Genomic DNA, 124,095 nt, shown 5'->3' with positions numbered 1-124,095 from the left:
AGTCACATAGACAAGCTCTGTATTAATATGTGGCATATGGGCTCTACTTTAACAGAAAGGTGAGGGCTTCCTGAACCAATGGTATAATCACTGATAACAGTGTTGCCCACTCCTAGGAGTTCATCAGGAGTAACATGATTTTGGCCACTGCTGCAGCCAGTCTCAAGATGAATCCAGAGGTGCCTGCCATCATGGGAGAACTTCAGCCCTGCCTGGGAGGGCGGGGTCAGAAGTCCCCTCTGATTGGCTGCTTTCCCCACTGCCCTGCCTCCTGGAGAAGAGCAGCCAATCAGGGCTGCTGCGGGAGGCAGGCAATGTTCTCACCCCTCCCCTCAGGAGGGAGAGGAGTTTTGAGGAGCAGAGGCACCGATCTCACAGGATTGGGGAAGAGGGAGCAGAAAGAGCCCAGCAACTCAGGGGGGGTCCACTTTCCCCTTCCCTTCTCCATCCCTGCAAGGCCAAGCCTGGAAGGGAGAGAGGGGTAGTGAAGAATCCGTGGAGTTGGAGGCCTGGGAGCTGGAGCTGCCCCCCCCCCCCCCCCGGCAAAGGCCCACTTAGTTATGTTACATGTTCACATCTACAGACAAGTCACATAAGAAGCAACATGGGACTTGCCAGCTATGACTATAGCGCCAGGATGGCCAAACTTACTGACCCTCTGAGCCACATATGATAATCTTCAGAAGTTCGAGAGCCGGGCTCAGTTGCCAGGGCTCAGGACTTCAGCCCACTCCTGCTGAAGCCCCAAGCCCCGGCAAGTGCCTCCCGCGGGGCTGAAGCCCTGAGACCCCCTCCCTGCAGGGCAGAAGCTCTTAGCGCCACCACCCTGCCACAGGGCAGAAGCCCTGAGCTCCCCCCACCCCAGTCTGGTAGGTGGAGAATAGAGTGGGGACGTAGGGGGCTCTGCGAGCCGCACTTTAGCTATAAAAGAGCCACATGCAGCTCGTAGTTTGGCCACCCCTGCTCTAGGGTCTGTATTGCCAGAAGGCAGCAAATACCCTGGTGAAGTGGAAAATCCTCCCCAAAAGGAGATTGCAGCAGTGTAAGGCAGCCAAAACCTCCTTCGCACTGTGGAACATGCAGCCCACAAACAAGATCCCCAAAGGAGGATTGCACCGCATGGGTCAGGCAGCTGAGGGCTTTTACAGTGAAGGGATTAAAGCTGCCCTCCACTCTCCCTGACACTATCCCTATAGGGGAGCATCAGCTGCCCCCCCCCCTCCAGCCCACTGGCAGTGCCATTTGCATCTCGCTGCACCAATGGCCCTCCTATCCTGTCCCAACAGAACTCAGAATTCACTGCAAAAGACACCACCTGTGTGGAACAGCAAACCAAACTAGACACCGGCAATCCTCCTAGGGGTAGTTTTTTTGAAGTCCTCAAGTACATAACTCACTCATAAAAGCCAATGGACAGAACCCCCTTCTTATGACAGCATGGCAACAAGGGCCATCCCCTGAGAACACACCTCTCAGGGAGGTAGTTACCACCTCGCCTTTAACTAAGGAGCCAGACCTGGCCTCTGCATTAATTAGCCACCCCTGGGATTAAGGCAGAAAACCACTGTGCTGCTTTTCACAGGGGAACAAGGCCTGGTATAGGTCCCATGGAGGATAAAGAGAGAGAAAGTGAAAAAGAATGAATCTCATTAAATGGTGTGAGGTACTTTTCTCATTCTGGTGTCAAGTTCGAGGTGAAATTACACTTGGAGGGAGGGGGACAGTGAAGCCCCCCTGGGACGTCCACAGTCCCTTGCACAAACTTAATTTCAGGCTCTGCTGAAGTTCTGCATTTTATAGATAGATAGACACACACACACACACACACAGAGGCGTTTAATTTCTCAGGCAGCTGCATGAAAATGAGAAAGACAGACCGTTGGCTGTGAAGATAGCCCTGCGCCTGGTGCTTAAATAGCCACTCTAGCATTGTTTCTCTCCTCCTTCCCCCCATGCCACTGCAGCTGAGCTCAGGCGTTTTTAAAATGCCTGCCATCTCCCTAGCACACTTCAGTGGAGCCAGTTAATTCTTTTTTTAAGCAGTCAAGTTAACTTTTCTTTCCAGACATCGCAGGTTTCTAAAGCAGCATTCACAGTGGGAAATGGTGACCGGCTCAGCGGTTTGGCTTGGGGTGGAGCCAGGAAGTTCTGACCCAGCTGCAGATCCCAAATCCAAACTTCCTCACTATTTGGGGGATGTGTGGAGAGGGATTCTGGTTCAGTCATTCAAGAGAAAATGGCTGGGAAACAATGGATCTTGCTTCTGGTTTAATGGGAGCTTGGGGCAAAGGGTCCAGGTGACTCAAACATCCTGACAGTACAGTGTTACCCTTTTTGACCCAAGCAGTTAGACAGTTTTTGTGGTCCTGTGGGGTACAGTTAGGAGCAGAAATGGATGATGAGTCAGATATTTCTTTGATGTTTATTTACAAAGAATGTACAAAAGCCTGTTTTGGTTGGGTTTTTTTGTTTGTTTTTAAACACAGGGACTCAAATAACAGGAGACAGTTTCTTAGCTCAGAGTTCCAAGCCCCTTTCCAGCTAGCGCTTAGCCCAAAAGAGCGCTTTCAACCTTTTTTCAGGGTCATGTTACCAGTGCTCCTATGACTGTATCCTTAGCTTTATGCTGCTTCTTTCTCAGCTTCTCGCTGGTGTTTCTCACTGCTGTTCTCACACATAGGCCTGGTCTACACTATGAGTTTAGGTCGAATTTAGCAGTGTTAAATCAAATTAATCCTGCACCCGTCCACACAACGAAGCCATTTACTTCGACATAAAGGGTTCTTAAAATCGATTTCTGTACTCCTCCCCGACGAGGGGAGTAGAGCCAAAATTGACATTGCCATTTCAAATTAGGGTTAGTGTGGACACAATTCAACGGTATTGGCCTCCGGGAGCTATCCCACAGTGCACCATTGTGACTGCTCTGGACAGCAATCTGAACTCGGATGCCCTGGCCAGGTAGACAGGAAAAGCCCCACGAACTTTTGAATTTCATTTCCTGTTTGCCCAGCGTGGAGAGCACAGGTGACCACGCAGAGCTCATCAGCACAGGTAACCATGCAGTCCGAGAATCAAAAAAGAGCACCAGCATGGACCGTATGGGAGGTACTGGATCTGATCGCTATATGGGAAGAGGATTCTGTGCTAGCAGAACTACGTTCCAAAAGACGAAATGCCAAAACATTTGAAAAAATCTCCAAGGGCATGATGGAGAGAGGCCACAATAGGGACTCACATCAGTGCCACGTGAAAGTTAAGGAGCTCAGACAAGCCTATCAAAAAACAAAGGAGGCAAACGGTTGCTCCGGGTCAGAGCCACAGACATGCCGCTTCTACGCTGAGCTGCATGCAATTCTAGGGGGGGGCCGCCACCACTACCCCACCTCTAACCGTGGATTCCGAGGAAGGGGTACTCTCAGCCATGCCTGAGGAGTCTGCGGACGGGGAAGATGATGATGAGGAGGAGGACGTCGAGCTTGCGGAGAGCACACAGCACTCCGTTCTCCCCAACAGTCAGGATCTTTTTCTCAGCTTGACTGAAGTACCCTCCCAACCCTCCCAAGGCATTATCCCAGACAATGAGGCCATGGTAGGAACCTCTGGTGAGTGTACTTTTGTAAATATAAAACATGGTTTAAAAGCAAGCGTTTTTTAATGATTAATTTGCCCTGAGGACTTGGGATGCATTCGCGGCCAGTACAGCTACTGGAAAAGTCTGTTAACGTGTCTGGGGATGGAGCGGAAATCCTCCAGGGACATCTCCATGAAGCTCTCCTGGAGGTACTCCAAAAGCCTTTGCAGAAGGTTTCTGGGCAGTGCAGCCTTATTCCGTCCTCCATGGTAGGACACTTGACCACGCCATGCTAGTAGCAAGTAATCTGGTATCATTGCATGACAAAGCCTGGCAGCATATGGTCCCGGTGTTTGCTGGCATTCAAGCAACATCCGTTCTTTATCTCGCTGTGTTATCCTCAGGAGAGTGATATCGTTCATGGTAACTTAGTTGAAATACAGGAATTTAATTAAGTGGACAAAGGTGGCCGTTCCTACTGGCCTGTTTGCCTGTGGCTGAAAAGAAATCCTTCCCTGCAGTTAGCCAAGCAGGGGGTGGAGGTGGAATCATTGGCGCTGAGCTTTTCGTGTTTGGCTGGCAGGGATCTTCCCTGATATCAGCCACGCGGTTGTGGGGAGGGGTAAAGCGATCATCCCAAAGAATTGGATGTGGGGGAGGGGGTTAGTTTGCTTTCTGCAGGGATCTTCTCTTATACCAGCCACGCGGTGGGGGAGGGGTCAAGCAATCATCCCAGAGAATTGGATGGTGGGGGGTTAGTTTGGTTTCTGCAGGGATCTTCCCTGATACCAGCAATGTGGTGGGGGGAGGGGTAAAGCGATCATCCCAGAGAATTGGGCAGCACACAATGGGGTTTGCTTGGTATGGGAAAGGAGGGTGCTGCTTTTATGAAGTTTGCAGAAGCCGAAAGACAATGGCTTACCATGGCCGCATGCAAGCCGAATTCTGTTGCCCAGCCCTGCGTCTGTGATCTCTAACACCAAAGCCGCAGGCACTCAATATAAGATGCAAAATGTGACTTTGTACCGAAATCACATGTGCTATGTAATGTGAATAGTGTTGTTCACCGTGAAAGAATTTAAGCATTGTTCTGTAAAATGTATCTTTTTAAATACTTCTCTCTCTTTTTTCCCTCCCTCCCGCAGCTGCAAATTTTTCAAGCCTCCCACTTCTGTCCCGAATGCTATCTCAGATAAGGCGGCAAAAAAAACGCACGCAAGACGACATGTTTTCTGAAATCATGCAATCGACCCGCAATGAAAGAGCTCATCTGAATGAGTGGAAGGACACGGTATCAAAGTACAGGAAAGATGCCAGTGAACGTGAGGCCATGAGGGACACCCGAGATGAGAGATGGCAAACTGCAACGCTGGGGCTGCTGCGTGATCAAACGGACATGCTCCGGCGTCTGGTGGAGCTTCAGGAACGGCAGCAGGATCAGAGTGCCACTGCAGCCCCTGTATAACCGCCCTCCCCCCTCACCATGTTCCATAGCCTCCTCACCCAGACGTGTAAGAACGCAGGGGGGGAAGGCTCCGTGCACCTGCCCACTCCACCCCAGTGGACAGCCCAAGCCAAAGGCTGTCATTATTTTGAACTTTCGAAGTGGCCTTTTCCTTCCCTCCTATCCGCCTCCCAAACCCCACCCGGGCTACCTTGTCAGTTCTCTCCCTATGTTTATAATCAATTAATAAAGAATGCATGATTTTTAAATGATAGTGACTTTATTTCCTTTGAAAGCAAGCTGTGATCGAATGGGGGAGTGTGGTTTGCTTACAGGGAATGAGCCAATCAAGGGGGTGGGTTTTCATCAAGGAGAAAAAAACAGAACTTTCACACCGTGGCCTGGCCAGTCATGAAACTGGTTTTCAAAGCTTCTCTGATGCGCAGCGCTTCCTGGTGTGCTCTTCTAATCGTCCTGGTGTCTGGCTGCGCATAATCAGCGGCCAGGCGATTTGCCTCAGCCTCCCACCTCGCCATAAAGGTCTCCCCCTTACTCTCACAGAGATTGTGGAGCACACAGCAAGCAGCAATAGCAATGGGAATATTGGTTTGGCTGAGGTCTGAGCGAGTCAGCGACCCTTTAAACGTCCAAATGCACATTCTGCCATCATTCTGCACTTGCTCAGCCTGTAGTTGAACAGCTCCTGACTACTGTCCAGGCTGCCTGCGTATGGCTTCATGAGCCATGGCATTAAGGGGTAGGCTGGATAACTATAGGCATTTCAACATCCCCAACAGTTATTTTCTGGTCTGGCCCTTGCTGCAGCCGTTTAAACAGATTACTGTTCCTGAAGACGCGAGCGTCATGAACCCTTCCCGGCCATCCCACACTGATGTTGGTGAAACGTCCCTTGTGATCCACCAGTGCTTGCAGCACCATTGAAAAGTACCCTTTGCGGTTTATGTACTGGCTGCCCTGGTGCTCTGGTGCCAAGACAGGGATATGGGTTCCATCTATCGCCCCACCACAGTTAGGGAATCCCATTGCAGCAAAGCCATCCACTATGACCTGCACATTTCCCAGAGTCACTACCCTTGATATCAGCAGCTCTTTGATTGCATTGGCTACTTGGATCACAGCAGCCCCCACAGTAGATTTGCCCACTCCAAATTGATTCCCGACTAACCGGTAGCTGTCTGGCATTGCAAGCTTCCACAGGGCTATTGCCACTCGCTTCTCAACTATGAGGGTTGCTCTCATCTTGGTATTCTGGTGCTTCAGGGCAGGGGAAAGCAAGTCACAAAGTTCCATGAAAGTGCCCTTACGCATGCGAAAGTTTCGCAACCACTGGGAATCGTCCCACACCTGCAACACTATGTGGTCCCATCAGTCTGTGCTTGTTTCCCAGGCCCAGAATCGGCATTCCACGGCTATAACCTGCCCCATTAACAGCATGATCTCCAAAGTGCAGGGGCCCGCGGTTTGATAGAATCCTGGGTCCATGTTCTCATCACTCTCGTCGCCGCGCTGCCGTAGCTGACTCCTCCTCGCCTAGTTTTGCAGGTTCTGGTTCAGCATAAACTGCACGATAACTCGCAAGGTGTTTACAATGTTCATGACTGCTGTCTTGAGCTGAGCGGGCTCCATGCTTGCTGTGGTATGGCGTCTGCACTGTTCACCCAGGAAAAAAGGCGCGAAACGACTGTCTGCCATTGCTTTCCCGGAGGGAAGGGCTGGATGTACCCAGAACCACCCGCGACAATGTTTTTGGCCCCATCAGGCATTGGGATCTCAACCCAGAATTCCAATGGGTGGAGAAGACTGTGGGAACTATGGGATAGCTATGGGATAGCTACCCACAGTGCAATGCTCCGGAAGTCAACGCTAGCCTCTGTACATGGATGCACACCGCCAAATTAATGTGCTTAGTGTGGCCGCATACACTCGACTTTATACAATCGGTTGCCAAAAATCGAATTCTGTAAATTTGGAGTAATCCCGTAGTGTAGACATACCCATACACTCACAAGCTCCATCAGTCAATGCCCCAGACCCTGCATTTGCTCTGTCAGTCCCCAGGGAAACCACTTGGTCCACGTGTTCAGCTTCTACTCATAAGGTCAGGTTTGAGTGGTGTTCCCATTGTTTCAGCTACGTGCTGCCATAAAGGAGTCAGTTGCTTATCCTAAATGAGAGGCAGCTGTTACACCTGAATTGCAGGAAGCTGTTAGAGCAGGGGTGGGCAAACTTTTTGGCCTGAGGGCCACACTGGGGTTGCAAAACTGTATGGAGGGCAGCAGTCCCCAATAACCTGGTCCCTGCCCCCTATCCGCCCCCCCCACTTCCCCCCCCCCCCAGAACACCTGACCCATCCAACCCCCCCTGCTCCTTGTCCCCTAACCGCCCCGTCCCAGGACACCCCACTTCTAACTGCCGCCGGGACTCCACCCCCTATCCAACCCCCCGCTCCCAGTCCCCTGACTGCCCCCCTGACCCTTATCCACATCCCCACCCCCTGACAAGCCCCCCGGGACCCACGCCTATCCAACCCCCCCAGTTCCCTGTCCCCTATCCACACACCCCACCCTCTGACAGGCCCCCCAGGACTGCCATGCTTATCCAACCCTCCCCCTGAACCTCCACCCTTTTCCAACCCCCCCGGCCCCAGCCCCCTTACCATGCCACTCACAGCAGCATGTCTGGCTGATGTGCAGCCCTGCAGGAGCGCGTAACCCCGCCGCCCAGAGCGCTGCTCGTGCGGCAGCATGGCTACGGGGGAGGGGGAACAGCGGGGCAGGGGCTGAAGGCTAGCCTCCCTGGCCGGGAGCTCAGGGGCCGGGCAGGATGGTCCCGTGGGCCGTAGTTTGCCCACCTCTGTGTTAGAGCTTCAACAAGCTCTAACACAACCGATAATAATATGCATAGGAGTGTAAGCAGGGTCTGAATGAGCTCTCCCCTGACATCTAGTGATGAGCTGGGGGAAAAGACTTCAGGAACAGACCATATTTGCATAAACCCACCTACTCTGCCTCAGTATTCAGCAGAGGGAGCTGCTCTGCCAAAGTGATCAATTTTGGATGGTGTTGGATTACAAATCATTTTAGTGTTGTCATCCTGATTATATGAGCGAAGGACAGCAGAACAGTCCTTAGCCTAATCTGAACCTCCCTTGCTACACAGGGTGTAGGGATGCCAAATCCCAGTGAAAGGGGAAGGGGAGAGAGAGGTGTTCCTACTTGGTGGTGTGGGTTTTGCCTAAGGAGTCCTAGGCAGAACTTGACCCTTCTCTTTCCACCATGTAGCCTCATTAGGCTCAACTGAGCATCATCCTTTCGTTCAGTGATCACTAGAGCTGAAATCACTGATAGCCAGCTGCTGAGCCTTAGATCTGCTGTGGGACTGTGCTGCAGTGTAAGAGACGGCACCATCTGCACTAACCGTTAGGTTCCTCACTACTCTCTCACATCACGGAGAGCTGGTAGCGCTTGAGAACAGATCAAGGGTGATTAGGGTGACCAGACAGCACATGTGAAAAATCGGGACGGGGTGGGGGGTAATAGGAGCCTATATAAGAAAAAGACCCCAAAATCGGGACTGTCGGTATAAAATCGGGACATCTGGTCACCCTAAGGGTGATTATCACTGCAACTGCTGAGTGTGTGATGGCCATTTTAGGCTGGCTGAGCCTGAGCCTTGTAGGCCTGCCCAAAACTAAAGGCCCTCCCCATCAATTGAGGGGCAGGAACCACTGACCCAGGCCTCACTTGAATATGGGGGATAACAAATGAAAGAAACAGGAGCAGGAGTGAGGTCAGAGGTAAGGAATCGGGGATCCAATCCGGGATATCGAGCAGAGAACCCCCAACATTGCCCACTGCTCCTCAAAGGCATCCAGGGAGTCAGTGGACACTGCCCAGAGGAACTTTGCCTGGACATATAACTGGACAAGGGAGCAGAAATAGGCCCCACAGTCGCAGAGCACCAACCCCCAATCCAGCTTCCTCCTCCCATTGTGATGAATGGCCATCTTGGCCAATGCCAGGAGGAGGTTGACGAGGAAGTCTTGCAAGTTGGTGGGGCCATGGATGGAATGTGAGTGGATCAGGAGGTGCAGGGAGAGGTCCAGCCAGACCCTCAATAAGAGATTCTGGAGGAGCCAAAAGAGGGGCTGCAACCTGATACGCCCTACTTATATGTGCACCAGATTCTCCCATGCATCTCAAAAGGGACTGGTGTAAGAGGAATTCATGAACCACAGCAGGTACATGTCTATGCTCACAGGTCCATGAAGGAGCCACCAGCTAATATCCCCAGCAGGCCGTGGGACCAGCGTGGATTACAGACTGGTCCAACAAGGTTCCTTCCAAGGGGTTGTGTGGAGGAAAGAGAGGGCATGGCCAGAATGTTCCTTTGCCCTAGCTATTCCACAGTGACCCAACAGCATAAGGACCTTTGCAGCTAAAACATAAGTTTGGACAGTTCTCAAGTCTGCTCTAATCTGCCCCCCAGGTCCTGATCCAGTTGGCGCCTGCAGTCCTGGGACAGAGGAGGCATAGGCCACCAGGCATAGTTTATGTGCTGGGTTCAGGACTGATGCAGAGAGGAATTCCTTTCAGAGTCCACAACAGAGAGAATCGGGCAGTTGGAATTATAATTATCTGGGGTTTCAAGAGAACAGTGAATGTCTTTTTGTTTTACTGACCACAAAACAAGATGTAATACAGGAAAGTGAGAGTTATTAGCAGAGGGAGTGGAATTCACAGGCAGGAAAAATCCAGTTCTGCTTGTTTCGGCCTCCTTCAGGATTCCCTGCAGAAGGTGTCGTTTCCTACAGATCCTCAGCTTTCATTGAAAGTAAATTTGTAGCTCTTGTTGTAAAGAAACTCTTCACCCTGTAATCACAGCAGTGTTACTGTTATATATCATATCATAAGATATTATTGCCCAGATCAGAGGGATCAAGTAACATGGCATGTGTGATACTGTATTTGAAAGAGGTGTCTACATTCAACTTGCCCTTTGGTGTCAAGCAAGAGTAACTCCACTTGCTGCGCTGGTATAAAACTGGCAAGAGATGGAAATGAGGCCTTGGACGTATAAAACTAGGTAAATACATGCCTGCACTCCTCAATGAAAATGTCACCAGGTTGTGGTGATAATCTGATACACTGGAATTCCTCTTGATATGGGTGGATCAGTATTATTATTCCCCATTTACAGATGGGAACACTGATGCCACAGACAATGAAGGTGATTTGGCTCAGGGGCACACACGGTGAGTCAGCAGCAGAATCAAAAAGAGAACTCAGTAGTCCTGAGTCCAATGTGAATGTACATTATCCTAGACCACATTATATCTCTAATTAAGGCACTTACCCTTGCTGTAGAATTGTGCTCCGGGCCCTAAGCTTTCATTTAAAAACAATTATGCTTGTAGCCATTATGATTGTGGAGAAAAACCTTGAAAGCATGATCTGAATTAAAAAAACAGGGATGTCTGCATGAACTTGCAATCAGTCTGAAACAAGAGTTCTGATAGAAGTGAACTTTCCTGTTCACCTCAGCCTAAAGATGATAGTTTTTAATGTCGATATTGTTAACTGTTTCACTGCTCATCATTGTAGAACAATTTTCTGGCAAAACCTTATCCTCCTTCAAATCCCCTCCTTAAGACTCACCTCTGCTGTGATCTAGATGATGACATAAATCTTTGCTGATAAAGTTTGCAGATGACACCAAGTTTGGGGTGACAGTAAATAATGAGGGGACAGGAGACTGTTAGAGGGATCTGAATTGCCTGGTTAAATGGTCGCAATCCAACAAAATGCCTTTTAATACTTGAAAATGCAAGGTAATACCTCTGGGAGCCAAAAACACAGATTATACCTACAGGATGGGAGCCTCTGTGGTGGAAAGCAGAGACTCAGATTAGGATTTAGGGGTCATTGCAGAGCCATCAGTGCAATACTGAGGCAAAAAGTGCTAATGCGATCAATCCTTGGGTATGTGAAAAGGGGAATATCAAGTAGAAGTAGTGATCTTGCCTCTGTACATGGCATGGGTAAGACTGCTACTAGAATACTTTGTCCAGTTCTGGTGTCTGCACTTCAAGAAGAAGGTGGAAATACTGCAGAGCGTTCAAGGAAGGGACACAAGAATGATCCAGGGCCTGAAAAACATGCCTTATGAAGTGAGGCTTAAGGTGCTCAACTTATTTAGCTTATCAAAGAGAAGGTTGGGAGGTGTCTTGATTACTGTGTATAGACCCTTACACGTGAAGAAGATATCTGAGAGTGTGGGCTTTTCAACCCTTCTGACAAAAGCATAACAAGATCCAATGGCTGGAAGTAGAAGTTAGGTACATTCAACCTTGAAATAAGATGCAATATCCTAGTTGTGAAGGTAATTAAACAGTGGAACATTTTAGCAAGGGAGGTGGTGAACTCACCATTGCCTGGGGAGTCTTTGAGACAAGATTAGATCGCTTTTTAAAAGGCTTTTAAAGCTGGCTTTCTCCAGCTTCTGGGAGAAATTCTGCAGCCTGTTGGGGTGCTGAGTTTGGGCTGGATGGTCGTAGTGGTCCCTTCTGGCCTTGGAATCTTTGGACTATGAATTCCTCTGTTCACCCTCTTTCTTCATTGGCCTTGGGGAATACAGGACTATCCATAGGCACCGACTTGCTCTTTTCTCGGGGGATGCTCAAGCCCCCTCCACCTCCCGCTGCCCCAGGCCCTGCTGCCACCCCGCCTCTTCCCGCCCTGTTCCGCCCCCACCTCTCATCCTCACCCACACCCCCAGCGCCACTGAACAGCTGAACACGGTGGGTGGGAGGTACAGGGAGGGATGGGGAGGAGCTGATCGGTGGGGTCGCCAGCAGGCAGGAGGGCTGGGCGGGAGGGAGATGTGCTGATCCTCAGGGCTGCCGATGGGTGCTGAGCACCCACTATTTTTTCCCTGTGGGTGTTTCAGCCCTGGAGCACCCCTGGAGTCAGCACCTATGGGACTACCTGCACTGTCTTTACCATGCTCATAACACTTGCAGCTCTGAATTAAGATTCTAGATATAATCATATCTTATGGTTCAGCTGGGCACCTTCAGGGGCTTGGAAGGATTTTTTTGCCCACAGTGCATAACAGGCTATAAGTATTCTGGGGTTTGGGAGAAAGGAGTTTTGCTGTCCTCTGAGGCATCAGAGGTTGGCCACAGCTGGTGGCAGGACACCTGGATGGGGTGGGCTGGTGCTCTGAGATGGTACAGAGAATGCTTTTTCTTAGCTGCCTTGCTGATCTGTTTTGCTTAAATGCTCAGAGTCAAACTGATCACCAGAGCTGGAGATGTGAAGTAATGTCCCCACCAACACCCCCTGCCAGAATGACAGACACTGGCGCCGTAGCGCTGCAGCGCAATACTTGCTATTCCTTTCGGAGAGGTGGAGTATGTGCAGCGCTGCAACCACGGAGATACAGCACTGCAAATGCCTTGCCAGTGTGGACGGGGAGTGAGTTACAGCGCTGGGGGAGCCTTTACAGCGCTGTAACTTGCAAGTGTAGCCAAGGCCTAAGTTGTTCACCTGACCACAGGAAAAGGTGGAGCAGACTTATTTATTTTCAAAGAACAACAGTATTGTATTTGATTACAGTGGACTACTTTGCAAGATACAACATTCCAGACACTGTATTCACTGATAACAGACCCCAGTTTGCCTCAGAAGAATTCCCAGAATTTGCATGCAAATGGAGTTTGACCATCATACCACCTCCCCAGCAGACCCACAGAGTAAGGGTAAGGTAGAATCAGCTGTGAAAACAGCTAAGAGGCTATTTCTTCTGGTTCAGTCCCCTTGTTAACATTTTTGGCACATAGGAATACCCCATCACAGGGGTTCCAAAACAATCCAGCACAGGTATTAATGGGGTGAAGGACCAAAACATGTTATCAGTAAGGGCAGACCTGTTGCAGCCTGAAGGATGGAAAAACTGCTGAGAAGAACTGGCCAACAATCAGAGAAAGCAGGTTCTGGAGTACAAAAGGTTAGCCAAGGACCTACCGACCCTGGAGACAGGCAGTCCTGTGAGGATCCAGCCATTGAGAAAAATACCAGAAAGAGTAGATGAAGGGAGTTGTGAGAGGTGCAGTGGTAAGGTTACCATATCTGAACTTTCAAAAAAGAGGACACTCCATTGGGGGGGTAGCCCCACCCCCTAGCCACTCCCTCCCACTTCCCACCCCCTGAAAGCTCCCCCAGAGCCCCTGACCCAGCTAACTCCCCCTGCTCCCTGTCCCTGACTGTCCCAACCCCTCTCCACACCCCTGCCCCCCTGACAGGCCCCCAGAACCCCAGACCCATCCAACCCCCACCTCCGATCCCTGTCTCCTGACTGCCTCCCTTCTCCAACTCCCCAGCCCCCTTACCGTGCCGCTCGGCTTAGAGCAGGTGTCTGGCTCCGTGCCGCAAGGACTGCCCTGTCCTGCCAGAGCGCTGCCAAGCGGCGTGCTGAGGCTGTGGAGGAGGGGGGAAGCGGGGCAGGGGCTCTGGCCTCCACTGCCAGCCCCGCTGCCGTGTTCCCTCACAGGCACACAGCCCCGCCCCCGAGCGCTGCCGGGCGGCGTACTAAGGCTGCAGGGGAAGGGGCTTTGGCTGCCGAGGCCCCAGTGCGAGCAGTGCTTGCCCGCCCTGTCAGCCGCTTTTCAGTCGATAAATAGCCAACCGGGGGGAAATCCCAGACATTTTTAGATTTTTAGAAATCCCCCCCGGACGGCTATTTAAAGAGCGAAAAGCCAGACATGTCCGGGGAAACCTGGACGTATGGTAGCCCTATGCAGTGGTACCCAGGTGTAGAAGGGTTCGGTTGGGGATCGCCCCTCTCTGGGGCGGCTGGGAGCCAGGCCGCCTCACTACTTAGGTCTGGTGTGTCGGGGAATTAGCCTGGTGGGGCAGGAAACAGTCAAGGGCTCAGGCCCTCAGGCAGGGGCTGAACAAATAGTTCAATAGCAAAACCCAGGCTCCTGGTTCTGAAAGCCTGGGGTGAGGGAGAGACTGCCACCCGTGAGTGGGGTGGCAAGAGGGACGCAGGCCCGCCCACTCCACTGCATCCCAGCCCGGGGCCCTAACAACAGCAGGCAGCCTGCTGCTGTGTCAGTGGGGATCCTGGCCGCAACACATTGACATCGGCTCTGGGTGTACCGCAGCCAGACTAGGGTCGGCTGCCTCCGGGCTACTTCCTACCTCCCTCTCTAGTAGTACCTGCGTCTGGTCGGTGTCCTCCACGGAATCGAGCACCATGGGCTCCTCAGGGTACTCAGAGAGTGGTAGGCTTGGCAGCTCCTCTGGGTCGCTTCTCTCCGGTAGGCTTAACGGCTTCTCCAGGGTCTTGACTGGTATGGCCAGTCCTCAGGTCGGTCACAGGCTGCAGGAGTCTCCCCAGCGGGAGCTAGGCCCCCAACGTCTGGCTTCTCCGGCGGCCAGGCAGCTTCTGAGCCCTGGGGTGGGGCTTTTATACTTCCAGTCCTGCGCTTTGACCTTTGGGGGGCAGGCGCAGGCTCCAGTGGCTCCACTCACTTTGGCATCTGGAGGGGCTCGTCCCTCTCTGGGGCGGCTGGGAGCCAGGCTGCCTCACTACATTCAAGGCTGGCTCCCGTTCATCGGGGCCAGACCCTTCCATGCCTCCCAAGCGGGACAGAAAGTCTGCATTTGCGTGGTCCTTCACAGCCCTATGGCGAACCGTAAAGGCACAGGGCTGTAGCGCCAGGTACCAACGCTGTAGTCTCATATTATTATCCTTCATCCGGGCCAGCCACTGGAGTGCAGCATGATCGGTGACCAATGTGAATGGGACTCCGAGGACATAGTAATGCAAGGCATCACAAGCCCACTTTACTGCAAGGGCCTCCTTCTCCACCACCGCGTAGTTCTTTTCCCGGGGAAACAACTTCCCGCTAATGTAGACGACCGGATGTTCTTCCCCGCCCACTTCTTGGGATAGGACGGCCCCAAGTCCTATGTCCAAGGCGTCTGTCTGGAGGATGAATGGCTGGTCAAAATCGGGGCTATATAGGACCAGTTCACGGCAGAGACTTCCCTTGAGCATCTGAAAGGCCTTGTCGCACTCTTGGGTCCAAACTACTTGCCAGGGGCTGTCCTTGGTCAACAGCCCAGTCAACGGGGCCGCAATCGCCGCGAATTGGGGAATAAACCACTGATAGTAGCCAACAAGTCCCAGGAACTGGCGTACCTGGCATTTTGTGGCAGGCAGTGGGAAGGTTGCAATGGCCTGAACTTTTCCCATGAGGGGCTTCACTTGTCCGTTCCCTATGGTATACCTAGGGTGACCAGATCACCCAGGTCAAATATCAGGACATTGGGGGGGGGGGGGGGGTCAGAGGGGAAAAAAACGGAGGCAGAGCAAAAAAAAACCCCACCCCACCCCCCCATTCCTCCTCCCTCCGCAAGCGCTGGAGGGAGGCCCGGGAGATGCAGGGGAGCGTGGGGCCGGGGTGAGTGTGAGTCCGGCCTGGCCCCAAGCAGGCAGGACTCAGGCATGGTACCTGGAGAGAGAGTAGTGGGGCGGCCCGCGGGGCCAGGCGGCGGCTGTTCTTCCCACCTGGGCAGCGGGACTCGGGAGCAGCTGCTGCTGCAGCTCCCACTGCCGCAGGGGGAGGAAGCAGCCGCTGGCCAAGCACATGGTGCTCGGCGGCTGCGGCTCGGGCGCCGGCGGCTCGGGTGCCCACGAACCCCCCGAGCCTGGGCCTGCTGCAGGGACCCAGCGCGCACGCTGCGTGTGCCCAGCCCCTGGCCAGTTGTGTCTGGGCTGGCTGGCCAGTTGTGTCTGGGCTGGCTGGCCAGCTGGTGCAATCCTGCGGGTGGCCCCGGAGTGCGGACACCAGGCTCCAGCTCCCCCGTCCCGCTCAGGTCCCGCAAGGGAACAAACGGGGCTGCTGATGCCTCCGCTCTGGGGCCGCCCGCGGAATTGCACCAGCTGGGCAGCCAGCCCAGATGCGACTGGCCAGGGACTGGGCACAGCGTGCGCACTGCTGGGTCCCCGCAGCAGGCTCGGGCTTGGGGGGTTCGGGCCCGGGCGCCAGAGCCGCAGCCGCCGAGCGCCACGTACGATGGTTCGATGACTCCTAGGTCCAGCATGGCCTGTACTACTTCTTCAACGACCTACTGCACGTGATATGGCAAGGGCCTGGTCGCGCCCTGGATCACCACCCCAGGCTCTGTCTGAATAGTATGATGGACAAGGGTTGTGTATCCCGGTTGGGCTGTGAAAGTGCACGGGAACGCTTGTAGAAGACATGGGGTCTGCTTAAGTTGTTCCTCAGTCAGTGTCTCCCTGAGCTGGGGTCCTGCAGGGTCCTCTGGACATGTTACATGTGGACCCAGCTCGGGTTCTGGTGGGTAAGGGTTAATTAAGAGTTCCTCTCGCTCCCGCCAGAGTTTGAGGAGGTTGATATGGTACCCTTGAGTTTTCTTGCACCAGTCGGGCTGGTTGATCTCATATGTGACAGGCCTGACCTTTCGGACCACCTCATAAGGCCCTTGCCAATGGGCCAGAATCCTGGACTCACTTGAGGGGAGGAGGAGTAAAACCCGATCACCAGGTTGGAAGTCGCGGGTTCGTGCATCCCGGTTGTAGGTCTGGGCCTGAGCATCTTGGGCGGCCTTCAAATTCTCCTGAGTCAGGGCCCCAGCCTGAGTAAGGCACTCCTGGAGCTGGAGTACGTATTTTAAGAGGCCCTGGGTAGGTGACGGGGCTTGCTCCCATCTCTCCCTCATTAGGTCCAACAGTCCACGCGGCGGCGACCATATAACAGTTCAAAAGGGGAAAACTTTGTAGAGGACTGGGGAACCTCCTGAACTGCCAGGAGCAGAAGTGGGAGTAGCTGGTCCCATCAGCGGAGATCTTAGCGCAGGGCAGATGGGGCCTGATATACAGAATCAGTCCACAGGCCCACATCTATAACCAAGTGTGGTTCTCCCCTTTCAATCTGGAGGGTCACCCCTTAAAGGCCACAGCTCCCATCCCAGCATGCATTGCTCCATATGAGTAGAACAGGAGTGGGGGGTTTTCCGTGCATACACTGGGGAATTTTAATTCCCACCCCCGCTCGCGTTGCATGCTGGGAGCTGTAGTCCCTGAAGAGCCGCATTGCATGCTGGGCGTTGTGGTCTCGCATCGAGTTTGAGGCAGCGTGAATCGGGTGCATTTTATGCAAATTACAGGAGCGAGACGGGCGGTTTTAAACAGAGTGGGCGTGGCCATGGAAGGGGCGTGGCCAGCGCGGCAAGTGGCGGCGCTGGCGGTTTAACGGAGGCGCCTGCTGTGCTCGCAGGTAGGTGAGGGGCTTTCTGTAACGCCGCCCGCCCCCGCCGGACTCCTGGGTTCGCTCTGGCGCGAGGGGAGGCAGGAGACGGCCCTTCCCGTACCGGTCTCTGCCGCTGTCGAGGGGGGTGGTCACTGCGGCCCCTCCAATAACCCAGCGCGGGGGGGCTGCCCCAAGGCCCCGCAGGCCGCTCCGCATGGGGGGCGTATCCGCGCTGGACTCTCCTCCCCCCGCTCGCCTCTGACTGGCGCTGTCTCCTCACGCGGCTGCTGCCTGTGTGGACGCTCCGGTTCCGGCATCAGCGCGCCGCGTTCTCCTGGAGCCGGATCCGGAGTGAAACCCGGCAGTGTTATGGGGGGGAATCCGAGCGTCCACACAGAGAGCAACCCGGCGTGGGGACGAGCCCGAACTCCCCTCGCCTTAAAGGGCGGCTCGCTCCGGGTCTGTGCGGCCTGGCTGCCGCCAGCCAGCTCTCGCCGGCAACGGGGATCTCACCCCGCCTGCCGCCGTGTTTGAAATAGTTTTCTTCAGTGGCAGGGGGCGGGCTGATGAGGGGAAGGCAGAGCCAGCCTGGCCCCGGTACACCAGAGCGTGACTGTCCGTGGTAATTAGTCGGGAAACGGGCCGGCGTCCTGTGGTGGAATTACTGTAACAAGCTGTTTTTTTTCTCTAATTAGCTGCGCAGATTGAATGTTGGGGAAGAATGAAGAGCGATGCACAGAAGATCGCTAAAGTTTAGCGTTTTGGACTGCACTGAACGAAACCATGCTTGAAATATGCACTGCAGTCAAAAGACATGAATCGTTTTGCTGAGCCCTTTGAAGCGGACAAGCATGCTTACGTACACAAATGTAGCCCTGAAGTTAAAATGTGAAGTTATTCTAGAGAATTAAACTCTCAACAAAACTAGTTCCAGTGGATGGCCTAAACCATGTCCCTGTCTCGTGTTGAAAATCCTTGTTTTTTGCTCTTCCTAGCTGTCTTTCAAGCAATATTTATCCTGATTTTGTACCGAGGTGGAGCATCGAGTGTATTTCGAGGATTTTTAGATGCACCTCAGCCCTTGGATTACTCAAAAACACAGGATGTGTATACAAACCTCAGCTTGTTCACCCGGGCTCCTAATGAGGAAACTATGCCATATTGCACAGCCCAGTCACCGATATTTGGTATGTATAAACTGCTAGTGTCTGAACTAGTGCATCAGTGTAATAACACTTTTCACTTTACAAAAGTGAAATGTGTTTGTCAGTAATTTACTATAATGTCTGAAGTTTCTACTAGCATTTCCTCTCTTGGGGCTAGATTAATCTCTCCTTTTCATCCTAAATCTAGATAGCATGTGATGCAGTCAAACAGTGCAGGTGGTTTTTGTTCAGTGTATGCTTAGGCCCTGTTTATGCTAAACTTCACAGTGAGCTTATAAGCAGTTAGATCTGGCCATGTTGCAAACACTAAATACGTTTTTTGTTTGTTTTGTTTTTTGTCAACACATAACATAGTTAATACTCAGTAACTGTGGCAGCTGAGTGTTTTACATTCCTAGAGGCCTTGACTGGCCCATGTTCTTATTGCCAGTTTGTAATGCTGTTTTGCTGTTTGGATTGGACCTTTATGTACACAAGGAAATTCCGTACCTGTTTTCCAACAATGTTGTAGGTAGCACTGTAGCTGCTGCAGTACAAGCTATAGTGCAGATTGGGCTATATTTACCAGTGTTGTCTGGCTTTTCTCAGAGCTCTGCCTGATTGAACACAGGTAATTTTGCAATCAGACAGAGCTTTAAGAAGGGCTAGATGACACAGTGGTTTTAAAAAATAAACTGTGTTTAGTCTACATTAGAACTTGTTGGTAGTATTGATTCAGCTACATCACAACATGTTTCAATCTGGAAACGTTTTTACATTTCCTAACTGCTGTGTAACCAGTTCAGTCAGTCCTTCCTCCTCCAAGCTCTCTGTGGTAGGGCACCTTACAGTCTATTGCCCCCGTGCTTCAAATGCTATAATCTGTGTATGTCTTTCATGTATAATAGCTATTGCTGAGGCACTATATGATAGCTGCCCAGATATTCTGTAGGGTGACCAGACAGCAAGTGTGAAAAATCGGGACAAAGGGTGCGGGGGTAATAGCTTATAAAAGACCCAAAAAATCAGGACTGTCCCTATAAAATTGGGACATCTGGTCACCCTAATATTCTGAGATGTAGTGACACAAATGTGATCAAACAGCATGGTAAGAGGGGTACACAACCTTGCTTCACACATAATTGTGTTTGTTTAAAAAAAGCTAATGTGTGGGCACAACACAGCTGTTTAGAACAGTTGCCTGGTTTAGTTAGAAAACATGTCTTTACTAATCCGGGTGGGCATTTAGACTAGCTCTACAGGCTTTATAACCATATTTGATCATCCTTTTGTTTCTCTCTCTGTCACGGAGATTAAATGAAATAAACAGGAAGTGTGGTGGCAATGTGTGTGGCTTCTCACTTATGTTGTCTTGCTTGTATGACCCACAGCCACTTCTGTGGGCAACTCTCCTCATGGCTATTGAAATAATTGTCTGTGAGACTATTGGCACAGATGCCAGTTATTGTTTCTTGAGATGTAGACTCAGTCCAGAGCAGACAAGTGAATCCGTGAGCTCTAAAGAGGGCCTGGATGGATAGTGACCAAAAAGTCTTACTATGACCCAAGTTGTAAACTAGTGAATGGGATGCTTGCACCCCATTTCAGCAAACACTAACAAAAATCCGCCTCTTAAAAGGCTTTCTTTAAATAGGAGGCTTTACTTTATCTTTAACCTCCAAACAAACAAATGGTGAGCACTGTACAACTTGCTTTTCAGCCATCAGAGAATGTTTTATATGGAGCTGCCAAAATGAGAGCAAATTAAAGATGGAGTTTAAGTAGATTAAATACTCTAGAGTAATTAGCATTTATGGAAACCTCTAGAGGAAACTAGAATTGTGCATTTGAAACATCATTACACTGCAAAAAGCAACCTTGTGAGGAGTTGGAACACTTGCAGTGTGAGAAATAAGATTCTGCTTTAGTTTACTAACTTTCTAACCAATAACTCTTTTTTAGAGCATAAAAAGAAATTATTTTCTCTAGATACTCATGATCTATTGTGTTCAAACCTCATCCAAATGAACTCTTTTAAATGTATGTTACTGTAAAAGGCATTTACTCTTCTCCTCCTTAGAACTAAAATAGATATACAAATTATTTATTAATAAAAACCTCTCTCGAGTCCCATTGCAATTAAAAACGTCACATATGGACTAAATACCTGTCCTTCCAATTCTTATTTCATAGTCTCCATTAAATAAGACTTCAAATGTAATTCTTGAAGCTCCAAATTGGAGACTGGTAACGGGTCACTTTGGGCCTGATCCAAATCCCTCTAAGGTCAATGGAAAGACTCCCATACCCATGGGCTTTGGATTAGGCCTTCTGTGAAGTGCAGCCCTTTCTCCATTTATGTGTGTGGTAAATGTTCAGTGTCTTTATTACCATACGGAACAAGTAACTATTTCCATCTTGAAGATTGTGTAAGCAAAAGCCTATTTCTCTTTTTTGTCAAATACAAACCTACAGTTGTATGCTCAACTTGAGCCCAGTCAAACTGATTCAATCTATTTATCATTTAACTGCAAAATCCTGTGGTTTTGCACCTTGCTTGTAATATCTACTGGAAGCAATGTGGTTCAGTGCATTGCCTCTTCTAGTTCATCTTTTGCTTGTGGCAGAAGCTTGTTTCTGAAAGATTTTCAGCAAGGAATTTTTCAGCAATATCCACTTTGTCGTTGTGTGAATGATTAGATTAGCTCTGGAAAACTTGATAGGTCAAATTCCTCCCTCATGTACCTGCTGAATTAAATGGGTTTATACCAGGAGCAAACTTGGTCCAATGTCTTCGAGAATAGTCCCTCCTTCTTACTCCTATCTGGCATACCCCTCTTGGGAGCATGACCATCTGCTGGGTACTAGTGAGTGGTCCCTGCAGTCTTGTCAATCTGATACTTTTTCTATTAGGGATCATACTTTTGTTTGTATTTAAAGGGGGGAAAATAGGCAAGGGCATTTCTATGAATAGGGTTTAAGCCTTTAGCTGCAGTTGAGAGGCCTGGCCTGGACATGCTTCTGGATTGGGCCCATCCTTCATCATTAGGATTTGGTGCTTAAGCTAATACTCCTTTACTGCTTCTTATTTCTTCATCTAAACAATGTGGGCTTGTCTACATAGGGAAGTGTACTGGCAAAACTACCAGAATAATTGTACCAGTATAGTGACCTAACCCGTGATGTGCCAGTGTACAAGAGTAACCACCTTTTCAAAAGGCAAAATTGGGACACATGCAGGAGCTCTGTCTGCCTCCATGGCCCAGGCCAAGCCAGAGTCAGGCAGTAGTAAGAGCCACCCAGGGAGCCCCATCTGTTGTGGTCTCAGGCACCCCACCCTGAACAGGTGGAGGGTCAGGAGCTTCCCACAGCAGCCTGGGCTCCCTGAGTAGCTCTTACTACTGCCTGGGTCTGGCTGCTGGAGGTGGGGTGGCTCATGGCGAGGGAGGACTAAAGCCCACCTCAGTCATCCGTGTCTCTCTCTCTCTCCTCTCCTCCCCCCCCCCCACACACACACCAGGAAGAGGGTGACGCAGCCGTGGAGCGACAGCGCAGGGAATCCAGGACACATGCTGTCCTGGAGTCATTCACACTGGGACTTGAACTCTGCATTTTGGGACTGTCCCGTCCAATTCAGGACAGGTAGTCACCCTACAGTACGCTAATGTAACTGCACATGTGAACACTCTTACTCTGGATTCAGGGGGTCCACACGGGGAGTTACACCGGTATAACTATAGTGGTATAATCATACTGATATAGTTCTACCAACAAACTTCCCCATGAGGACAAGCTGTTTCCATTCAAGGTAGTGCTTACACCTAATTATTTAAGTTCTCTTTTGATAGGCTGAATCATACGGGTCTTGCTGATGCAAAACTTCTGTTGAAGTCAATGGTGTTGCACCCAATTATACCAGATTAAGCGTGTGCCAAGAGGACCGTTGTAAGGTCATCTGATCCTAAGGTGTGCACACTCGAGGTCTGAAAGGTCTCACATTTCCCTTCTTGAAATGAATTAGATTCAGCCAAAACCAGCAAAACCCTCTCCGTTTGAATGCATTGCCTAATAAGTAAAGCAGGCTGAGAACATGTTCTGCAGTGGTGTTGATGAGCTAAAGGGATGGAGTGGGGGGGGCTGTAGTTTTTATATATGCAGCTAGAAGCTTCCTGTTCTGGTTGACAATTATACGTCTCTAAACATGGTTAAAAGATTCTTTTCCATGTAATGTTATAGATGCAGAGCAACGACTCAGGAAGCTTTGGGGAAACAACACTTTATATTTTTTGATTCAGTAGAACTCTAACCTTTTTTCTCTGCAAATCATTTCATAAGTAATATGATTCAAGAGAAGCTCTCCTACCTTAACTCCTCGCTGTTTGCCTTTGTTACGTTCTGTCAGCCAGTGGTGGTCAAGGGAGCACAGGTTGGAAGCACAGTCTTTATGTAAATAGTGTCTTCTGAGAGAGAATGAACAATAGTGGCAAGGGCATCTTAATTCCCGCTACAGTACAAGAGTGCACTGTGCTCAGGGCCCCTGTCTTCCGTGGCAGCAGAGCTTGCCGTGGAATTGTGCTCCAGAATCTGAGTGTTAATTGACAAATAAAATATTGTTTATAGCACTCATGGTTGTAGAGAGAACTTTGAAAATGTCAATTGATGAAGTGCTGTCTGCACAAGTATTCAGAGAGCTGAAATAATAGCTCTGAAAGATGTGAACTGATCCATTCATTTTAACTGTGGACTCTGGAATAGAGCATTTTTCAGTACTTCTGCCCTGAAATTTGCTATTTTACTCCCTGTTGGGCACCGATGACTTTTCTGTCTACTTGCTCTGCAGAGATCTGTATGCAGCTGCCTTTTATTTTCCCCACAAGAGGGAGTTCATTGCATTATAGTGCTTGCTCCCTATACTGTTCCATGGAGCCAGGAGGCTGGGGTTAGGGAACCAGACCTGAAGCCCAGCTTGCAGCCAGGGAGTGTGGCGGTAGGGTGACCAGACAGCAAGTGTGAAAAATCGGGACAGGAGGTGGGGGGGGGGGGTAATAGGAGCCCATATAAGAAAAAGACCCTAAAAATCGGGACATCTGGTCACCCTATGTGGGGGAGCCAGAAGTCCTTAGGGATACGAGCCATAGAAGCAGCTTGAACGGAAGCTTGTTTTTTCTCCCTGTGTGTGGCAGGGAGAGAAGCAGGTTCTGAGCTAGGTTGCTTGGACAACAACATAGGAGCTGAGGAGCCACGTGGCCAGGAGAGCATGACAACTAACTTTATCCTCTTAAAATAATCATGGTTGGAAAACGCTTCCAAAACTCATCTATGACCAGTGGGGGTGGGAGAACAAAAATGGAAGAATATTGCATGGCAGTAGAATAAATTAAGATTGATTTTTAGAAAGCAGAAGTTGCTGTTGTCGAATTTACAGATTGGCGCTACTGAATTTGGTCCTGCAGTATGCAGGGCCCTGATTTATACTGAGAGAAACACCATCTCTTTTAAAAAAAAAAACAAAAAAAACAAAACTCATACCCTCTGTTGTAGTGACTCCCATAAATGCAGCTGAATCTGAATAGAAGTACATTTTGTTAGTATCTCTTAGACAAACGCCAACTGACACTGGAGCAATAGTTAGTACTTGCATATGAAAACAGTTACTTTAACTTTTTATTTTAAATATAAAAACAGTATAATAGAAATGTATAGATTAAAAACAATGGAATAAAGTGTTTTTTGTTTTTAAAGACAGAAGCTGAGAGTTCCATAGAAGCAGATAATACAATCATAGTAGTCACCTAGACATGGTAGGTATGATCTAGAGCTGTTCCCCCATAGCATAGTTCCCTGACAAACAGCCATTCTGTTTGTTGCAAGTAAGCAAACATGGGAGCAGTTGGTTAGGAAAATTCTTGGTAGCAGTCAAAAATCAGAGTTCTTCATTAGTTAGACATCTGCTTCCTTTATTATTATTATTATTATTATTATTTATTTTATTTTTAATACTTGAAAAAGGTTTGGGTTTCATCAAGAGTGGGGGGAAAAGTGGTGCAGGAGGGGGAAAAAAGCTGCCAAAATAAACTGTAGGGTAGCAAGGATCTGATTTCCTGACACTAAGAAGGTGGCAGAGCCCATGTTCATAACAGAATGGACTGAGACCTGGCTGTGAACGCTCAAAGTAGGAAGTATTCCACCTACTGCTAAATAATATCAGATTGCCCTTAGAACAGAAGAGGAACTTACCTTTGGGCGGCATGGGCTGCAGTGAGAGAAAGTGCCCCTGCTCCCTTTAAGTTCTGTTTTCTCCAAAATAGTTTCTTTGTAGTCACCACAATTCCTCCAGATCACTTTGTCCTTGATCCCTTACCTGAAATGAGGCATTGATACATAAATGGGAAACGGTAGTAAAGAAGGCAGATTTGATTGTAGAAGAGTAGTTGGAGAAACAACCATCCTGCAATGATAAATACCTTGCCTTTTATCAAGACACCCTTGTGGTCTGCTTACACAATGTACTTCACAGGAGTCTGGTTCTTTACCCACACTAGAAGAGAAGACCAAATGTCAGAAGAACAAGAGTGTGGATCAGCCCACTGAAAGGCCTCCCTTGTAGATTCGAACCCATAGTGTGACAGATGCTCCACTATACTGCTCCCTGTTGGGTATAGCTCAAGTGTTTCAAGCTTTATTCTGATGGATTCGAACAGTGATTTGGCTCAACCTCATTCACCAAATTTTCACTTTTTTCCCCCCCCCTTCCCTCGTTCTTACAGTTGGTCCATTAACCATCACCTTTAATGCATTCCCCAGTGAAAGAATGATAATAAAAAAAAATCCCTTTGTTCGGTTTGGAGGCCGCTACAGCCCTCCTCACTGCCTGGCTCGCTACAAATCAGCCATCATTGTACCACACAAGAACCAGGAGAAGCATCTGCGACACCTTCTCTATTATCTTCATCCCTTCCTGCAGCGCCAACAGCTTCACTACGGCATCTACTTGATTCACCAGGTAAATCAAAACGATGTGTGTCTGTCACTGCTGCTGAGGTTTCCAGTTAAGGAGTGGTTTGACTGTGAATGGAAAAGTGGACACACAATTCCCCCCATGAGAAATACGGAGTTTGTGAATGTACAGTGGCACATAATTTGTATGTCTAAAGCGCTTGTTGTTGTATCTAGTGCTAAGATACTGTTCCATGTTTGTTTGTTTTTGGGAGGGACAAATTTAAACTTAAAGGGTGATCTTTCCTGTGAAAGAGGACTGAATATGGCTCCTCTCAAGTTCATTGGAGCTGCTTCTGAGTCAGTCAGAAGGAGGTGCCAGAGTGGAACTGGGTATCCTTACTGTCTGCCTAGCGTGAGATCCAAACTCTGATTTGATCCTGCTCTGGGTCACACCTACATAGGCCAAACAGTTGGTGTAACTGATGAGTTCTGGTGTTGTGAAGGATCCCCAGAGGGGGGAAATTAACTAGTGGTGAAAACTGATGGCTAGTTAGGAAGGGGAGTATCTTTTTCAATTGCATGTAACCAGGATATGTGTTTTGATTTCTGGCTTCTTTCTAAAGAGGGATGAGGGCATAATCTCTGTGTGCAGGGAAGTATAGTTGAAGATCTACGTTAGTCTGTTACAGAGATTAGAATCCTTTTTCTTTATGTCCATGTGCAAAAGACTTCCAACTTCCCAAAGTTCATAGAGTTGCTAAGGCAGTAGGTCAAATTTTCAAAAGCATCTAAGAGATTTCTGAAAACATTTCCCAGCATCACTTGGTTCCAGTCTCACTCAAATTGAATTCCATGGGAGTTTTGCCATTGACTTCAGTGTGAGCAGCCTTAGATCCTTGAAGCCATTCCAGGAGTTGGTGAGTAAACTACATGTTTTCTTTTCTTTTTCAGGCTGGGGATGCTACTTTTAACCGAGCCAAGCTCCTTAATGTTGGTGTCCGGGAAGCCATGAAGGATGAGGACTGGGACTGTCTGCTCCTGCATGACGTGGATCTCATTCCTGAAAATGATTATAACCTCTACGTCTGTGATGAATACTACCCCAAACACATTGCCAGTGCCATAGACAAATTCCAGTACAGGTAAGGGTCTGCATTTGGGATGGACAGTTTTTATGATCTTATCAGCAGTTCCTTTTCATGGAACATATAGTATAGCCTAGGACTGGACACTGAAGGATGTTACCTCAGTGTATTCCCACCTGGGTGGCTGTTGCAGGAAGGGACATGTGTCAGAGTAGCTAGTCAAATGATTCCTGCTGCTCTTCCCCCATGCACCCATATTGAAACTGAAAGGTTTTTGTTCTCTTCTTCCCTAAGATGCAAGATGGAGAGCATTAAGCAGCACAAATATGACATGCTTTTTGCTCATTTGCAAACTTAACCCCATTAATTTGGGCTTGAATAGGGACTGGGAGTGGCTGGCTCACTACAAAAGCAATTTTCCCTCTCTTGGTATTGATACCTCCTCATCAATTATTGGGAGTGGACCACATCCACCCTGACTGAATTGGCCTGGTCAACACTGGTTCTCCTCTTGTAAGGTAATTCCCTTCTCTTCATGTGCCAATATATTTATGCCTGTATCTGTAATTTTCACTCCATGCATCTGAAGAAGTGGGGAATTTTACCCACGAAAGCTTATGCCCAAATAAATCTTAGTCTTTAAGGTGCCACTGGACTCCTCATTGTAAATATTACATGATAGTGCTGCTGAGTAGGGATCTGAACACTGAGCTGTCTTTGAGATGTTGATGAAATCGTAATCTACATCACTTTTTCAACAGCTATGGCTTCCCTCCTCCGCAGCGATAGAATTATCATGGATCATTTTATGACACACCAGGACAAACCCAGTCCTTTGAGGCCCCTTTTGCCTTCAGCAGCTATTGAAAGCAAACTGAAATGCATCTTCCAGTGATTGATGGCTAATTATTTTCTTTCCTTCTTCTGTGAGCAGAGTACAGTATTTCCCTCACACTGGGGGAAAAAATGCCCGAGTTACAGAACAGTTATTCTCTGAATTTTGCTGGTTAGAAGGAATCTCAGTTGAATTTACCAGTCTGATCTTCTGCACTGAAGTCTTAATATCCCATTTAGTCAGTGACAAAAACCTGTAGAAAGTGATCTTTTTAGTTCAATACACTTGCCACGTAACTATCATTAAAAACTATCATCCAGCTTCTTGTGCAATACAAGTACAATAAGCTGAGACCAACGTGCATGTGACTCATCACTAGTGTAAGACAGTTTGTCAAGTGCCTGATGCAAACTCAATTTTGACAATTTGCTCTTCTCTTCTCCAGTTTGCCATATTGGTCCTTTTTTGGAGGTGTCTCTGCTTTGACTCCAGAGCATTACATGAAGATAAATGGGTTTCCAAACACCTACTGGGGCAGTCGTGGTGAAGACGATGACATTGCTGCAAGGTACTAACGGATAGAACTGGGCCATTTAAAATAGAACTAAATAAAGGTCTAAAGTAACAACATATTGCGTGGTCTCCATTAGCCCTATAAAAGAGCTAATAGGTTCTGGACAACTTTAATTGTATATAGTGCTATGATTCAGATTCCAAGGTCAGAAGGGGCCATTATGATCATCTCGTCTGACCTCCTACTTAATACAAGCCACAGAACTTCCCCAAAATAATTCCTAGATCAGTGGTTCTCAACCAGAAATAAATCAGAGCAGGGCTGGCACTAGAGTCACTGGGGCCCAGGGAAAAAAGCCGAAGCCCGAGCCCCACTGCCTGGGTATGAAGCCAGCTTAGCTTTGCGAAGTCCCCTGTGGCATGGGGCCCTGGGGAGTTGCCCAGCTTTTTATCCCCTAATGCTAGCCCTGGCTTTTAATCTACTGGATATGCAGAACATCATTTTTTATGGCACGGGTGTGCTGTGGAGTTTTTATAGCATGTTCTGAGGGGCGGGGGTGGGCCTCAGGAAGAAAAAGGTTGAGAACACCTGTCCTAGACCATATCTTTTAGAAAAAAATCCAATCTCGATTTAAAAATTGTCAGTGATGTAGACTCCACCACAACCCTTAGTAAATTGTTCCAATGGTTAATTACTCTCACCATTAACAATTTACACTTTATTTCCAGTCCGAATTAATCCAGTGGCTGGAAGTTGAAACGAGACAGTTTTACTTTCTCTGCTAGATTGAAGAGCCTATTAAATATTTGTTCCCCATGTAGATACTTACCTACAGAGTAATAGTCACCCCTTAAAGTTAAGCTATAAATAGGTTAGGCTCAAAGAGCTCAATCTAGCACTGTAAGGCATGTTTTGTAATCCTTTAATGATTCTGGTGGCTCTTCTCTGAATCCTTTCCAATGTATCCGCATCCTTCCAGAGTTCAGTTCTGGAGACATTACATTCAGAATTGATGGTCCGGGCATGTTAGATCTAATATTGTTTAAAGTATCACTTTTTTGTACAGTAGAAGGTTAGCTTTCTTCAGATAGTTTGGGCTTCAGGAGCTAGATAATGTTGCATTGAATACCCCTATGCTGTCTCTGGGGTTCTTCCAAGAGCTGTATAAACCACTAGTGACCTGATAGTTGACTCTCACTGAAATTAATCATTCCATAGGAGAGAATACTAGGCTGACAAAGTAGAAAACCTAGGGGATTTTAAGGGAAGCTTTAGATTTCAAAATAGGAGGGGATTCAGGACATGGCATTTACCACCTGCAAGACTGTTTCAGTAAGTACACAGTATTTGGGGAGCTAGGAACCTGGATTCCTTACGTTACTATCTTTAAACTGTCAGACACGTAGTGACATACCATAGAGCCTTAAAGTACCATGTGTATCAGTGTTAGCAAAATGTGATGTTTTGTTGCTAGGAAGGTGACGTACTATGGGTGTGAATATAGAGAGTTTTTAATTACAGCTGCTGTGCACAATGCAGCTCTGTAGAGTACAGAATAAAGACCCTTTGGCCTCATCTACCCTAGCAAGCACTGTAGCTGTAATTCACCAGTGGTACAGCTCTACTAGTGGACATTGAGGCAAACTGTTGGAGAGATTATACTACTTAGCTGGCAGTAAAAACATTTATTTCCTGCTCTTGCACAGTGTGACAAGTTATGTAATCTTCAGTGGAACATTCTGTTCAAGGACACGGGGAGTCTTACCAAGCATTGTGCTCCTGAGAATGGAAAGTTAGGTGTTTAACACTAAGTTACTTCCTTTGATCAGAGAAATCTTATTAAAGGAACATGATTACTTTTAAAAATAATGAAAGTACTATTTGATTAATGGAATATCAGGGTATAGTGCATCTTGAATTTCTAAAAACAAACAAGAGACCTATCCCAATGCTTTCTGCACTACTTCAGCTCTTAACATGGGTCTCAAGTGGGGTGCCAGTGGTGAGAAGTGCCATACCAGAGTCCTGTGCACTTCATTTTTTTTTTTTTTTTTTTTAAGGAATAAATCTGTTCAAGGGGCACTGTTAGCCTGAGTAAACCCCAAAACATACCTTCCTTGAAGGAAAGTAAATCCCATGCACTATCCTGTGAGAATTATGTACTACAAATAATTGATAACCACAGCCACTTGAGGGGCACATTGCTATTGGTGGTGGAGGCTAATAATGATTCTTTGTTCGCAAACGTACAGGCCTGTGTTTACAAAAGTTTGCAGTGATTTGGGGTGCCTGAGTTTTTGAGTGACCAGCTTGAGATACCTAAGAGAGCTGAGTTTTAGAAAGGACTGAGCACCTATGCTGTAGAACAACAAAAATAAAATGGGAAATATGTCATGAACCCTTGCTGGCCTTGTCTTCTCTATAAAGCTTTATTATATTAAACACAACTGAAGGAGCTAGGTTGGCCAATCAACACTGACCACGGTTTTGCAGTCAGTACGGATGAAGCCAAGTTGGGTTCAACAGCATCAGCTAGTTGTGTTTTAAACCTTAATCTCAGGCATTAGTATCCTTCTCATTCACCTCCTATGAGAAATGAGCTTCAGCATCTTAACTGGAACCATTTAAGTATTAACATTAAGCACAGACCGTGTTTTGGGGTGTTTATGCTAATTTTGTGGGTTTTTCATTGTTGCCTTAACCTAGTAATGCAACTTTAAATACAAAAAGCTACAATTAGTCTGGCAATACCAGACTAGAGTTCAACAGCAAAGTTAGCTCAGCTCTTTTGCAGTTGTGTCCATTTTTCTGTGCAGTGTAATGTTTATTTTCTGAAGGCAAACATACAAACTTTTGCTACAGCCCAGGTTGAGATAATGGTACTTTATCAAATGCTAAAACCTACTCCCTTAAGGAATTAATACCATTTCTGGGTTTCTTTTGATAATTCTAGTCTAAATTTAAATATTGTTGGCATTCTGGCCTTTCCCAAGGGCTTGGGAGCAGGAATGTTGCAGTGCAGCTTGCTGCTATCTACCTCTAGCACTTATCTCAAACGAAACGTTTATTGAAAGATCTTGAATAAAAAGTTCCAAAGATGTTAACTTGCCAAACTAAACTGCCTAAATATTCAGCAAGTTAAACAAACATGGTGGTAGCAACGGGTCTGGCTATGGGAGCCTTTTCTGCCCTTGAGATCTATCCAGAACTGCCAGTTAGTCACTTCAAGTGGTAGTAGTACTAGTAATACTTTTTTGTAAATTTCCCTAGCCTGGGTATTCAGACACAACAGTTACGACCTCTGAAACTCTACTGCCCTAGCTCATCTGAATGGTAGCATAATGTTCTGCTGCTGGCCTCGCTCACACTTACCTACCACACTAGTTTTAGGTAAAGTAAGCGTTCCTATCAGTCTCTACGAGTGGTGTCAGTTAAGTCAGTGGTGCATTGTGCCATAATTCAGGAGGTACCACTGAGTACCATAATCTTACTTCCTCTTCTTGAATTTGAAGTACTGTCTTTTCAGCTGTGTGTGTGTGTGTGGTGTGGTGTGTGTTTCTGCCAGGAAACATCTCTGTACTTTGTGTAGCTTAGAGCTGGCATTCTTGTGTATAAACCCAGATTTTACTCTGTCTTCATTTTAAAGGATTCAGTTAGCAGGAATGAAAATAGTCAGGACCCCTATTCATCTTGGACGTTACAAAATGATGGATCTTGAGCAACACAAAGGGAGTGAAGAGTACCCAATAAGGTAACTATTGTAGGAGGGCCCTGTCCTCACTTGTCCTAATTCCAGTGTGGCCATCCCTGGTCTGTAGAGCCTGCTGACTGAGTGCTATCAACTTCCTCCTCATGCAGGGCAGAAAGCAGCTTCTTGGACTGTCCCTTTTACCATCCTGCTTTTAAATGCTGCTATTTAAAGAAACTGTCTCTGGCTTTGTTCAGCACAGAGTTTAGGAGATTCACCGGGTGGAAGCATTTGCTTGATTTGTTTTGATTACAACTTAAATTCCTGCAGTCCTGCTGGTGGCCTGTGGACTCATGGACAAAAGAACATTTGTGATATCAGTAATATTGTTTGGTCAAAAGCCAGTTACAACTGAACCTTACTTTCTTTTGTTGGTTATATTTTTAAAGTGTAGATGCTTTGATACTAGTTCATCACATTGTTTGAAGTCCTTATTGGTAAGCTCATTCTTTTGATTGGCAGTTGCTAGCAAGAGTTTTGTACAGAGTCCTGGCCCATGATTAGGGCTCCAGACACTACAGTAATAGTTTATTAAAAATATGAATTCTAAATAGTCATCAAATTCTTCATATGAAGAACCAAGACCACTTCCAAACTAGTAATCTCAAGGTATCTTGGAAACACTGAAGCTTGTTCTCTTATGTCTTCCCTCCTCTCAAGATTTCTATGTACATCTTGGACAAAATAAATGTCAAGATTTTTATATAACAAAGTATTATGGTAGCAGTAGACAAACTAAGCTGTATGCAGACCCATTAAAAATGTGAAATCGGAGCACTGAATTCAGCAGATATGGGTAAGGTGGAACCTCTAATTTAAATCCCCGAGGACCTACTTGCATACCAAGAGCTGGAAGAAGGTGTTATCTGGTGGGGTGGAGGCTGTCTACATTGGCATCTCAGCTCTCCCATTTGCCTTACCCTTAAGGCTTAGCTCCTTAACAGCTTCTCTCATGTGTTTCACAAGTCAATATAAGCCATCTGCATTTCCATTCTACCTCTGAAATCCTCATTGCCACTTTTGCCTCCTCAGGTCCCATCTCTCCATGTTCCAAAATGTGCAGTGTGGTGCTGCCACTGCCTTTTCATATATACAGATTGCCATTGCCACATCATCCTTGTACTCACACATGCCACTGGTCCTCCCCATTCATTTCAGGCTCTAGTTCCAAATGGTCCTCGTTTATAAACACCTACGATTACTCCAGTCTCCTGCACCTTACAGCATGTCTCTGCTCTTTCTGCTTGTCTAGAACAGGTTTCCTTTGTGCGAAGGAACAATCTGAGGTCATTTGGTGGAACAGGCTTTACCTATAAAGCTGCTGTCACCTGGAACAGCTTCCCTATCTGCCTGTCTACATCTTACTTCAAGTGTTACCTGAAAGTGCACCTCTTCTCTCTGATTAAGCTACTTAATCATAGTCACATATAGAGTGTTGTGTATTTTTCAAGAGTTGTATTGTAACTGACTGGACAAAGATGGGAACGTCCCTTAGTCTCCCCCTACTGTCCTTTTATCTAACTACAGGTATTCTCCTCCCTTCAGGCCTGCTCCACTGCATAACACCAGAAAAACATGGAAGGATGATGGAATGAATTCTGTAGAGTTCAAACTCCTTTCAAGAAAGAAGCACCTTCTTTATACCAACATCACTGTGGACATTGGGAATGCTCCCACGCTGCCTCCAGAGAATAAAAACAAAAAGAGAGCTTGAGTATTAGTGCAGCACCTGGAAATTGTGCAACACAGGAGGTGCTAGCCTATAGTTAATCAGGAATAAAAGGTCTACAAAGATTGAAGAATGATTTCCTGCTGTGGGCTTCACCTTTCCTCCAAACATGCAAGGGTTAGAAGAAAAGTCTTCAGGAATGAGGCATGACAGCCACTAGACTGGATTCAGTTTATTGGAGAGAATCCCTTTTAAGCGCTGTAAAATGTGATGCTTACTGAGCCCTATCTCTCTCACACACACGCGCCTTGCGGAGTACATCTTTATTCATCACCAGATAAATCCACTCTAAGCTGTGTACTCTTAAATCAGCGTCACCCATTAGCAGGCTAGTTAGTTGAATGCCAGCTACTTAACTGCTGCATATCCTACTGCTTACTATTTTTGAATGGTAATTGGGATTAAAGCCACTCTGAGGACATGTTCTATGTTTTGTTTGAAAGAAACCTCAGTCCCATATTGCTGGTAAAGAGATTCTCTAGTTGCAGTCTGTCTTGAAATGTTTTGTTTTTCCCTTCTTAGTGTTAAATATTTCCCTTTCCATCTGTTACATATTTTGTAAATATTCTCCAGGAAGTTTAAATATAAGATTTTGAAAGTTAATAGCCATCTTATGGTTCCTGTTTTATGTGACCACTTGCTATGTACATGAGCTTCTCCACAGGAAGTCTAGAGGCTTGGTATAGCAAGAACCTGAGTATTGGCCTCCTGCATTTTTTGTGTCAGCCAGTGCTGATCTAATTATAAATCTATTCACTTATAACACTACTAAAAAAACCTCTGCATGGGATTGGTAGAAATAAACACTCCATGTATCTATAAAAGCTAGAAAAGGGTTACTTTGAACATAAGTTACCAGTCTCCCCTCAGCTGCAGGAATTGGGCCCTACCAAGTTTATGGTCTATTTTGGTCATTTTCACAGTCATAGGATTTTTAAAATAGTAAATTTCATGATTTCAGCTATGTAAATCTGAAATTTCATTGTGGTGTAATTGTAGGGGTCCTGACCCATAAAGGAGTTGTGGGGAGGTCACGAGATTATGGAAGGGGGAGTTGCAAAACTGATAACATTACTTCTGTGCTGCTGTTGGCAGCAACACTGCCTTGACAGCTGGACCCTAAAGTAATCATCCATTCAGAAGTACAATGCAGGCTTCCCTAAATTCCTGCCACTACCTCAACTCTGCCCTGGAGAAATTGGAATAAGAAGGGGAGTTCAGTCTCCACAGCCAGTTCAGTCCTTGGCCTAGCTCTGAGACTGCAATAAAGGGGGAAATCTGTCACTTTTGTGATACAGACACTTCTCCACTGAGTATGAATTCTCAGCTAGTTCTACATGTGCCAGTTCTAATGCTTTAGTAACTAATCTTGGGCTAATATCTGTGGCCTTGGCTACACTTGCAGATGTACAGTGCTGTGAGTTAAACCTGACTTCATGCAGCTGAGTAGGGAAAGTGCTGCAGTCTGTCCACACTGACAGCTGCCTAGCTCACTTTCGTGGCCACATTTGGGCAATTGCAGTGCTATTGGGAGCGGTGCATTATGGGCAGCTATCCCACAGAGCACCTTTCCCATTCTGGCGCTGAGGGTTGTGGGAAGGGGGCGTGGGTGTGGGGGATTCTGGGTCCTGTCCCAATGCCCTGTGATGCATTGCTTTGCATCCCAGAAATCCCTTTGTTTCCATCCACCTTTGGTGCCATCTTTCAACGGTTTCTGTGCAGCGCGATCTGTCTGTGGGAAATGGAGTCCGAACTGCTGAGGCGTATGCTGACAAATCTCGCCAGCACGTCACGTTTGGCTGTCGAACTATTCCTTAAGATCCAAAGTGACAGTGAGTGAGGGTGAGGAGTCAGACGATGCTATTGAGCCACGTAATGCGTACGACACGAAATTGCTTGTGGCATTCAGACATGCTCAGCACCGTGGAATGCTGCTTTTGGGCTCGGGAAACAAGCACCAAGTGATGGGATCACATAGTCATGGAAGTCTGGGATGAGAAAAGCCACTTTCATGGGACTGTGTGAGGAGCTCGCCCCCACCCTGCAGCGCAAGGACACGAGATTGAGAGGTGCCCTGCTGATGGAGAAGCAGGTGGCTATTGCAAGCTGGCAACTCCAGACAGCTACCGGTCGGTCGCAAACCAGTTTGGAGTGGGAAAGTCGACCGTTGGAATCGTGTTGATGCAAGTTTGCAAGGCCATTAATCGCATCCTACTCAGAAGAAATGTGACTGTGGGTAACGTGCAGGAAATAGTGGATGGCTTTGCACAAATGGGGTTCCCTAACTGTGGAGGGGCGATAGATGGGACGCATATTCCTATTCTGGCACCACCCCACCTAGGATCTGAGTACATTAATCAGAAGGGTATTGCTCTATGGTTCTCCAGGCGCTTGTGGATCACTGTGGGCATTTCAGTGACATTAACACAGGCTGGCCAGGAAAGGTGCATGACGCACGCATCTTTCAGAACACTTGGCTGTTCAGGAAGATGCAGGCTGGGACTTTTCTCCCCAGGGCGGAAGATCACGGTAGGGTAAGTTGAAATGCCCATTGTGATCCTTGGAGATCTCGTTTACCCGTTAATACCGTGGCTCATGAAACCCTACACAGGGAGCCTTGACAGCAGCAAGGAATGGTTTAACTACAGGCTGAGCCGGTGCCGAATGACTGTGGAGTGTGCGTTTGGCCGTTTAAAGAGCCGCTGGCGATCTCTGTATGGGAAGCTGGACTTGGCCAAAAACAGCATCCCCGCAGTTATATCTGCGTGCTGTACCCTCCATAATATTTGTGAAGGGAAGGGTGAAAGCTTCACTGAGGCATGGACCTCTGAGGTTCAACACCTGGAAGCTGAATTTGCACAGCCAGAGAGCAGTGTTATTACCGGGGCCCAGCTCAGGGCTGCAAGGATTAGGGATGCCTTGAGGGAGCAATTTGAGGCTGAAAACCAGCAGTGATATCTGGTGCCCTGCACGGGAGTGAAGTGCAGTAGTTCCAATCTTTAGGAATCAGTGTCTGCTTAGCAGACTTGCAGTACCTGTCCAAAAGACTCCTTAGCCCAGGGAATACTTTATGCAATAAGAATGAATGTTTTCAAAGACAAAGAATCCATTTATTGAAAAGAAACAAGGGGGTGGAGTGGGGAACGGTACAATCACAGATTTGCATATGTCCTGTCTGGTGTACTGTGCAGTGAGTGCTGCACTTCAGGACAGCTATACTGCATGGTGATGGAGGTTGAGTGCAGAGGTTAAGGGTCGTGGTTTTCAGGGCTGGGTGGTGAAGATACTGGTGTTGGAGGCAGCTGGTGGCGTGAAGAACCTGGAAGTTGGGGAAAGTGGGTTGGAGGTGACAGTGGGGCACAAGGGAAAGTTTTGGGACAAGGGCTGTAGGGGGGGGTGGCGTTTGTGGTACTGTTCCGCTTTCTGCATGGCTACCAGCTCCTGGATAGCGTCTGCTTGGCGCTCCAGGATGCTTATGAGCTTATCAGTGCTTTGCCGCTGGTGCGCTGCGTTTTCCTGGCGGATCCTGCTTTCTCTCTCCCTCCAGTCCTGTGCTTTCTCATTCTCTTTAATAGATTGCCGCATCACTTCTTGCAGCATGTCTTCTTTGCTTTTTCGCGGTCTCTTCCTGAGTCTTTGCAGTCTCTGAGCAGGCGATAAGAGGGACGGCTGAGGTCTCAAGGTTGATGCAGCTGTATAGGCAAAATGCAACATTTAACAGAGGCAGCATTGTTTATACCAGACAGAGTAATGATTCCCCCCCGCACTTAAGGAGTAGAAAACACCCAGGGTCTATACAATAGCATAATTTTCCCATCCAAAACAGAGCACACATCCCACGGGAGCCTCAAAATGGTGAGTAAGGGGGACTGATTGTTTCAGGGCTGCACTGTCCTCTGGGTTTCTGGAGCGTGGGGAAAGCTAACAGCTTCAGGAGGCACCTACACTGAACACTGTCCCAACATTTTCCACAGGAGTTCCTCCTGGATGATATCTCGCTGAGGGTGACCTGGGATGCAAGGGAGGGTCTTCTACTGCAATGCGGCTTCCGCCCTGGCCCATATGCAGCTTGCCTGTGTGCAGCAATGGTCCCCTCGCGGCACAGTGGCACATTAGCCTGGCTGGGACAAGGACCACGGTGGCTCTCTCGCTAAACCTGCGCAATTGCACGCATTCTGGAGGAGACATTCGAGGAGATTACCGAGGCTGATTACCGCGATGCGATAAACCACATCAATGAACTATTCCGCATCTAGGCATGCATACCTAACCCTCCTCTCCCAACAAGCTCGCACCGAAAAAATTCCTTCCCAAAAAAAAACAAAAAAACGCTTACCGGAAACCTGCTCTTCTGTTTGTCCTCCACCAAGTACCGGCCGCTGCGACTGGCTACCTTCCTCCTGGCTCGAGAAGAGCTCCTGGCTGAATGGCTCCAGGGTGTCTCCATCTGGCCCACCACCATCACTCCCATTTTCCTCCTCCTCCTCCCCACACAAGCTCTGAAGTGTCCATGGTGGTGCTAACCCCTAGTATTGCATCCAGCTCTTTGTAGAATCGGCAGGTCACGGGGGGAGCACCCGAGCGGCCGTTTGTGTTGCAGGCTTTGCGGTAGGCACTCCACAGCTCCTTCACTTTAATCCTGCACTGCAGGGCGTCCCGGTCATGGCCCCTTTCCGTCATGTCCTTTGATACCTTCCCAAAGGTATCGTAATTCCTACAGCTGGAGCACAGCTGGCACTGTACAGCTTCCTCCCCCCAAACACTGATGAAAACACACTCGCCATTGCTCCATGGTGGGGCTTGCTTGGCGTGTGGAGGCATGGTCACCTGGAAAGATTCGCTGATAGCACTCCACACCACGCAGGGCTGAACAAACAGGAAGGGGATTTTTAAAATTCCCAGGGAATGTAAAGGGTGGGTTACATGAGGCCAGGGCAGTAGAGTTTGAACTGACGACCAGAGTGGCTAAAACAGGCATTGTGGGATACTGCCGAATAATTCTGGAGGCCATTCACAGTGCATTAGGCGGCCACACTGGCGCTGCTGCGGCAGCGCAATACTTGCTATTCCTCTCAGAGAGGTGGAGTATATGCAGTGCTGCAACCACGGAGATACAGCACTGCAAATGCCTTACCAGTGTGGTCGGGGAGTGAGTTACAGTGCTGGGGGAGCCGTTACAGCGCTGTAACTCGCAAGTGTAGCCAAGTCTTGTGTCTTTCCCCTTTACCAGTACTTTCAGCCATCCAGTGGGCCATCTCTTACGTTTTCACAGATCATGAGAGACAGCTAGTGCATTTCACTACCTTCCCTCTGGCTTTTGACTGTCACTGTGACCCTAGAACCAGCCATTTATTTATTAGCTGACTGCAAGCAAGCCTTGTCATAAATCTAAAGTAGTCATTTTGCTCCTATTGTATTTCTTACTTGATTACATATTTTAAGCAGCTGAAGCTATTTGAACAGTCCCCCACTCCTTCTGTGTGTTGTCTGGAGGTCACACTACTAAATATGTTAGTTAATCCCTTTAGGGGAAGAGGACTACCGCATTGCTAAACAGCTGTGGGGTGATCCTCAGGACTAGCCAATAATAAAGAAAGTTTAATTAGACCAGTCAGGCTCTTGGGTTGTTGAATGCTTTTAACTGCCAGCTAAGGTAAGCCCCCCATCTTTCATTTCAAACTGCCTTCCATTCTAGATCCTTTCTGTTGTAGGATAGGGGAAGATACATGTTAATAAGGAAAAATTACTTAGCCTTAATGGGAATAAGAAGAGAGTGTAGTTTACTGAGCTATCTTCTTTCTCCCAGGGTAAAGGAGAAGTGGTTGAAGCTGGACTTTGTACCCCACCCAGATAGATTAAATCAATTTCTAAAAGACACTCTCTCAATACATTTGCAGTAAAGCACCACTTGGGAGTTGTCCTGTCCTGTTTCTAAATACAAATTGAATTTCTCCCACCCCACCCCCTCTTAAACAAGACAGAAGTACACCCACACAGGCTTTGTATTGTTTTCTGACAATCAACAGAGTGGCTGTGTAAGGATTGGCAGTCTCAGGGGAAGGCCCTATTTTTTTATTTCCTTTCTCCTAGGAGGGTCTGAATCTGTACACATTAGGATTAAACGTCTCAATGTCCCAACTATCTCTGCTGTTTGCGCCTTCTCTCTACCTTACCAAGCTGTTCTAGTTTGTCCTGTGCCTATTAAAACAGGACTTAATTATCACCAACCAACTTCTCAAATGCATCCAGAAACTACTAGAAAGAGCATAAATTCTGACATGCACAACCCGCTGAGAAATACCATTAATAAAGACTACTGTCTTCTGCCCTTGCTAAGTCTTTTTTGCCTTCCTGTTCAGCGTAGACTGGTGGTAGCATTCTCTAGGGGGGAACAAGAGGACCAAAGAAAATGCAAACACAGTTTAATTTCCTTTTGTCATTAGGTGGCCCTAGAGATTAGTCTGTTCTAAAAACATCACTTCTCCAGAGCAACTGCTTTGTATTCAGTCTACAGCCTATATCATATTCTCCACCATATGAGGTCAACTAGCCCCAAGACGAGGAAGTCCTTATGTCGTAGCCACAAGAGAATGTGTGGTGGGATAGAATTTCTCTGGGTGGCTGATCTTCCTGCATGAAACAGACAGATACTTAACAGTTGCAGCTTCCTTACTAAAAGGAGCAGTTATTGCTGCAGTGTTCAGGGGGAAACGGCAGATGGCAGCATATGATGGAATTTACTTTTCAAAGTGTTCATGGTGGAGCAGTCTCTCATAGCTTTTATAGCATTAATGATAGCAAGCATCTGCTCTTTCCATTATACATCATTTTTAATTTTCCAAACATTGACCTTTTATCTCAAGTTTTCAAGATGTGGTCTCTTGCTTTTTGACAGAATTGAAAAAGCAAACCAAACCCCAAAAAACCCCCAAAACCTCAAAGTAAAATCCTGGGTTTTGAGGAATAAGTTAGAAAAACTTTCCACACTTTTTCCATTATAAAACCGTTCTAAGCACACAATACAGTGAGAACAAGAATGACTGAAATGTAAAACGTGGCCCATTTGCTTGATTTGAGGAAAAAGGTAAGTGTTAAAAGTGAGCCTTTTTTTTTTTTTTTCCTCATATTGAAGCAGAGTGTCTGGAAGGTCCTGCCCCCTTTGTGACCTCACTGTATACAGTCAACCTGTTCAGCCTGGTGGGCTTGAGCAAGGGCTGCTTTTGGGACAGTTTTACGTAGGGGAGATGGAGTGTTTTTTCTCTCTTCCCTCAAAAAACCACCTGCTTGACCATCAGCAACAACAGAAAATAGTGGAAGTGAAAAATCTGTCACTGGTTTTTAAATCTCAGCAATTTTTGGTACATTCCAAAATATTAGTAATGTCAGAGCTAATCTGAAGATCAAATGGATGAAGTTGGCAAACTCAGGGACCAAGATGGACACTGTTCTTATAAGCAGTAAGCCATAACAGCTTGAGTCTTTCCTCTGCAGGACAGAATTTCAGCTACTGGAGCTGAAGCTTTCAGTGGGTGTAGCTTAGCAACTAGCCAGAGGAAATAATTCTTTAGGCTTTATGCTACCATAAGCAGGGTTTTTAACATAAATTACTGCGTCCTAAAGGAATTAATATAACAAACATCAGAATCAAAGCTTTTTCTTCTTGAGAAGACTATGAGCTTACATTTATTGATTGCAACCAACATCTATCCATCAAGCGCCAACACAGTGTTGTCTGCTGCTGTAGAGAAGGGGCTTACAACACTCCCATTCATTTGCAGTGGGGAAACTTGCAATTTATCGCAACTGCTAACCAGTTTATCCACAAATCAACCCCATTTTTTCTAAAGCAAGAACTACAAAAAGTCAAGTCATTACCTTGCTGGGTATTTATACCACACTGAGCACCAGGCTAACAGTGTCTAGGAAGCAAGAAACTGGGGGTAGTCTCGATCCATTTTACACATGACTTATTTGTGTGTATTCCCTCAATGCCCAGCCCAGACTGGCACAGTAGGAAGGTGATAACCATACTAGTGTCTGTATTTCAGGCTTGCTGTAGAAATAAGTGAACCTTTCGTATATCCACAGGACTCTTGAGCACTCCCACTAGGTACTGAATTGAACTGATGCAGGACAAGGGAATCCTTTGGAGTGAAATGGATTGTATTTTATTGAGAGTTTTTAAACTCTCTTCAATGTGGCTGCAGTTAACATGATTACTTCCCTCTCTCCTTCCTCACTCACCCAGGCTGAGATCAAATCAGCCTTCCTAAACAAGACTTTAGGCTATGGAATATTCTTGCGCTTTGTATGATAACTCAGTCTTGCTCCTTTTGAAAACACGGCAGTGTTGGCTCCTGTGTCCTGCTCTCTAATGGCAGAAGGTTTGGAAACAGCTACTGGAGCTGAAGCTTTCAGTGGGTGTAGTTCAAGCTCCCAACAATAAAAAGCCAACAGCCCGAACAAGTAGACTTTCTCAATATCCCAGTGAAAACAAACTAACAGGCACGGCGACATATCCACTCGGTCAGTCCAGGTCCCCTGCTTAACGCACAGCGCTGCCACAAAACAAAATTCGTAACCAAATAATTAGAAAGGATCTAAGAAGCTATTTCCTCTGCACTGTCTCTGTGCTGCTGGGGGACCCTTCAGGCAGAACGCTGCCTTTCCAGTCACTGCAGCAGCTACCGCAAGCAGAAGATCTATTCCCGTCTCCTAGAATCTACAGGAAACTCTTACGAGATCTTGGGTGGCATGCTGAAATCCACTGTGACGTTAATGTACAAAGGGTTGTGCTCCACCGAGAGCAGTTTATAGGAACAGGAGTTCAGCCCATCTGTTTTCCACACTCGGGACACCTGCCGCAAGAGTTTCATCCTAAAGATATAATCAGAGAAAAAAATATTTATAGGACTGTGGAGTTGAGAAACCTCTACTCCAGAGGTGGAAGTGCCATTACAATTCACAGCAGAGGAGCATCAAGCTCTACCCTGCACCTGTGCTACTGGGGGATCTGAAGGAGACGTGAGAGCACTTTAAAGACTGTGTTCCTTTTACCCCGTTTTACATTTGTTCTTGTGTGTGCATGTGTATTGGGAAGCATTAAGTCCTGCTTTCCCTTTCCTCAGCAGGCTCAGACTCGCATGTACAGGGAGCCTATAATTTCATGAAAACTCCTGGCTTTCTAACCTTTGAGGCTTGAAAGATACTGTGCACCCAAACGATGGATATGTGCCTGTAACTCCGTCTTAGTTGTTGGGGGCGGAGGGGAGGCATTTATGTGCACAATTTTAAGAGGTGCTCAGATACCATGCAATGGTCTCCAGGAACAAGCCTAGCTAGTTAGCCTCTTCCTCCTATAAGGCTCCCAAGAGAAGGACACCGCAGAAAGCACTTTCCCAGATGGTGTTAGCAGGAGAGAGGCTGCGCCATCAGTCCTTTCTGTCTCCCCCTACAGGGAGAGGGTGTGGAATGGAGTGCTAGTCCTTACTCACCTTTCTCCATTCGCCTCATTGCCTCTGTCTCTTGTGTGGAAGATCATAGTATACTTTCCTACATCAGGGGATGGCCGCATCACCCTCATCTTCTGCATCTCAACCCTGAAAGCAATAACATTACAGTGAGCAGAATAGTACCTGTGAGCATGGCAAGAAGAGGGTCACAGACTTCTCAAGGACATCTAGAGGATGATGGGGAGCTAAAACATGTATATAGACAGAACAGAGAGCCACACCCCCAGAGAACTCAGACACACCCTCCTCTCCCCCACACCACACACCACCATAGAAATGGAGCCCAGCACACTTCTCTTTTTCCACAGCATACTCAGTTAGGGCTCCAGTCACCCATTCCTTTTGACCACAAGCAATTAACTGTTAAGCTAGTATGGCTTATTTGGGGGGTTTAAACACATTATACTACAGAGCATTTAAACAGCCATTCTCTCTAGCCTTGTGGTCTGTTTCATGTTGGCTGTATTCATCCAGGGAGTCTATGGCAAGGCCTCATTCATCCTACAGTGAGCTTGGCTTAACTTCTGTGGCAGGGCCCTGGATTCTGAGGCTCTCAGGTGACAGCTGAAAATTCCAGGGCATCATCAGGAAAATTAAAAACAACACAGTCTAGTCTGTCTTGATTGTATGATGGAATGCATATTTAACTCTATTATTATTTATTTTGATATTAAATTCACATTATTTTATGCTGCCCATTCCATTTTCAATGAGCTACAGGCTTTTACATTGAAAACCCAATGGCATTGAAGAAGTTAGAGGGAAGCTAAAGATTTCAACTACTAAGGTGGGGGAACATTGTGGATTTTGGCAACAGGGGAGGCAGTTTAGCATAGTGGGATAAACACACAAACTGGCTGTTTGTTAGAAGGACCAAGACACATGGACAAGGAAATAATAATAATATTCTGGCCGCAATGAAGTCAATAGGTTCACATTCATCATTAGGGTTCAGAGTGAACATCTTACTGTAGTAACTGGGCAGTTGGCACCTCTTAGAACTATTGTTTCAGGCTGTCTGCAGACTGAGACACACATCATCGCATCAATTTAACCTCTTTACATTTTGAAGGGTCTCTGCAACAACACCCATCACCCAGAGAGCGCAGCCGTGTAAGAATCCTGCTGCCAGACAACCACAATCAAGCGTCATCTCGATTCCAGCACCCAATAACACACTGCTGATCAGCCAGTAATACCCTGCCACACACATTGCAAATTCCCTAACTCGTTTACTCTTCATATCTCAAGAACTTCCAGTGGTACATTCCCTTCCCTATTCCATCTGAACTGAAGTGCTCATGTTAAGTCACACTTGGGATATTATCGGCAGATATCCCATTCATCCAAATCCTATACCATACCATATACATTTCCCACTAGCCATTTGGTTACCTGATTCGGAGGTCGTCGTCTTCTGCACCCCAGCCCCAATAATTGTTAGAGAATCCATTCACCTTGGAAAACTGATCCCTTGTTAGAGCAGTTACTCCCCCAAAATATCCCTGGTAACGCAACCTAGAAATGGACAATAAGGTATAGTGAAAAAAACTGAAAGATAGAAGTAACATGAAATGTAAGAACTAATACTACTGGAAATACAGCCCTGAAATCTTGGGCACAAGCTGCAAAGTTTGAATCAAGGTATGAACTTTCTCAAAATTCAAAAGGTGTTCAGGTCCTGGATTTAGGCCCATTTCTCTCCAAAAAACAATGATTCACTTTAGAGTGCTAATCAGAACAACTCTCTCTCCAACTGGCAGTCTGGAGCATTCTTTACTTTGCTCCTCAACTCTAGGTCTCTCCTTGCCAGTCAAAGATGGCTCTGTATCCCAAGGGCTCCAAATGAAAAAGCAGGGAGCAAGGCTACACAATGACATACTGAAAAGGAGAGCTATTTTCTAAACAGTGGATTGGTAGTATTACAATTTGACAGTAAAGTCTTGAAGACTGGATATGAAAAACTGATTGCAATGGTACAGAGCTAAAGGCACTGCAGGACAAATTCAGAGGTGATGTGTAAGATACTGTAATGTGTAAGGTAGTGTAAGTTACACAGTGATAAATTAGTGCAAGGGAGCTTGACTCTAAGGGAGATTAATTTCAGCTTCTAGCTTCTCTGTCCTGGAAATTACACCAATTAGGAGGTGACACACTACTCGCCCTTCTACCCTCTTGCTAGTTGCTTTTTCTGACACACTCCTCTCCTCTGGCCTTAAGGCCTGGGTTACAACACAGCCTGCCAGGTGATATGCAAGTGACTTTAAATTACATGTCGGTCAGTGCGTATGAGTAAGTCTAAGAAGATGTAATGCATAAGCTGAAGAGACTGGAAGAAGGTGTCCATTACAGTTTATACAGAAGATAAGCAACATAAACAGCCTGGAAGATCTAAGTGCTATTATTCATTTCTTTAATGTGCCCAACATGGAACAGTCTCCCACCAATGACCAAAATAAGGGCTCCCACCCACCTATTTTCCCAGCCTATTTTCTTTCTGCAGTTAGATGATTTAGGCTGCCCCTTGTACTCCTGTCACTCTTTGGGATTGCAGTCTGCTTCTCTAGAGACAGCGTACCTTGTCGGTTTGTGAGCAATGAAAGATGCTGTTCTGGCTGGATACACTCTCCCTCTGATGTCTCACCTCTTCTTCCCCTCCTTCTCGCAACTTCTCTTCCTACTTTCCCTTCACCTCCTCCCCCAGCATGCAAAAGGAGGTCATCAGGCTGCAGCATGCAAGAATTGATGGGAGGGGGGAAAGGGTTTGAGGTCCTATGTTGAAATTTGTTAGTCTCTAAGGTGCCACAAGTACTCCTGTTCTTTTTATGTTGGATAGAACTTGCTGTGAATTTTAGCTGTGTCTCACCACCTACAACATGTAGTGATGGGTGGTTTAGAAAAGCAGAGTGATTTGATCAGCTAGATGGACTAGCAATTACCCCAGCTGTACAGCCGAATAAGGGGGTTTGAATGCAAGCCCATTTGAAAGTGTGACCCCAGCACCTAAAACTAGTAGCTCTGCTAGCAATCTGAAATGGGACAGTGGGTTAAGCCTGCCAAGGAATGAGGAGGGACCAATAAAACACTGACTTCAATTCAAGGTTTTGAATTCATTTCAGGCCAATGACATTAGATCTGTGCAAAGTAGGTAGTAGTATAATGAGGCCCCATATACATATATACACACACACACCCCGCCCATTTCACTATCCAGTTTTGCTCTCTATTGAATGAGTCATTAGACTCCCTGCAATAGTGTTGCCCACAGTGATTACCCCCATTGTTCACCATAATCCACATTTTCTGGAACAGTAAACAAGGGTTTATAGCCATCACAGCTATGGGCCTCAATGTGAATGTGATTTTGTTGTTTCTCCCTTGGAAGCAAATCAAGTGGCACCATCCCAGCCCTGGGGAAATTCCAGGATGCCCATCTGTGGAACAGTGAATACCTGTTGTGCACAACAGCAGGGATAATAAAGAGCTGTTTCTAATCTGCTGTTTATCAGGTGAAGCTCCACAAACCTGCTTTACTCAAGACACCCTGTTGCATGACCCCTGTGCTTTAAGGCTGAAAACAGCTTATTACAACAGGAAAAGCCAATCTCTTGAGCATTGTGAATGGGCTTTTAACAAAGCGATAGGAAAGGAGTGATAGGCTCCATTAATGACCTGGTTGTGTGTGTGTATTAGTGTTTCAGCAACCTCAGAGGGGTTCTTTCTTAGGGGAAGAGGTGGAAGCCTCTCACTTGGGACTTTTAAAACTAGACTGGGCGGAAAAAAACCACTAGAAAATATACAATAGCAACAATTGTGTGCTGACCCCAGGGAGATGGGCTGGCTGGGCTAGAAGGGTTTTCCATCCTCAACTTCTAGGATTCAATATTATAAGTCTGATGAGAAAAGTTTCTCACCGTCCCAAAGGATCGAAGATGAAATTACAAACTATATAAATACAGAACTATTGAAATGTAGCCACGCGGGGGTGGGGGTGGGGGGGGGAGGACAGCAGCCAAGTAGACAGTCACCACACAGCAACAGGGGATAAGAGGCGATTTTCTACAGGGCCACTGGGGCAAATCCCTCCTCTGACAAAAAAATGCCCTGTAAGTGTCTATGTAGAACAGATAGCGCCTTGCATTTTAAGATCCTGTTTCACAGGCACCAACTCCGTGGTGGTTTAAGCACTTACGGAAAAAAATAGGTGGTGTTCAGCACCCATGGACAGTGGCCCCGCCCGCACTCTGCACTGAGGCACTGCTCCTACTCTGCCTCTTCCCTTGTGGCCCCGCCCATGCTGCACCTCTTCCTGCCCCTGCCTCACCTCTTCCCCCGAAGCCTCCGCCACTTGCTCCTCTCCACCCCCTCACTCGCCCTTAAGGCAGGAGGGGCAGGAAGGAGTGAGCAGCCAGTGGAAGGCGCACAGGGACGGGATATGGGCATAGTTTGGGGGAATGCAGGGGGGCACTGTCCCCTCAAACAGAGATGAGGGGTGGGTGTGTGTGGGGGGGTGTTTACACAGGGTCATGTGCCACTTCTCCCTCCCCCCCCAGTTTCTGCGAGTGCCGAGCTGCCCTGTAGGGCTGGCTCTGCTCGGCCTGCAGGGCGGGAGGAGGATTCTGTCCTTCATGAACTGCACCTCCCCCTCCAACTCCCCTTGCCCAGCATGTTTTGGCTCAGGGAGAACAGAGGGGGCAGGGCAGAGCAGCTGTTCTCCAGTGCTCCAGGCCACTGCCTCCTGGGTCTTAGTGCCCACCTGTTTACTATACAACAAAGAGTGCGAGGGGGAGGAGGAGGGAGAGAAGAGCAGGGCAAGGGGTGGGGTAGAGGGAAGAGAAGGGGATGGGGCAGGGGATAGTAGGGAGAGGAAGAGGAGGGGTTACGGGAATGGGGGGGGGGAAGCAGGAGCCCAGCATCTGGCATCTGCTTCGCAGCAACAGCAGCCCCAGCAGGGAGGTGGCTGCAGCAGCACTACAGCAGTGACATTGCTGCCACAGCTGGTGCCGGAGTGGCTGCCAGCAGCTGCTAGGGCTCCCCAGTAAAGCCAGTCCCGTCCCCCCAGTACCGGCAGCCCAGGTACCACTCCAGGCAGGGGGAGAGGCAGTAAGCCAAAGAAACTGGCTTCAGTGTGCACGTGTGTTCATGCATGGGCGCACCCCTTTCCCCCTCAACAGCAGTCAAACTACACTTATGGGAGTGGAGCAGAGAGGAGCTTTGGGGGAGGGAGCAGAACAAGGGCAGGAAGAGGCAGAGAAAGGGCAGGGCCACAGAGGCCAATCAGGGGTGGCACACCCACTGGGAAAAACAAAAAAAGTCAGTGCCTGGGTCCTGTTTGAAAGATCTGCACATAGTAAACTGCCTCATTTATCCACCTCAGCAGGACAAAAAGGGAGTCAGCATGTGGTTCCAGGCTCACAAGGGCTCTATCTATCTAGCTTCTTACATGGCTCTCCTGAGCATAGGAACTGAATGTCTCACACATGATAATGAAGTTCATAGACTCATAGACTTTAAGGTCAGAAGGGACCATTATGATCATCTGGTCTGACCCCCTGCATGCTGCAGGCCACAAAACCGTCCCTACCCTTCCCTTGACTCTGCTGTTGAAGTCCCCAAATCCTGTGTCTTGGTGACTTCAATTGGCAGAGAACCCTCCTGCTAGCGATCCCTGCCCCATGCTGCGGAGGAAGGCGAAAAACCTCCAGGGCCTCAGCCAATCTACCCTGGAGGAAAATTCCTTCCCGACCCCAAATATGGCGATCAGTAAGACCCCGAGCATGTAGGCAAGAGTCTCCAGCCTGACCCTTGTTAGCCATTATACTATTTACCTGCTATTGCTCGGTATTCCTCAGCTAATATGTTTTACCATTAAACCATTCCCTCCATAAACTTATCTAATTTAATCTTAAAACCAGACAGGTCCCTCGCCCCCACCGTTTCCCTCGGAAGGCCGTTCCAATATTTCACCCCTCTGACGGTCAGAAACCTTCGTCTAATTTCAAGCCTAAACTTCCCCACTGCCAGTTTATATCCATTCGTTCTCGTGTCCACATTAGTACTAAGCTAGAATAATTCCTCTCCCTCCCTGGTATTTATCCCTCTGATATATTTAAAGTTGCTGGGATATAGGGAAGAACTGTCCCAATTTTAAAGATGGGTATAGGAGGCAGAGATTTTAAAAAGTGACTTGCCCAAGCTCACATGGGAAGTGTGTGGCAGGGCCAAGCATTAAACCAAGATCCCAGTCCAGTGCCTTAACAACATAGCTATCCTTCTGACAGATTTTTCCCCCCTCTCTCCAAACCAAGGCTCGAACCACTAAATCATCTGAATGAAAACTAGCAGCTCCTTCCCAGAGACAAAAGAAGGCTTAGAAAATTAACTGTAAGAAAATCGCTCGTAAGAGCAAAAAATTCATTTGTGATTCATTACTCAAAACAGATGCAGTAACTAGGGCATCTGAGGCCATTCAAGTGCCTCAAGGGTCATTCCATGGTTACTCTTCTGGAATCCAACTATCTCTTGAATAACTGTGGTGCTTCCTTCTACTGTGTTCAGTGGGCTGTCTTAGGGCCCTTGGTATTCTCTTTGCAAGGCACAGTACTTCCCAAAATCTGTTATGAGTCTGACTGGAATCCTGGAGTTAGACTGACTGAGTGGTAAGAGAGAAGGTGGGTGAGGTAATATCTTTTATTGCACCAACTTCTGTTGGTGAAAGAGACAAGCTTTGGAGCTCCACAGAGTTCTTCTTCAGATCTGAGAAAGATATGATAAGAGGCTGTTTATCGCGTGTAGGAATTTGCACATTTAGTCTTCTGCCCCCGACCCCAATCTCTTTATAAAGGGTATAAAGGAGTTCTACTTTCACACACTGCACATCAGCTTTTGAGTAGCACAACTTTTAATCACTAATATTTGGATTGGCATGGCATAAAAAAGGAAGGATGTCTTCAAAGACAAGGCTATGGCATTCCTACTCAAACTCCTCTAAGTATTCATGCCAAATTTGAGGGCCTCATTTATTTGAGGAGGGTGGGACTTGATTTCCTATTTCACACTCTAGATATATTATTTGTGTTACAGTAACACCTAGAGGGCTCAACTGACATCAGGACCCTGCTGTGCTATGAGCTGTATAAACAGCTAATGAGAGGCAGGATCATCCTCCCAAAAGTTGCTCTAATAAAGTTAGGTTTCAGAGTAGCAGCCATGTTAGTCTGTATCTGCCAAAAGAACAGGAGTACTTGTCACCTTAGAGACTAACATTTATCTGAGCATAAGCTTTCGTGGGCTACAGCCCACTTCATCAGATGCATAGAATGGAACATATAGTAAGAAGATATAGATATATATATATATATATTATACACATACACACACACACTGTACTATATGTTCCATTCTATGCATCTGATGAAGTAGGCTGTAGCCCACGAAAGCTTATACTCAAATAAATGTGTTAGTCTCTAAGGTGACACAAGTACTCCTGTTCTAATAAAGTTACCTCTTCTACAGATGTAGGCCTGATATGAAGATCTTACAGAAGAGGAAACTTTATTAGAGCAACTTTAGGGAGGATGATCCTGCTAAAAATCACAGGACCAGGAGACCTGAAATGAATTCCCGGTTCTGCCACAGTGTCTATGCATAACCTGCGATACATCACTTAGTCCCCTCAGAACCTCCATTTCCCCATGTGAGAAACAGGGCTAACTACAGTGACCTACCTCACTGGTGATTTGAGAGACTAAATTCATTTATGTTTATAAAGATCCTTGGATGGAAGCTGCTATAGAAGGGCACAGTATTGTATGAGATGGCAGGAAATGCACCAATCTAAGGGTCCTTTAGAAAGGGGAATGTTACCAATAATCTGGCAATTACTAGTCAAAATATTCTCCAAGCTCTTTTAATCCTACCTGTACCCAGTGTTGTTCCTGCCAACTACAAGGTGCTTTGGTTGTTTGTCACACGTGTACATGTTAAAGTCATTCTCTGGCACCAGGTCCACATCATGGAAAATGAAACAGTCCCAGTTTTCTTCCTTCAGGGCCTCCAGGTATCCTACATTCAGCAGTTTAGCTCGGTTAAACTTGGTATTGCCAGCCTGTGAAAAAAAGAAAGGAAAACAAGGCATACATCAAACCCATTAAAGGTTATTTGCAACCTGCCTGGATTCCATCCTAACTGCAGAGTTTACAGTATCCTTCATGGCACTCAGCCTTTATGCTGTACCAAGTTCTCATACAAAACAAAGAGCTATTCCTTGACATATTATGTGGGCATCAAAGCACCTAATATTGTGAGGTGTTTCTTCATCCCCTACCTGTCATGAATGGCCGTGGACAAAGTCAGACAAGGCACAGGTTATCTAGCTGCCAGAAGTAACCTAAGTTGTGTGATACTATTCTACTCCCATCACTGATTTTGCCTTAGAATTTCCCTCTGGCAAAGTAATGAAAGAGCAACGACCATGTAGCTTAGAAAGCATGGAGTGTAAATGTAGTTAGCATGAGTTATATAAACATAAAAAATAATTGTATTATAAAATTTGGCACTTTTCTGCTAAAGCACAGAGAGGTAGTGACTTGCTTAAGGTCACACATTATGTGCAGAACTGGGGAAAAAATGTGGTACTCCTAACACCCAGTCTGGTAACCTACTCGCAATCGACACACACTGTCTTTGATATACACAGAACTGTACTGGGACTCCTTGCTTGGGATTTTATTTTATTCTATTTTTTACTGGATTGTACATGTTTACTTTTTGCTACAATTTGGTGCCTCTTCCCTCTTCAGAAAGATCAGTTCTATAGGTTTATTTTAAATTGTAGCTGAAGAATTTCAAGCTGTAGTTGGTCGTTTCATAAGCCTATGCTGGTGACAAAATTCAAGTTAGAGCAATGACGCAGCCGTCTGATGAGCACGCATGTATTTGCATGCATGCACGCACGCACCTACGCACACACTAGCCTGCAGCACACATCCTGTGGCTGTGTGTGAATAACAGCCTGCAGTGCAAACAGAAAGAGAGTAACAGTTCACATTCCCTTTAAAAAGGAAGTTAACCATTTTCCATCTTTATTTTTATAAAACCATCTGTTAAAAAATTAGAATCAATATTGTTTTATCAGTTGCCATTGGACTTAACTCTAGGATAATATATATTTCCTGCAGACAAAGCAGCCCACACCCACATAGGATTCAGTTGTGACAGAGAATGAGCTGCAATGTATTAATCTATGAATACTGATGTGCAATAATGATATGAATAGTTAAGTGACCTGATCAGGGAGATAACTCACCATAGTTACACAATAAATGTAATAGAATTTCCTGTAAGACTGTGCTGATCTAACTTAATAAAGATCTGAAGGGACAACAAACAGGAAAGCAACGCAATAAACCTAGGTAAGCAGCTTCAAGCACGCACTTGGAAGACAATGGGACAAGCTTTTAGCTTCTAGGATCTCGTCTCCAGGCTGAAGTATCAGAGTTGTTTTGCCAAAGCTGGAGATCAAAACACTAAAGAGTTTAAAAGCCCTTCTCAGAGGAACGAGAGGGGGTCCTTTCAGGATCCATCCAGGGAGACAGAGAAGCGCTCTGTGAAAGAGCCTGAAGAAGTTGGCTCTTCTCACATCCAGGGGATGGTAAATCTGGGGGAAGAGCAGGCATGCATATATGTTGAGTATGGATATGGAGCCTTTCACTTACATATTAGGTAAAATTCAGCCTAGGCTGGTAGTTACAAAGAGTCTAACATCTGAAGGCTGTTTGGAGTCACTGATCAGGTCACCCCAATCCAGTTCCTACATGCAGAGAGCCACATCACAATTACCATTGGCTCTAACTGGCCCTCTTGTTGCCAGTTTCAGCCTAAACCCAAGGACTGCATAGCATAACTCATGGAGATTAAACTCCCCTTTCTCCCCCTATAGGCAGGCTTAAGGCACACTGGTGGAAGAATAAATTGCGGCAAACAGCTCAGCACCTACTTCGTGGACAAAGGAAACATTTGTTCTCCAGGGTTTTCACCAGCACCCCTTTAAAAAAAAAATACCTATTTTTAAAATAATGTAAAGGTGACCTGCAGAGGGAAAAAGGATTGGGTTGGTGCCCTTTTCATGATCAGTGGAGAAGACTTAAAAGGCCCTTTCCTTCTCTTTCTCTCCCCCCCCAAAAATCACCCAAGAGGCAGTCCCTGCATGTTTAGTATTAAAAAGTCAGGTGTGGTCCACCCTGCTTTTTCTGGAACACAGTCTGAACAACTAGTAAGGTTATGACGTCACAGTTAACAAGAGCAAACAACAGCTGATCCTCAAAATCCCTTCTCTGTGTTTACATGTGCTGGTTTTATGTGTGCCTATCCATCACTGCCCCCTAACAATAAAGGGCTATGGGAGAGTCCCAGTCCACATCTGAGTCTTCAACAGAGACCCTCCAGCAAAACAGGGAAACCAAGACCTGGCACTCTTGATAGATTAGACAGACAGAGCTTTGGGGCCTTCTTTAATACATCCTAAAGTAGTTTAGGAGGGACATCCCCCGCTTCAGCCAACCTTTAAAACTCTGATTCAGAGCAATGAACAAACAAAACAGGATATTCCAAGTGAAAGCAGATCCTGCCGATTGCTCCTGTTCCTTGATGATTTAGAGCTAGAAATAGGCCTTCATTCAGAAATGTCCTGCCTCTTCTTGGTTTAGGACACAATTGTGAGGTTATTTAAACAGGACAGGGTGGGGAGTTTTCCATTAATTTATTTGTTTTCTGCTATCTGAATAGTGAATCAAAGTAGAGCAGACATGTGAATGGAAGTTTAAAAAACAAAGTCCTCAGAGTGGGTTACAAGAAAAGCATTTGCTGGTTTCCACTCCCAGAGCAGGCTGCTGCTTCAAGCTCACCTGACCACAGCACCAGTGCTGGGCATGAAAGAAACCCAAACAAGGGTTAAAATGCTCTACAAAATTAGCAATTAAGTTAGCAGAGCCACTGAATGTGAACAGGCAGATCACAGAATCTCAAAAGGTATCAAACATACTGTCAGGACTTCACATTCCATTAATCTTTGCTACTCAAAGAGTACCTGTATGCCAAAGAGCTCTTATTTAGTGTTTTGTTCTAGACAACAGGAATTTGTACACAAGTACTATGATGTGAATAATGATAGTTTTTGATAGTGACAATCTGAAGGCGTGGAAGAGACCCAAGAACCAAGATCCTTGATCTGAACACCCCCAAAAATTTTGGGGCTGAGAACATTTCATCCTGGTTGTGTAAGTTTAATGTGCTGGGTAAGTTAATTTTATCAGTAAGAAACATTATTAGGATGGTCAGGTCACCCCAAGCCCTAGCTCAGGAATGCTAACTAAGCTACAATACATTTCATAGTTTATTCAGGCTGACAAGGGCTTCCTATGTATGATTTTAAAGGCTCTAGCTACATCAAGGACATTTTCTAAAAGGATTCCCATCTTTAACAATAGTCCAGATTCCCCAGTATTAGCACCAGTGTGAGCCCCAATGCAGAAGGGCTACCAAAGCCATGTTAGCACTATAACAATTAGACTTGTTCTGAGCAGGCTGGATGGCACCGTGCATAAAGCACAAGAGGCAGCTACCAGTCAGTCTGTCTTGAAGCTCACAACATTGTTAGCACAGACAGAACTGAATTGGTGTTAGCGAAGGTGGGACATTTTAAAGAGCTTCTCTAATTCAGACAGGATCTCTGAGCAAAAGGAATGCTGTTGTCCTCTAACCAATAAAGGAGACAGCCAGCCCCAAGACACCATCACAAAGCCAGGAGGAATATTTGCAGGGCAGAAGAATTTGGGATGCACAAGCGTTAATTAATCTCCCATCCCTCCCAGACTGGTAGTTCTCTTGCCTTCATTGTTGCCTCACCTGGTGGATGACATAGATACCATAGTCCAGTTGCTGTCTCTGTAGGAATGGGTGGAGGTGCTCCAGCAGGTACAACAGGTGCGTCTCTCGATTGCGGTGTGGGATCAGGATGGCCACTCGTTGCAGTGCTGAGCACTCTACAGGGCGATGCCGGCCTTTTGCAACCTGAGGGTTCTCCTTCTGTACCTCTTCCAATGTGAGAGATGCTTTGAACTTGAGCTGGCTGGGGCCCTCTAGGAGAAGCACAGGAAGCATTCTTAATTCATTTCAGGTTTTGGGCTAGCTCAATGCCTTCAGGGGAGTGGCTCTGCACTCCAGCATTTATAGATTCCAAGACCAGAAGGGGCCATTCTGATCATCTAGTCTGACCTCCTTTATAACAGTCCATACAACAGCATGAGAAGCCTGGGTTCAATCCCAAATTCTGATTTATCTTGCTTCCCAGATCAAATGGAATGGAGAGTGCTGTAAAGGCAATACATGAGTCCTGAAGAGAGTGGGTACTTGGAGTTGCTTAGCATTTATTCATTGAAGAAGCAATGCCAATGATACATAAAAAGAATCCCACTCAACCAGAAGGATAGTCATGGTTTCAACATGGGCTTCAAGGAGAGGGAGGGGAGGAACAAGAGTGGAGAGAGATGTGAGAATAGGAGTGCAGGGAATCATCATGGCTTTAACCATGGACATAGAAGGATGTAAACATTTTAGGGTCAGGAAACGGCTCTTATTAATCCAATATTCCCATGCCCAAATGAGACCTTTTCAATGGCTGCTGTGCTGATCTTTCATCATGGCCTCTGCTGACACAGAGAAAGCTCACTTGCGGGAGAAGAAATCACACAACTGTGACTAGAGATGGTTGCAAAGTTTTGACAAAAAAATTCCTGGGAAAAAATAAATGTTTTAAAACTATTTTTTTTTTGCAGGAAAAAATGTCAGCATCGCCCAACCAGTTTGCATGAGTGTGGGCATACAAGGAGGACAACATGGTCCAGAAGCTTTGTGCTGCTAACATAGAAATCACCCCCTGGCAGTAAAGCTGAAAAAGGTAGCATGGGCCAATATGGCGAACCTCAAGGTTCCATGGGCTGCTCAAGTTTCCATGGAGCTACAGTACTAATAAAAATGGCCAGTCTAAGAAAACAACGAAGAGTCTAAGGAAGCCTCTGAAGATGTCCACCAGGAGGACAGCATAATCCCCAAAACAGTCACACAGTCTTTGTCAAAGGAAGGTACACTTATGAAACTGCATTTCATTTCCCACCAGGGTTTTCACATCTGCTGTGGAGATGGAAAGGGGAAGGAAGTATATGGGTTGTGAGGAGGATGGAAAGCTCTTACCACAAAAGCAGGGTACAGCATAAAATAAAGGAGTGAAGCAGTGGAATCAGCAAGCAAGTCAGGTAGGGGCAGAGGCCCATTTCTTACTAAATTATTATTCTGGAGTTCAGCTCGTTGCAATATGCATTTCAGAAAATGGATTGTACTCAAGTACTGCAGCTATAACAGATTAAACAGTTAAGAGCACAGAATGGGACCTGTAATGAGCCCAGTAACCAGATACCTACAGTTGCCAATGGAGTACAGTATCCAGATATCAGGCTGCTACAGCTATTTTTGATGGGTTTTCCTTCCCCCGCCCCTTCTGTCCCCACTGTCTAACTGGCTGTCATAGCCAGTAAGTACATATGGGCCAGACTAGTCTCATAGGCAAGCAGGAATGTCATCCATTCCATCTCCTTCCAGTGTTGGCATGGTGGGTTTTTGCTATCCTTTCAGAATGAAGGCGGGGGACAGCTATATAGGTAACGCATGAGCTACCAGAGTTAGTTTAATTCACCTAGCCAAAGCACCATCACTGGGCGTGGCATGGACTCAACAACCTCTCCCCATAATGTATTAAACTGTCCTCCACATCTCTTTATACTTCTTAAGTATTTCTAGGGTGAACGGATATCTAACTGTTAAGAGGATGCTGTTTATCTGTTATGCAACAGTCACTAGCTGTGAGTTTGGTTCACAAGAAAAGCACCTGGGTGAGGTGGCCAGAGGGGAACCAAGGAATCAGTAGCACAAAAGCAGATTTCATTCATTAAAGACACTGAAGACTGAGCCACTTACGCAGGTAGGGAGAGAGAGCAGAGCAGTGACTCATGGTGGACTTCACTGTATGAACTTCCACAGTTGACATGGCCTTCTTTTTCTGATTCTCCTTCTCCAGCATGGTTGCCTTCCTGAAATTCTCCACCAAGCTCTTTGCTTTGGGAGTCTCCTGTACAGTGTCCACAAGGTAACTGGAGGTGGCCCATGCTACCACCATCATGCACAAGATAAAGATCAGCAGCAGCCTGAATTTGTAGGAGAGGTGAAGGATGACAGAGCTCAAGCCCATGGCCCTCTCTCGTTTGCAAGCCACTCCCTCAGCAATGTTCCTGACGCAGCCCTTTCACCAGACACTTCGGAAGGGTGAAAATAAAAGGAATGTCACAATAAGGCAGGAAGCTGGGAGATATCCAAGGCTGCTGAGACTCCTGTTGCTTTGGAACTCATGGAGTTCTGGTACAGTGATTGTTGGAAGGCAAACATCACATGACTCACCCTAGACCAAAACAGAGAGAAGAGGTTATTTTATATTCCCCCAGCTGCACTACAACACACTCCCCGCCCACCCCATCGAATTCACTAGAAGAACATGGGGCACAAGGGGTGCTAACAGAGAAGCGGAGAGCCAAAGCACTACAAAAAGTTGTTAGGGCACCAGTCAGTAAGTCGAGAAACCTGGGTTTTGTTCCCAGCTCTCCCACTGACCTGCTGTGTGACATTGGACAAATCTCTTCCACCCTTTGGGCCTCTGTTTCCGCTCCCACCCTCTCTCTGTCTGGTCCTATTTAGATTATGAGCTGCAGCAGGAACTGTCTCTTACCATGTGTGTATACAGTGCCCAGCACAATGGGGCCCTGATTTTGGGTCTATAGGACTATTTCAGTACAAATAATTAACACCAACCAGAAGGCAGGAAGCTCTGCCTGGCCTGCCTCTAGCCACACTCCTGAAAAGCGAGGCATAGCTGAAATTACCTCTGAGGAATGAAACTTGCTTTGCTTTAAAGTTTAAGGAGAGATGTTCTCAGGGATGCACCTCAGGAGTGAGCCACACAATGCTTGCTTAGTGTCAGAAATCCTTTCTTCCCCAGCCACTCTGCATTACCACCTCGTGACCCCTGCCCTCCACTTTCTTCTCATCTGCTCTCAGAACACTGAAGAACTAGCTGGGAGGAGGCAAGTATTCCTGTTTTTCTGAGTGGGAGTTTCAGTTTCAAGTGAGATTTTTCCCAATGATCCTGTGATACTGGCAGACCAGGTGCTAGCTCATGCCAAGGCCCCATGACTCACTGAACATTTACAAATGCATAACTGGAAACCAGTCTTATTTACTTGTGTGTTAGCATCATCAAAACAGATAATAGGTGTTAAGTTGATAAGAACATGCTTAGTGTTTAGACTTGATAAAATGCTTGTAGGATGCTACATGTATTACTCTCATTTATAATCTCTCTATAGCCCAGGGATCGGCAACCTTCGGCATGCAGCTCCCCAGGGTAAGCCCCCTGGCGGGCCGGGCTGGTTTGTTTACCTGCCGTGTCTGCAGGTTTGGCCGATCGCAGTTCGCACTGATTCGCCGCTCCAGGCCTATAGGGGCTGCGGGAAGTGGCGCGGGCCAAGGGATGTGCTGGTCGCCGCTTCCCGCAGCCCCCATAGGCCTGGAGCGGCGAATCACTGGGAACTGCGATCGGCCAAACCTGCGGACGTGGCAGGTAAACAAACCGGCCCAACCTGCCAGAGGGCTTACCCTGACAAGCTGCGTGCCAAAGGTTGCCGATCCCTGCTATAGCCCATGGTACAAAATTATACTGAGTGTTTGCATTGTAACCCTCTGTAACTGTGTTACACAACAAACAGGAAAAGAAGCACTTATAAAGGTAAAGTGCTTGTCCTGCATACAAGAATAGCCCATTGGAAGCATTGACCTATTTTGTAGCATCAAAGGACAGAGACCATTGCTTCTTGTTCTGTCATCTGCCACCACTGAGAACAGCCGAGCTCCATCCTCTTTGGAACCCCTCTTCAGGTAGTTGAAGGCTGCTATCAAATCCCCCCTCACTCTTCTCTTCTGCAGAAGAAAGAAGCCCAGTTCCCTCAGCCTCTCCTTGTAAGTCATGTGCCCCAGACCCCTAATCATTTTCATTGCCCTCAGCTGGACTCTCTCCAATTTGTCCATGTCTCTTCTGTAGTGGGGGGACCAAAACTGGACACAATACTCCAGGTGTGGCCTCACTAGTGCCAAATTGAGGGAAGTGATTATTCCCCTCTATCTGCTGCCAATGCCCCTACTTATACAGCCCAATGTCATTGGCCTTTCATGGCAACAAGGGCACACTGCTGACTCATATCCAGCTTCTCATCCACTGTAATCCCCAGGTCCTTTTCTGCAGAACTGCTGCTTAGCCAGTTGGTCCCCAGTCTATAGCAGTGCATGGGATTCTTCCTTTCTAAGTGCACTTGTCCTTGTTGAACCTCCTCAGGTTTCTTTTGGCCCAATCCTCCAATTTGTGTAGGTCACTCTGGACTCTATCACTCTTAGGATTTAGACTGCAATTCATTTGTGTTATATGCTTGCTTGCTTGCACCTGTAAATAACTAATTTCTTTTTCCTAGTTAATAACCTTTAGTTAATTTATTACAGAATTGGCTACAGGCATCTTTTGTGAGAGAGCTAAGATACCAATTGAGCTAGGGTAAGTGACTAGTCTCTTGGGATTGCAAGCAACCTGACTATTGTGATTTTTGGTGTAAGTGACCATTTATCACTAAGTCCAGCTTGTCTAAGTGGCAAGATAGACTGAAGAGCTTAAGGGAACTGTCTGTGACTCCATGGTAAGACTGTTACAGTGATCCAGAAGTTCACATTTGTTACTGGGTTGTATAATTAGATTTCACCAACATACCACCAGTTTGGGGTGTCTGCCCTGTTTTTGACAGTCTGCTCTGAGGTAAGCACTCAGTCATGAGCCACTCCAGACAGCATGATAGATCCAACCTTTTATTTCTTCCCCCAACCACCTCACAGGTTCCATGTCCAGAAGACACTCCCTCTCACTGACCCATGATCACATAGCTATGATATTTTTTCATGATGCACACCATACAAGGAAGAGAGAAATTAGACTAACTGTGGTATGTAGCCTATCACTTAAATCAGCTTCTGTACCAGATGACTGGAGGATAGCTAAAGTGACAACAATTTTTTTTAAAGGCTCCAGAAACAATCCCAATTACAGGGTGGTAAACCTAACTTCAGTACCAGGCAAATTGTTTGAAACTGTAGTAAAGAACAGAATTATCAGACACACAGATGAACACAATTCGTTGGGGAAGAGTCAGCATGGCTTTTGAAAATGGAAATCATGCCTCTCCAATCTATTAGAATTATTTGAAGGGGCCAACAAACATGTGGACAACCGTGATCCATTGGATATAGTGTACTTAAAATTTCAGAAAGCCTTTGACAAGGTCCCTCACCAAGGGCTCTTAAACAAAGCTGTCATGGGATAAGAGGGAAGGTCCTTTCATGGATTAGTAACTGGTCAAAAAATAGTAAACAAAGGGCAGAAATAAATTGTCAGTTTTCACAATGGAGAGAGGTAAATAGTGGTATCCCCAGGGATCCGTATTGGGACCAGCTCTGTTAAACATATTCATAAATGATCTGGTAAAAGGGGTAAACAGTGAGGTGGCAAAGTTTGGAGAATATACAAAATTACTCACGATAGTTAAGTCCAAAGTAGGGATGTAAATAGGGTTTAAAAATAGTAACCATTTAACCTACTAAAATTCTATCGGTTAAACGGTTAACAGTGAAGCTGTTCTGCTGGCCCCGCCAGGCACAGGGTCCCGGCAGCAGGCAGAGTTTAATTGTTAACCGAAACTGGTAAGACTACTCCTGAGGGCATTCTGTGCCAAAAAATTAAAAGTTCTGCACACAATATTTTAAAATTCTGCAAGTTTTATTTGTCAATAAATAAATGCAGAGGCTCCAGGATGGCAGTGGGGAGCACAGGCCACTGGCTGCACGAAGGTGGAAGATCACCCTACACAGGGCCGTCCCTAGCTGTTCTGGGGCCCTATGTGGGGGGTGCATGTGGGGCCCCAGACCTCTGCAGGGGCGGGAGGGGGGCTGGGCCCCAGGCCTCTGCAGGGGGGGAGCGGGGGGCAGGGGGAACCACCCCCCAGCACTCCCCAGCAGCGCGGCTGGGGCCAGGTTGCTGCACTCCCGCACTCAGGCTAGGTCTACACTACCCGCCTGAATCGGCGGGTAGAAATCGACCTCTCGGGATCGATTTATCGCGTCCCGTTGGGACGCGACAATCGATCCCCAAATCGACGTCCTTACTCCACCAGCGGAGGTGGGAGTAAGCGCCGTCGACAGAAAGCCGCAGAAGTCGATTTTGCCGCCGTCCTCACAGCGGGGTAAGTCGGCTGCGATACGTCGAATTCAGCTACGCTATTCATGTAGCTGAATTTGCGTATCTTAAATCGACTCCCCCCTGTAGTGTAGATGTACCCTCAGGGGAGTGGGGGTGGGGCTGGGAAGAGGTGGAGAAGGAGTGGGGCGGAGCAGGGCGGGGGCCCTTGGGAAGAGCCAGAGCAGGGGCTGGAGTAGCACACAGCTGCGTGCTTTCATATGGGTAAGGACGGCCCTCACCCTGCAGCCTCTACCCCCAGGACACTGACTCAGCAGTGAGGCTGCACCCAACCTTGACACAGCATAAGACCTGGGCCTGCCCCAGCCCCAGAAACACCCTGGGGCCCTGCCGTTCTGTGCCAGGTGCGGGGCAGCTAGGCTCAACCAGGCAGGATCCAAGTGTGGAGGGGCTCAGTGTGGGGGGATCCAGATGCGGAGTGAGAGGATTCAGTGTGAGACAATCTGGGTGCAGGCAGCTCTGTGGGGTGTCTCGGTGTGTGGGGGGGATCTGGAGGAACAGAGGCTTATCAGGGGGTTCCAGATGCAGGGGCAATGGGACTCTGCAGGGGCTTCCAGATAAAAGGTTGTTGGGGCTCAGCAGAGGGGTATGGGTGTGGGGGTCTCAGCAGGGGTGTGTGGGTGCTAGGGGAGTGGGGCTTGGTGGGGGTCTGGGTGCAGCTAGTTGGCGATCAGTGGCATGGGGGTTTGGATGTGGGGGCTCAGGGTCGTGCAGGGGGTGGTGTATCAGGGTGGGGTGCGAGTGCAAGGAGCTCAGCGGGGGGTGGTCTGGATGCAGGGATGGGGGTTCAGAGACAGGGGGTCTGGGTGCGAGGGTCTCCAGATGCAGGGGTTGAGGTTCACTGGGGTGGGGTTCGGATATGAAGGGCTAGGGGGCTTCTGGATGTACCGAGTGAGGCTTGGCAGGGGTGTCTGGGTATGGGAGGTCTGGATGCAGAGGGGTTGGGTGGATGGGAGGGGAGTAGCTCTGCATACAGTTACCCCCCGACACACACACACACACATACAGGAGTGATGGGGGCAGGAAGCAGGGGAGGATGCTGAGCTTCCTGTAGCTGGGGGAGGTTTCTGGGGGTGAGTCTGAAACAACCCCAGCCACTTCTTGCAGGGGAAGAGGAAGTCTCATCCTCTCCTGCCTCCAGCCCAGCAGGGACTAGCAGCTAATCCTAGCTCAGGATAGGAGCCACTGGCTGGGGAGTCCCCAGCCCTGTGGTGATTTACCTCTTCGCCAGCTGCTCTGGGTGCCTGAAACGTTATACCTGCACTGCTAGAGAGTGGTGCATGATTGCTCTTGCAGCTTCCCTTTGATTCCCTGTCAGAAAAACATTTTTCTGTGGGGAAGAAAAGAAATCTGTGCGGGACATGAATTCTGTGCACATGCAGAATTTCCCCAGGAGAATAAGACTGATGCTTATCGGTTAACCGGTTAGACTTTTACATCCCTAGTCCAAAGCAGACTGCAAAGAGTTACAAAGGGATCTCACAAAACTGGGTGACTGGGCAACAAAATGTCAGATGAAATTCAATGTTGATAAGTGCAGAGTCATGCACATTGGAAATCATAATCCCAACTAGACATACAAAATGATGGGGTCTAAATTAGCTGTTACCACTCAGGAAAAAGATCTTAGAGTCATTGTGGATAGTTCTCTGAAAACATGCACTCAATGTGCAGCAGCAGCCTATAACAGGTTCAAAAAAGAACTAGATATGTTCATGGAGGATAGGTCTATCAATGGCTATTAGCCAGGATGGTCAGAGATGCAACACTAAGCCCTTTGGGGCAAGGACTTCCTTTTTTGTTCTGTATTTCTACAGCCCCTTGCACAGTGGAGGGTTGGTCTATGACTAGGGCTACCAAGAACTATGGTTTAAAAAAAAAAAAAAGAGGTTTGATAAAGGAGAGATTCAGGAGGTTATTCCAGATGGCAGGAGCTGCAGAGGAGAAGGCTCTGGCACCAACTCCCTATAGTGATGAAGCAGTGGGAAAGGACAAGGTGAAGGCTGGTGCCAACTGAGACGAGGGGAGCAGTGAGAGACAAGGCCAGAGATACAGGTTGGATCAAACATAGACAGTGTTAAGAACAAGGAAAGTTATTTTGAACTGCTTCACAAAATAAAGGGGAAACTAGCAGAGCTGTCTCAGGATGGGGGTCTATGTGGCCACAATCTGTCTCCTCCTCCCACTTCCTCAGCTGGGCACTGTTGAGTGTGAGGGACAAGTCTGTGGCTGGCAAGGTGACTTGGTTTTACCCACCCCTGGCTCCACCTTCTTCGGTAGGAGAAGAGGGCTCTTGGCTTTTCAGGGAAAATGCTGGCACCTAGCAGCAGCTATTCAGAACAACTCTCTCCTGTCCCCCTCACAGGGCTGTGGTATGAGTGAGGCAGAAGCACCAGATGAAAGGAGAGGGAGATGCTCTGTATAGCGTTGCAGGGCAGAAAGCAGCAAGCAGGAAGGAGGGAACACTACTTCCTGCAAAGCCCCAGGGTCCCCAATTCCTGCTCCCAGAGGAAACTGGGAAAGGTTAAATGGGGATAAGAGAGGAGAACTTAGGGGCTATAGGAAAGCTGAAAAGACAGTGGGGGGAACACTGCCATTCTGGTTTCAAAAGTAGAGCGGGAAAGGCCCTGAGACTGCATGAACTCGGGAGAGGAGAATAGTGCAATAATATTTGACACCTCCCCACTAAATGTTTAGTTCCCATCTGCAAAAGCAACAGGGTAGAATCTCCCCTTCCAAAAACACAAGTAAAATTAAAGCCTCACCTCTTCTCAATCCTTCCCCCTTGTCTATCTCTCCTGCCCTTGAGACAGTGCTCTGCTATTTTTAGCTCAGTCAAATCTAGCAGGGTTATGTCAAACTGGAAGTTCCAGCTCAAGTTGGTGGAAGGTGTAAGTTACACCTTCCATCAACAAACACTACAGAAGGAAAACAAGAGGCAGCAGCTAAAGGTCAGCATGGGTAATGAGAATACCAGTAAAACACAATGCTTTTCATCACAGGAACTCAAAGCTCTTTACAAATTAAATCCCCAGCACCCTTGTGCGGTGGATGTCATCATCCCCATTTTGCAGATGGGTAAACAGGAATACAGAGGGGGAAATAATTTACTCAAGGTTCACACAGTCACTCATTAACAGTGTGTGCGGAAGTTCATCCCCATTTTGCAGATGGGTAAACAGAAATACAGAGCAGGAAATAATTTACTCAAGGTTCCCACAGTCACTCATTAACAGCCACTACACTATCCAGCAGAGTACTCCCCTCACATTTAAGGCACAAAGTCATAAAAGTAACTATATAATAATGATCTCAGCAGATCTCCTCCTTGTGCATACTGAATCTTGCATCTACAAACTTTAGTGATGAGCACACAGTTTTACAGCTTTTTACTCCGAGGGAGCAAACAACTAAGAGACACTGACTCAGTTTATTTCTCTTGCTACTCTCAGAGCAAACTAAATTCTGACTGCAGAATCCTTGTTACTGGTGATGAGGCACATGCAGAGAAGTGGCCTTGGGGTGCCAACTCTGAAGCATGGGGACACCACCACAGTGCCAAAAATGCAACCTCTGCTCCATGAGCACTTGCATTCCCTCCCCCCCTGTTCAAGTGATATCCTGCCAACATTCTAACAAGGAATCTCTGAAAAACATTCTACCTCACTAAAGGCTTGTCTACACTGGCACTTTACAGCGCTGCAACTTTCTCGCTCAGGGGTGTGAAAAAACACTCCCCCCCCCCCCCGAGTGCTGCAAGTGTCAGCGCTGTAAAGAGCCTGTGTAGACAGTGCACCAGCACTGGGAGCCATTCCCCTCATGGAGGTGGGTTTTTTTAAGAGCACTGGAGAGCTCTCTCCCAGCGCTATGCCCCGAATACACAAGCCATGTTAAAGCGCTGCTGCGGCGGCACTTTAACATTGCCAGTGAAGACGTGCCCTTAGCAAGGCATGGAACATTCTCTGGGTAAAATGCTCTTCCCCAAAAACATCCATCAGTTCCTCACTCTCTCCCCCTACAAATCAATTAATTCTTCCACACTCACCCAAGTTCTGTGAGCTGACTGGTTGGGAATAGGTTCCCTCTGATAGAAAGGCTGAGTGATAATGTGAAGATAGGATCTCTTTAGTTCATGAGGTAGGTGCGTCTTCTCTAGAAGATTTTAGAGGATTGGGTGGGAGAGGAGAGTATCTTAGCTGGTGGGGATGGGAGTTCTGAAGGAAGAACAATGCTCCAGGCTCTCTCAGTACCAACTCTTCAAACTATAAGAGAGATGAGGTAGGTGAGGTAATATCTTGTATTGGACCAAGCTCTTCAAACTAGAAGGGGTTGATGAGAGGGACATGCATTGGCAGGGAGAGAGGTAGGCTGCAGTGGCTACAGGATCCCTACTCAGTGCAGCAGCAAGTTCTTCCCATCTCTTCCTTATTTGTGACTCAAGTGGGCTGTGCAGAGGGAAGGAGGGCACAAGAACTAGGCACCGCATCCCTCATTCACCGTTAAGTGTCATCCATAGTAGACACTTAACTGAACAGGATCATGCACAAACAATTCAGCATGTCCTCACTAGCCTTGCTGAACTGGCTAAGTTTGGGCCGGTGTCCACACTGATTTGCCAAAACCAATTCAGCTATTTGTACATTATCCCCACCATGGAGGGTGTTTTGGGAGCAGAGCTCGCAGCCCCACACCACAGATGCAGCCAATAGTTCATTGACTGAGCGTCCCCATTTTGTCTCCCTTACCATGAACACACTAGAAACCTACCTTCAAATAATGCCCCCTGAAAACGTCTTCCTCCCTCAGCCTTCAGTAAACCCCACAGCTTTACATGTCCTACGTGAGCAAACCACACTTAATTTGCTAGCTGATAGGCCCCTCTCTGCCTCCATGCCATGCCCTATACAGTTCTCCTCCCACCCCATATTAAGTCAGCCGTGGAAATCGTACCCCACCACCAGCCTCCACTAATCCCCTCCATTTCTGCTCTAGATATCCTTGACTAAAAATACCTTCTCAATAGCTCCCCCACTTTAGTGCTACCTCCAGTCATGCTAAACTTTCTGCTGACAATCAACAAGAAACAGTTTTAAAATAAAGAAGACAGTATTATCCCTAAAGATATGCTGCCTGTCTCTGCTTCACTGCCTAGAACCTCCCCCAACCTCTGTACTATGGGATTTGAAGAAACAGTGCACATAACTTGCATTAGTAGCAACAGTAGCCCCTGCACATCTTGTCTGCCACTCATAACTCTGAAAATGGTATGAAGATACATGGAGTGCCAATGGCCACTGACTGAGTGATGAAAGGGCCACAGTTACAGCAGATGGCAAAGTCACTAACATTTCTCCAACACTGGTTTATGAAATAACACTGCTTGTGTGCCCTTTGGGATTCTTGTGAGACCCAAGAGTCCAGCCGCTCTAACACTCCTTTCTTTGGCTCCCAGTCCCACTCTGGCTATGTTCTACTGCAGCTCTGCAGCCATTATGTGCTGTGGCTCTGTTTAACAGGTGTCCAAGGTGGTGACCCTGCAGGCGGTTCTGTGATGAAGGTGCCATTGCATTGTTTAGAGCATGAAGTATTACCTGCACCCATATATTCACAATGTCAGACCTGTTGGCAAGAGCACCTCCCTTCTGCCACAAAATTACCAGACCATCTCCTGAGCCTGTAAATCTTGACACACTCACTGGTTTGGAATAAAATCAGACCCAGGTGAAATGTTACAATAATCAAAGACTGGGAACACTTCTCTCTCACTTCATAGTCACCTGAAGCATGTGCCAAGTGAACATATATGTAAGCAGAGCCACCTTGAGCTTCCTGCTGGGAAACAGTTCAGCAGCTGCCTTTTTCTAAGGCTGGGATTCATAGGCTGCCTGCTAGGCGACCGCTGAATTCTGGCTCCGAAGTTCATTCTAATCAGCTCAGGACTCTTCATCCTCTCAACCATGTGGCCTTGATGCACAGTACTGTTTTTGATCAGAGGAAGCACCAGCTTCACAACATTTAAAGACGACCTGCAAAGGGGGAAACAATTGGGTGTTTTCCTTTTTTGGCATCTTTGTGACGGATAAAGGCAGCCTGAAAAGTGTTGTTTGTTTTTGGTGAGACAGGGAGTTGCCTGCTTGCTTTTAAATTAGAAACATACAGGTTTGTCAAGCCTGTAAGATTCTATAACCTTTATCTGTACTAAGAGAATTTTGAAAACATTTCCCATCATTGCTAATACAAGTTCAGCTTCACTGGTGTTAGCCACAGCTGAAGGACCGAGTGTAAATGGGCTGCCAGCAGCCACTGGTATTTTACATGCTATATGGATTAGGTCTGTGCTGAGCCTGGTACCTCTTGATCCACCCTGATGCTTCCTTTCCAGCACCTCATGGAGGCTTCACTAGGTGGCCACCCAACTGGGAGCTTGTGACTTTACTGACATAACCTGTAACCATATAGATCACTGTTATATAGTTGCAACAAATATTGTACAAAGGTTGTTGTGTAAGGTGTCTATGAAAAGGTTGTGGCACCTTAAAGACTAACAGATTTATTTGGGCATAAGCTTTCGTGAGTAAAAACCTCACTTCTTCGGATGCATCCGAAGAAGTGAGGTTTTTACTCACGAAAGCTTATGCCCAAATAAATCTGTTAGTCTTTAAGGTGCCACCAGACTCTTTGTTGTTTTTGTAGATACAGACTAACACGGCTACCCCCTGATATATGAAAAGGTTATGATTTGCTGATTATGCTATCTGTATGGGTGTATCATTTTTGTTGTTGAAGTTATGAATATTGGCTATGTATTTGAATATCAATGTGTTTTGATTCTAAGTAGCCTCAGTGAAGCATTTGGTCAGCTTCTTAAGAAAGAACTATTCTCAGTAAGTGCCTGATCAAGAAACACCTGGCTGACAATGAGCTTTGGGAGATGCCAATCCACATCTGAGCTTTCCTAGGAACCTTCAAACTAACGTGTAAACAATGGCGTCAGCCTGTAAAGAACTGAGTCATGCATGGACATGTAGCTTGCCCATGTGACTCCAGGCTTCATCGTGCTGCTGTGATCTTCCACAGGGCAGAGGATATAAAAGGCCTTGAAAACTCCTCCATCTTGTCTTCAATCCTGCTTCTGACCTCTGGAGGGACTTTGCTACAAACTGAAGCTCTGAACAAAGGACTGACTGACCCATCCCAGCTGTGGATGTATTCCAGAGACTTAATTTGAACCTGCAGTTTATTCCATTACTGAACCAAGAACTTTGCCATTAATGTATGTAATTGATTCCATTTAACCAATTCTAGCTCTCATCTATATCTTTTTCCTTTTATGATTAAACCTTTAGATTCTAAAGGATTGGCAACAGAGTGATTTGTGGGTAGGATCTAACTTGTATATTGACCTCGGTCTGGGGCTTGGTCCTTTGTATCAGGAGAGCCATTTTTCTTTTACTGGGGTATTGGTTTTCATAATCATTCGTCCCCATAACAAGTGGCAATGATGGGGATACTGGGAAACTGAGTGTCTAAGGAAATTGCTTGTGTGACTTATGGTTAGCCAGTGGGGTAAAACTGAAGACTTCTGTTTGGCTGGTTTGGTTTGCCTTGCCTTGGTGTGCACAGGAACCCCAGCCTTGGGCTATAACTGCCCTGCTTTAAGCCATTTGTCCTGAATTGGTACTCAGTTGGGTCCCACCAAAGCCAGCATCATTACAGAGCTATTCCTCACATGAGCAATGACAATGATAGGCAGGTCAACCTTTAGCATGTGGCTGTGGAGTGGGTGATCAAGTGAATGTGAATCTCTTCTAGCAGTGGATCACCCTGATGGCTGGAGGTTTGTTACCTGACACTCTACTCCACAGATCAGCTAAGGGAACAGGTGTCCCATGTGATGGGAGGGGGTTCAGGGTATGAGAGGGGTATCAGGTCTCTTCCAGTTCCTCTCTTTAAACTCCAGGCTGGAGGTGGGCTGCAGTGGCTACAGGACTCCAAAGCAGTCCAGCAGCAGCTTGGCCCTCACTCCTCTCCTCCTTGTGTGCTGCTAGGGTGACTGACCAGGCTAGGGTCACTGCCAGGTTGACTTTTCTGTTAGTCAGTTGCAGCCACCAGTACTCAACCCATTATCTATTTCTGCATTTCTCCTGCTCCTTTATGTATGAACTGCAAGCTACTGAAAGAGCATTCAGAGCATATCAGGACAGGTAGTGAAGAGAGAGAGAGAATATGCATGCAGCAACCCAAGGGAGTAGAGAAAACAACTAAGAATTGAGGAGGCAATAGAATGAGGAGAAGAAGAAGAAGAAGAGGTGAAGGAGCAATAGCTAAAGGAAAGGAATAGCTCAGTCAGGAAGAGGCCAAAGAGAGGGAGACAACAGCAGATAAGGGAAAAAAAAGGGATGAAAAGACTACAAGGAAGAAATGGAAAAAGGTAAGGGAAAACAAGGAGGAAACAAAATGCTGAGATTTTCACTGAATATGTCACTTCAGCTCTGAAAAGTCACTTTCCCACATTTTGCTTAATCTCACCAGCAGACATACCACACCAATAAATTTGAGGAAGGAAGGTAACAGGAGGCAAGGGCAAAATATTGTGACTGATATAACTTGAGTCAAATCACTGCTCGCTCTTGAGTTTGAAATTAAGTTAACAGGGTAGCATTTGTTCTTTAATAGTGCTTGCTGAAATATCAGTACATTCCACCAAAATTTCAAGTCCCATTCAGTTGTCATTTAATATGTTTTGCCTTATCTGATCTTTCTATTCCTCTAGTGTCATTGTCATTTCTACTGTACTACTCACTGAAGTAAAACTTCATACGATGCTCTGACTCCCAATTGTGGTCATCAAAAATCCCCTTCACGTAGAAGAAGGCATTGTTAACCCTGGTATTCTGGCCAAATTTCAGCTCACATTTACATTTTGCCTACCTAAATTCTTCCTCTAGTTTCTACTAGATAAAATATTCATCTTCACTATCTTTCATAAACCACTGTGTTGCCATGCATCATTAAACAACTGATACATTTCTCCCCAGAGGTAGTTTCCCTTAGTTGGTGGGTGAGTTATCATTGTATATTGTGTGATTTGCAATGAGCTCTAGGAAACCTTGGGATATTAAGTTAAATAAAATAGTTATCTTTATATAGCTCTTAACATACTGGAAATTTACTCTGTTTAAAGGCATTTGACCAAGAGCAACTTTACTACAATCATCTATAGGCTTGGTTTCATTAACAGCAGATTTCACTTCAGAGAATGTATTCCTTTAAACAAGGTAAAATAGCTACCCTCACCTGAAGTGTGCCTGTGTCAGTTTCACAGTAATGACACCTCTGACATCTTCATGGCCTCCTTGTGGGTACCCCCACTCAGGTCTCATGCCTCAAGCTGTCACCTGTCTCGGGGTGGGAACACACATACCCTCTCCCTCTAGGCTGGGGATTTAGGCTTCAATTCATCCTGTAACTCACCGATCACTTTAGCAAGTCTGAGTTTATTTCAGAGATTATATATATATATATATATATATATATATATAGACAAAGTTCCTCCTCTATCTTGGTGGGTCCTGCGCTTATTGGCGGATTTTCTTGCCTCAGAGATTCACCATGTGGGTTGGGGAACAGCCCAGAGACCTTCCCCTCTGGAAGAACCCACAGTCCAGGTCAATTGGGAGGTTTGGGGGGAACCCGGGCCCGCCCTCTACTCCGGGTTCCAGCCCTGGGCCCTGTGGATTGCAGCGGTCTATAGTGCCTCCTGTAACAGCCGCATGACAGCTACAACTCCCTGGGCTACTTCCCCATGGTCTCCTCCAAACACCTTCCTTATTCTCACCACAGGACCTTCCTCCTGGTGTCTGATAACACTTGTGCTCTTCAGTCCTCCAGCAGCACCCTCACCCTCTCACTCTCAGCTCCTTGTGCCTCTTGCTCCCAGCTCCTCACACTCACACCACAAACTGAAATGAGCTCCTTTGTAAAGCCCAGGTGCCCTGATTAGTCTGCCTTAATTGATTCTAGCAGCTTCTTAATTGGCTCCAAGTGCCCTAATTAGCCTGCCTGCCTTAGCTGGTTCTAGCAGGTTCCTGATTACTTTAGTGCAGCCCCTGCTCTGGTCACTCAGGGAACAGAAAACTACTCATCCAGTAACCAGTATATTTGCCCTCTACCAGACTCCTGTACCCCACTGGTCTGGGTCTGTCACAATATTTTTATATATATATATAAAAAAAAAGGAGGGAGTTTGAGTAAATTTGAAGCTCTAATGTACCCTGCTTCTCCCCACTTGCATTTCAGTCTGACTAACTCAGTCAGGGTAGCATTGGGATATGCCAAATAAAGATACCTAAGCGATGAAGCCTGGAGTCGAACTGAGTTTTTGGGAAGCTGAGTGGATAGAAAGAGGTCTCAGAGGGAACCCCAACATACTTGTGTAGAAATAATTTTCTTTTGCATTTGTTCCATATTTACTAGTCCAGACTGGGGAACTCTTTATTTTAATAAAAATGTAGAGGAGTGGACTCACTCCTGCAGCACCTCCTGCTGGTGACTTCCAGGAATTACCTCCTTCCAGCTCTGGAGTGCCCTCTGCAGGCTGGTGATCCGCCTGTCCTCTGGCCCCCCATGTCCCTCCCTGGACCCCAAAGCCCTTGTACCTGGGGTGCTGCCCCCTAGCAGTAACCCCTCAGTCTTAGGGTCTCCCCTCCCTGGGGAATCCCCACCCACTATTCCCACCTCACTTCAGTATAAGGCTACTGCCAGTCACTATCTAGCCCCATGCCCTGGGGCAGACTGCAGTATCAGCCTACTCATCACTGGCAAGGTTGGGTTTGGACCTGCTACCTTGGCCTACCCCTGTGCTGCCCTCTACAACCCGAGTACCCCTTGGCCTTCTGCTAGGCCACAGCCTGGGGCTTTCCAGGCTGGAGCTCCCCAGCTCCTCAGCCTGTCCCCAGCCCTGCTCCACTCAGGTACTCTGTTTCTAGCTCCCTGCAGCCAGGCCCTTCTCTCTCTAAATGCAGAGAGAGAGAGAGAGTGAGTGAGTCTTTGCTCCTGGCTCCCAGCCTTTATAGGGCTAGCTGGGCCCTGATTGGGGCATGGCCCAGCTGCAGCTGCTTCCCCAATCAGCCCAGGCCTTTCTTTCACAGCCTGCCAGCCCTCTCCCAGGGCTGGAGCAGGTCACCACCCCGCTACAGAAAGACTATATATGACTCAAGTTTCCCCACTCACCTTATATTATAGGCTAAAAAGACAGAATGACTGAGCCACCTAAGATAAGAGGGAGAACACCCAAAGAACCATTTATTATAAACAAGATAAGTTAGGAATGTAGAGAGAAGGTAAAGAGTAGGTCAAGCATGGACAATGATTGGTTCCTGCAAAGTAACTGATCCAATCCAAAAATGTGTAATGCGATGTATAGGAAATGTAATGAGATGTGTTTTTATATATATTTGTTATATTATATGTATGTATGTATATGGCAGGATAAGGATGGGTGCTGAGGGAGGCATTTGTCAGAATTGATCAGGTATCTGCTAGCTGTGGAACTTTATTGAGCTGAGACCAAAACCACATACAGTGACTGGTGACATAGGGTGGTACTGGAGACATGGCTATAGAAGGTCTGAATGAGGAAGGAGATAAATCTGTGGGAAGTTTCCCCTGATCACTATTAAAGTTCTACTCACTGTGGACACTGGTAAATCCACATGGGTGTACAGCTCAATGAGAAACTGGGGGCTGAGGGAGCTGTGTACGGCAATGCATATAGTCATGCAGAGGTGTGTGATCAAAATGAAAAGTGTCTCTGAGATTCAGTACCAGGTATAGTATGGCACCAATGGCACTGAAACACCAGGCCCACACTCGAAGCCCATGACTACAAGGGGGCCCACAAATATGTTTGGCACCGGGGCCCACACAAGGTTAATCCAGCCCTGGTCAGCTAGTGTACTATCATATAAACTTTACAGCAAGAACTCGTACCTCCAAGGCCCTGCAAATATGGTTCTGCCTGCATCTATGTATTTTAATACAAGCCAATTATTCCTTATAAATATGGATACCAAGCTATAACTGTTGACTTTGCCGTTAGATAAACTCCTCTCACAATAGATAAACCTGAATACTGTGGGCAGAGATAATTAAGAAACATCCACAGACTTAAAATTTTATTTATTTTGTACAATAACTTCACAAACTATATAAAAAGGAATCACTTCCCCCCGCCGATGAAGTGTAATCACAACTGTGGTAGAATGTTTACCAGTACACAGCAAAAACATACTGCAGTTTAGGACAGGAAGCGAAGAACACCATTATACCCAACTGAAACTCCATGGGAAAATACAAGTAGGTAAAACATAATTATCCAAATTTGAATTTAGCCAGAACACCAAAGTCAATGGCTTTACCAACAGTGCTATCAGATTTTTGAGAACGATATGTGTCAGACATCAGACCCTACTTTTCAAGACAGACAAATACCAGGATATGTATTGCAAACCACATCTCTATATAAAACTGCAACCAACCCTGCCAAACCAAGCAAATTAATTTGCCCATCCTCCAGGTACAACACATATCAGTGACATTTGCATACTCACACACTGAGTTAGTGTATCCACAAGGGGCTCTGATACCAGTCAACTCTGTGTTTTTGGAGAACCAGGGCGCAGTGTCTGGTGTGTCTGACTCATGAGGGACACCCCCCCACCCCCACAGGTCTCTCCTTGAACCAAGACAGATCAGAAAAAAGGCTTGCAGAGAGCACTGAAGGGCGTTGGGAGACACACCTAGACCTGGCCTGACAAGAGTGACAAAATTAAGACATCTCCATTTCCATACAGAATGGAGAGCAGAGACAACTTCCCTAGCCTCATCTGCATGAAAGATGGGACAGGGATTAGCCTACAGAATGAAGAACAGAGAACTGCACTGAACTCTGGGACCAGAAAAGCAGAGAAGCACTGCATCATGGGAATCTCTGCTCCAGATGTTAATGAACCTATGCCTGCCCACACCCAGCTCAGCAGTTATCAGACCAATTCTAGTAATGAATCCTTGATTGATATCCAAAATACTGAAGCAGCCTAGTTGCATTGTGAGCTCCCTGGAAGAAAACACCACCCATAGCCAAGAGTGATCAGCTCCTATTGTCTAGCCTAAAGAAAACCCTTGAGTCACCAGTTTACCCATAAACAAATCTAGTGTTCTCCCTTGAACCATTGTTGTTTCTCTAAAAAAAACCCTATCTATGTTCAAGTAAGTGTTCTGATGCTTAGATCCAAACTATGCATCAGTTCCAGTGAGACTCCATCTTCTCCTGACTGATTGTGCTGGGGGCTCTGCCTGTCTCCAGCACTCAGGACCCTGAGCTACCACCATCACCTGGGAACCCCGACCAGTTCACCCTCATGGAATGGGTGAGATCCCCTTCTTTCTCTCTCTCTCTGTTTTCCTTTCTACCTTAGGTATTAACCTTTAATAATGTATGTTATGTTGGTTTAGCCCTCCTTGTGTAGTCATCACTATTATTCAATAAATAACTTTTATGGTTAAGCTGGTTGCTTCTCTCTCTCTTGCTGAACTTTACTCATTTGTGTTTTTAGCTTCCCCCATTTACTCTATAGCAACGCTCCTTTTACCTAAGCTAAAGATCCCTGCAGCGCCCAAAATACTGTGGGGTTTGCTCATCAAGTAGGTTACTGCCAGTACAATTGTGATGTGAGAGTGGGGATAGGGACGTGCTGAATCTGGGACACATAAGGATGACAGCTTGCAAGTGCTGCTTGATCCAGCCCATTGAGTCCAGGGACATATAATAGTGCTGATTGACCCAGTCCACTGAGAGAGAGAGAGAGAGAGAGAGTGTGAGTGTGAGTTCATCCAGTTCTGGGGCTGGAGGAACCAAGCCCTAGAGAACATAGGTCCTGCAGGATGGTTCCATTGGGAGGGGACTTGCATAAGGGAGAAGTAGAGCTCCATATGAAAACACACATGACACAAGCAGTACATTGATGGAACTACAGTACTACCCCCTTCCTCCCCCGAAGAGTAACCTGAATAAATGATGTGAAAGTGAAATGAATTATATTAAAGAAATAGAATGAATTAAAGAATGCAGTATGTACCTTTAAGTAGAAATGAGAAATGCTGCAATCCAGGTATCAGGAAAGCAGACATTAACTGTTAATGAATTGCTCCATTAAGGGCAATTGGTGAAGCATTAGCCTTAGATCGATAAGAGTTAATAAGGAAGCAAGATATGCATATTGTGCCCCAGGCAAATTTTACAATTTTGCTCTCTCTGTCCCTGTTTAGTTCGCACCCTTTTATATGTATAAGTAAGACTGTTTGAATCTTGCATGGGGGCTCATATTATCTGGGTGTTATTAGCAGAGCGCTGTGCTAATAAAACAGAGTGGTCTGACAAAATATGAGTCCTGAGTCTAACTTTGACAATGAGCATACCCTAAAGTAACGGGCTGAGCTGGTAACAGCTCCTGCAGTGAAAAGATCTCTCCCCATATTCCAGCCCAGGTAGTTCAGCTAAGCCTTGGAGAGGGGGAAGAATCCTACGTAGCAATCTGGATGGGGAGCAGCAGCAGAGCAACTCGGGGATCCGTACAGTGGCAAATTCTCTGACCCTGATAATTTCTGCACAATCTAGCCCCAGCCTAACAACCACTGCCTCCTTCATGTCTTGCATGACAGCATGCTGACAGATCCATGAAAATGGGCTCCATGCTGTACAGGGAATTCCGAATACACCCCACTCAGTGGAAATACACCAGTTCCACTGAAAGAAGGGATAAAATTCAACCCATACTGAAAAACACATTTGGGTCCACACATGCTGTAGCAGGGACCGAAGTATAGAAGAGTTCTTGGGACAGTGTTTATCAGATCAGAATTCTGAAGTTTACGATTCAACATCTGTACTCAAACTGGACCCCCGAAGTTTAAACAAGGTTATTGCCGAAGGCAGCACGGACAGACAAAACAACATTCTGGCCCACAGCTTCCAAGGAGGTGATCTGTTTACCGGCAACTCAGTAGAAATACTGACTTATGGTATCTGCTTGTTATGCAGGAAAGCCCCAGCTCCTGAGTTCTGTAAATGCTTATTCCAGCCCCTTCTCACAGGTTTTTCAGGTCAATACATGTTTTAGCTTTCCATTAAGCTAACTCTAATTCTTGTCACTGCTTTAGGACACTTCCTTACACACTAAGTTTAAATTTCCTCTCCACCTTTTCCAAAAGAAAATCTTTTCAACCAACTTTTCAGTCTGCATCCAGAAATGGAACACTGAATTCAACGGCTATTACGCTTCCACCAACCCCCGCCAAACCAACTTCTCTCTCTCCCCCCCGCCCCACTTCATCTTTTCAAACCAAGAGGAAGCAAGCATATTAGATCTACTTACTGCTGCTGCTCTCTTTCCTGTAGAGGAGTCACTCTGTGCAGAGTTATGGAGATTCCTGTGTGAATGGCAGACACTTCTCAGCCGTGAAACCCCACACCACAGAGAGACCTTTGTTGCCTCATGCCAGGAAAGAGTCAGCTCAACACCACAGGAAAAAAAAATTAAGTCAACGCTTTCAGCTTTTTTCCACCCCACAGGCCACTCCCTCATCCCTTCCTACATGCTCCTCTTCCCTTCCCCCGCCCCCTTTCTGAGTGTGCAAAGAGCTTCTCTCTATCTTCCAAAGCAAACAGCAGTCTATCCTGGAGGCATTCACACAGATCTAGGAGGGCAGCTTGCCAAAGACGCTACCACAATACAAATAATGAGCAAAAATAACAGTAAGAAGTCTGGATTATGAAGGATTAAGAGCCTCGTAAACACAAAGATTTTCACCTGAGCCCCCATAGCCTCTGTCCTTATGGAGATTCTTCAAGTACAGCTTCTATCATCCTTACCTAGGTTAATCTGCCTAGCACCATCTTCCAAGCCCTCCTCCCCAGCCACACCCACAGACCTCTCCATACAGACCTTGTCACTATGTCCTAAGACATGCACTTCTTACACCTATCTCAGGCCCTGTCTACACTGGCAAGTTTCTGCGCAGTAAAGCAGTTTTCTGCACTGTAACTCCCAAGGTGTACACACTGCCAAGCCACTTAGTGCGCAGAAACTGCAGTTATAGTGCTGTAAAAAAAACACCCCAACAAGAGGCGTACAGATTTCTGTGCCAGGGCTACAGTGCAAGTGTAGACGCAGTGTTCAATTACAGCGCTGTGATTCACCTCTGGGAGATGTCCCACAATGCCTGTTCTCACCCCTCTCTGGTCATCGGTTTGAACTCTACTGCCCTGCCCTCAGGTGACCAACGGTCAGCCCCACCCAATACATTCCTTTTGAATTTTGAAAGTCCCCTTCGTTTGCTCAGTGTGTGCAGTGTTCTCAGTGCATCTTTCCAGGTGGACATGCCTGCTCCATGCACCAGGTGATCCCCCGCTTGGAGCAATGCCGAGCCGCTGGACCTCATCAGCATTTGGGGAGAAGAGACTGTACAGTTCCAGCTGTGCTCCAGCCATAGGAATTGTGAGACCTACAGACAGATTTCACAATGCCTGACAGAAAGGGGACATCACCGGGACACACTGCAGTGCAGAGTCAAAGTGAAGGAGCTGCGGAACACCTACCACAAAGCACGGGAGGCAAACCGCCGCTCCGGTGCTGCACCCACAAGCTGCCGGTTCTACAAAGAGTTGGACGCAATACTTGGTGATACTTGGGTGGCTCACGTGCGAGTTGAAAATGGACTGAGCCAGGAGGAGGAAATCTTGGACAAGGATGTGGAAGGGGGGGGACCCAGAGGCAGAGGATGACTCGGAGGTCAGAAATGCATACAGCCAGCTCTTTTCTACCAGGGAGGAGGTTAGCCAATCACTGCTGTCGGATGTTGGCGAAGTGCAAACAGGAAAGCAGGCCCGTGGTAAGTGGATTTGATTTTGGGAGTTGCTGAAGCGAGTTGGTTGGGGGAAGGAGGGTTGCAAAAGCAGGCTTGTCTCCCACCGCATGCCTAGTCTGAGCGTCGGAACAGGCTGTTGATAGACTCCCTCACTTCATAGGAATCTCCCTCAAAGATCTCCAGGAATATCACGTGGAGATACTGGGCAGAGCTGCTTTGTTTACTGCCCTATTAATGGTAACTTTCCCGCGCCACTGTGCCATCACCGGGGGGAGGGGAAAGGGGACCATTGCTACACACAGGTGAGCTGTACCGGGGCCAGGGCGTAAGCCACAGGCTTGGAGAAGACCCTCCCTTGATTCCCTGCTCACCCTCAGCAGCGAGATATTTTCCATAATGATCACATCCTGTGGAAAGTGTGGGGACAGGAATGATTATCAGGCCCCCGCAAAGGGCTGGCTCTTCCCAAGAGCCACGTGCCCAGTATACAGCATGGTCTGGGAAGAGTGATTTACCCTGCCCCTGCGGTTACTCACCATTTTGGGGGTCTTGTGTGCTTGCCTGGGGTCAGCCAGTTAGTGACAGGTGTGTGAGTACTGGCTGTGTTTTAAATCATTGAATCAGTGTTGTCTGTGCTGCAAACAATACTGCTTCTGTAAAATGTTGCGTTTAAACTTCAGAGAGATGACCTCGGGAGCCCAGCCTCCCCCTTTGTTATTGACAGCTGAACGGCTGCACAGAATTAGAAAGCGGCCAAGAAGAACTAAGAAGGACTTTCTGCGTGAGGTTATGATGCACTTCGCTGCCGAGAAAAAGGAATTGAAGGAGTGGCGGGACAGCGAGAAGAGGGACTGAAAGGAGAACGTGGCACGCCAGAATGAAGCCATGGAGCAGCTCTTAAAGGTTATGGAGCACCAAGCAGACACACTCCAGGAGATACTAGCACTGCAAAACAAGCAGCTCCACGCCCGCCTTCCCCTGCAGCCGCTGTTGCAAAACTCTTTCTCATGCTCCCCCCAGACCCTGCTAACACACTATTATCAACCTCCTGGCTCCAGTCTATACTTGTGACATTCCACTCCTCCCCCCTCACAGTCCAGCACTAACCACTTCACTCAACACCCGTCCCTCTGCAGTTTGGCCCTGCTGAAGCACAGCACCCACTGAATTGTACTCCAAAGGAGAAGGCTGGATATGATCCCTGGACAAATCTTTAGCCATCCCAGGACCCCTCCTCCTCCTCCTGGGACCTTCACTTCCCCCATCCCCACTGATGTTTTTTTCTGATTTGACTTTCTCCTCCGGTTGTTTTTCTTTTATAAAAGAATTGTGTTGGTTTGAAACCAATCTTTATTCTATTAATTGAAAGCAAAAAGAGCCCTGCAAAGCAACATACAATTATGTTAAACCCACATATTGCATCGTCTGCACCAATCTCTCCTAGCATTACAAGCACTGCACTCCTGAGCATAGCAACAAACATTAGTGGCTTTCAGCTTCAAATTGCTGCCACAAGACATCCCTGATCCTTATGGCACCACGCTGCGTCCCTGGCTGTTCAAACAGCCTCCAGATGCTGAGCCTCTGCGGTCCAGCCCTGAGTGAAGCTTTCACCCTTCCCTTCACAAATATAATGGAGTGTACAGCACGCAGCTATAAGCACAGGAATATTGTCATCAGACAGGTCCAGCTTCCCATAGAGGCAGCACCAGCGGGCTTTTAAACGGCCAAATGCACACTCCAGAGTCATTCTGCACTTGCTCAGCCTGTTGTTGAACTGCTCCTTGCTGCTGTCAAGTTGCCCCATGTATGGCTTCATGGGTCACGGCATTAAGGGGTAGGCAGGGTCTCCCGGGATCAAAATGGGCATTTCAACTTCCCCTACGGTGGTCTTCTGGTCCAGGAAGAAAGTCCCTCCTTCCAGCTTCCTGAACAGGCCAGTGTTCTGAAAGATTTGGGCATCATGCACCTTTCCAGATCAGCCTGCATTAATGTCTGGGAAACGCCCATGGTGATCCACAAGTGCCTGGAGAACCATTGAGAAATACCCCTTGTGATTAATGTACTCAGTGGCTAGATGGTCTGGTGCCAGAATTGGAATATGTGTGCCATCTATTGCCCCTCTGCAGTTAGGGAAGCTCATTTGTGCAAAGCCATCCACAATCTCACACAAGTTGCCCAGAGTCACGGTCTTTCGGAGCAGGATGCGATTAATGCCCCTGCAGACTTCCATCAACACGAGTCCAACGGTCGACTTTCCCACTCCGAATTGGTTAGCAACCGATCGGTAGCAATCTGGAGTAGCCAGCTTCCACAGTGCAATCGCCACGTGCTTCTCCAACGGCAGGGCAGCTCTCATTCTCATGTCCTTGTGTCACAGAGCTGGGGCAAGCTCATCACACAGTCCCATGAATGTTGCTTTCCTCATCCGAAAGTTCTGCAGCCACTGCTCGTCATCTCAGACGTGCATCATGATATGATCCCACCACTCAGTGTTTGCAAAAAGAAGAACGGGAGTACTTGTGGCACCTTAGAGACTAACAAATTTATTAGAGCATAAGCTTTCGTGGACTACAGCCCACTTCTTCGGATGCATTTAGTCCCATTTCAAAGAGGACTAGATCAAAACTCACTAACAAACTGTTAATGCATGTCAGCAGCGTCCTCATGGACAGTTAGGCCATAGCTAGTTAGTATGGGGTACAGTCACATCCAGCTTGCTGCAAATGAAGGCCAGGTCTACACTTCAAACTTAAATCAGTATAACTGCATTGCTCAGGGGTGTGAAAAATCCAAATCCCTGAGCAACACAGTGATACTAATCTAACCCCTGGGGTGGACTGTGCTACATCAACAGGAGAAATTCTCCCGTTGACGTAGTTATCACCTCTCGTGGAGGTGGATTAACTATGCCAATAGGAGAAGCTCTCCCATGTGCGCAGTACCATCTTCACTAAAACACTACAGCAGCTTTAAGTGTAGAGCTGCCTTTAATGTTCATGTAGACAAGCATACAGGGTTTATACCCAAGACTCCTGGTGTAAGAATCTGGAAGGCTAGAACCTAGGACCATGGGGGTTCTGGACCACTGATGCCTCCACATCACCACTAGAGGCTTAGGCTAGGTGTCCTTGGGAGGACCCCACAAAACTAGGCTCGGCAGGAAGTGCAGCCCCTGATAGCCACCGGGTGGGCTAATACCAGTATATAAAACCAGGAAGTGATGATGGGGAGCTGTTTGAGCAACCTCCCTGCTTCTGCTTTAGACCCTGCTAGCAACAGATCCTAGACTATAGCTTCCGACCCTCGTTCATCCTTGGCCTCGCTATTTGATTGGGGTTAGGTGTCAGGTTACAGACTGCAATCTCCTGGTAACCTGACCCTGCCTGCCTCCTGCCACCTGACTCGTGGTCTGCCCTGTCTCTGACTGACCTCCTGGCATCTGACCCAACCCAACTCCTGGCACAAACACTAGGTCAGACTGCCCATGCCTCAGTCATGACAACTGGCTTCTATTCTCAGCTCTGCCACTGACTCTGTATGTGACCGTGGACAAGTCAGACCGAAGTTTTGAAGAGTGAGCTTTGGGCTCCTTGGTTTTAGGATGAGATGCTTTGAGTCTAGTTTTCAGAGTTGTTGAGCCCCCACAGCCCCAGTTAAAGGCAATGGGAGCTGTATTACTCAGCAGCTCTGAAAAAAATCAGACCTTAGGTGTTTCAACTAGGGCATCCAAAAAATCAAGGCACTCCAAATGAGAGGTTACTTCTGAAAATGTTGGCTTAATTCTGTTTGTTACAGTTTTTCCCATCTGTAAAATAGAGTTGTGACGCATGGCTAGAAAAGGTTAAACATCCTGCAAAATAAATAAACCATAGAAGACATATGGGGAAGATCATGTTTGTGTTTTTGTGTATTTACATATGTATGAGTAGGGTCCACAATGTAATCAACAGTCCCTGTCTATGCTGTATTCTGATAATTCAGAGGTCAAAAGAAGATCCTGTCATTTAAATGAATTGTAAACATGGGATATCTCAGTATTCATCTCTCTTTGAAATGTACTGTGAATGGTGGAGGAACAAGCAAATGGCTTTATGTTAATTCATATAGCTAAATACCGGTGATGGACCTCCTCATTACCTTTTGTTCCCTGAGGAATTCCAACTTGTCAAAAGACATGAAATTGTATAAAAGATCCTTGGGTCCTGATTCTGTCATCTCAGATCTGCTTAGGCTTCTTCAAGGTAAGTTTGAGTCGCAAGACTGAGGTCCCAGTTATGCTGGTACGCCCTGAATATGAGATTTGGACATTGGACTATGACCTATGAACTGAATTCTAAAGGAACTCTTTGCAACCACAAAGCTCACCATCTCTGCTATGAATCTGCACCGAATGAATTGAACTCATGTTTGTATGTATATTGATCTTTTAACCATTCTCTCTCTCTCTCTCTCTCTTTTGTTTTTTAATAAATTTGAGTTTAGTTAATACGAATTGGCTGTAGCGTGTATTTGGGTAAGAGCTGGAATATTCAATAACCTGGGAGGTAACGTGTACGATCCTTTGGGATTGTTAGAACCTTTTCTTTTATATGATGAAATAAGATTTACAGAATTTTTCATCATATTTGACGTGAGTACCTGGATGGAGGCCTGAGGCTGGATCATTTTAAGGGAACTGTGTTGTTTGGACTTCTGAGTAACCAGTGACGTAATAAAGAAGCTGTTTTTTGCTGGCTTGGTAAATCTAGGTATTGAAATATCCACCAGCTTTATGGGGATTGTCTGCCCCATTCTTTGCAGTTCACCCTAATTGAGTGACCATAGCTGACTCCACTAGGACCCTGGTCACAGGGGTTAATAACATTTACTTAATACAGAGGGGGATTGAGAGACTTTATTCATATTTGTGAAGTACTTTGATATCCTAAGAAGAATATTGTTATAAGAGGGCAAAGTATTAGAAATAATGCTGCCTAAAACTTTATAGAGATAAATTTACATTTATGCAATGCCTTTCATCCCAACACATGCCACAAACTGTATTAATGCAATTCTATTGAAATGCAGCTCTCTGGGTTGGAGGGCAGCAGCCAAGCAGCACACTACAGAACAAAGGATGGGAAATGTTTGGCAAAGGATGACAGAGCAAATTCCTGACTCCTGCAAAGAGGAGTTAGCATCTACCCACTGGAGTTCTTTGATCACTAACAGGGAAGTCTATACTATGGTGATTAAGCGTCCGGCCTTTTTTTCCCTTTCAGTTTTAAAGATAAAAATGCCAGATAGAGCAGGATTTTCCATCCAGTTGTATAACTGAGTAGAGTAAGAACCAAAAGTCCTAAGACTGAAAACAGCAACATTTGGTTTGTAGACTGTGAAAATAATCCCCCAGCCACTCCATAGTCAGAGATGTAGAGGTTCTTCTCTCTGTAAGGAGGTGGTCAGTGGAAGTTTCTGTAGGCATCGAGCACAGGTGACCGTGCCCTCTCACTCACCTCTATTAAAGATCTCTACCAGGAGACCACAAGGTGGAGTTGGAAGCCTGCCTCCTATTTGATTTAATGAGCCTAACAGGCGAGAGTTCAAAGGATGCCTCTTCCCACCTGAAATAGTAGTTCAGCGCTATGCCAATGAGCCATAGGATAATTCTTCCTCCACCCCCACCTTTTTTTCCCCTCAAGAACCCAGTGTGACATCCAGGCACCTCCTTATTCACCACTATCATATATAGGCATGGACTTACGACACAATTGGACTTACGACTTACTTGGACTTACGACACAATTGGTTCCTGAAAATTGCATTGTAAGTTGAAACGTCTTAACTCAGAACCACAATCCACTCCACTGCAGGACCAAGCATCGTAAAGTCGAAACTAATGTCGTAAGTTGAATCAGGGTGTCAATTCAGAAACATCATAAGTGACGTTTGTCAAAAATTGAACGTCAAAGTCGAGGACTGCCTGTAAGTAGGATATGTTTTGCCCAAACTATGCCTTGTGAGGTATCATTCTAAAAGTCTTGATCTGCTAGACATTAATATCACATTGGATTGTATGTGCTATTGTTGTATGTGAAATTATGAAGTTTGGCTATGTATGTGTTACTGAAACATGTTGTGAGGTTGTAAACACCCACAAGCAGCCTTTCAGGTACAACAGTAAAAAGACCAAACAATGTTAATGGCTTATTGAGGAAATGCACACAAGCACAAGGATCACCCCAGGAACTGTGTACAATAGAAACCTCTCAGAGATAGCACTACACAATGGGAACTGTTTAACCCAGGTCACAGCAAAAGAGCTTTCCAGCAAGTGGGAAGAAGATATAAAAAGGGGGACAATAGCATCATGATGGTACCTCAACACACCTGTAAACACTTGAGGAACAAAGACTGAACTGGGGGAAGTGATGTTCCCAGGCTAAAGGGATTTCTAGCCTGTCTATGAAAACCTGGAAAACCCAAGCTGCAAAGCAAAGGCAGCTTGTGCTTTAAGAATCTGCCAGCCTGTTTATCACTCAGGGTGAGAATTTGCTAATTCATATCCTACCATCTAGTATGTTAAGCTCAGTTTGCGGTTTTGTTTATTTACTAGGTAATCTGTTTGCTATCACTTATAATCACTTAATCTATTCTTTTGTAGTTAATAAACTTATTTTATGTTTTAATCCAAACCAGTGTGCGTTTGACTAAGGTGTCTGGGGAAAATCTCAGCTTGGTTACAAGTGTGCATGGTCTTCACATTGAGGGAGAGGTGGACCAGGTATTAAACCCATATACTGGCCAGATTTGACCAGGGCGGGATGGTACTGCTCTGGAGTCCTAGGCTGGTGGTTAGAGCCAGCATGTAACTGCAGCTGGGTGTCCCCCTACCTGTGTGAATGCTGGTGAAAGTGCAAGCTTGGAGGGCTTTGCAGCTTGTCGCAGCATGTCACAGCAGCACAGTGTGAGAAGGAGCACAGGCTGGTGGGTCAGAGGACTCAGTGGTACCCCCAGTTCCAGGTGGCACCCCAGGGGCAACCCGTTACACCCACCACCTACACTACTCCTACAGAAATGTCCAAATTCTGGATTCAGTGCACAGCCTGTGTAACCACAGCTGAGCATTAGCAAGGGCCAAACATCTTGGAGTGTTTCCCCTCAGCTACCTGGCTATGGAAGCGGATGCTACCACAGCCAGAACAAGGCTATAGGCATTCTCCCACATTTGAGGGGAGGGGGCTTGGCTAGTGGACTTATATGTTTGTAGATCCTCAGTAGCTGTCCTAAAACTGCCTCCATACTGCACGCCCACATGAAGTTGTGCCCCTGTCTCTCCCCACCATTTCAGCCATAAGAGAGTCTGTTACCACTGGAAGGTGGCATTAGAGGGATGGGATTTGCCTCAGAATGCCTTTTTGGTGACCCAGCACAGTGAAACTGACTCAACATCACTCTGTTGCTGTCATCTTCACCACTAGGTTAACAACTGAGTATGATCAGCAGCTAGACAAGGGTCTACTGTTGGGATAGGGGGAAAGACACATGGAAAAACATGGAATATGCACACTCTCGTGGCAAATAGTAACAGACCAGATTTCATGTACAATATGCTCAGCTCATTTTCATTTCTGCAGGCCTTTCAAAACTTTGCTAGTACGTTTTCTTTCTGCTAATACAATTGTTTACTATTTGGATGGTCCTGGGCAGGTAGAGCCCAGGGAACAGTCACCCCTAAACTTAAGGTATGGCTACACTACAAACCTAACTTGATCTACGTTATGTGAACTTACCAGCCATCACAATAATTACTGCAGTGGTGCATGTCCATACTACTCTCCTTCGATCGGTGATGCACATCCTCACCAGGAGCACTTCCACTGACCTCAGAGGGATAGTGTGGGCAGCTGAGAGCTGCTCTCTCAGCTCCACTGGCCATTGCCTGCCAGGAACCTGGCTGCCCCACAGGCTCCCAACAGATCACCTCTGCTCCCCGTTCCCTGCCGAGAGCAGGCAGAAGCCACCCAGGGCTACTCTTCCCCCACCCACTGGAAGCCAGGCAGCCTTGTCAATTTCATGCCTGAAATTGACAAGACTGGGAGGCCGCCCAGGCTTCAGCACCCAGCCGGGAGCAGGGTCCGAAGCCATCCAGCTCTCCAGGGAAGAAGGGGTTTCCTTGTCAATTTCATGGGTCCTGCCGTGAAATCGATAAGACAGATGTAATGGATGCAGTGTCTACACAGACATGGTGTGACCTTAACTATACCGACATAAGCCTTATGCCTCTCCTGGAGGTGGAGTTAATATGTCAGTGTAGTAGAGAACTTACATAGGTGGGAGGAAGGTGACATAATTAGGCTGACGTAAGCTGCCTTAAGTATAGACCAGCCCTCAGTAAGGCAGAGAACTTCCAGCCACGGTTCTAGAATTACTGTGCATTTAGTAGTCTGGAAAGTGTAAGTAACACAGACGCTCAACCACCATGCACCAAGCCTAGGAACTGGCTGCTAACACACTTATCTCTGTCAGTTTCTGGAAGAAGCAGTCATAGTCTGATCTAGCTTCAATGACCTTTTGCTCTCCTCTGACTATTCTTCTTAAATTTTAGTTTAATAGTAGCACTAGTGACCTTCCTGCAGCAGGATGTTGGAGGAGATAGGTAGGGCTGGATATGGCAATAGGTGGCTGAGGGTTCTGTTGAACTGATAGTATTTTAGAAAGATGACAATAGGCAATACATTTCCAGGCAACAGCAGATTGGCTTTGTTTAAGTCAGTGTGTAGAACACAACCAGAATCCCTTAGAGAGGGAATTTATGAATTAAAAGAAAAAGACCAATGTGCATTTATGGGGCCTGGTTAGAACATCACATGTAGTGAAAAATCCCATTTGTGTCCAGAATATAAACAGTTGTGCTGGTTGCACTCCTAATTGTCATTATTTATTATATGATAAGTCTCTTTGTGTTCAGCACACAAGAAACTGCAACAACAGCAATCACGGCCGCAATGAGTTGATAAACTAGAAGGTCGACAGAAGACACACAGGGAAACAATTTGGAAGTTCCATATATTTTTAAAAATCTCAGTTTTTGTGAGAATCATGGAAGAAGGGATTTAAGAGGGATTTCAATGAGGAAAGGTTTGTCGCTCCAAGACTGAGGGTATGTCTGCACTACGAGAGTAGTTCGATTGTACTTAAATCGAATATGTGGAATCGATATTACAAAGTCGAATGTGTGTATCCACACTAAGGACAGTAATTCGACTTTGTGAGTCCACACTAACGGGGCAAGCATCGACATTGGAAGCGGTGCACTGTGGGCAGCTATCCCACAGTTCCCGCAGTCCCCGCTGCCCATTGAAATTCTGGGTCGAGCCCCCAATGCCTGCTGGGGAAAAAAATGTGTCGAGGGTGGTTTTGGGTAACTGTCGTCATCCAACCGTCACTCCCGCCCTCCCTCCCTGAAAGCGCCGGCGGGCAATCAGTTCGCGCACTTTTCTGGTGAGTGACAGCGCGGACGCCACAGCACTGTGAGCATGGAGCCCGCTGCGACCATCGCTGCAGTTATGGCCGTTGTCAACACCTCGCACCTTATCATTCACCTTTTCCAGAGGCAGATGCTGAGAAATCGGGCGAGGAGGCTACGGCAACGCGGTGAGGACATGAAGTCTGAGAGTAGCACAGACCTCTCACAAAGCACGGGACCCTGCGCTGTGAACATCATGGTGGCAACGGGTCATGTTGATGCTGTGGAACGGCGATTCTGGGCCTGGGAAACAAGCATGGACTGGTGGGACCGCATAGTGCTGCAGGTCTGGGATGAATCTCAGTGGCTGCGAAACTTTCGGATGCGAAAGGGAACTTTCCTGGAACTTTGTGAGTTGCTGTCCCCTGCCCTGAAGCGCAAGGACACCCGGATGCGAGCAGCCCTGACTGTCCTGAAACGAGTGGTCATAGCCCTCTGGAAGTTTGCAACGCCAGACAGCTACCGGTCAGTCGCGAATCACTTTGGCGTCAGCAAATCTACCGTGGGGGTTGCTGTGGTGCAAGTAGCCAACGCAATCGTTGAGCTACTGCTGTCAAAGGTAGTGACCCTTGGAAACGTCCAGGTCATCATAGATGGCTTCGCCGCGATGGGATTCCCAAACTGCAGTGGGGCTATAGATGGAACTCACATCCCTATCCTGGGACCGGACCACCAGGCCAGCCAGTACATTAACCGAAAGGGCTACTTTTCAATGGTGCTGCAAGCACTGGTGGACCATAGGGGACGTTTTACAAACATCAACATCGGATGGCCGGGCAAGGTTCATGACGCTCGTGTTTTCAGGAACTCTGGCCTGTTTAGACGGCTGCAGGAAGGTATTTACTTCCCGGACCAGAAAATAACTAACTGTTGGGGATCTGGAGATGCCTATAGTGATCCTCGGGGACCTAGCCTACCCGCTAATGTCCTGGCTCATGAAGCCCTATACAGGCGCCCTGGACACTGAAAAAGAACTCTTCAACTAGCGTCTGAGCAAGTGCAGAATGGTGGTGGAGTGTGCTTTTGGCCGTCTCAAGGGGAGATGGAAAAGCTTACTGACTCGCTCTGATCTCAGCGAAACCAATATCCCCATTGTTATTGCAGCTTGCTGTGTGCTCCACAATCTCTGTGAGAGCAAGGGGGAGACCTTTATGGCGGGGTGGGAGGTTGAGGCGAATGGCCTGGCTGCTGATTACGCCCAGTCAGACAGCCGTGCAATTAGAAGAGGCCAGCGGGACGCGCTGTGCATCCGGGAGGCTTTGAAAGCCAGGTTCCTCAGTGAGCAGGGTAACCTGTGACTATTAAGTTTGTTTAAAGAGAAGCTGAACCTGCCCCCGTTTCTTTACCCACTTACTGTTGACTATCCTCTCCAGCTACATACCCCGTTCACCCCGTCCCCCCGCCTTCCAACACATGTTTAAAAATAAAATAAATGGAACTTTGTTAATGAACACCGTTTTCTTTATTATGGTTTTCGCAGTAAAGTGTTGAAACTGGGACACAGACTGTGGTGGGGAGCGGGCGTAGTGATGGAAAGAACACTTCTAAACTCAAGGAATGACAGGCTCCTGCTCCTAGAGCGGTCCGCAGTGGTGGACTGGTTGTTTCAACGGAGCCTGCCACCCCTCCTTTTCGGGACTCTGTGTGTGGGGGCTATGTGACTTTGTGGCCGGGGAGGACGGTTACAGATCCCCTGCTGCGTGGCTCTGTGATCCAGGATAAGGACCGCTGCACAAGATCTCTAACTGCCCTCCACCACCACAAAGTCACATGCCTCCCTCCTCCCCTCCCCCCCCCCCCCCCCCCCCCCCCCCCCCCTCCCCCCCCCCCCCCCCCCCCCCCCCCCCCCCCCCCCCCCCCCCCCCCCCCCCCCCCCCCCCCCCCCCCCCCCCCCCCCNCCCCACAACCCCCCCCCCCCCCCCCCCCCCCCCCCCCCCCCCCCGAACATGAAAACCACCTCCCAGACTGACCAGGGTGCCTAGTGACTGCAATGTGTGTGTGACCTTCTGCTGAACCTGCCCCCGTGTGTCTGTACCCTGGTAAAGGTGACTGTCCTCTCCAATTACCAACCCCCTTCCCCACCTTCAAACACACTCTCCCCTAAAAGAACATGATGGAAACAGTAATTAACAGAAACCGTATCTTTTATTAGCAACTATACTGTTAGGAGATGAAACTGGGATGGGGGTTTGGGTGAGGCGGGAAGGAAAGGACTTATCAAATTTTTGGGAATGACAGCCTTCTGCTACTTGAGCAGTCTGCAGGGGTGGAGTCACAGTTTTCACGGCCCCTGCCGCCCCTCCTTCTTGGGCTTTTGGGTGAGGGGGTATGGGAGTTTGTGGCGGGGGAGGGCTGTTAGAGATAGACTGCAGCGGGGCTCTGTCCTCCTGCCTCTGGTCCTGCAGAACATCCACAAGGTGCCGGAGCGTGTCCGTTTGCTCCCTCATTAGTCCAAGCAGTGTTTGAGTCGCCTGCTGGTCTTCCTGCCACCACCTCTCCTCCCGTTCACTGTGTGCTCGCTGGTATTGCGACATGTTCTCCCTCCACTGGGTCTGCTGGGCCGCATCGGCTCGGGAGCAGCCCATAAGTTCTGAAAACATGTTGTCCCGTGTCCTTTTCTTTCTCCGCCTAATCTGCGCCAGCCTCTGGGAAGGGGATGCCAGGGTAGGTTGGGAGACAGTCGCAGCTGTGGGATGGGAAAAAGGGAGTGAATTCCTCACAAAGATAATTTTTTGTGAACAATGAACATAGTCTCTCTCTGTGAACAAGACCATGCACAGCACCTATCACATGCGCACTCAGGACAAGGTCGAATTTTCGGCCTTCGCATTCAGTGCCTGGGGTATTGCAGTGGAGATCAGACAAGCGGGGCAGGACAGCGGAATTCGGGTAGCAGGCTGACATGGTAAGTCGTAGACTTTTGGCTGCTTAAAACTTAAATTATAGCAGTGCCTGCCTTTCACATTCAAAGCAATGCTCCTATTGTTGGCCAGTTCCTGCTGCCGGCAATCCGGCAAGCATGAACTCTGCCCCTGTCCCACCCCCTCGCGGCTGTCCCCGGGAAAGATCCCTCTATGCTGCCCCTCTCCCGCCTCCACCGCGTGGCTGTAAGCCGCCGGTGACAGTTCTGTAAAGGAACAGGCAAGCTGTCCCAATAGTAACATTCCCCTAATTCTAAGCAGGTTACCATGAGCGACATCACTCTGCTGAGGATTTCTGAGACCGAGAAAGAACGCATGCTGCGTGAAAGCCAGCAAAAAACAGGGCCGGATGCCGCCATGCTCTGCAAGGCAATGATCCCAGAGTACTTGATGATAGCCTGGTGCGGAAAAGTTTCCTACCATGAAGGACACAATAAGGCCGCTCTCCCCAAGAACCTCATGCAAAGGCTTTCCAATTACCTCCAGGAGAGCTTCGTGGAGATGTCCCATGAGGATTTCAGCTCTATCCCCGGACATATAGACCTTATTTTCCAGTAGCTGCACTGGCAAGGACTAAAAAGTAGAGCGCCTAGGGCAAACTAATCATGATAAACTGGACATTGTTAGATTCTTTTGCAGTAGTTGCATTGCCAAGGACTAAAACGTTCAGCGCCTAGGGCAAACAAATCATGAAAAACCCATTGTTAATATTCCTGTTCTGTTCAAAATAAATGTTTACATGTTTAAAACACTTACCGACTGATCCTTCCCCTGATTCAGGGTCCGGGTTAACGCCTGGGGATGGTTGGTAGGGGATCTCTGTGAGGGTGATGAAAAGATCCTGGCTGTCTGGGAAAAATCAGCGTTTTAAGCACTGTCGACTGCCTCGTCCTCCTCATCACCTTCCTCATCTTCCCCGTCCGCTAACATCTCCGAGGAAGCGGCCGTCGACAATATCCCATCCTCAGAGTCCACGGTCATTGGTGGGGTAGTGGTGGCGGCCGCACCTAGAATGGAATGCAGTGCCTCTTAGAAACGGCATGTCTGGGGCTGGGATCTGGAGCGTCCGTTTGACTCTTTCGTCTTCTGGTACGCTTGTCTCAGCTCCTTGATTTTCACACGGCACTGCGTTGCATCCCAGCTGTATCCTCTCTCTGTCATGGCTTTTGAGATCTTCTCGTAGATCTTTGCATTCCGTCTTTTCGATCGCAGCTCCGAAAGCACAGACTCAGCGCCCCACACAGCGATCAGATCCAAGACTTCCGATCAGTCCATGCTGGGGCCATCTTTCTATTCTGAGATTGCACGGTCACTTCTGCTGGAGAACTCTGCATCGTTGCCAGGGCTGCTGAGCTCGCCATGATGTCCAAACAGGAAATGAGATTCAAACTGCCCAGACAGGAAAAGGAATTCAAATTTTCCCGGGGCTTTTCCTGTGTGGCTGGTCAGAGCATCCGAGCTCGGTCTGCTGTCCAGAGCGTCAACAGAGTGGTGCACTGTGGGATAGCTCCCGGAGCTATTAGCGTCGATTTCCATCCACACCTACCCTAATTCGACATGGACATGGTCGAATTTAGCACTACTCCCCTCATTGGGGAGGAGTACAGAAATCTAATTTAAGAGACCTCTATGTCGAACTAAATAGCTTCGTTGTGTGGACGGGTGCAGGGTTAATTCGATTTAACGCTGCTAAATTCGACATAACCTCCTAGTGTAGACCAGGCCTGAGAAAATATCTGATGTATAAGGAGCAGCATAGAAAACAAATCAAGACAGGTGTCTCCACGCAACTTTAACTCTGCCCCGTAGGAATGCCAAATGAAACTGGGACCCCAGTACCTTACTCATCCCTAAAAATATCTGCCATTTTATCTGAGCCTATCCTAACTCCAAATCAGGAATCCTATTCATACACAGTAAGATGCTCTGGGCACCACCACTGATCTAAAGCATACTTGTTTCTGGTTGGAAGAGAGCACACTAAACAAACACTTAGGAAGGAGTAATGTATTAGGACCTCCCTAAGGGACACCTCAGGCAGATATCAAAGATGTCAAAGTCATGGTTGTATGGTTGTGTTTTGTGAGAAATGTCACCTTAACTCTACATTTCCTGGATCTCTGATATTTATTGTGTTTTTTTCTTTTTATCATAGAAAGGTAGGGTTGGAAGGGACCTTAAGAGATCATCTAGTCCATCCCCCTGTGCTGAGGAAGGACCAAGTTAACCTAGGCTGTCCCTGGCAGACGTTTGTTCAACCTATCTTTAAAAATCTCCAGTGATGTAGATTCCACAACCTCCCTTGGAAACCTAGTAAAGACCTTAACTATCCCTAGAGTTAAAACGATTTTCCTAACGTCTAACCTAAATCTCCCTTACTGCAGATTAAGCCCATTCATTCTTGTCCTACCTTCCATAGACATGGAGAACAATTGATTACCATCTTCTTTATAACAACCCTTATTATTTAAAGATTTAGCAGGTCACCCCTTAATCTTCTTTTCTCAAGACTAAACAAGACCAGTTTTTTTTTTTTAACTTTTCCCCATAGGTCACTGTAATAAGCTATACCTCTCTAGCATCTTCCTTGGGGAGAGGGTGGATACTGCTACTGCATCAGATTCTTGTTCAGAACCCTCCAGCAGTGTTGTTCAGGAGGACTGGCCCCTTACTGGGGGAGCGAAAGTAGTTCAAACAGTCTGTACACTTCCGCAGCCCATGAAAGTCAGTCCTAAGCCTTCAGGAAACCAAAGAGAAAAATAGAGAAGGCAAAAGTACCAATCCTTCTTTCTGGAAGGGCCTCGGCAGCCAAGGCTCTCAAGCCATTTCCCCAGTCAGCAACCCATAAGAATTGCCCTAATGGGTCACACCAGGGGTCCATCTAGCCAAGTATCCTGTCTTTTGACAGTGGTCAGTGCCAGATGTGTCAGAAGGAATGAACAGAACAGGACAATTATTGACTGATTCGTCCCCTTTCATTCAGTCCCAGTATCTGGCAGTCAGAGGCTTAGGGACACCCAGAGCTTGGGGTTGTCCCCCTAACCATTGTGACTAATAGCAATCAATGGAACTATCCTCCATGAACTTATCTAATTCTTTTTTGAACCCAGCTACACTTTTGGCCTTCACAACATCCCCTGGCAACACATTCCACAGGCTGACTGTGTGTTGTCTGAAGTACTTCCTTTTCTTTGTTTTAAACTTGCTTCCTATTAATTTAATTCGGTGACCCCTGCTTTTGTGTTATGTGAAGGGGTAAATAACACTTCCTTATTCACTTACTCAACACCAGTCACGATATTATAGAGCTCTATCATATCCCATTAGTCATCTCTTTTCCAGCTGGAAAAGTCCCAGTCTTCTTAATCTCTCCTCCTATGGAAGCTGTTCCATACCCCTAATCGTTATTATTGCCCTCCTCTGTACTTTTTCCAATTCTAAAATCTCATTTTTAAGATAGGGTGACTGGAACTGAATGGTGGAACTGAATGGTAGCCAAAGGATGGGCGCATACCACAGTTGTATAAAGTGACATATGACATTTTCTGTCTTATTATATATTTCCGAATGGTTCCTAAAATTGTTAGCTTTTTTTGACTGCAGATGTTTTCAGAGAACTATCCACAATGACTCCAAAAGCCTTTTCTTGAGTGATAACAGCTAATTTAGACCCCATCATTTTGTATGTATAGTTGGGATTATGTTTTCCAATGTGCATTACGTTGCATTTATCAACACTGAATTTCATCTGCCATTTTTTTGCCCACCCAGTTTATTGAGATCCCTCTGTAACTCTTCAGTGTGCTTTGGACTTAACTATTGCAAATTTTGCCACATCATTGTTCACTCCCTTTTCCAGATCATTTATGAACATGTTGAACAGCACAAGTCCCAGTACAGATCATTGGGGGGCCCTGCTAGTTACTTCCCTCCATTGCGAAAACTGAACATTTATTCCTATCCCTTGTTTCCTTTCTTTTAACCAGTTACTGAGAGGACCTTCCCTCTTATCCCATGACTGCTTACTTTGCCTAAGAGCCTTTGGTTTGGGACCTTGCAAAAGGCTTTCTGAAAGTCTAAGTACACTATATCCACTGGATCACCCTTGTCCACATGCTTACTGACACCCCCAAAGAATTATACTAGATTGGTGCTGCTGATATCCCTTTACAAAAAGCCATGTTGACTCTTCCAACGTACCGTGTTCATCTCATGTCTGGTAATTTTGTTCTTTACTATAGTTTCAACCAATTTGCCTGGCACTGAAGTTAGCCTTCATATCAATATTCTCATTTAACACCTGGTACTCAACTTCACCCACCTTAGTATTTAGACTTCTAGCATTTGTATACAAGCACTTGTAAAATTTGTTAGTATTTAGTTTCCTGCCTTCACGTGATGTAATTAAATGGGACTCTTGTGTTCTATTGTTTTTCTTCAGTTCCTTTCTGTACTTTATCAACTTCTATCCTCTCCTCTTTTCTCAGTCAGATATAGAGAATCCCCTTTATAAATCCTCCCCTAAGGGATGTCTCTGTCCTTACCTTGTGCTCCTCCATACCTGTCAGCTTTCCCCCAGCCCTTAGTTTAAAAACTCCTCTATGATCTTTTTAATTTTACTTGCCAGCAATCTGGTTCCATTTTGGTTTAAGTGGAGCCTATCCTTCCTGTATAGGATTCTCCTTTCTCAAAAGGTTCCCAATTCCTAAATCCCTCCACTAAACAACATTATCTTATCCACACCTTAAGACAGCAGCTCTGCCTGTCTAATTGGCCCTGAGCATGGAACTGGAAACATTTCAGAGAATGTAACCACGGACGTCCTGGACTTTAATCTCTTCCCTAGCAGTCTAAATATGGCCTCTAGGACCTCTCTCCTACCTTTTCCTGTGCCATTGGTACCTACATGTACCATGACCACTGACTTCTCCCCAGCACTTCACATAAGTCTATCCTGGATGTCTCAACCTGGTAAGCAATTTACCATGCAGTTCTCTTGGTCATCACAAACCCAACTATCTATATTTCTAATAATCAAATCCCCCATTACTATTAGCTGTCTCTGCCTAATAACTGCAGTTCCCTCCCCCAAAGAGGTATTCTCAGTGCGCAAGGATACCATGACATCATCTGGAAGGAGGGTCCCAACTATGGGATCATTTTCTTCCACTCCATCTGGATGTTCATATTCCCTGAGACATTCATCCTCCTCAACAGCACAGAGGCTGCAGACTGCAGTTGGGACCACTCTACTGTCTCTCTGAAAGCCTCATCTATGTACCTCTCTGTCTCCCTTAGCTCTTTCAGTTCAACAACTCTGATCTCAAGAGCCTGTACAATGTCTCCGAGGGCCATGAGTTTCTTGCACCGAATGCACACATACACCAACAGCCCACAAGGCAGGTAATATCATATGCTCAGTAGCATAGCTAGCGGGGTTCAGGGGAAGCAGCCGCTTCCCCAGACCACATTTCCCAAAAGTGGCGCCTGCGGAACGGGGCCGCGGGCGGGCTCCCGGCGGCTGGCGGAACGGGGCCATGGGCTGGCTCCTGCCTCCCGGCGGCCGGCGGAACGGGGCCACGGGCTCCCGGCATTCCAGCCGCTGCAGTGGGCTCCCGGCGCTCCGGCCAGGACTCCGGCCCTGAGAACGTGGCCGGGGGTCTCGGTGCCCCAGACAGCGCTCCGGATGGGGAAGCGGGGTTGCCCTGAGCATGCGCTGCTCCGTCTTTTGGCGACATTTGGGCACCTTTTTTCTCCGCCGCTCCTCCTCGGCTGCAACCCTGGCTACACCACTGCACATGCTGCATTCAGTGCAATAGGATAGATAGCCCCCTCTCTGTTGCAGGACTTCTGCCTGCATTATTTTTCCTCAGACAGGGTTTTGTTTGTTCGTTCTTTGTTTTTTAAGGGGAGTTATTGGCCTAAGTTTAAAGTATGTTGTTAGGTGTATCTGGCTCTCACACTCCTTTCTAAAACTCCCTTGCAAAACTCCGCGGGGTCACAAGCTCCTCTAGTCACTCAGGAGCTGACTCTTTAAACTCATTCTCCCTGAGTTAGCCCCGCCTAGGGTGACCAGATGTCCCGTTTTTAAAGGGATAGTCCCGTATTTAAGCCCTCCTGCAGGTGTCCTGACTTTTTCTTAAAAATGAGCAAATTGTCCCCTATTTTCTGTCTCCGTCCCCTCAGTACTGGCAGGTCCTTCTGGTGGCCGGATCCCTGCTTGCCAGCCACCCGCCCACCAGCGGTGGGGGCAGGAGGGGTCCAGTGGCCAACGATGGGGGTGGGTGTGCAAGACAGGTGGCGGAGTGAAGATGCCGCACGTGGGGCCGGCCTCTCCCCCTGCTGGCCCATCAGCGCAGTCCCCGCTGCCTGGCAGCTCTTAGCCAACCCCCGTCCCATTTCCGGCCGGCACTGGCTGCGCGCTGTGAGCTGCGGTGGCTAGTGTGTCCAGCAGGTGCCAGGCAGCGGCCGGTTACATGTCGCCTATGCTGCCCACCCATCGGCCCTTTACGTGCTCCTCCCCTCACTGTCCTCTCCTGGCTTTGTCCCTTCACCCCACCCCAGTCATATTTTCTAAACCTTTTATCCTTGTTGTTGCTCCTCTGGACTCCCTCCAATTTGTCCATATCTTTCTTAAAGTGTGGCACCCAAAACTAGACACAATATTCCAGCAGAGGCCTCACCAGTGTTGTGTAGAGTAGAACAATCATCTCCCATGTCTTAGGTCCATTCTGGTTAACACACTCCAGAATTATATTTGTCTTTTTTGCAAGTTCATCATATTGTTGGCTCATATTCAATTTGTGATCACTGTTATCCAAGTCATTAATGAAAATATTGACTTGTACCAGACCCAGCATAAACCCATTGATAACTACTTTTTACATACAGCTTTTGTACACCTTAGAGTAATTACATCTAGACCACATTTCCCTGGCTAGCTAATGAGAATGTCATGTGGGACTGTGTCAAAAGCCCTACGAAAAATCAAGATATCTCACATCTATGACTTTTCCCCTGTTCACTAGGCCAGTAACCCTGTGCTAATCCTAAACCCTAATGCTAATCTTTTAAGGAAGATACAAGGGGACCTTAACTCTACATTTCCTGGTTTTCCAATGTTGGCGTTTTGGAAATTAAACTCTCACATTCTGGAATGGTACAAGGAGCACAAGGCACTGCAAATTTACATTAACAAAGATTTTTTCATGGCAATGAGTGTTAAAAGTTAACAAGTCTAATATTAAGCGCTGCCCCTTATTGCATTACAGTAGTCCTCAGAGGCCTTAGACATCAGGGCCCCTACTCCAAAGAGCAACAGAGGGTCCTGTGGCACCTTTAAGACTAAGGGAAGTAGTGGGAGCATAAGCTTTCGTGGGTAAGAACCTCACTTCTTCAGATGCAAGTAATGGAAATTTCCAGAGGCAGGTATAAATCAGTATGGGGATAACAAGGTTAGTTCAATCAGGGAGGGTGAGGTGCTCTGCTAGCAGCTGAGGTGTGAACACCAAGGGAGGAGAAACTTCATCATCTGGACCCATGGGAAGGAGACCCTAGAAGAATTGCACCATGATTTCAACAGCTTCCACCCCACCAATCTATACAGGAGGTCCACTTCCTAGACACCACAGTACAAATAAGCGATGGCCACATTAACACCACCCTATACTGAAAACCCACCGACCGCTACGCCTATCTTCATACCTCCAGCTTCCACCCCGGACACACCACACGATCCATCGTCTACAGCCAAGCGCTGAGGTACAACCGCATCTGCTCCAACCCCTCAGACAGAGACCAACACCTACAAGATCTTCACCAAGCATTCTCAAAACTACGATACCCACACAAGGAAACAGAGAAACAAATCAACAGAGCCAGACGTGTACCCAGAAGCCCCCTGCTACAAGACAGGCCCAAAAAAGAAACCAACAGAACTCCACTGGCCATCACTTACAGTCCTCAGCTTAAACCTCTCCAATGCATCATCAGTGATCTACAACCCATCCTGGACAACGATCCCTCACTTTCACAGACCTTGGGAGGCAGGCCAGTCCTCGCCCACAGACAACCCGCCAACCTTAAGCATATTCTCGCCAGCAACCACACACCGCACCATAACAACTCTAACTCAGGAACCAACCCATGCAACAAACCTCGATGCCAACTCTGCCCACATATCTACACCAGCAACACCATCGCAGGACCTAACCAGATCAGCTACATCATCACCGGCTCATTCACCTGCACGTCCACCAATGTTATATATGCCATCATGTGCCAGCAATGCCCCTCTGCTATGTACATTGGCCAAACTGGACAGTCACTACGCAAGAGGATAAATGGACACAAGTCAGATATCAGGAATGGCAATATACAAAAACCTGTAGGAGAACACTTCAACCTCCCAGGCCACACAATAGCAGATGTAAAGGTAGCAATCTTACAGCAAAAAAACTTCAGGACCAGACTCCAAAGAGAAACTGTTGAACTCCAGTTCATTTGCAAATTTGACACCATCAGATCAGGATTAAATAAAGACTGGGAATGACTATCCAACTACAGAAGCAGTTTCTCCTCCCTTGGTGTTTACACCTCAACTGCTAGCAGAGCACCTCAACCTCCCTGATTGAACTAACCTCGTTATCTCCATACTGATTTATACCTGCCTCTGGAAATTTCCATTACTTGCATCTGAAGAAGTGAGGTTCTTACCCACGAAAGCTTATGCTCCCAATACTTCTGTTAGTCTTAAAGGTGCCACAGGACCCTCTGTTGCTTTTTACAGATTCAGACTAACACAGCTACCCCTCTGATACTCTACTCCAAAGAGGTTACAGTCTTAGGCCCCAATCCTGCAAACACTTAAGCACATATGTAATTTTACCATTTAACTAGTGAGTCTATGACACTACACAGGAATAAAGTTATGTACTTTCTTAAGTGTTTGCTGGATCAGGGTGCAATTAATGTGTTAGTTAATGCTATGGTTGAATTCAGTGGGACTCCCTGAAGACTCAAGGATCAACCTAGACTCACCCAACCACAGGCCAATGCTAGTAAAGTGCTTTGAATATGCTGAACATTCAAATAATAATTATTAAGCAAATCTCCCTACTATTTTGATAATAGTAGAATAATTTTAAAGGGTACCGTTACTTGTCATTGTTTATGTTGTTGCTTTACTTTTTGCATTTCTCCTGAGACAAGGAAATATCAATGAAGGCTGTTTCTCTTTTGTTTATCGTTGATTTCCTTTTCCCATTGCTGCAATATACGAGTTGTCCTTATACATATATTGCAGTGGCTTGCTTATTTGTCTCCATGGGAATTATTTCTTTAATTCATAGAAACATTTATACCAGTGATATTCAGACTATGGCTCACGAGCCACAGATGGCTCTTTAATGTGTCTCCTGCCGCTCTTTACAGAACATGATATTAAAACACTATGTGATTTAATTATTAACCAATCAGGATGCTTTTATTATGTTATTAACCAATTATGTTATCAACTTGCACTAAGTTATTAACTCATCTACTGTGAGAATAATTTTATATATAAAGATTTCCCAGTAAATGAAACAATGAAGTCACACTACTGTGGCTCTTTTGGGTAATGGTGATAGCTAATTTGGCTCCTGAACTACTGAGGTTTGAGTATCACTGATTTATACTATTCTTGGGTTTTGCAGGGAATTAGTTTTCACAGAGTCTAAACTCTGGGCCAAATCTGAGTTGACAGCATCCTATAAACACACACCCCTTCTCTTTTCTGAAGTGAGACTGACAGACCACCCACTTCCACTTTGCTTAACACACCCCAAACTCCTGATGAGACAGACAGGCAAAGCCACCGCCATTCACAGCTGGGGCTGAGCTCAGTACACAAACACGCACCTGGGGTCCCCAGCCCCACACGACTCCAAACCAGGTGCCCAGATCGATGTATCTCTCCGTTTCCACACTAGCCTCTCAGAGCGACGTAAACAGGCTTTACGGGGAAACCGCAGCGCCCAGCTGTCTCGGGGCCCCACGCGTGCGGCTGGGGCCGCTCGCCAGATACCGCAGCCGCTCGGGCGAGTGAGCGCGGGCGCTTCGGTCCCGGCTCCGGGGGCTTGTACGTGCTTCGCTCGTGTAACGGCGGCCGGGGGGCATTGCCGCGGGCGGGGCCGGTATTACCGGCGTCCCGCCCCCCTTCCTGCCCTTGGCCCCGTTGTTTCGCTCGCGGGAAGGGCTGGCGGCTGGTCGCGCCTAGGAGCCGGGCCACGGGGCGGTGACCCCGCTACCGCCCCCGCCTCAGAGCCCCGGGGGTGGGCGCGCGCCGGGCCCTTCCTCACCTGCCTCCGCCGCGGCGTCGGTACCAAGCCGCATCCCTTGCCGCCGACCATAGAGATGACGGCAGAGCGGCCGCCTCCCACCACAGAGACCCCGGCGGAGGGATAGAGCGACCCCTCCCCCCAACCGCCCCGGGTGAGGCCCCGCGGCCCTGCGCTCCCTTCCCCCACCCTTGCCTCGTGGGGCTGGAACCCCCGTTCCGCGCGCGCCCGCCTCTCCCTCAGGCCCCTCCCCCGCCCGGCCCCTCAGAGGCACAAGCTGTCAAGGCCCCTGTCCCACCCACCCACCCCGCAGCGGCCTCGTGGCAGGGTTGCTGCTGGGGTACCTGCGATGCGGGGCTGCGCTCCCCAGGGGCCACCATTAGGGAGATGGTAATGGAGCTGGCTGGGAGGCCTCCTCTTCCTTGTCCTCGTCTTGGTGCCTCCTAAAGCATGTCATCATGAAATAAACTGCCTCCAAGTTACCACCACTGCTGCCAATTCAAGCAAAAAATAGTTTATTAAAATGATCATCATTTTCTGATCATAGCTAATTAAGGCTCCAATCTTGCGAAGATGTATACATGTGTTTAACTTTACTCATGTGAGTAGTCCCATTGGGTGGCCCATGGTAGCACTGGGGCTTACATTTCCACACCTCAGAGGAATCTATTATGTTCTGCAATGTATATAATTCTTTTGCCCCTTACTGAATTAGCTATACTTGACAACTATTCTGATTCATTGTACTGTGATTCCCGTCTCAATATTGTTATCTTGGCTGGTTAGCTACATTTTATTTGCTTTAGAAACATTTAATAACTCAAGTATAAATTGAAGCAATACAGGTGTGGTCAGTATCTGAATGCATAAGGCTTCTGTTTTTCTTGACTGCAGTCCCAGATATTATGCATGTTTCTATGTTTCCAGCACATGTGGAGAATATTTACCATATTAGCTATGCCTCCGGCAGAGTTCTGAGTGCTGCTGACCTCAACAGTGATTTTGCACTGAGTGTACAGTACATTTGTTTACTAATTAAAAGTTATAAAATATCTTTTAGAACACTGCCCTCAAAATGAGAGCCTTTAAGATGTTTAAAATTTTTAAGTGAAATGAAATTAGTGTTATTTGGCAGATGTTTTGAAAAAGTAAAAAATCATAGAACTAAGACACTTGCTTCCCAAACATCAGTGTTTGCTAAAGAGAGATGACTGTTTGCTTCTTTAGTTTTAATCAAAATCAAGGAAAGATCTTGTGTTTCTGGAACCATAGGGTAGTAAAGGATAAACAAACAAGTTCTGTGTGTGTACGAATGGATTAACTGACAGATTTAAAAACAAACAAACAAACTAATATTTCCAACTTCTGGTACGGATAACACTTTTTAACATTTTAAGGTTGAAGAATTTTCAAAATCAAATTTAGGTTTAACCACTGTTAATTATGACACGTACTTTTTGCACTTTTCCCAGCATGGACAGTCAAACTAGTTCTTTCTGGTTCTCTTGCACAGTACTGCCATGTTTGGGTTCCCAAAACTGCAGAGGAATAATTCACATTCCAGAAAGCTGGTTTCATTTATATTTTTAAACTTGTAAATGCACTTGCATATGCTTTCACTTTTGTAAACCCTTCCACTTACCCATTCTCCCTCCCCCCAAGACCCTATGTTTGGGAGCCTGTGCTATTTGCCAATATCCCTTTAAACAGTTTCATTTTCTCTGCGCCAAATCCTGAACTCCTTATTTGGACACAATTCTCACTGAATTCTGTAGGAACTGAGTAAACACACAAAGACCCACAAGGATTGGTTCAGGCAAGATGAAAACATAGTACAGTATGACCTACATAAGAATGGCCATACTGGGTCAGACCAAAGGTCCATCCAGCCCAGTATCCTATCTACCAACAGTGGCCAATGCCAGGTGTCCCAGAGGGAGTGCACCTAACAGGTAATGATCAAGTGATCTCTCTCCTGCCATCCATCTTTACAAACAGAGGCTAGGGACACCATTCCTTACCCATCCTAGCAAGAGCCATTCATGGACTTAACCTACATGAATTTATCTGGTTTTCTTTTAAACCCTGTTATAGTCCTAGCCTTCACAACCTCCTCAGGCAAGGAGTTCCACAGGTTGACTGTGCACTGTGTGAAGAAGAACTTCCTTTTATTTGTTTTAAACCTGCTGCCCATTAATTTAATTTGGTGGCCCCTAGTTCTTATATTATGGGAACAAGTAAATAACCTAGTCTCCTTCTGAGCATGGGACCTAGATCAGCTGATCCATACTAAATCCATACCAGACAAAATCCAATTGTATCTTTTCTCACCTTAAAAATCAGTCTATCCAGGATTAGACTTTCTCCATCCATACTAAGCCCCCCTGTGATAGTGTATGACAAGAATTAGAAGCTTGGATCTGAACAAGAACCTTGAATTCCAAACTTTGAGGAAATTTAGATCCTGGTCTCAACCTGCATATTGCAGTCTAGGCCCATATCCATGGGTGAATTGTTACATGTGAATGCAAGCTAGCACCTATGTCTTTTTCCAACCATTCCAGTGAGTCAAGTTTTTGACAGTAAACAGTAAAATCATAATTAACAGTAGCTAGTGTTTGGACAAGATCAAGGAACACATGCTCCAACAATAAGAACCACTAATTTCAGCCATCACACCATTGTCTATAAACTTAGTAATAACCGTTTCAAGGGAATGCAACTTTAAAAAAACCTTCCATTCTGCAGAGGGACATATAGTACATAGCACATGGAGTTATGTCATTGCATTGGGTTGGTGAACTCAGTTATTTTCCATAGTAGGAAGCAATTAGATTGGACAAAAAAAATATGATCACCTTCAACTTCCTTTGTGCATCATAAAAATCTTCCCTCAGAGGCATAAATTCACAATGGCACATTACTTATGCAAGGAAAAGACACTGATGAAGCAACTTTGGTTCTTATATACCACTTTCTGACCTTACAGAAACATTGGAATTTTTGATCAGCGGTTTCGACCTGTATGGCAACAGCATGAATATCCTGGCCTACACAGACGATCTGGTCCTGATCGCAGACAGCCCTGGGAGTCTTCAACAAATGCTCGACATCACCATCCAGGATGCCAACTGGATGGGACTCGACTTCAACGCTAGGAAGTGCGCATCCCTGCATATTGATGGTAGTAGAAGGGACTCAGTCCAGGCAATGCCTTTTCAGATCCAGGGTGAACCCAGGATCTTCCTCGAGGATGGGCAAGCATACCAACATCTCGGCACGTCCACAGGTTTCCACATCCAGCAGACACCTGAGGATACCATCACAGAGATCCGATGAGATGTGGCCAGGATTGACTCCTCCCTACTGGCACCATGGGAGAAGATCAACACCTTGAGCACCTTCCTGATCCCCCGTATCTCATTCGTCTTGAGGGGATCTGCCGTGGCGAAGGTACCTCTGAATGAGGCAGACAACACCATCAGACAGCTAGTGAAGAAGTGGATGTTTCTTTCCCAGAGAGCCAGCAATGAACTGGTGTACATCTTGCACAGGCAGGGCGGCGTCAACATCCCTCGTATGGGTGATCTGTGCGACATTGCAGTGATCACTTATGCATTCCGCCTTCTGACATGCCCCGACGCCATGGTGAGGAACATCGCAGAAAGTGCTATATGGGATGCCATCAAGAAGCGAATCGCAAGGACCACCTCCAATCAAAATGTTGCCACCTACCTGAGCAGCTTGCTGGAAGGCGAATTTGGAAGAGATGGGGAGGCTTTGCTTAGCTCTGGACTCATGCCCACAACGCTACATGACGACTGGAGAAATGTATCAGCTGCTGCTGGACGTGGTGCGAGGCACATCAGGAGCTAGAAGTCCTGGTGCCACAGGTGAAGAATACGGAGCACACAATCTTCACTCCGAAAGCTAGAACCATGCTGGAGAGGACCCTGACGCATACCATCCACTGCTAATATTATGTGGAAAACCTGAAACGGAAGCCAGACCAGGGCAAGGCATTCAAGGTGACATGCAAGTAGGACGCCAGCAACCACTTCCTCCCTGGGGGAAGCTTCACCCGATTTGCTGACTGAAGATTCATCCACAGGGCCCAACTCAACTGCGTTCCGTTGAACGGAGCCATCTGCCATGGGAATTGGGACAAGCAATGCGGGAAGTGCGGCTATGCCAATGAGACTCTACCCCACATCCTGTGTTGCTGCAAGCCCCTTCCAGAGCCTGGCAGCGCCAACATAATACCATCCAAGATTGCCTAGTCAGAGCCATCCTGCCACCCATGGGGAAGGTGGCTGTGAACTCCGCCATCCCCGGAACCAACAGCCAACTGCAACTGAACATCGTCATCACCAACGAGGACCAGAAGAAGATCATCACAGTGGACATCACAGTGCCCTTTGAGAACAGGACCCAGCTTTCCGCAACGCCCAAGCTCGAAAGGTAGAGAAATATACTTCTCTGGCCGAAATCTTGAGAGCTAAGGGTTACCTGGTTCAGACATACGCGCTGATTGTCAGAGCTCTGGGCACATGGGACCCCAGTAATGAATGAGTGTTGAGAGAATGCGGAATCGGTCAGCGCTTCGCTCGGCTGATGCAGCAATTTATGGTGTCGGATGCCATTAGGTGGTTGAGGGACATCTACATAGAATACATTACCCAACATCGGCAATATCAGGAGGGATGAGCTGGAGTGCAGATGAGAAGCGCAGTGGGGGAAAGTAACTGAAATACTTTCCTTGTGGATTGTATTTTCTAAATGGACAGCCTACCCTATCTTCTCAATTACTGAGGGACAATCCTCACTCACTGCTATATTTGCTTTCCACAACCAACTCTCTGTATAACTTTTCATGAGTGATGTACCTGAATACTTGTGTGCTAATACCTAAATTGTATTCTTAAATTTATTCACCTAAATATGGGTTATTGCTGATTATGTACTATATGTATCTTATGACTTTAAAAACAAACCTTGTATTTGTGGGTAATCTATACACTATACCCAGATGTACACACACTCTTTTCTTAACCTGTGTACTATATAATTTTTTAACATTAGTTTTAATAACATTTTTAAATCAGAGTGTGTCATATTAGTACAAAGGTTCTCAACCAGGGGTATGTGTACCCCTACACAGAAGTCATCCAGGGAGTACATCAACTCATCTAGATATTTGCCTAGTTTTACAACAGACTACATAAAAAGCACTAGCAAAGTCAGTGCAAACTAAAATTTCATACAGACCATGACTTGTTTATACTGCTCAATATATTGTACACTGAAATGTAAGTACAATATTTATATTCAAAATAATTTTATAATTATATGGTGTAGTGGGGTGGCTCCCCCACTCCAGCGGAAAAGGGGTTAAAGTCAGCCTTAGGAGAAGGTTGTGGCTGAGAGCTGCTAAGCTGGGCTGATTTGGGGAAACGGCTGCAGCTGGGCCACGCCCCAATCAGACCACAACTGGCCTGTATAAAAGGCTGTGTGCCAGAGGCCCAAGAAGTTTCTCTCCGGGCTGGGAGAGAGCAGGGCCTGGCTGCCTGCAGAAAAGGTACTGGAAGTGAAGCAGGGCTGGAGAGAGCCAGGGGAGCTCCAGGCTGGCAATGCCCCAGGCTGCAGGGCCTGGTCCATGGCCCATAGAGGTACTGGGAGGCAGAGGAAGGCAGCAGGTCCAAACCCCCTTGCCTATGATGAGTGGCTTTTATGCTGCAGTCTGCCCCAGGGAGCGGAGGCTTGGTGATGACTGGCAGTAGCCCAGACTGAGGCAAGGTGGGGATAGAGGGTTGGGGTCTCCCCTGGGTGGGGAGACACTGAGACTGAGGGGGTATAGCCAGGGGGCAGCATCCCAAAGATAAGGGGCACCGGGGTCCAGGAGGGACATGGGGCCAGCGACAAGCGGGACATTGGCCTGCAGAGGGCGTCAGTGCTGGGAAAGAGCTAATTCCCTGAGATGACCAGCAGGAGGTGCCACAGGGTGAGTCCTGCACCGTTACATATAGTAAAAATGAGAAAATAAGCCATTTTTCAGTAATGGCGTTCTGTGACACATCTGTAATTTTGTCTTGAGTTTGTAAGCAAGTAGTTTTTAAGTGAGGTGAAATTTGGGGGTACACAAGACAAACCAGACTCATGAAAGGGTACAGTAGTCTGGAGAGGTTGAGAGCCACTGCATTAGTAAACTTTTATATTAGGGTTGCCTCTTTGCTAAGAGGCAGTAGGATTAGGGGCCTTGCAAGTTAGTTTCACGTTGGAGGAGAAATCAGTGATGCAGTCAGGTATTTCCTGACTGTGTTTTTGCTTATGTACAACATGTATGTGAGTCCAGTTTTCTTGAACAGTGTTGCTCACAAATTCCCCACAAGAAACTTTTTTTTCTTGCACAAACTTCAGCTAAGTTCCTCTTGAGCCTCTGTCTTGGACTCTTCTGGAATCTCGCAGTTTAAACACCGACGTTGTTCCCTGTTCCTCAATCCCTGGGTTTTTCACCTGATAAACCCCTTAGCCCCTTGCTGCTCACGTAGGACCATAGGGTCTGGAAAGTTAAGCCTGGTGTTTGAGTACCCAGACAAAGTGTGCTTTACATGCAAAATCCCCTTAACCATTGTCTGGATGCAGTGAGTTTCATCCTGAGTGTTTATACATCAGTGACTCATAACATGCTCATATACATTCATGCACACACATAACATTAACACTTTTCACCATAACATTATCATTGGGCTACATCCTGAGTTTTTCACTCTGCTCTTATTCAAGCAAACTGCAATTTAAATCAATGGGCCAAATCCTAAAGTAAGCTCTGTGGCCTGAAGCCTACAAGAGAAGGAAGGTAATTGAGTGAGTTCTCTGATGGCATCCGCTGAAGAGCAAGGGGCGTTGACTGAATGAAGCAGTACCTCATTTAAATATCAGCTATGTTCTCTGCTGTCATCTACTGGACAGCAAGGGGAATCGACTGAGAGGAGCAGCATCCTATTTACATATTAACTGCATATATTCATTAACTGCAGGTAGTTTGGAGACCCTGGGGTATAACTTGACTAAGTTTTGTACTTGGGACCCTATTTTTTTAAGATTACACTGTTGGGAACCCACTGGGCAAAGCCTGGACAATGACTGGGTATGGGGTCATTCTGATGACAACTCATGTTTGTCAAGGTGGGATAAGAGGCCCTGAACAACCCCAAAGAACAAGGAATGAGAGAATGAAAACTTCTGCTTTGTTGTGCAGAATACTTCTCTGGATGGCAGGGATTCTGATGGGTTCTTAAGATTATTGATCGCCCTTGTATTTAAGTGAGCTGAACTAAGAGCTGTAATTGCCTTATGTGAGCAAAGCCAGTGCTTAATTTGTGCCAGAGCTGAGCCCTGGCACCTATGGGCTTGGCAGTTCGTAGCCCCAGCACCCCTGGGCTTGCCACATCAGTTATGAAAGTGGGGAAAAATTGCTTGAGCCCTGGCAATTACAAATTAAGCATTGGAAAGAGCTCACCAGAGATTTCGGTCATCTGGCCAGTGGAAGTTCTGGTTATCTAAGCGGCAGGCAGAGCTAAGCAGCAGTTGGATGGATTCACTACGAACTATAGCTTCCAACTGGATAGCAGTAGAGTAAGTATTGCATGAACTACAGTTGCGATAGAGGAATTCATAGCAACACTCTACGTCAGCCTAGTGACTTTGAGGCCACCGTGTCCTAGCTGATCAACATAGCAAGACAGTTGGTAGAGCCTCCAGAGCTCCCTTTAAACAGGGACCCTGATATTTCTGGAATCTTGGAATGACAAACTGAGTGAGGAAGTTGGAGACCCAGAGAGTGGCAGGCAGAGCAAACTGCATCAGCCATTCAGGGTCCAATTGTTTGGGACTGTGACTTATGCACCCTGAAGTAAATGATGGTGGAAAAGATGTTAAATTATAAATATTTGTCCCAGTTCAACCTGCCCTTTCCCTTTTCTCCCCCCACCCTGCCCTGCCTCCAATAAAGTTTGTTTGTTTAAACCTCTGTGCTTGCAAGTGTGTACTGATTGGCCTAGCAAAGGTGCTCAGAGTAGTTATAGGTTCTCAGATTCCTGGATGGGGACCTGAGCCAAAAACTTAAGAAACTAGAGAATCCCCTAAAATAAGCACCTGGCCCTTGTAGCTGCCGACAGATCATGCATCCTAAGGGATATGAAGGAAACAATCATAAGTGATGGGATAGCAGTTCAGGAGTGAGAGGGTGAAGGGATATTTGATGAAGCGAAGGAGAGATTGATTGAACTGACAGATTTTAAGGAGATTTGAAGCAAGAGGTAGTCAGTAGAAAGGAACAAGGGAACTGCTTCAGGCTTTTAAGGGGCAGAATGGAACAAAGGCACAAAGCATGGCAGAAGGAAAAATCAGATGAAAGCATTGGGAAGCAGGTAGGGGAGTGAAATGGGAATTAGGAGGAAATGAGAGCAGAGATGGACTTAGGCCCCGTCTACACTGGCAAGTTTTTGCACTATAAAGCAGCTTTGAGCGCTGTAACTCCTGAGGTGTACACACTGCCAAGCCACTTAGTGCGGAGAAACTGCGCAGATGCAGCACTCTAAAAAAAAAAAAAAAACACCCGGATGAGAGGCGTAGAGCTTTCTACACGGGGGCTACAGTGCTGTGGTGCCAGTGTAGACACCATGGTGATTACAGCACTGCGATTGGCCTCCGGGAGGTTTCCCACAATACCTGTTCTCACCTCTCTGGCCATCGGTTTGAACTCTACTGCCCTGCCCTCAGGTGACCAACCATCAGCCCCACCCTATGCATTCCTTTGCAGATTTGAAAGTCCCCTTCCTGTTTGCTAGGTGATGCGTGCAGTGGTCTCAGTGCATCTTTCCAGGTGACCATGCCTGCTCCATGCACCAGGTGTTCCCCTGCTTGGAGCAATGCCGAGCTGCTGGACCTCATCTGTATTTGGGGAGAGGAGGCAGTGCAATCACAGCTGTTCTCCAGCCGTAGGAATTATGATACCTACGGATGGATTTCTAGATGCATGATAGAAAAGGGCCATGACCGGGACACATTTCAGTGCAGGGTCAAATTGAAGGAGCTGTAAAACGCCTACTACAAGGCACGGGAGGCAAACTGACCTTCTGGTGCTGCACCCATGAGCTGCCAATTCTACAAAGAGCTGGACGCGATACTCGGTGGTGACCCCACCTCCACTGCGAAGTCCCCTGTGGATACTTTGTTGGCTTCGTTGCCAGTTGAGAGTGGCCTGAACCAGGAGGAGGCAATCTTGGACGAAGAGGGGGAGGGGGACCCAGAGGCAGAGGATGACTCGGAGGCCAGAGATGCATGCAGTCAGGAGCTCTTTTCTACCCTGGAGGAGCCTAGCCAGTTCCAGCAGACCGATATTGGCGAAGCGTAAACAGGAGAGCAGGCCCCTGGTAAGTGGATCTGATTTTGGGAATTGCTGAAGTGAGTTGTTGCAGGCAGGAAGGTTGCAGAAAGCAGGCTTGTCTCCCACCTCATGCCTAGTTTGAGCGGCGGAACAGGCTGTTGATACACTCCCACACATCACATGAATCTCTCTCAGAGATCTCCAGGAAACTCTCATGGAGATACTGGGCAATCCACTCCTGCAGATTCCTCAGCAGAGCTGCTTTGTTTCTTGCCCCATTAACGGTAACCGTCCCACGCCCCTGTGCCGTCAGGGGGGGGGGAACCATCGCTGCACACAGGCTAGCTGCATAGGCGCCAGGGCGGAAGCCGCAGGCTTGGAGAAGACCCTCCTTTGATTCCCTACTCACCCTCAGCAGCGAGATATCTTCCAAAATGGTCACCTCCTGTGGAAAGTGTGGGGACAGGAATAATTATCAGCCCCCCCCCCCCCCGCCCCCCCAGTGCTGGCTCTCCCCAAGTGCCCAGGGGCCATGTGCCCAGTGTACAGCAGGGTCTGGGATGAGTGATTTACCCTGCCCCTGTGGTTACTCACCATTTTGGTGTCTTGTGGCTTATGTGTGCTTGCCTGGGATCAGCCAGTTAGTGTCAGGTATGTGGGTACTGGCAGTCTTTTAAAGCACTGAAACAGTGTTGTCTATGTTGCAAACATTATTGCTTCTGTAAAATGTTGCATTTAAACTTCACAGAGATGACTTTGAGAGGACAGCCTCCCTTATCAGTGGCAGAACAGTTGCGAAGAATTAGAAAGCATCCAAGAAGAACTAAGGCCTTTATGTATGAGGTTATGATGCACTCCACTACCAAGAAAAAGGAATTGAAGGAGTGGCGGGACAGCGAGACGGCACACCAGTAAGAAGCCACGGAGCGGCTCTTAAGTTATGGAGCGCCAAGTGGACACACTCCAGGCGATACTAGCTCTTCAAACCAAGCAGCTCCGTGCCCGCCCTCCCCTGCAGCCGCTGTTGCAAAACTCTTTCCGATGCACCCCTCACATACACAGTGCCAACATACTCTTATCAACCTCCGGGCTCCACTCTCTACCTGCAGCATCCCACTCCTCCCTCCTCACAGTCCAGCAGTGTGGACTCCCAATACCCACTCCACTCAACACCCATCCCTCTGAATTTGGCCCTGCTGAAGTACAGCACCCGCTGCGTCGTACTCCAAAGGAGAAGGCTGGGTCTGATCCCTGGACATACACAAATCTATTGCTGTCCTGGGACCACTCCTCCTCTTGAGCCTTCCATTGCCCCCATTCCTTCCAGTTTCCCCATCCCCCTCCCTGATGATGAATTTTTTTTGTTTGACTCTCTCCTCTGGTTGTTGTTTTTCAATAAAATAATTGTTTGTTTGAAAGCAATCTTTATTCTATTAAGTGAAAGCAAAAAAGCACTGCAAAGCAACGTACAGTTATGTTAAGGCCCCTTCTTGCATCATGTGCACCAATTACCTCCTAGCATTACAAGCACTGCAATCCCGAGCATAGCAACAAATATTAGTGGCTTTCAGCTTCAAATTACTGCCTCAAAGCATCCCTGATCCTTATGGCCCCATGCTTTGCCCCTCTAATAGCCCTGGTCTCTGGCTGTTCAAACAGCCTCCAGATGCTGAGCCTCTGTGGTCCAGCCCTGAGTGAAGCTTTCACCCTTCCCTTCACAAATATTATGGAGCGTACAGCACGTAGCAATAAGCATAGGAATATTGTCATCAGCCAGGTCCAGCTTCCCATAGAGGCAGCGCCAGCGGGCTTTTAAACAGCCAAATGCACACTCCAGAGTCATTCTGCACTTGCTCAGCCTGTTTTTGTACCGCTCCTTGCTGCTGTCAAGTTGCCCTGTGTATGGCTTCATGAGCCACAACATTTAGGGGTATGCGAGGTCTCCCAGGATCAAAATGGGCATTTCGACTACCCCTACAGTGGTCTTCTGGTCCAGGAAGAAAGTCCCTCCTTCCAGCTTCCTGAACAGGCCAGTGTTCTGAAAGATTCGTGCATCATGCACCTTTCCGGATCAGCCTGCGTTAATGTCTGGGAAACGCCCATGGTGATCCACAAGTGTCTGGAGAACCATTGAGAAATACCCCTTGCGATTAATGTACTCAGTGGCTAGATGGTCTGGTGCCAGAATTGGAATATGTGTGCTATCTATTGCCCCTCCGCAGTTAGGGAAGCCCATTTGTGCAAAGCCATCCATAATCTCACGCACGTTGCCTAGAGTCACGGTCTTTCGGAGTAGGATGCAATTAATGCCCCTGCAGACTTCCATCAACATGAGTCCAACGGTCGACTTTCCCACTCCGAATTGGTTAGCAACCGATCGGTAGCAATCTGGAGTAGCCAGCTTCCACAGTGCAATCGCCACGCGCTTCTCCAACGGCAGGGCAGCTCTCATTCTCATGTCCTTGCGTCACAGAGCTGGGGCAAGCTCATCACACAGTCCCATGAATGTGGCTTTCCTCATGCGAAACTTCTGCAGCCACTGCTCGTCATCCCTGACGTGCATCACGATGTGATCCCACCACTCAGTGCTTGTTTCCTGAGCCCAAAAGTGGCGTTCCATAGTGATCAGCACCTCCGTGAATGCCACAAGTATTCTCGTGTCATAGCTACTACGTGTGGCAAGATCAATGTCACACTCCCCTTGCTTTTGTACTTTAAGGAATAACTCCACTGCCACTTGTGACGTGTTGGTCAGTGCAAACAGCATTCTTGTCAACAGCTCATGATCCATTCCTGCAGCCAGAAAGAGGCAGGGCAGGGTGCGCAGTACACAAACTGTTGAAAGATGGTGCCAAATGCGGACGGAAGCACAGGGATTGCTGAGATGCGAAGCAATGCATCACGGGGCATTGGGACAGGACCCAGGATGCCCCACAACCCCTTCCGCCTTCCCACAAGTCTTAGCGGCAAAAGAGAAAGAGGTGCTCTGTGGGATAGCTGCCCAGAGTGCACCGCTCTGAATAGTGCTGCAAGTGTGAACATGCTATTGCACAGGTGGCTGTCAGTGAGAACACACAACAGCAGTTTTCCTTCGGCACTTCTGAGTGGTGCTGTAAATGCCGGTGCTGTAACTTTGCAAATGTAGACGTGCCCTTAGACAAATTATATTGAATCCTGTTTCTAAGGCTGAGGAGTCTCAATTTTCTATTGTGGGTTGTTGGCCACTAGTGAGCAAGGTGGAATGGCCACTCTGTATCTACATTTTAGGAGTATCCCTGTAAGTTCCCCTTAGATGAACATGTGCTCAGTAATTAAGGGCCCTTTGGAAAGTGCTCCTCAATGCTCTGCTGTGTCTGCCAAGCTGTTCATAGATGTGTGTGGGCCATCCTTGAAGTGCTCCTCCAGCCTTGGAGCCCCCTACTGGAATCTGAGCTACACAGCTTTGCACCAGGCACTGGACCTCCGCCCAGTGAGATCAATTGAAATGCAGTAATCTCATTGGTCAGGAGCACTTCAGAGCAGGTGAGCCCATTAAGGGGGTGTCAATGCTGATGACCTCATCTCTCCAGTATGTTCTGTCAGAGCCAGTCCCTGCCACCTCAGTGTCAGTTTCCCCAGCTCTGCCAGGGCTTTCCCAGCCAGGCTCTGTTGGTGTCAGAGCTGGGCCCAAGTCAAAGGATTCAGATCCTGATCTGGATTTCAACCTCTTCTCCCAAAGATTTGGGGGTGCTGGGGTCTAGGGGTTTGGTTCAGACCCATCCCTAGTTGATACAGTAGTAACAACAGAGCAGAGTCATGGGGATCGTCAGCAAAGCAGCTGATCTCCCAATAGGGAAGTGCAATGGATCTCGGGACTGTACTTAGCAGGGGTTAGTGGGGACAATTCCCTAGTTGTCCTGCGTTCACTCCCTCTGCCTGTGAGTATGAGGGAAAGAAAGACGTTCCCAGGGCTCCATGAGCACTCACTGATTAATGTGCCCATTATAAACACCAGAGATGGGGCTGAGGTGCTAAGTTCAGAACCAGATTTCACATGCCCCAGTGTCTTGGAGTGTCTCTATCCTGGGTTTTGGTTTGATCTTCACTAGGGATGGGGGGCAGCTAGTTTTGAAATTCTGATCTCCTGGTTCAGATTCCAAACCTCCCCAAAGTTTGCAGTTGATAGGATTCAAAAAATTGGTTCAAGTCCCTCTCTACCTGCACACTTCAATACAGGCTGAAATTAGGCAGCCTGAGAGAAAATGTGGGTAATGACTAAGGGCTTCATCCAAAACCCAGTTAAGTCAATGGGAATCTTTCCATTAACTTCAATGGCCTCTCAAGCAGGCCCTAAAAGTACTAAATCTATTTAATGGGTTGGAGGGGGGAGACCCAAGAGATGAGGAAACATGATGAGCATCAATAAATCTATTATAGAACAGTGTAATGAGAGAATAAGAATTATTCACAGCCTTAGAAAGGGATAGAATAAGGAGCAATGGCCCAAAGCCAGGGAGGGAAACATTGAACCGAGACATTAAGGGAAATGTACTAGCATTAAATGCAATTGATTACTGTATTAAGCTAGCAAGGGGAGGTACCATCAGTGCAGAGATTAAAGAACAGGTGAAATAAGGTTTTAGCACAAATGACAAGCGGGAGGCACTAGAGGATGTGAGCTAGTCCCCATACAAAGTTATTAAACATTTTCTCTCCTTTCCCTATTATTTCTATTTTTATCTTCTTTTCACAAAGTCTGTTTCCTATCTGTCTCCTTTCTTGTCTTGTCTTTTCATTTGTCTCTTGATGCATTGCTCTTCTGGTCCTGATCCATTTGCCCTTTTTTACTAATTGCAAAGCATCTTCGTTAAATACTTGAATATTTTATTGTAAATAATAAAATGATCTGAGGGTTTGTTTGGTTTTTGCCCCATTAGTGTTTTGAGTCTAGGAAATTCAATCCTTTGAAAATTCTAGGTGGGACACAGATGAACAGGGACTCAAGTCAGATGGGGGTTTGGTAAGGGAATAGACAGATGTCAATGATGTACTGGGGAGAAATATCAGTCGCAATGCAGCAATGCACACTCATTGGCTAGCTGCAGTCCTAGTTTTACGAGTTGGTAACAGGGGTAACACTGGGGTGTCACACTGGGAATGACACCACATTTCCATAATTTACTCTCTCTCATGCCCCTGTCATTGTGAGGTCAGGCTGGGATAGGAGAAGGCTCAGCAAATGTCAATATTTTTGCTATAATAAAGAAACTTTTTCCATAGGTCTCATGGTACATAAGAATCTTGAACCTATACATACAGAGAAAGAGAGAGAGTGCGACAGCAGGAGAATGGAGCCCACCGATAAAATTCATGGGACTCTCAGGACAGCTCCAGAAGTCTGCCCTGCAGCCACAGCTGGCAGAGACGCTGACAGTGTATGTGTGTTGTTTATCATGTCTTCTTTAATCTGTAAACCCTTTGGGGCAAGGACTAGACTTGACTGTGCTTTGTAAAGATATGTAGAGCGCAACAGATGGAAATATAACCATAACCCTGTCCCATATCCCTCGCTTCCGTGCCATGGAAAGGAGATAAAACACCTCCCAGCATTCCTCACTTCCAAACCTCTTTTTTGCTTCCACCTTGTTTACATTTGTAACTATTTTGCTAAGATAATAAGGAGAATGTACTAAGTACAAAGTAATGCACATTGCAAAACATAATCCCAACTACACATATAAAATGATGGGGTCTAAATTAGCTGTTACTACTCAAGAAAGAGATCTTGGAGTCATTATTGATAGTTCTCTGAAAACATCCACTTAATGTGCAGCAGCAGTCAAAAAAGCAAACAGAATATTGGGCATCATTAAAAAAGGGATAGATAATAAGACAGAAAATATCATATTGCCTCTATATAAATTCATGGTACACTCACATCTTGAATACTGCATGCAGATGTGGTTGCCCCATCTCAAAAAACAAATATTGGAATTGGAAAAGGTTCAGAAAAGGGCAACAAAAATGATTAGGGGTATGGAACGGCTTCTGTATGAGGAGAGATTAATAAAACTGGGACTTTTCAGCTTGGAAAAGAGATGATTAAGGAGGGATATAATAGAGGTCTATAAAATCATGACTGGTGTGGAGAAAGTAAATAAGGAAGTGTTATTTACTCCTCATAACACAAGAACTAGGGGTCACCAAATGAAATTAATAGGCAGCAGGTTTAAAACATACAAAAGGAAGTAATTCTTCACACAACGCACCTGTGGAACTCTTTGCCAGAGGATATTGTGAAGGCCAAGATTATAACAGAGTTCAAAAAAGAACTAGATAAATTAATGGAGGATAGGTCCATCAATGACTATTAGCCAGGATGGGCAGGGATGGTGTCCCTAGCCTCTGTTTGCCAGAAGTTGAGAATGAGCGACAGGGAAAGGATCACTTGATGATTACTGTTCTGTTCATTCCCCCTGGGGCACCTGGCATTGGCCATCGGAAGACAGGATACTGGGCTAGATGGACCTTTGATCTGACCCAGTATGGCCGTTCTTATGTTCTTATGTTAATCAAGTGTCAGGCTTCAGCTGTTCTCTAGCAGAGATCAGGAAGGAATCCCACTAATTCACAATTGGCTAGAATTGACCAAATGAAATCAGGGAGGTGGTTTGTACACCCTTCAGAGCATCAAATCTTGGCCAGAGCTGAAGGCAGGACATCAGCCTAGGTACAGCAATGGTCTGAGGAAGGAAGAGTAAATCCTATGAGCTTAGATGCTTAGCTGCATGCTCAGAGTTAAACTGACCACCAAATTTGGGGTCAGGGAGGAATTTTTCTCCAAGTCAGGTTGGTGCAGACTTTGGAGGGATTTTGCCTTCATCTGCAGCATTGAGCAGGTTCATCTTCTAGGATCACACAACAACTTCCTCTCATTGCAGAGGCCTCGAGCATTGGCAGCACCTCAGCCCTGCTTGCGTTCTGGCTGTGGCTAAGAACAGTTTACTCGCCTGAAGACTCCAAATTTTGCAGAATAATTGGCCCCATTTTGGATTTTATACTGAGGATTTGGTGCAATAAAATTTGTTGGGAAATATTCTAGTGTGAGGTGTTTTTATATATAGTCATCATTACTGGGCAACACAGAGTCACTGCTTCAGAGACTAAAGCCACAGAGTCTGCAGCCAGAGATGAGATGGTATTCACCAGTCAATGGCTGCTCCCAGAAGAGGCTGGTGAAACTCAGGGCACAAAGGGGGAAATGTTTTAATAAATGGGTAGAGCTGAGGCAGGCCTAGTGCTTGAATACTGGTGGCTGGGCCCCCTTACTACTTTTAGGGGCTACCTCACTTTTGTCTTATGACCCCTGCCTTCTCACAACCATTTCAAATCAAAGCAAGTCACCTGATATTCATGGTCCCCCTAGGGATGCCAACTTTCTAATAGTATAAAACCAAACACCCTTGCCCAACCCCCTGCCATGCCCCTTCTCTGAGACCCCGCACCCACTCATTCCAGCCCCCCTCCGTCACTCACTCTCCCTGATCCTCACTCACTTTCACTGGGCTGGGGTAGGGGTACAGGAGGGGGTGAGGGCTCCAGCTGGGGGTGTGGTCTCTGGGGTGGGTCCAGAAATGAGGGGCTCAGGGTGAGGGAGGGGGCTCTGGTCTTGGGCAGGGGTTCCGGGTGCAGGAGGGGATGAGGGCTCTGGCTGGGGGTGCAGGCTCTGGGGTGGGGCAGGAGATGAGGGATTTGGAGTGCGGGTGGGGGCTGAGGGCTGGGATAGGGGGTTGGGGTGTGGGAGGGAGTGTCGGATGTTGGCTCTGGGAGGGAGTTTGGGTGCGGGAGAGGGTTCCGACCTGTGGTGGGGGTTCGGGGTGCAGGGTCTGGGAAGGAGCTAGGGTACGGGAGGGGGTTCCAATCTGTGGCAGGGGGTTCGGGGTGCGGTTCCAGCCAGGCGGTGCTTACCTCAGGTGGCTCCCGGTTGGCGGTGCAGGGGGCTAAGGCAGGCTCCCTGCCTGCCCTGGCTCTGTGCTGCTGCTGGAAGTGGCCGGCATGTCTGGCCCCTAGGCAGAGGCACAGCCAGGCGGCTCTGCACAGTGCACACTGCCTGTACCTGCAGGGTCCGCCCCCGCAGCTCCCATTGGCCACAGTTCCCAGCCAATGGGAGCTGCGGAGCTGGCGCTGGGGGCAGCATATGAAGCTTCCCTGATTGCACCTGCACCTAGGGGCCGCAGGGACATGCCAGTAGCTTCTAGAGAGCTGTGCAGAGCCAGGGCAGGTATGGAGCCTGCCTTAGCCCCACTGCGCCACCAACCGGACTTTTAATGGCCCAGTCAGCAGTGCTGATCTGGGCTGCCAGGGTCCCTTTTCGACCAGGCATTTCAATCAAAAAACAGATGCCTGGCAATCCTGGATCCCCCTATTTTTTCCCCATGATTTGAGCATGGTAGAGGCCGACACCATGGGGAAATGAGGGACACACAACCTTTTGAGCTCTCCTGAGAGGTGTAATGAAGGGTTTGGTGTGAATCCCTCCAAGAGGCTGCCAAACTGGCAGAGAAGAACCAGTCCACAAGACCTTGAGGTGCTGGCAGAGAAGGAGGAAGGAGACCACAGGGACAGGGCACAGGGACAGACCTGGGCAAAGTGGGGGCCAGTGAGACCATAGACCAGCTCAGCTCCAGGCCAGGTCTATAAGGGTAAAGCAAGGATAGAGGGGGAGAGGCGCAGAGTGGGTCAGGCATGGGTCACTCATAAGGAACTGTCCAGGTTATGACAGGGGCCACTGTGGCAAATTCATAAAGTAAAGCCCTTAACAAACCCATCTGCCAAACAGAACTATTTCCAACTGATGCACATGAAAGGGAATCTGATGCCAGGACTCTGGGACATGGTTGTTGGGAGATCCATGGATTATGCAAATTGGATCCATCCAGCTGGAATAAATGCTGCCCCTCCACTGTGGGAATTTATGGATCCTGCAAGGACAGGCTCCCTGAGTTCAAGTATGGTATGTCTACATTGCAATTAAACACCTGTGACTGGCCTGTTCCAGCTGATTCGGGCTTGGGGGGGCTTGGACTCCAGGGCTGTTTAACTGAAGTGTAGACGTTCAGTCTCAGGCTGGAGCCTGGGCTCTAGGATCCTCACCCCTCGCAGGGTGACAAGAATAAAGTTCCCTAAAAAAGTTCAGGGCACCATGCTCATCAGGAACTAGAAACAGTGTGAGCCCCATGTCACTTAGCAGGTGAGAGTGGTTGGCTATGTCTTATACCACAGACAAAAGAACAGCTCCTAAACATGGAAGAAATATCATTGTCAAATGTGCTAATCCTTAAACTCTGCCAGCTTCTTTATTAATTATTGACTACCAGCCAGTCCAGCAATGAGTCCGATTTCTGCTGAGCCAGTGGTGCAAAGGATGGAGGAGGGACATTAGGTGGCTTATTTGATGGTGATAGGTGTTGTGACAATGGATGTATAATCAGGACATAGGATGCTATGTGGTGATGCTGCCTTGTTTCATCTAATGGTGCTGGGACACAGCAAGAGGAAGAGAACGGGGGAGAAGGGATGAATTCTACTGTAAGGTAACCCTGTCTTTAAAAGGTGTGGTTTAAATTATGTTTCAGTGGGACAAGTTGGGTGGGAGGGTCAAATAAAAAATAACAAGTGAGAGGTTGTATGCAAACTTAATGAAAAAAAAAAATCACCAGCAAGCAGACACTAGGCCAGCTAAATGTCAGCCCAAAGAGTGAAAGGTTTTGGTGCATGTGAAAACCGGGGGTTAGAATGCAAACTATAGGATAGTTAACCTCAACGTTTCTTTCTTAGGCCTGGTCTACACTAGGAGGTTATGTCGAATTTAGCAGCGTTAAATCGAATTAACCCTGCACCCGTCCACACAATGAAGTTATTTAGTTCGACATAGAGGTCTCTTAAATTTGATTTCTGTACTCCTCCCCAACGAGGGGAGTAGCGCTAAATTCGACATGGCCATGTCGAATTAGGGTAGGTGTGGATGGAAATCGACGCTAATAGCTCCGGGAGCTATCCCAAGGTGCACCACTCTGTTGATGCTCTGGACAGCAGTCCGAGCTCGGATGCTCTGACCAGCCACACAGGAAAAGTTCCGGGAAAATTTGAATCCCTTTTCCTGTCTGGACAGTTTGAATCTCATTTCCTGTTTGGACATCGTGGCGAGCTGAGCAGCACTGGCAATGATGCAGAGCTCTCCAGCAGAGATGGCCGTGCAATCTCAGAATAGAAAGAGGGCCCCAGCATGGACTGATCGGGAAGTCTTGGATCTGATCTCTGTGTGGGGTGATGAGTCTGTGCTTTCGGAGCTGCGATCGAAAAGACGGAATGCAAAGATCTACGAGAAGATCTCAAAAGCCATGACAGAGAGAGGATACAGCCGGGATGCAACGCAGTGCCGTGTGAAAATCAAGGAGCTGAGACAAGCGTACCAGAAGACCAAAGAGTCAAACGGACACTCCAGATCCCAGCCCCAGACATGCCGTTTCTACAAGGCACTGCATTCCATTCTAGGTGCGGCCGCCACCACTACCCCACCACTGACCGTGGACTCTGAGGATGGGATATTGTTGACGGCCGCTTCCTCGGAGATGTTAGCGGATGGGGAAGATGAGGAAGGTGATGAGGAGGACGAGGAAGTCGACAGCGCTTACAACGCTGATTTCCCAGACAGCCAGGATCTCTTCATCACCCTCACAGAGATCCCCTACCTACCGTCCCCAGGCGTTAACACAGACCCTGAATCAGGGGAAGGATCAGTCGGTAAGTGTTTTAAACATGTAAACATTTATTTTGAACAGGACAGGAATATTAACAATGGGTTTTTCATTAATCTAACAATGTCCAGTTTATCATGATTAGTTTGCCCTAGGCGCTCTACTTTTTAGTCCTTGCCAGTGCAGCTACTGGAAAATAAGGTCTATATGTCCGGGGATAGAGCTGAAATCCTCATGGGACATCTCCACGAAGCTCTCCTGGAGGTAATTGGAAAGCCTTTGCATGAGGTTCCTGAGGAGAGCGGCCTTATTGTGTCCTCCGGGATACTCTGGGATCATTGCCTTGCAGAGAATGGTGGCATACGGCCCTGGTTTTTGCTGGCTTTCACGCAGCATGCGTTCTTTCTCGGTCTCAGAAATCCTCAGCAGAGTGATGTCGCTCATGGTGACCTGCTTAGAATTAGGGGAATGTTACTATTGGGACTGCTTGCCTGTTCCTTTACAGAACTGTCACTGGCGGTTTACAGCCACACAGTGGAGGCGGGAGAGGGTCTCCCCCTTGCACTCACAGAGATTGTGGAGCACACAGCAAGCTGCAATAACAATGGGGATATTGGTTTCGCTGAGATCAGAGCGAGTCAGTAAGCTTCTCCATATCCCCTTGAGACGTCCAAAAGCACACTCCACCACCATTCTGCACTTGCTCAGACGCTAGTTGAAGAGTTCTTTTTCAGTGTCCAGGGTGCCTGTATAGGGCTTCATGAGCCAGGGCATTAACGGGTAGGCTGGGTCACCGAGGATCACTATAGGCATCTCCACATCCCCAACAGTTATTTTCTGGTCCGGGAAGTAAATACCTTCCTGCAGCCGTCTAAACAGACCAGAGTTCCTGAAAACACGAGCGTCATGAACCTTGCCCGGCCATCCAACGTTGATGTTTGTAAAACGTCCCCTATGGTCCACCAGTGCTTGCAGCACCATTGAAAAGTAGTCCTTTCGGTTAATGTACTGGCTGGCCTGGTGGTCTGGTCCCAGGATAGGGATGTGATTTCCATCTATAGCCCCACCGCAGTTTGGGAATCCCATCGTGGCGAAGCCATCTATGATGACCTGGACGTTTCCAAGGGTCACTACCTTTGACAGCAGTAGCTCAACGATTGCGTTGGCTACTTGCATCACAGCAACCCCCACGGTAGATTTGCCGATGCCAAAGTGATTCGCGACTGACCGGTAGCTGTCTGGCGTTGCAAGCTTCCAGAGGGCTATGGCCACTCACTTCTGGACAGTCAGGGCTGCTCGCATCCGGGTGTCCTTTCGCTTCAGGGCAGGGGACAGCAACTCACAAAGTTCCAGGAAAGTTCCCTTCCGCATCCGAAAGTTTCGCAGCCACTGAAATTCATCCCAGACCTGCAGAACTATGCGGTCCCACCAGTCCATGCTTGTTTCCCGGGCCGAGAATCGCCGTTCCACAGCATCAACATGACCCATTGCCACCATGATGTTCACGGCGCGGGATCCCGTGCTTTGTGAGAGGTCTGTGCCACTCTCAGACTTCATGTCCTCACCGCGCTGCCGTAGCCTCCTCACCCGATTTCTCAATATCTGCCTCTGGAAAAGGTGGATGATAAGGTGCGAGGTGTTGACAACGGCCATAACTGCAGCGATGGTCGCAGCGGGCTCCATGCTCACAGTGCTGTGGCGTCCGCGCTGTCACTCACCAGAAAAGTGCGCGAACTGATTGCCCGCCGGCGCTTTCAGGGAGGGAGGGCGGGAGTGACGGTTGGATGACGACAGTTACCCAAAACCACCCTTGACACATTTTTTTCCCCAGCAGGCATTGGGGGCTTGACCCAGAATTCCAATGGGCAGCAGGGACTGCGGGAACTGTGGGATAGCTGCCCACAGTGCACCGCTTCCAATGTCGATGCTTGCCCCATTAGTGTGGACTCACAAAGTCGAATTACTGTCCTTAGTGTGGATACACACGTTCGACTTTGTAATATCGATTCCACATATTTGATTTAAGTACAATCGAACTACTCTCATAGTGTAGACATACCCTCAGTGTCAGGGTATTGCTCCTGTCCTGCTTCATCTGGAACCACACACCTTTATGTTACCATGAAGGTAGTTATAGCCTGTGATTATGTCCCTAAGTCTTCTCTTTTCTAGATTACATCAGTTTAGTTCCCTCTATCTCATTCATATGTCTTATGACAAAACCTTTTGATATGGCAAAGATGCTTGCTCCTTTATTTTGCTATGAGAGCTGATCACCCAGAGGGATTCTTTTTTGCAACAGCATCTCTCTGATTTGGGACAGCGTGTACTAAGTGGCCCACAAAGTCAACCTATGCTTCCCAAGGCATTTTATTAATTCAATAGATTATGATAGTCAACAGTTAATTATTTGCTGCCACCCTGTGGCTAAACTGGTTATTACCTCTTCGTTGCGAAGTTTCTCAGCGTATGGCTACACTGCAGCAAAACACCCACAGCTGACCCTCCCATCTAGGGGTCCCAGAACCCAGGCACCAGCCTGAGCCTTATCGTCTACACTACAATTTTACAGTCCCACAGCCTGACCCACAGGAGCCTGAGTCAGCTGACATGAGCCTGCTGTGAGTATTTTATTGCAGTGTAGACATACCTTGAAAGAGCATGATTCGCCATTGTTTTGCCCATGGTGCTGTCATTTACGCCTGGGCAAAGTGGGTGTAAATTGCTTCCCTATCATAATTTGCCACTTCTTCTCCATCAGTGGGATCTTCATTGCCTCCTGCAGAGAGCAGACAGATTGCAGCTGAATTTTCTGTTGTCATTTTTGAGTTATAGAGCAAACTTTTTTTTTTTTACTTTTTAAATAAGCAACTCCCTATTTTTTTGGCATCTCATAATGCAGAACAACTTGGTTCCAAGTTTTATTATACATTATTTTACAGCAGCAAAAGTGTGCTAGGTGCTTTAAAGAATACGTAGAGATATCTGCCTTGAAGACCCCACAATCAAGTCAG

The 124,095-nt window shown here is 47.2% G+C and overlaps 2 protein-coding genes across 4 annotated transcripts; one reads left to right on the top strand and one right to left on the bottom strand.

Annotated features, from left to right (window-relative positions):
- Positions 1-17,251: 17,251 nt before the first annotated feature.
- LOC117886855 (beta-1,4-galactosyltransferase 3-like) lies at positions 17,252-33,929 on the top strand. 2 transcript variants are annotated; one of them, XM_034788950.1, is made up of 7 exons: positions 17,252-17,352; positions 18,021-18,512; positions 25,238-25,473; positions 26,361-26,551; positions 27,775-27,897; positions 31,490-31,594; positions 33,119-33,929. In XM_034788950.1, the coding sequence occupies exons 2-7, from the start codon at positions 18,275-18,277 to the stop codon at positions 33,303-33,305; spliced, it is 1,080 nt and encodes a 359-aa protein (XP_034644841.1). In that variant the 5' UTR covers positions 17,252-17,352; positions 18,021-18,274; the 3' UTR covers positions 33,306-33,929. The 2 variants fall into 2 exon arrangements, with proteins under 2 accessions (XP_034644841.1, XP_034644842.1); XM_034788951.1 differs by having other exon boundaries at positions 17,253-17,352; positions 33,137-33,929.
- A 6,513-nt stretch (positions 33,930-40,442) lies between these two features.
- Positions 40,443-101,101, bottom strand: B4GALT4 (beta-1,4-galactosyltransferase 4). 2 transcript variants are annotated; one of them, XM_034788943.1, is made up of 7 exons: positions 100,979-101,101; positions 56,861-57,338; positions 54,737-54,969; positions 50,752-50,939; positions 44,228-44,350; positions 42,815-42,919; positions 40,443-42,197 (listed from the first exon to the last, which is right to left on the bottom strand). In XM_034788943.1, exons 2-7 carry the CDS (start codon positions 57,129-57,131, stop codon positions 42,056-42,058), a joined length of 1,062 nt encoding a protein of 353 aa, XP_034644834.1. In that variant the 5' UTR covers positions 57,132-57,338; positions 100,979-101,101; the 3' UTR covers positions 40,443-42,055. The 2 variants fall into 2 exon arrangements, with proteins under 2 accessions (XP_034644834.1, XP_034644827.1); XM_034788936.1 differs by lacking the exon at positions 100,979-101,101 and adding an exon at positions 76,715-76,852.
- Between the last annotated feature and the right edge of the window lie 22,994 nt (positions 101,102-124,095).

Source organism: Trachemys scripta, chromosome 1 (genome assembly GCF_013100865.1).
Source record: "Trachemys scripta elegans isolate TJP31775 chromosome 1, CAS_Tse_1.0, whole genome shotgun sequence".
Taxonomy (NCBI): Eukaryota; Metazoa; Chordata; order Testudines; family Emydidae; genus Trachemys; species Trachemys scripta.
Note: the sequence above shows the minus strand (reverse complement) of the source record. Positions and strands in the feature narration are given on the sequence as shown.

What these genes read in the sequence shown, in the direction of transcription:
- LOC117886855 (XM_034788950.1), top strand. Translation starts at nt 18,275, where the DNA reads ATGTCCCTGTCTCGTGTTGAAAATCCTTGTTTTTTGCTCTTCCTAGCT. An exon ending in AGCCCAGTCACCGATATTTG is followed by an intron (nt 18,513 to 25,237) that starts GTATGTATAAAC and finishes TCGTTCTTACAG; the next exon opens with TTGGTCCATTAACCATCACC. An exon ending in ATAGACAAATTCCAGTACAG is followed by an intron (nt 26,552 to 27,774) that starts GTAAGGGTCTGC and finishes TCTCTTCTCCAG; the next exon opens with TTTGCCATATTGGTCCTTTT.
- B4GALT4 (XM_034788943.1), bottom strand. Translation starts at nt 57,131, where the DNA reads ATGGGCTTGAGCTCTGTCATCCTTCACCTCTCCTACAAATTCAGGCTG. An exon ending in AGGAACAACACTGGGTACAG is followed by an intron (nt 44,351 to 50,751) that starts GTAGGATTAAAA and finishes GTCCATTTCTAG; the next exon opens with GTTGCGTTACCAGGGATATT. An exon ending in AATGAGGCGAATGGAGAAAG is followed by an intron (nt 42,198 to 42,814) that starts GTGAGTAAGGAC and finishes TTATATCTTTAG; the next exon opens with GATGAAACTCTTGCGGCAGG.